Source organism: Idiotropiscis lumnitzeri, chromosome 6, assembly GCF_059441095.1.
Source record: "Idiotropiscis lumnitzeri isolate Australia: NSW breed Sydney's pygmy pipehorse chromosome 6, RoL_Ilum_1.0, whole genome shotgun sequence".
Taxonomy (NCBI): Eukaryota; Metazoa; Chordata; class Actinopteri; order Syngnathiformes; family Syngnathidae; genus Idiotropiscis; species Idiotropiscis lumnitzeri.
This window is the reverse complement of record NC_142396.1, coordinates 4,212,125-4,345,954: the sequence shown is the minus strand read 5'-3', so window position 1 is coordinate 4,345,954 and position 133,830 is coordinate 4,212,125. Positions and strand designations below refer to the sequence as shown.

General features: G+C 40.9%; 7 protein-coding genes and 1 long non-coding RNA gene across 13 annotated transcripts; 4 read left to right on the top strand and 4 right to left on the bottom strand.

Annotated features, from left to right (window-relative positions):
* Positions 1 to 22,939: 22,939 nt before the first annotated feature.
* On the bottom strand, positions 22,940 to 43,895 carry sf3b3 (splicing factor 3b, subunit 3). Its single transcript, XM_088298990.1, has 27 exons — positions 43,778 to 43,895; positions 42,581 to 42,716; positions 42,144 to 42,299; positions 41,364 to 41,534; positions 40,790 to 40,962; positions 40,439 to 40,580; positions 40,228 to 40,340; positions 38,279 to 38,416; positions 37,995 to 38,098; positions 37,665 to 37,830; positions 36,531 to 36,626; positions 35,705 to 35,777; positions 35,243 to 35,394; positions 34,986 to 35,141; positions 33,478 to 33,633; positions 31,772 to 31,915; positions 31,305 to 31,427; positions 31,061 to 31,215; positions 30,811 to 30,985; positions 29,001 to 29,206; positions 28,723 to 28,879; positions 27,418 to 27,543; positions 26,955 to 27,167; positions 26,328 to 26,426; positions 24,526 to 24,669; positions 24,334 to 24,438; positions 22,940 to 23,890 (listed from the first exon to the last, which is right to left on the bottom strand). Exons 2-27 carry the CDS (start codon positions 42,648 to 42,650, stop codon positions 23,750 to 23,752), a joined length of 3,654 nt encoding a protein of 1,217 aa, XP_088155116.1. The 5' UTR covers positions 42,651 to 42,716; positions 43,778 to 43,895; the 3' UTR covers positions 22,940 to 23,749.
* Positions 43,896 to 44,817: 922 nt separating this feature from the next.
* Positions 44,818 to 69,415, top strand: st3gal2 (ST3 beta-galactoside alpha-2,3-sialyltransferase 2). Its single transcript, XM_088298752.1, has 8 exons — positions 44,818 to 45,247; positions 57,406 to 59,455; positions 63,604 to 63,663; positions 63,964 to 64,097; positions 65,930 to 66,109; positions 66,210 to 66,255; positions 67,318 to 67,437; positions 67,511 to 69,415. The coding sequence occupies exons 2-8, from the start codon at positions 59,027 to 59,029 to the stop codon at positions 67,682 to 67,684; spliced, it is 1,143 nt and encodes a 380-aa protein (XP_088154878.1). The 5' UTR covers positions 44,818 to 45,247; positions 57,406 to 59,026; the 3' UTR covers positions 67,685 to 69,415.
* LOC148334633 (uncharacterized) lies at positions 55,381 to 72,797 on the bottom strand. The gene is made up of 4 exons (XR_015844096.1): positions 72,617 to 72,797; positions 72,365 to 72,535; positions 69,298 to 69,362; positions 55,381 to 56,007 (listed from the first exon to the last, which is right to left on the bottom strand). It is a non-coding gene; the product is annotated as an uncharacterized LOC148334633 (long non-coding RNA).
* A 285-nt stretch (positions 72,798 to 73,082) lies between these two features.
* Positions 73,083 to 83,559, bottom strand: aars1 (alanyl-tRNA synthetase 1). Its single transcript, XM_088299285.1, has 20 exons — positions 83,419 to 83,559; positions 81,601 to 81,758; positions 81,335 to 81,523; positions 80,971 to 81,116; positions 80,034 to 80,225; positions 79,803 to 79,947; positions 79,280 to 79,425; positions 79,090 to 79,198; positions 78,848 to 78,998; positions 78,608 to 78,732; positions 77,925 to 78,069; positions 77,671 to 77,849; positions 77,378 to 77,491; positions 77,094 to 77,300; positions 76,266 to 76,450; positions 75,917 to 76,025; positions 74,922 to 75,035; positions 74,620 to 74,826; positions 74,246 to 74,359; positions 73,083 to 74,099 (listed from the first exon to the last, which is right to left on the bottom strand). Exons 2-20 carry the CDS (start codon positions 81,742 to 81,744, stop codon positions 73,920 to 73,922), a joined length of 2,901 nt encoding a protein of 966 aa, XP_088155411.1. The 5' UTR covers positions 81,745 to 81,758; positions 83,419 to 83,559; the 3' UTR covers positions 73,083 to 73,919.
* A 1,564-nt stretch (positions 83,560 to 85,123) lies between these two features.
* On the bottom strand, positions 85,124 to 87,913 carry exosc6 (exosome component 6). 2 transcript variants are annotated; one of them, XM_088299088.1, is made up of 4 exons: positions 87,672 to 87,913; positions 87,137 to 87,338; positions 87,011 to 87,052; positions 85,124 to 86,362 (listed from the first exon to the last, which is right to left on the bottom strand). In XM_088299088.1, exons 2-4 carry the CDS (start codon positions 87,286 to 87,288, stop codon positions 85,816 to 85,818), a joined length of 741 nt encoding a protein of 246 aa, XP_088155214.1. In that variant the 5' UTR covers positions 87,289 to 87,338; positions 87,672 to 87,913; the 3' UTR covers positions 85,124 to 85,815. The 2 variants fall into 2 exon arrangements, with proteins under 2 accessions (XP_088155214.1, XP_088155213.1); XM_088299087.1 differs by having other exon boundaries at positions 87,011 to 87,338; positions 87,672 to 87,856.
* Positions 87,730 to 90,781, top strand: LOC148334630 (induced myeloid leukemia cell differentiation protein Mcl-1 homolog). Its single transcript, XM_088299089.1, has 3 exons — positions 87,730 to 88,460; positions 89,716 to 89,966; positions 90,049 to 90,781. The coding sequence occupies exons 1-3, from the start codon at positions 88,073 to 88,075 to the stop codon at positions 90,163 to 90,165; spliced, it is 756 nt and encodes a 251-aa protein (XP_088155215.1). The 5' UTR covers positions 87,730 to 88,072; the 3' UTR covers positions 90,166 to 90,781.
* A 271-nt stretch (positions 90,782 to 91,052) lies between these two features.
* Positions 91,053 to 124,185, top strand: lrriq1 (leucine-rich repeats and IQ motif containing 1). 5 transcript variants are annotated; one of them, XM_088299081.1, is made up of 26 exons: positions 91,053 to 91,304; positions 92,020 to 92,116; positions 92,251 to 92,336; positions 93,108 to 93,204; positions 93,290 to 93,387; positions 93,450 to 93,524; positions 93,631 to 96,216; positions 96,504 to 96,656; positions 96,744 to 96,894; positions 97,197 to 97,390; positions 98,061 to 98,191; positions 99,431 to 99,504; positions 99,575 to 99,668; positions 105,722 to 105,904; positions 109,447 to 109,692; positions 110,421 to 110,532; positions 111,805 to 111,927; positions 112,030 to 112,101; positions 113,338 to 113,462; positions 113,540 to 113,608; positions 114,438 to 114,514; positions 115,179 to 115,280; positions 120,272 to 120,362; positions 121,615 to 121,678; positions 121,752 to 121,863; positions 123,891 to 124,185. In XM_088299081.1, exons 1-26 carry the CDS (start codon positions 91,236 to 91,238, stop codon positions 124,001 to 124,003), a joined length of 5,394 nt encoding a protein of 1,797 aa, XP_088155207.1. In that variant the 5' UTR covers positions 91,053 to 91,235; the 3' UTR covers positions 124,004 to 124,185. The 5 variants fall into 5 exon arrangements, with proteins under 5 accessions (XP_088155207.1, XP_088155206.1, XP_088155208.1 ...); XM_088299080.1 differs by having other exon boundaries at positions 93,278 to 93,387; XM_088299082.1 differs by having other exon boundaries at positions 93,278 to 93,387; positions 121,615 to 121,682.
* A 3,182-nt stretch (positions 124,186 to 127,367) lies between these two features.
* alx1 (ALX homeobox 1) lies at positions 127,368 to 133,477 on the top strand. Its single transcript, XM_088298916.1, has 4 exons — positions 127,368 to 127,569; positions 127,706 to 127,977; positions 130,317 to 130,445; positions 131,409 to 133,477. Exons 1-4 carry the CDS (start codon positions 127,368 to 127,370, stop codon positions 131,742 to 131,744), a joined length of 939 nt encoding a protein of 312 aa, XP_088155042.1. The 3' UTR covers positions 131,745 to 133,477.
* Positions 133,478 to 133,830: the final 353 nt, after the last annotated feature.

Here is a 133,830-nt window from a genome sequence, read left to right as displayed (position 1 = left end):
TCTCGCCGTGTTATTCAACTCAAATTTCACATACAGCAGGAACGGGATTTTACTTTGAAAGTCCAGCCGGGTGTGTTCGGCGCGTAATGGCGAGCTTGCTACCACACGCAGATCACAATCGCCTCCTGGCTCACAAGCCGTCGGACCTCACATGTTTTCTTTTACCCATGCACGGCGCCAGCATTGTTTTTTTGTTTTTTTTTTATCCCGGGGCCAGGGGGGGTGGGGGTGGTTGGTGCTTGACGGATATATTGGGAACTGGCGGCGGGCTGGGGGCTATTTTCTTGACTTTACATGCTTGAGAGGTTGTGTCATCTCTCTGTCAGGTATGATACATCCCTTAAGCATGTATATGGAAGCGTGGAACTGCCAATGTGGAGTAAACAATTTTGACTGGCAACCATTTTTCCTATGTAAAGGAGTTCTTGATTTGGGCATGTGTGGTATGATGGGGAAAATGCCGAATGAATATCATGCACTACAGACATAATATTAAAACAATAAAAAATACTAATATTATATATCTTATTTATAATATTATTTATTTATCTATATAACTAAAATTGTATTGTATGGTATTCTTACTTGCGCATGCACAAGTCAATATCCCATGACATTATGACGGGAAAAAATGCTTTTTAAAATTTAGCCTACGTTTTATCAATACGTTCGAAAGTACTTTTTTTCCGACTACGAAAATTGCATTCGAGCGTCCCTTTGAATCGAGTGGTCCGAGTTGTGAAGTGGCAAACAAAATTTGGACCCCGATTTCACCGACCGACTTCTTACGTGACGTCACTGGACAATGGCGACCTCCATGGAGACACAGACCGTGAATGACAAAACATAATTTATAAGATTATAAAAATGTATATATCTATAATTATTTATTACAAGATTAATTTAGTTATTTCACATAACTGCGTGAAGATGTGCTGTTATCTCCAATACATTAAGTTATTAGGTGAAATTGATGAAAAGTAGCTCCGTGCTTGCTTTCACCTTCCGCACCAAACATGAACATACCGTCACGGTGAGTACAAGTCCCACCACACTGTAAAAAAATGGAATTTACTCAACAAAAACGATGAAAGGAACAATGTTCAGGAGATGTTTGCAACTGTTTTTCTCCTTAATATCTTGTGCAAACCTGAGCAAAATACGGCCCGGGGGCCACATCTGGCCCACCCACCGTCACTGACCGGCCGTCTCAATGCAATTTGATATGTTTTTATTTTGAACGTTATGTTTTTAATTTATTATGTATTTAGACGTTCTAATCTAACCCCTTTCTCAAGTTCACCAAAACTTTTAGACGAACTCCAATGAACCCATGAGGACCCTGTTGAGGTTTTCACAGCATGGGACAAAAACCACACACACAGTTGTCGATAACCACAGTGCATCCTCTGGCATCGTTGACACATTACAAGAATATTTGCACATGCAGTGGCTAAATATTAGAGGGCATAAATGACAGAAAATGACGGCGTAAAGGGCTCTTTGCCCAAATATGGCTGTCTTTTGACCCTAACCCCTAACCCTAACCCTAAAAGTCAATTTTCTTCTTAATGTTGTGGTTAATGTACATTAGATCAGTGGTCCCCAAACCATCAGCCAATTTGGTAACGGGCATACACAGACAAAAGAAAAGATTATTTTAGTTTGAAGATTTTGTGTCTTGAAAAGTGAGGCTTAAACAGGTCTGAGCATTCCAGCCAAAATCGTTGTAGCTTGCTAAAAGATGCATTTTCTGAAATGACGGCGTCAAAATATTTACCGTATTTTCCGGAATATAAGCCGCTACTTTTTTTCCCAGATTTTCAACATTGCAGCTAATACAGAGGTGTGGCTTTTCTGTGGATTTTTTTTTCACCAGTAGGGGGCGGTCTATAGTTCTGAAAATACGCTAAAAAAAATCTCGATTTTTTTTTTCTCTCAGGTCTGTTCTGTTTTAATTAGCAAAGTTTTTGCCGTGTTAAAAGGCACTGTTTTAACAATCTGTTTATGCACCTTTATGTGCATTCACAGTGCAAAATCATTCTGTACATGCAGTAAACTGCGGCTTATAGCCTGGTGCGGCTTGCATATTATTATTTTTTGCTGCGGCTTATATATAGGTGCACCTTAAAGCACGGAAAATACAATACCTGAAATTTCCCATGAAATTTCACGCTCAACGGTTAGGCAGGCACACCAGCGACCCATAATATTGTTTGTGCAACTAACAAGTCAACTTTCTGTCATACGACCTTTCACTGAAGTAGTAATGGATCGTATCCCGGATCATTTTGTCAACGGTAACTAACTTCAGTTGCCATTATGTCGTCTCAATGTCAGGCTAGTGACAGCTCATCGTTTAAAAGGAGGCTTATGCCACAGGTTAGGGCAATGTGATTGTAGTATGGACAATGAGTCCTGCACAAGTCCGCCTCTCAAGCTGTCACTGCGTCATGTAGCGTGTTACAACAACGTGAGTGTTGAGTTAAGAGGGGAAATCCCAGGAGAGAATCAGCAACATGGATATGGTCTGTTCAACCCAAAAGGGAATTTTCCTTCAAGCATCATTTCCACGGTCCATTTGACTCACCTTCTATGGTTGTCATATCAAACGGCACAAATGATTGAACAAACAGTGAACCCCAAATGAAAACAGTGTCAAAGGACAGAAAAGAACAACAAGGTCAACTTGGAGAAAAAAAATTAAGAAGGCCGCTGGTCGACAACAGGAAGTATGGATTCTAATCACCCATCCCACAAAAAAGGAGTTCAACTCCTTTATGTGACATTTTGCATACTTCAACGAGACAAAATTCGATTCACAAGATTATGTTTTCAAAATAGTCAAGAGCGAAAATTAATGAGGAAACTTGGAAATTTGAAAGTCACAGTTTGATTCGCAAAATCTTTGTGCTTGAAATGGCATGATTCATTTTCAGACTTTGAGAGAGACGATAACATTTATGTAAGACAGGCGTGTCCAACTCCGGTCCTCAAGGGCCCTTATCCAGCATGAATATATGGCTGTGACTCATTGACACGACCATCTACACAAGAGGTCCTGTTGGCGTACGAAATTAAATTTAAATCGATCATAATCGTGATCACAACTTTACATTGATTTTAAATTGGCCGTCGCCTCCCCGAGCCCTCACCTTACCGTGGTGGAGGCGTTTGTGTTTCCAAGTGATCCGAGGAGTGAAATTGTCAGGGGCTTTATGCGCCTGGCAGGGTCACACGAGTTAAATAGGTCCTAGACGAGAGACCAGACAAAGCGTGGCTCAAAAGACCTCAGTGATGAATACAAATGTCAGAAGATGCATTGACTTGCCCAGACACGAGTTACAGGGAACCAAGCCGGCAGATGGGGCTCGAAGGCGAGCACCTGGTGGCCAGGCCTGCACCCCTGGGGCCCGGTGAGGCTCAACTCAAAAGGACAACGCGGGTCCTCCCTCCGTTTCATGGACTTAGCACCGGTGAGAGGGGCCAAAGGGATCAGGTGCAATGTGAGCTGGCCACTGGCCGAAGGCAGGGGGCTTGGTGGTCTGATCCACGGCGACAGAAGCTCGCTCTGGGGTTCGTGGAGTAATAACTTTCTAGCAGGGAAAGAACCCGATGTGGTATGCTGGTTGAGAAGTTCCGACTAAACATACGAGTCAGGCTCGCCTTGACAACACATAGCTGGACTCTTGGACTCGCTTCCACTCTGGAGTTGGAAGCTACGAAGCACCAACAGATGTGGCGAGATAATCGTTTCTAACAAAAATTCCTTTCAAGATGACTCTTTTTAGATCGTATTCACAGATCAATAAAACTATTGATTGTCTTTAAATTCAAATGTATTTCACATTTGGTGATTTGACATTAATGTCAAGATATTATTCAAGTAAATATCTGTTACAAGCTTCACAAAAAATAGTAGTTAATGTGATTAATCGCAATTAATTATGGAATTTTTAGGTGATTAAATAGTCAAAAAAAAAAAACTTTACTGCGTATATATTAAACTCTAAGTCAGGGGTGGGCAAACTTTTTAATTGGCGGGCCACAATGGTTTCTAAAATTTGACAGAGGGGCCGGACCAGGAGCCGATGGATGGAGTGTTTTGGTAACCTCACTTTATCTGAGAAAAAAAAATACATTTAATTTTAAATGAAAGTGAACACGAGCATTACAACAATATATATGTCTTTGAAAAACGACAGCATTTCGAAAATAAAACATGAACAAGGTTTATCTATTTCATTTTTTTCAAGTTCGGCGGGCTGGATTAAAACATTTAACGGGGCCGCATGTGGCCCCCGGGCCGTAGTTTGCCCACGCCTGCTCTAAGTTTACCTTAAAAGGACTGATTAGAACTGAATTGACACCATTTCTGAAAATGCGATCACGTCCAACAACTGACTCGTCAATTTTGCAATAAAATGGCATCAGCTAATAATAATAATAATAACGTTTATATTCTGTTTTTAAACGGACAATTTGCCAGCGGATTAGAGCAGCAGATGGACGGCTAATGTCTTTCTACCAATCATGCTATTTTTAAACTCCCCTTCAGCCAAAACAAAAAGGCCGTAAAATGCTCTAACGCGCCACATCACGCTCTTGTCTTTTTTATTGCCTCAGAGGCCCATCAACGCTTAACGGCCGTTTTGCTCGGAAAGATACAAATCCGCGTCATTTGCAGGAATATCTTGTCGAGGAACTGAGGAGGACACGCCAACTCTGTCAGGCAAACGTGCCTTTTCAAAGCGTGATTGGGACTCCGCAACTCGCTTGGCTTAATTGTCTGTTTCCTGTTTGGTTGCCACGACTCTTGTCTGCAGCCAATTGTCACATGGGCCACCAACTTACACTAACTGCAAAAAAAAAAAAAAAAAAAAAATCTCAGGGGAAAAAAAAGCTGTGAGCATTTTCGGTGTTGGCAGATGTACAAGAATTGTTGCATTTTTACGCTAACTTGTGTACAGCGGTCGTTTCCGTGAAAACACTGCCAATTTTGAACTTTCAGTATGAAAATTTTGGACAGTATCATCTGGAGTTCAAGCCAATTTGAAAATCATGTTCCTGCCAACTCTCAATTGCAATCTGGTTGAATTTGACAGTGCAGGCACAAAGGTTAACACCCACAGTGTCACTCCAAAGCAAAGTGCCTCGCCAGAAGGCTTCTGATACGCAAACATCAGACAGCAAATATGCAGAAGTGGTGCACCTGGAAACGGCTGCCGGATGGGAGTCGTGTGACGTCATGTATGTTAATCATTACTCGTGTGGCTGCCGCATCCTTCTTGATGCCATATGGATGGGGCCTTGCAAAAGACAAGAAACAACAAGACGAATAAGAGTCAGTGTTTTGCCTAACACATTAAATGCCTGAATATGGGCGATTCCGAATTATATCACGATATAAGCAACTTTATATCACGATATCCAGAGTTAAGCAGTCCGACCCGGGGGAACGGTCCGGTCATTATACAATATGTATCAATTTTCCGATGATACTTGCAAGAAGTGCAGCTTATTCGCCGTTATTGAAACGGTAGTTGACAGCCAAACCTCATTTGTCATCTTCCCACTCGTCCGTCTCCGCCGTTCAATTATAAGGAAAATTTAAAGAGCTCTGGTTCTCAGTTATGCTAATTTTTGTGTTTTGATGAAGCATAAAATGCAAATTTCACTTTGCAGCATAGTTTAATTCACACCTTGTGTAGTTTGAAGCACTGGTAGTACCCAGCATGCCTTGCTGTTTGTTTATTTGTTTGTTTGTTTTTGAAGTAGTTAACAATTACAGTAATTGTGAGTTTACTTATTTGGATTGAGTCATTTCTTGATTTTCATGAACAGTTCGATTTACTTTTGCACCGTCCGACTGATTTTTAGTATCTGCTGTCGTTCTTAGGTATTTAATTTCAGGTGATAGTACAGGTGTAAAATGACGATAAGCAGGATAGCACAAAATTGACATAAATGTCACTTTCTCAACGTCGTTGCGATATATATCGTCGTGTCGCCCAGCTCTAGTTCCAAGTTCTGTTGATGTCCATATTCACGATATCGCAAAGGCAAATACTGTCTGCTAAAAAGCCCGCTTTTTTTGTTCTGTATACAACATTGTGTGAAAATTAATTTTATGGACTCGTGGAATCCTTATTTCTTTCAGATTCAGGGCCAGATACCGATTTCTGGATTTTAAAGATGACAAATTTTTTTAGGAAAAAATTGTTACGACATGAATTCAAGCAGGAGGAATCGTTGCGGTGTTGAGCTATACTGATTTCTAAAGCAGTGCTTCAACAAGAGGCCTATTCTAATCGTTCAAAGCAGACAAGCCGCAAGGTATTCGATATGATTGATGCGGCCCAAAAATGCCAAAGGGGAATTCAGAATCAAAGACTTTGTGCTCCTTGTTTTGCTAAATGAGGCACTCAACATGCACCCTGTCATGAGCTAAGGCACATGATCCGTTGATGTCAAATCTTCTCCTCATGTAAGGGAAATGTAAAAAAATAAATAAAATACATGAATAGGAATGTTGTCTTGCTGACAAAAAGGTCCGGGAATAGTGTCTCTGTTTGCTGAACGTTTCAGAAAATCTATCAGAATGCTGAAGAGACGATGACAGCCGGAAATGGCTGGAGCATTAGGCGATGGGAAGCTCCACGGACGAGTGGAAAAAATATTCCCGAATCAGACAGAAGAGAATTAATAAGTAATTGTGCTACCTTTGAGCCAGACTCGCCATTCTTCCGTCGAAGCTGCGCGCATGAGCATGTGCGCTCTGTTTCTGGGGGAGGGGGCGTGGCCATAGCCCTTATTTTTAGGGGTTGGTTTTCAAATTGTTATTCAGTCACCGATTTCTCCTAAACATACAGATCAGGCGTGGGCAAACTATGGCCCGGGGGCCACATGTGGCCCCTTAAACATTTTAATCCGGCCCAAAAAAAATGAAATGAATAAACCTTGTTCATGTTTTATTTTCTAAATTCGGTGGTGTGTCCAAGACAGATATTTTGTTGTAATTATTTTGTTCATTTTCATTTCAAATTAAATGTCATTTTTTTTCTCCAATGAGGTGAGGTTACCAAAACACTCCATTCATCTGTTCCTGGTCCGGCCCCTCTGTTAAATTTTAGTTTAGTTTACGTTTGCCCACCCCTGATATAGATAATATAGAAAATGCAAGCTAATATCATTTTCATAATAGAAACCACTCTTCTACCCACATATGATGATGAAAAGCGACACTGATCTAACTTTTGGTTTCTCTCCAAGCTCATCAAACCAGTAGCCCTTCACACAAATTAATTAGCCAATACATAGCTCTCCGTTTCATAAAGGCTGGTCACCTCTAGACTCGAGCCACTTAACTCCACTATCAGGGTCACATCAACAGTTCAGGCATTTTTTGGCCTAATAGCGGGTAGTTCAATAAGAGAATCAGGCGGATGCAAAAATGATCCAACAGAAGAGGCTTCTGTTAGCTATTCCAAAATAAATATTGTGAGGCCAATTTATTAGAAGTAATAAAATAAGGAAAGGGTTCAGACTCAAATTGTTGACGTCAACCCAATCATTAAAATATCCCTCTATAATTATTTGATTGCTAAGTGCATAACTTAATCGGAAATCTAAGAATTCCGACAAAAATGCTGAGAACGTCCCGTAAGAGCAGTACACAATATCAAATAATGCAGGTCCTTGTGCCTCGTAGACAGGTCTTATTAGCCTGATTATGAATGGCCTCTCACTGCGTTTTGAGTTGTGCAATAAGTCGTGGACCGCGATGTGAGGACCGGATAGAAATGAGGAGGAAGTGTGCATCCCTAGGATAAGCAAAGCGACTTACAAGTGATAGATGGTCATATTTGAAATTCCAACTGTATTTAAGTGCTTCGTCTGAGGATCCGGGTGTATCATCACATGTATCAAGGAAGCGGGGAATTACTCTTTTTTTTAATATAAAGGTGACATTAAAGATGGTGTTGAGCTGTGCTTTTTATCCCGGCTGAAAGGAAAAAAAATATTTCAAAATTTTTGGAGGACCTAAATCAAAGGCTTGAGAAAAACAAAGCTGGATTTAAAAGCATTTCCACTCGAGGCTGAATTCACTCATTCCATTTGTGTGCAGCATAACGGCTAAATGCTGCTTCACCATGTTTACGTTGAACTCCTGGTTTAGCTAACTGACCTGAGTCTGCAGACCTCAGAGCCCTACTGGGTTTGTATTCAATCATCACTTCTTGAATGTCTTCAGGACCCAAACCATTCAGTGATTTATAGACCAGGAGGAGAATTTTAAAAGCTATTCTCCCGTTTAATTGGGAGCCAGTGTAAAGCCTTCAAGACTGGAGTAACGTGATCTTTTTTGTTCTGGTCAGAACCTGAGCTGCGGGATTTTGAATGAGCTGCAGCTGTTTGATGCTCTTTTGCAGAAATCCAGGAAGAAGACCATTTACAATAATCAAGTCTACGGGAGATAAAAGCGGGATATGTTTTGGTAAAAAGCTTTTCCAGTGATCGATTTAACCTTCACCTTTTATGTTTACATTATTGTGGCTGGATCAGGCTAGATTGCATCTTTTTGGACTGCGCTTTTTTCCCCCCTCTCACACACACACACATCTACTCACTGTATATGTTTTATTATTGATGACAACAGCTGTACAGCTTAATTCAATCAAATAGTATCGGCTCACATACGCACGGATGCCGTCTGACGAAATGGAATTAAATACTTAATGACACATTGATTTAATTTTGCTACTTTATCTTACGTATACAAGTCCTCAGTATTTTTAATACAACTCACTGGTTTGTTTGTATGCCGCAGAATTGGCACTTCTCACGAGGATGGCGTCTACGTAGATGAGGTTGTTCCGCTGCAGAAAATATCTAATTTAATTGCAGATAAATACAGAACGGATTTTGATAATGACCTGAACATTTAACATAGCCAAAATAGTGAACATGAGAAAAAAGAGACGGTGTCAAATCCATTTTAGTTTGATGAAAGTAAGAGCAGTGGAGTCATAAAGTGCATTTATGGAATGATTTAACATCTCAAGGAAAACGGGGAAACATTAATTGAAGAAAGCCTCGGGTGGGGGGGCTTTCCCTGCAACGAGTGTCTCTCAGACGTGTCTACTCTGTCTGATGGAGTGTTTTGGTAACCTCACTTCATCGGATTTTGAATTTTAAATGAAAGTGAACAAAAGCATTACAATATATACGTCTTTGAAAAACCACAGTATTTAGAAAATAAAACATTAACAAGGTTTATTCATTTGATTTTTTTTCAAGTTTGGCGGGCCGGATTAACACGTTTAAACGGGCCGCATATGGCCCCCGGGCCGTAGTTTGCCAACACCTGCTCTTTATCTTAAGATAATTTGACCCTGAACAGACGTGGTGTTAAATGTGAATTCAATGTCATGCAAACCGATTGTATTTTAAACGAGGCGTGTCCAAAATTTCCAGCGTCAGCATAAATATGTTTTCAACCCAAAGTCGAAGAGTTTTACTTTAATGCCGGGCAAAGGCGCATAAATCAGTGAATATCTTCCCGGCAAAACGTTCTCCCCATAATTGGAGCGCAGACATCCTAATGAGGTGATGAGGCGGAAATGAGCTTTAATGTTATAGGGCTCGCGCGTGAATGTTGCTGCTGCTTTCGGTTTTCCTCCTTTCGCCCCATTAAAGCCTGGCCTTGACCTCTCGGCCCCTTTTGATGTCATTTTCTACATTTTCAAAGTCAACTGAAGAAGTGGACAAGGGTGTCTTTGTCTAGGAACGGGAACAATCAGAAGCCAGATTAGCGGCGCAAAACCAGGATCACAAGATATAAATGGCAGGAACGTGGTTGGATGAGAACGATTAAATAAAATGACGACTGATCAGAAAAAAAAAGCTATAAAATGGAATTTAGGAGGGAAATTCGTGGAGGAAATTTCATGGATTTGAAGAAACATCTTTCCTGAAGAGCCAAATTCCAGGACTTCTCTGTTAGCGTTTACGGAGTAAAGAGAGATTTCTTTTTTTGGGGTGGGGGGGGGGGGTCAGAGAGAGAGCATTTTTTGTAACTCAAGCTAAGAGTTGGGAAAAATAATCTTAATGTAGTTAAATAATTAATATAAAGCAAAATGAAACAATTATAATCTCGGAACGCAAAACCTTGTGTCCTTCTTTTTTTTTTTAATATCAATCCATCATGTTTGCAGACTTTGCCATTTTGCTTCACATTCTATCGCGTCAGACATGGGTCTTTGCACATTATTAACAGCAGTGGGGTGCTGGCGGGGCCTTCAAAATCCCTGCAGACTCAAACAGGAAGAGAAGCAAAAACCTACAATTTTAATTTCCATGAAATGGTCATCATTTATTTTTAGTTTCATAGCGTGCGTCTCGGCCGCGCGGCTTCCATTCATTTATGGCTTATTTTTTATTTATTTATTATTTATACGCATCAGAGCTGTACGGCTATATTATAGCATATATATAGTATATTGTTTTTTTTTTGCATTAGTAATAATAATATTCATCTTCAAATCTGCAAAATTCCTCACATTGTCACACATTGTTATATTGCCTTTTTGTTCATTTCTTCTTTTTTTTTTTTTTTTACATTCGTTTGTGATTTTGTGGTGTTATTAAGAGGTGGATGGGGTCACTTCAAGAGCCACTGAAGGCCTCGTTCCAAAACTCGCAGCCCGCCACTGATTAACGGTAAGTGGAATTGACAGCTTCGAGCGCCGTTAATGTTGCCACTCACAAGAACAATGAGACACACCAACGCGTTGCTTGCCTGCCATCAACGAAAGAAAAACCCACAATGGTCACTGGAATCAATCGAAACTGACAAGACTACATTTTGAAGCTTCTAAGAGAATGCGCTTTGGGGCTTTTTTTTTTTTGGGAATGTGTGCAGGGCACAATGAAACCCAGACGATCAAAAACGGCCTGGAGAGAGAAAGCTTGTTCTTAACCACACATTATGGGTCTCCCAATACAATACAGACCCACAAAGCACAGCTAATACCACTCACAAATGCTACAGAGCGAAAATATTGGAGCATTCTGAAGCGCGCTGATCTTTGAAATCGTATTTAACATTTGTTGGACGGGATTTAGATCAACTTGTATCGCCACCACACAAAATTTGAATTGGCTCCGAATGAAACTGGCACACAATCACGGATTATGAATCCAGCATCTCTAACGCGTGGATGGTTTCAAACCATGAAGGAAAAGATGAGGTATTGACGTGACAGCAGACGCTTTTTTTTTTGCAGCTCTCAAAGACACGATCAAAGACAGCAGATTTAAAAAAAATTAAATAAAATAATAATCTTTCCATGTCATTCTGTTGTGTGCATATTTTGCAAAACATTTTCACAGTGAGGCAACGACGTAATACAAATTGTTGTCAAAACTGCAGGTATATTTTCCCAGAATAATCACAGAGGATTCACATTGTTTTGGAGACAAGCTCCTCAAATAAGCCTCCAATGAAAACAAAGCCCTGGAATTCACTGGCCGTGTGTTGCAGACAAACTGCGTGGCAGACGGTCAATCGGAGCACATTTTAAAAGGCGCTAGCTGAGGGCTTGGATTTTTTTTTTTTTATTATTAGTGTTGTCGTGGAGATTTCCTACGCGGCAGTTTGTGCGTAGGTGTGTCCAATAAAATTGTGAGAACCACGGGAAATATATAAAAATATACAAATAAATCATTTTTATCCATTTTCCACTGTCGCATCAAGAGACCAGAGATACTTATCGACTTTTCTTTTCCAAGAACAACTGTTCAAGTCGCACATGTAACAGAAGTCACTCATAAGTTTTCCCAGTAGAGTGATCACAGCTTCCACAATCAATTACAAGACTGATAAATAGGAATTTTCATCCATTCTCTGTTCCGCTTCTCCGCTCAAGGGTTGCGGGCGTGCTCGAGCCCATCCCGGCTCGTCAGCCAATCACAGGTCACGCAAAGACAAACGGCCATCTATGCACCCACTCGGACAATTCGGTGGTCAATTCAACTCGCCGTGCATGTCTTTGGAATGTGGGAGGAGTACCCGAAGAAAACCCACGCAGGCACGGGGGGAGCACGCAAACTCCGCACAGGAAGGCCGGAGATGGAATCGAACCCACGACCTCCGCGCCTTCCCTGGAAATTTTCAGTCAGCCAAATTTCCAGTTTAACTGCAGCCCGCCTCTACCACACAAAAATATTGTGACCGTGAAAAGACGTACATCTCATCCATGGCTCTGGACAACTCCCGCAAAATGTGCGTTATATTTCGGTGCGTGTGCGTGCGTGCAGGGGACCGCGGCTGATCCTTGAGATTGAAACTGAAGCCTCACACTCAGAGGCACAATTTGAGTGTTATGAAAAAACATTTTACAAATCCACCACGCATATGGTTTTAGTTGTGGATTTTGTTTTAATAGAACGGCAGACTTTTTTTTGTTGTCATCTTTTGTGTCATTCTGGGTAAATGGTTATCGACTTAGTCACGGTCGCATTGCAGACATGTATCCAGGTTTTTTTCATTCATTGTTGGCCGGACCTCTGAAAATGTCAGTAATTTACGTGACGTGGGGGGAGGCAGGGCCAAGATGGGACGCGTTTAATTTGAGGCAGGTTACGCTCATGAACTCAATTCTGGATCATGGGATAAAGACAGAGAACACACGCAACTCTCGCTTAACCTCCTGAACTTCAAAAGAACTGAGGCTGACCGCCAGAGGTGGTGCTTGAGGAACGGAATGTTCGCTGGTGGGTGCCGATGCGGGAGGTCACGATTGCCATGACCGCAAATACGCCGTCCGTTTGGAAAATTGATAGATTTTCCTGATTGAAGAAGTTTATTAACAAAATGCAACTTTTACCAGTCGCATGCGCAGTTGTCACAATTGTTGAACATTAACGAGAAGTGAATCGAGTCATCGGGTGAGGATGGAAAAACATGTTTCATAAATATGCGCCACGCCTTTGGGAATCGGAGACAAAAGACAAGTCATCAGATCCTCTGCGCTGAGCGGAATATTTCTCAGAAAACAGCGTTGGAGATATTGATCATGAACAGCATTGGAAGGAGAATGAACATTTGGGCAACAGTCAGTCTTACGCAAAACAAATCTGTGTGAACGTATTGGCCTCAGATGTGTTCAACTTCACCCAGAATCATTTAAAAAAAAAGAAAAAAAAAGCAACATCTTGAATATGAAATTTCCTCTACGAAATTTAAAGATCATCAAGACTGCAAATTTCTGAATCCATCGGAACAAAAGAAGTGATGCAACGTGTGCCCGATATCTTTTTTTTTTTTTTAAACATCAATTTGAGAGTTTCGATCGAACTGAGTTGTACGATCTGAGAGGCAACTTCGGCTTTTGGGTTCCACTCTCCCCCCGGTTCTCGAGCACAATTCTCGACCTTCACCTTCACACGCGCCTCGCGCATGTTTTCAGTTCCTGCTCCAACGAGCAACAACATCAAAGTATCGTCCATCTTTCCTTTGTACAAGCATTGCAAAGCCGATGCAGACAAAACCGCTAGACATCATTTTACGGCGTTCTTGCGACTGACGCAATTCGACAGACTCGTGCTTTCCTCTAATTATTGAAAAGTGAAAGAAACACCCTCATGGGAGGACAAAGATCAGTTGTTGTTCTTGCAAAGAGCCTGGAGGTTTTGTTGCTTTCCAGTGTGTTTTGCAAAGTGTCACAGATTTGAGTTGATCTGTAGTTCCTCTGTTGATCCTTTTTTTTTTTTATAGGTTGGCTAATTTGTGTTTCATTATTTTGGGCAACATGACACTGAATTTCCTCATCCCGCTTGACCGTTGGAGAGTCGGGCAGTGTTGCGGATAGTTTGCGCTTCATCAAAAGTTCGGCAGGAGATGAGTCACCATCGAGAGTAGCGGTCGTATCGTTCAGCTAAGCCCTAAAAAAAAAAAAAAACGATCAGACTTGTCTGTTGGCTTCTTCAAAAGTTGTTTGAAGTTATGCATTCTTTTCTTTTTTCCCCAACATGTTGAAGGCTGTCACACATTACGTTTTGGAAACAATGTTGTTTAGTAAATTGCAGCCGTTCCTCGCAATCATACTTTCAAACAAGGACCAAGCGTTTCAGTTAACTCACGTCGGCCAAATGCTGATTTGACTTGAGTGGTGAGATTTTTGGCACTCGTATTTGTGAGTAGCTCAAACTCGAGGAAGTTCGAAAAATGATTCGTCACTAGCAAATCGTCCTTTCCGTGGCCATGAAAGAAATCTGTTCCGACTTTCAGTGGGAAGACCGGTTATTATCATGGGGTCCTTACTCGAGTACATTTGGTATGTTTCCCATCTTCCCATCGTGTCTTTATTGATGCCAGGCCAGGTATCTCTCGCTCATCTCTTGCATTTCTCCATTCCAAGATGGGTGGAATTAGAGTCATTCTGAACAGGGAGCAGGACAGGATTTTTTATTTTTTTTCTTACTATGGAACGGGACGGGATTTCTTTTCTGTAGGAGTGTGGTGGGAGGGGAGTGAAAATCCACTCCCATGTCAGCCTCTAACTCCACGGCTCGGTACCGGTCAGCTGAGATCACAGGTGTCAAACACTAGGCCCGGGGGCCAGGTCTGGCCCCCGGCATCATTTTATGTGGCCCGCGAAGGCAAGTCATGCACGACTTCAGTTTACTTGCTCAAGTACCAAAATTGCAAATTTTTGTCAATTTGAAAAAAAACCATTGCATTTTTCTTTGTTACCAATCACACTTTTAAAATGAATTAAATAGTAGCTAAACAAACAACATTCTGATTTTCAAAACTAGTTATCCATCAGTTTGTTGTGTATATGTAAAAAGATCATGATGATGATTTACTGTCATAATGGCCCACCGAGCAAAACCAAAACTTTGATGTGGCCCGCGAGAAAGATGAGTTTGACACCGCTGGCTTAGCTAGATAAAAATCGCGTGATATCAGGAAGGTCGTCTCTGATTTCGTTAATGCCATGCGATCAAATGTATATAATTTATTTGTGGATGTAAACCATTTAATTCAATGCATCGCTCCTACCGAGCAGCAAGACACTTTTCTATCAAAAAGTAGGTTTCTTGTCAATTTCTGCTTCTATGGTTCACATCATCGCCACATACCATCATTGGCTCGGGCGAATCACTAGAGAGCCGAAGGAAAAGCAACAGCAACCCTTTTAACGGTGCGCTGAAGTCTCACGGGACTCGCCGCGAGGCATGATCATCGTTTGAACTCGCTTGGATAATGTTCCTCAGTTATTCCCTTTGACTTATGTAACAGTTGCTTAGTCATTCCCTACAAAAGGATTAGCAAAGCATGATGATGAGTCCCCACTGTGCTCAAGGGACATTCCCAATTTTTGGACCCAAGAATCTGCGGCGGGCAGCGGCAGCACATTGAAATTTGCCGTTAGCACGTGTGCCTCCGAATCTTGGCTCTCGCGCTCGTTGACGTTGCATGTCGTGCCGTGCTGGCGTGGTTTTCTCCAGGTGCTCTGGCACACTCCCACATGCCGAAAACATGCATGTACAGTGAAGACTTTGGCGTGAATAGTTCGTTCGGACTGTACGTGCCCTGTGATTGGCTGGCATTTAGTCCGGGTTGCCCAAAGTCAGCGAGGATAGTCCAGCTCACTCCTAAACTCAATGAGAAGTGTGATAGAAAAATGGATGGATGGATAAATTGTTGTGGGAGTGAGACCATAATTGAAAAAAAAATAATAAAATAAAATTTAAAAAAAATCACGACTACTAGTACACATAGCAACCATTCAAAAACAAGCCAATAATTTGAAAGAAAATCCGGATGCAAAGACTGAGACCGTTAATGACAACGAACCGTTTAGTTTTGGCTCCCATTTTTCATGAGCCATCCATTCGTCCATTTTCCAATGCACATGTTCTCGTCAGGGTTGCAGACGCATAGCTGAGACAGAGCCAAGCCAAGCCCAGCCGACTTCTCGCAAGGCAGCTGTTGACAAACTATTCGTATTCAAATGCGCATCTTTAGAATGCATGTATTTTGGAATGCGAAACGAAATGAAAAGAAAAAAAAAACAAAACAATATGAAATTGCGCTTTTTTAAAAAAAAATAACGTCTATAAGGGAGAAGCCGGACATCCTACGGAAGAAACTCGTAACTGAGATCTGGTTGAAATAATTAAAACATAAAAATATAAAATAACAGTAATAATAGAGTAAGTCAGTACTTCGCTTGGTATTCGCCACGCATATTTTTGCGACCATAAAGTGCTGTCTTTATTTAACACACACATATGTCTCACCGTATTTTTGGGCGCAGGCAGCATGAAACCGACGCTAGCTTAAAACATACAGTAGCATGTGTGCACGCGAAAACGTACGTGCGTGCTAACCCATGCTTATAAAAAAAGGCAGTGGGAGCAAAACTGAGTCGGGTCGTACTTTATTGAAGTATTTAATATGCCAGGTTCCCTCTCGTAGCCTCGTCGCCGTGCGGCCCCTCGCTCACAACTTTGAACACTGCGTTTATGACCATGTTGGAGTTTTTATTATCCTCTTTCACGTCCGCATGCTGTCCTCAGTCACGTCCATTTTTGCTCTATCTAAGCAGCGCGTCGCCAGGGAATGTGCTCGGTCCATTTTGGAGAAAACTTAAGGCTTTTAAGTGCTCCTTATGGTCATGAAAATGCCAGTGTGGCAAGTTTTAATATGTTGCATCTGTTATTTGTTAAAAAAACAAACCCCAAAAAAAAAATAAAACGCAAATTGGAACTGTCAGTGAGAGAACTGACAACACACTCAAATTTACTCATCGAAATGTCACCAGTAAAATCTTTTGGCCTTGTAAACAGAACTCTGTACCCGAAATTCTCTACATTCACGACGCCGAGTGTCGTAAACTGCCAGATGGAGACGTGGAGAAGAGCCCGGTAGCGTGCAAAGACTCCGAAATGTACGTGGACGCGCAGGCATGTGCTAATCATAATCTGAAAATATTAGGACAAAATCCGTAATGTTTGGAGATGTCTTAACATTGTAATATTAACGCTTGTACAATACAACTTTATTTTATAGAGCGCATTTCACAACCGCTGGAGCTGTAACAAAGCACTTTCCACATGGTGTCATATAAATTAGCAGGAAATTAGAACACAAATGAAAACGCATGAACAGTAGACACCAGAAGAACAGCGACAGGCTCATGTTGAGTCAAAAGCTAAGGAATAAAAATGTGTCTTCAAACGAGTTTTAAAAGTGGACAGAGAAGGGGGTGCTTGCCGAACATTTAAGGGAAGATCATTCCAGAGAGAAGAACCGGCAACAGAAAAGGCACGATCCCCCTCTGAGGCTCCACCTCGGCAAACCCACTCACTGCAGGCAGGTGCTCGGGAGAGGTACACTCGGGAGAGGCCTTTTAACTCATTCACTACCAGCCAAGTTAAAAAAAAAAAAAAAAATTAAAAAAAAATGACGTCTTTAGCCATCAATGGCAGTCAATGAGTTAAAAACGAGCAGAAGTATCGTAAAATGAACTCTAAAGTGCACTGGAAGCCAGTAACGAGTATGTTATTTGTTCTGTGTCCATTTTCTGCGGTCCGTCCTGCTGCAACGTGATTTTGAAGGTGACCAAAGACTCGGTACTAACAAGTTGTCAAAACGAAGGCAATGTTCCCGCACATCTGGACCAGTTGTTCGGTTCTTGTCAAATATGTAATGTCTTGTGTTGCCGTAACTGCCGGGGTGAAAAATTATGGAACCGAATGCCACAATGGAATGTTTGTATGAGTGAGTAGTGAAAATGAATAGCCTACTTTCAAGAAAATTGTTGACATAATGATGAGAAGGCTTTTCTATTGACCACAAATGTTACTACTCCGGGTTTGGACAATTACCTGAATGCAGTTAGAATTGAGGAGAATTTTTTTTTCCTCCACGGTGATTGGGGTGTCTGACTTGATTTTAGTAATGGCAGGACGGGCACTTTTTCACGTAAAAATGCTGAAAAATACATTGTGGATCGCCAACGCACGCTGGGTGTTAAACTTAGTCGTCTGTAACTGGACCTTGGACTTCCTGGCAAAAATAATAATCACCCATTAGTGCCGGGTGTTAAACGAGCGTGTGTTTTCATAGATCATAGCTCCTCAAATAGTCGTCTTGATATTAACTAATGATTTTATTTCAGACAGTCATCCGAAAATGACTCTGGGGATCTTTAGCTGTCCTACACTGATCATGTCATCGATGGAGGGAGGGCAGAATGGCTCGTCCATTCCCATATTTTCACGAAGGCACTCTTGTGATATTTGGATACAAATCATTTAAATGTAAAAGTTAAAGCGGCTACAGCATAATGTTCTTTTACCAGAATAGAATGGATACAAATATACAGTATATGTAATACATTTATTTATTTATCGATTTCTTTTTTTTTTTTTTTTTTTTCAAAAGCAAGAACCGGGTGTCAGAATTGTATCCACACCGTACACATAAACATGTTCCGCTCCATTAGGAAAAAAAAGGGCTGTTCCATCCTGTTCCTCGAAAGCTGCGATCCTCCCGTGTTCCCGCTTTCCCCGCTGCAGCACACTCGATTCAAATGATCACGTTACCTAGCTTCCGTAGATCTTCCTGATTATCTGATCATTGGAATCAGGTGTGCTGGAAGGATAGCGGCCCTCGAGGAACAGGATTGAAGACCCATGCTTGAGAATGTCTTAACTCGACAAGGCCAAGCAAGCTGTTTTAACTCCGCTTTGATGATCCTGTTTGACGTTCGTTCCCATTTGCACAACACAAATAATTTCTCGGACAGAATTCCTTACATGGACCGGTACTGAGAACAATTAGAAAGCCCAAGGAGCCCAGAAGATCTCAACAGGGGAACTGAAGTTTTACAAATGCTGGAAAGTGTTTTGGAGTCATTGTGATTGCTCTCTGGCAAGTGGTAATATTTGAATTTGTTTTTTATTAGTTAGCAGGATTACACAATGTTTTTCTTTTTTTTCCTTCTCAACATTGCATCAAACACTAGCCTCTTATGAGGAGTCTAACTCGGCAAATACTTGTTAGATACGATGTTCACGCAACAAACACGCAAACAACAATATTCATTCTTTCTTGTAACACTTCAAGCTCATTGCATTTGGGTTCAGTTCAGTGTAGGAATTTAAATAGGCGTGCAATGGCAAGCGCATGATTCTTGATGGCATAAAAGTCAGTGCCAGCAGGTAAAAAGTTTCCAAACATCTAAATTAACGCTTCTTAGATCGACCAGCCACTATTCACATTACTATCTAACATTATTTTCCATGCAGTTTAGGTTACTGAGCTGAAGTTCCTTGATGCTTTCTGTTCTAGTTTCCCTACGGCATCTTCGTCAAATCGGCGCCATTCCTGCCCCTTTGTGGAAAAGGTCACCGGATCGAGGCCAAATGAGAAGGTGCTTTGTTTTTTTAACATTGCAAAAGTCAGCACTTTTAAAACTGAATTTGACTTCCCTTTTCCTTAACTGATGTAATCATACAACGGTGAGTATTGTTGATGGACACAATAACTATTATTTTCCAAAGATGTACTATTAAAAGAAGAAATCTTGAGCATAAGTAGGGAAAAGCACTGCGCTAAGGAAAACTAAAATAACTACTTCAAAATCTACAATGGAAGGGTTTAAAATTAAACATTCAGGTATTAGAATGGCCAAGTCAAAGTCCAGACCTGCAAGACCAGCCATTATACTTCAATTCACCAACTCCGCAAGTCTCTCTTAAATTTGAAGGTGACATTTTATGTTCTCATCATACATTTTGGGGTATAAAAATAACCAACAATATCTTATTATATTCCCTAATAACATCCTTAAATGTAGGATTTTTTGGTTGTTGTTTTTTTTTAAGTATTTCGAAAACTTACTTGCAATTCATGGCTTCTTCTCAAGAGCATCTTCTCAGGAAGGTTGGTAATCTTCGTCGGTGGTCTGTTGCATTATTGCTGCCATTAAGGATTATAGCCAACAAATCTGCTTTCCATTCGTCAAGGTGTCAAGGGTAGTCTATGCTACATGTCCCTGAAAGGTTGCAATGAGGCACCTTTCCTAAGCATAATTGGAGCAACCTTTCCTCCAAGTACACTCGGATGAAAGCAGTAAATTCCGAATCAAATGACAGAATCTAAATTTACTACCCACTTCTTTAGGCTGTGAACAAATTCACAACCTATGTCTTCCGAAGGCCGCATTTTCGACCGTATTTTTCCATATTCAGAGGCTGTATCCTCCGAAGGCCGCACTTTTGGGGGAACATGACGTCACTTTCGATGCGATTCGACCGCACGAGGTTTCAAAATCTTATAAAGACAATCTGCATTTGAAGCCTTCGAAGGCTCCTCCTCTCGTAGCCGCTGTGGACCACTTAATGCGTGGCGAATTTTAAACAAGTTTACCGTTACTTCAGACACCACCTGCGGTCGGGTCACAGCAGCGGTGACGTCACGATTCAGAAAACAGCCTTCAAAAATCGGATTTCCCGATACCATATAATTTTGGATTATTGACGGTTACATTTTTTTAACTGAATAAGTGATATCAATGTATTATTTGTTAATTGATTCAATACAGTTAAAACAACGGATGACACTGTCAAAATACAAATGTGTCCCCTGCACGATGTGAGACGCGCATGCGCACACAAATCCCAGGATCAATTGGTATCTACGGCAACCCACTAGAACAAAATACATAACAATACCTGCGCAATTAGCGGTGTAGTTCCCCTAAAGAAATGAAATCCTCTCTCTCTCTCTCTCTCTCTCTCTTTACGTGAGTGTGTCATACCATTCATTATTTTAAAGGCCGCTTCTTCCAAATATTTAAATTCAACTGTTTTTCCACAGTACAAAGGCTGCCATCATCTAGAATTATCTTTACCCCTCCCCAGCCTCAAGTCACAAAGATAAATTTTGTTTGTGTCGTGTGTACTGTACAAATTGTGGGACTTATTCTGCTTCTGGCCATGTTGATGTTGTTTAATCAAAGACTCTTCTCACACCGTGGATTTGTTTTTACCCAAAGTGTATCTCAGGACAATTGCTTTAAAAAAGTAAAGTTGTCATGTGTTTTATTATTACGTATTACTTCCAACAAAACAACAAAATGTGATACATTGAAAACCTTTAACAAGAGAACAATGAAAGATTCAAAATGATAATTATTCGAGTTCGATCATTTGATGTGTTTTCCCTTTTTTTTTTTGAAGCCACAAATTAAAATAAAGGCCAATCATTTTAACCCTCCCGAATACTGATGTAGTGTACTTTACACTGACTCTACTGTTGCATTACAATTGCCTATTTTGCCCCACAATTCCATGAATTATTATGTAATTGGCCCTTGTGCTAAACTGCGGTGAAAAAAACATGTCACGTTACAAATTGATTTCTTTTTTTTAACTAAATTACGATACATCTTATCATGTGGGCCTTTTCTTCTTTTATTTCTTTTTTATTCAACATTTTCAAATGATTTTAGAATTTGCCGACAGTACAAAATATTGTGTTGATGGGGAGGTCAATTTCGTTGTTTTTGTTGTACACTGAAGACATTTGGATTTCAAATTAAAAGCTAAATAACAGATACAAGTTCAGAATGCCAACTTTTATTTCATGGTATTCACAACCAGATGTGTTAAACAATTCAGGACAGGGAATCTTTTGTTTGAAGCCAGCAACTTGAAGTGGCCAAAATTATTGGAACGCACTTTATTAAATGAACTTTAACATATTTAATTAAAGTGAATGACATGTAATATTTGGTGATATAATCCTTGCAATAATGAAAGAGAAGAACTGAAGAGGCAGCGGTAAAGGCATGGAAAAGCATTTCAGACGAAGAATGCAACAGGCTGGTGAAGTGATTTGGTCGCAGGCTTGATGCGGTTATTGCAAGTAAGGGTTATGCAACCAAATATTAAATGTTATTCACTTTAAGTGAATTCAATAATGTCCATTTCAATATGTTTTCCTCACTTGAAAAGTGTTTGGCTTCAAACAATGCCTGCTCTGTCCTGAGTTGTTGAACACAGCAGATGCGAATACCAAAAAGCGGGATTTGCTAACCATTGTCTCCTATTTTAATTTGGAACCCAAATGTATTCAGTAAGCAGAAACAAAACGAAGAAATTCACCTTGATGTTCCAAAACTTTTGGAGGGGACTCTATATCGGCAACACCAGCAATAAAACGGCGCAGCTCCAGCCCGCGAAAGCAAAAGCATGCGAGTCAACTTCCACGACCTTTGCTAAATTCTGTACCAACGTTATCAATTGTCATGTAATAAATAATTTGACTTTTTTTTATTTGTTCCTCAGTAAATTCAACAATAATGAAAAAAACTACTATCCTTGATGAGTAATCTCCACGTAACGAGTATTTTTGAGATGATTAAACTTGCTGTAACCGTCATAACGACCCACGAAGGGGAGCCGTAACTCCAAAGAGGCAAAAAAAGAAAATGTATTTGCCTGATTTACAATATGCCTTCATCAAAACAATTTTCCTGCTACCTGGTTTGAAATAGTGAAATCAAAACTGAATATTTAGCTGAAATGGCACCTAAAGGTTTCAGGTTCATTGTAAAGTGATGTTATTTTCTTCCAAATGTCACATTTGAATATTAATTGTGGAAAGCTCAATGAGGGAACAATTTAGGTTCCAAATACTCTGCTGGGCTTGCTCCACTCAAACTTTTTTTTTCTTCAAGTGTTTGACATTCAGTCTGTGATCAATTTCTTTACGTGTGATGGGAATATAAATTGCCCAAAAAAATATACAACTACAAAATGAAAAGCATAAGTATTTATAGATTTTCAAACAACCAATCAAGCAATGGAGTAGGGAGCATGCAAAAAAAAAAAAAAAAAAAAAAAAAGATTAGGGAGCAATAACTGACAGCTGCAAGAAACACCATTTCCAATTCGACAGTATTGGTTGTATGACAAGTGAGAAGTTTTACAAAAAACATCCTGGGTTGGCATTTAACAAGGAAAGAAAGCGCACAGACATTTTGTCAAGTATATAAAAAAAAAACTTTATTTACAATACAAAAACTGCCATTGCGTAGGCCACAAATGCCCATTTCTTCGACAAGAACTTGCTGGAAGTGCTTGTGGTCGAGGTGGGGGAATTTACAGGCCTGACCAAGACAACAACTTTGAGCGCTCATCCGCCCAACTATTTTTCTCTGACGTTTAATACCACATGATGGCAAAACAATCAACCACCGCAGACAGGAAACAATGTCATTTCCCCACTCGGTTGGTATCGCGATAAAACTCAAACCAAACCATTAGAATAAAATTCCAATACCATCTTGCTAATTCGCTTGTTTTTGGGTCATAAAAGACCAAAATATGTACAGTCCATGAGAGCGCAACTACACTTTTGTTCATGAGTAGCATCTATTTTAGATGACTGTGTGTCACCGAGGTGAGAGAAAACAGCATAGCCAAGTAAATACGTGACATTTGGACATCAACTAACCTTCATGCTGTGTTTGTGTAAAGACTGTCACAAGTAAAATTCTGTGAGCTATTTTTAGTGACAGGGATTTTGGATTCATGATTGCTGTAGCCGACTCGTCATCGCTTCATGTAGAGAGATGTTGTGAGAACAACACGATGCATTTTTTTTTTGCCAAATTTTGGTTTCAATTTTAATTTGTGTAAAGATGCTCGAGGTCAGAAGTTAGAATGCGTAGCGTGTGCGGATGTCCTCCAGTTTCTTGGAGACCTCAGGTGGCGTCCTGTCCAGCTCCTCGGCAACACTTTTCTGCTTGTGCGGCTCCATGCTGTTGAACTGCTCGCAAAGGTCTCCGTCAATCACGTTCTGCAATTTCGCCACACAGGAACGACATGAGGACACGGGCAAACTTGGGTGGTCGCTATGGAATATTTTTCAACTTCGTGATTATTCGATGAAATAATCGATGGGATCGGATGGATTGGCGCCACTCAAAAAGATCGGGATATTCGGCTTTCAGGGGAAATCTTCAGGCTGAACCTGAAATGCTTTGGTCCATTTCATGGCTCAAACACCTGTTGTGAATTTTGCCTTTCAGCACCTTTTTCGAGAACCGCACGTTGTGGTCAAAGGAACCGTGAAACACTGGATACAAGTCATCCATTCATGAGTTTAGAGAACGTCAAATTAAGTTGACCAGTAAAGGCTATCGGGGAATTTTAGGTTGATCCCGAAAAGCCAAACATCCCAAACTGTTTGCAAATAGTTTAATTTAGGTATTCAAATTCGGATGATGATGATTAATTCACCTTGACGGGGAAGTAGTATGACCGAAAGCTGAGATGGTCTCTTCCGCACAATGGTGGGAACTCAGAGCGCATGTGCATCTCTAAATGCTGGAAGAAATCATGGTCCTGGGAAAAGCGAAGTGCAAAATGATTAATAACGGGAAATCCCAAAATCTAAATAAAAAAGACTTCCATACGACAGCAGGTTTTTACCTCGTGTGAAGTAAAGGGGACCAAAATTCCGATGCCGCCAGACAGGGTGGTGTAGACCAGTGACTCGGATCCTCCCGGGATCAGCGTGGTTTTCTGCAGGGACAAGATGGTCTCCCCGACGTGGTAGTTGACGATCACGTCAGCCTGGAAAACACGCACAAACGTTCACGCTGACTCAGCTCGGTGCCGGTGGAACCGAGTCATCCGGCCGGGTGTGTGTAGTTGGCCAACGCAAATGTGGTCGGCGAAGAAAGTGTGGTGAAAATTGTAATACATAAATTATGTGTCACTGTCTGATGAAAACAGGCATTTCCTCCAAAACATCATCATGCTTCTTTACTTTGGAAAAAACTATTTAATTTTTCTTTGTCCATGTGGCCAAAATCGGCCGGCCGGAAACAGACGCAGCTCTCCGCAGATCGGAATGTGGATAAAAAGATTCTGAGATATTAAATATGGTCTAAATATAGTACATTAGGGGCACGCAGACCGATAAATGAGGTTGACGCGGGGCATACGCTGTGCAAATTTAGACTGATTCAAGCCTATTTCCTGATGTTTCAATCGGGACTTATTTCTGGACTTGTCAGTCAATGTTAGTTATTTATTTTTGCTCTTTCTCACTCAGATTTGACTTTTCCTTGTAGCCACTGTGCCCATTTTTTTTGTGCAAACTATTAATATATATATAATATGCTCTACCTGACTGCCATTGTTTTCGAAACATTTCAGTGCACGTCCGCCTCGACTGAAGAACATGTGCTCTATTAGTCCAGCTGAAGGAAAGACTCTCATGGCATCGGTGATACGTTCATTGAGATGATTTATGTTTTGTATTTATTCCAAGGCCCATCGACCAATCTAAGCTGCTACTATAACCAAGAATGTATGCAAATTTATTAATGAGATGGGGCTACGTCTTGCGGGAAGTAAACTGGGGAGTGACCATTCTCGTTGAGCGGGGAAGTAAAACGTTCTTCCGCGCGTGAACTTGTTGGGGTGATGAAAATATAGTCTTGAGATCTATTGTATATGTCTTTTTAATGTATGCCGGATGTGCTGATTTTTTTTTTTCCCCAGACTCAAACTATGCTCCCCTGAGGAGCCTTGCTTTTTCTCCCCACTCCTTCCTCCTCGACCTGAGAGTTCTCCTTCCACTAAGATCTCGGAGCTCGGAAAAGCCTGTCTCCCTCTGTTGGTCATTGTGTTTTCATGTCTCTTGGGACAATTGTGCCCGTTCAGTCAATTTTGTGGCTCTGTAACGCGCAATGACAATAAAGAAAATTCCATTCCGGGAATATGCTATTGTCTGGTAGTTACTGTTAATATAATATAGTGAGCATTTAACATTAAACGATCGGGTGAAGAATTTTTCACCACAAATGCACCGCGTGCATGGCAGAATTCTTACTTGCACAAGAAATGTCAACTATATGTTAAATATCAACACCGTTAAGTCTTCGTTATACTTGCATGGGCCACGACCGCGAGGACCCCAATTTCTGCCGAGGGCGCGGCCTGTGTTGCAGACGTGTCGCAGATGTGCCACGCAGCACAACGCGTCGGCCACGTGAGGCAATGCGACAGTTGTCACCCGCGCGTACGCATGAGTATAAAGAGGCCTGTCTCAAGCGCGTCTCCCCCACATCCTGCTCCTCCATTAATTGGAATGACTTGCATATATTTTAGAAAAAACATTGAGTTTGATGGAAGCACAACTGGAGGAACAAAATTGGACACACAAACTCAGCGAAACTACAGGATTACATCTTAGACATCCACATGGCAAAACAGCATCCTACCTTCTGCGACGCTCCATTGAGAAGCCCTCTGTCCCATAAGGCCTTGTTGCCTGTAGGATCCTCGTCCACATCATCGCTGGTGTTGGGAGGAAGACGCACCTGAAATGTAATGTAAATGTAGCTAATGTAAATGTAATTAAGTCACAAGTGGTCAAATTCAAGTCACATGCAAGTCTCAAGTTACTGTGCGCGCGTGTGTGAGACAGAAAGGAGGGGTGGGGGGGTAAATGTGCATGTATTTGGGTGGGGGTTGGGTGAGTGGTGAAATCAAGCAAGTTAAGGCAAGTCGCCACCAGATTTCAAGTTGTCAATTCATTACTCGGTTCAACCAAATCCCAAGTCAAATAAAATCTTGCTCAGTCACAACTGGCAGAAAATATTTGCATTCTAAGTAATTGAACAACTTAGCAGTAAGAAATGAATGCACATACTTAAATCCTTTCAAATAATCCCTGTTTGTATGCATGTCACACGGTTGCTATGTGATAAATATTGAAATATGCTGAATGATGGAGTAAGCATCAGATTTAAAACCCAGATATGATGTTGTCTTTGCTGCCAACCTGTTTCCGGAATCTATTTATTTCACAAACTAAACTTAAACAAACAACTTAGTCCACTACTCACAATGGTAATGTTCCCAAACTTGTCAGCGGAGGCCATGGTGTCGTAGTCCAGCAGACATGCTGTTGTCACCCAGCGGGGACAAGTATCGTCGGCAAAGATGATGAGCTGGTTCTCGTTACGCCTGTAGCGGACCCAGAAGAGACTCTCCTGTACATCAGAGACCACCACACGCTGGCCAATGGTGTGAATGCCAGTGACCAGATTGGGAACATGCTAAGGAGAAAAAAATAAATAAAGAAGTAAAGACACACAGTAGAATTCAACATAAATCCATGCGTGTGTTACCACATACAAAGTAGTATCATCTGTGCTGTGCATAAAATGTTCAGGACAGCTAATACCGGGAAAAGAGGAGCATCATAAGGGAATGTAAAGTTGGGTTTAATAATTTGTGTCCATTGGGGTAATTGACAACATTTTTGCTAAAGCTGGCTGATGACTGCGTGGCAGTTAGGCCACTTACCTTGTTCTCACACTTGCGCAGCAGTTTCTTCTTGCCCATGTCATAAATTCTCAGGAGTTTCCCAACGCCCACCAAGGCCCGCCCCTGGAATGGAGCGATGGCCAACGGCACATCCTCCACTGGGGTCTGTCAGAATGATAAGAGATTAGGATTTGGAACATCATTAGTCGGCTTCTGATAAAATATGAAAATTCTGTGTCGAGTAAGTCGTCAGTAAAGCATTTCCTGACTATCTGCTTCTAGACTCAATATCATGGCAGGAACATTACAGAAAGAAATGAAAGGAAGGCGCCCCCCCCTCCCAGGAGATACCAAAAAAAAAATAAACATTGGCTGACAACTTACACATTAAATAATCATACGGGCTGATAACAAATTTGAAGACACTTTTAACGCTGCAGGATGAAGTCCAGCCATCATTTGAACCACTTATCCTCACGAGTCGCTCAAAGAAAAATGTGTTTTACATTCGCTGTATGTCTAGCAAGAGTCCATTACAAAACAACTGACAAGAGAGCTGAAAATGCAACTAGACCCCCAATTCTGGGTCAAGAGGATGATTAAAATCATACACGCTGAGGGGAAAGTCCTAGAAAACCACATAACAAAAAAAAAAGTGTCAGTCAATGCTTAAAAAAAACATACCACATATGAAGACAACAATCTAATATAGGAAGAAATGTCCAAAAGCAGAGCAGTACTCCCCCATTGAGGTAAATCTTCAGATGCAGGGGAAATACGAAATCTAATTTGAGTACATTTAAACCTTGGTGGTTTTTCAAAGCAACTTTTGAGTTTGCCAAACCTCATTTTTGCTCTAACAAGACAGTCCTGGTTATACTTTGTACAGCGCTCGGTTCCAAGTGGCTAATCTCGCAATGCACGCTTGACTGATGCATACCAGGAAGATATGAGGGCTCAATCACATTATAGTCACCGTCATTGGTTCTTTTGTTCCATGGGAATTGCACAAATTCTCAAAGAGCGAGTGCTGAAGGCCGAGACATCTGAATGTAGGTGAGGCGAGCTCATTTAATTTTTTTTAAGTCTTCACACCTTGACTTAATATCAAACCAACACCACCAAATTGACGCTGACAAGTTCCGTCAACCGGTCTCTCTTTGGATGATCAAAGCTCACTTGATTTGATCCCACACAAAAGAGCCTTAGAGGTGGTGTGCGACATGAAATACCATCCAGAACAGGACAAAAGTAGAATGCAGCATTTTTTTTTTTTTTGCATGTGTTAAAAAGAGAACATTGCAAATCCAAAATAATTCAAATAGCCAGAAAACTCAAATCCACCTTATGCACAAACTCGAGCTTTTCCCCGCCACCGGTGAGGCGGTAAGTGTAGATGAAGCCGCCCGCAACTGATCTCGGATTGAGGATCATGTCTCTGGCCACCCCCACAAGGACAAACCAGTCCTCCCCTGCATTGTGGAAACGACACACGGCAACACTAGGGAAAAAAGCGTGCACAAAAGCATGTATTCATTAGAATGGGACAATGAAATTCTTTATCCTTCTGTCTTTTCAAACTAAGTCAATCTAGAGTTCTGTTTGGAGCAAGCAACACGTACCTGAACGCCGCTTCATTCTGCTCTAACTGCACTTGGTCCAGTGTTGCACCCTGAATTGGGTTGATCAGCCGCACTAGCGAGGCCCACTGCCTAGCGCCAGCTTTTGGTGAACCAAAAATAGCTTCGGGGAGATTCTCGTTGAGGAAGGCGGCTGCCATCTCGGCCGCCAGTTCTCTTTCATCCTCACCTGCAGCCTCCACCATTTCCTGCATGCACAAGAGCAACAATGAACAAAAAGCAGCAGTTGGAAGCTTGAGAAGGGACGAGGGAATTTCATAAAGTGCGCAAAGTTCATTTAAACACTGCGTGTGTAATTGAGTCTGACATTTCAAGCTCAACTTATTTTGAGGCTATAAAATCAGGTTAGAGGTATGGCAGGCATGTGAGATGACAGGACACTTTTATAGACTAGAGACTTGTCTGCTGCCTGCTTTTCTTGCATGACAAAATAAAAAAAAAAAAAAAAAATGAAAATGCAGGTTCTTTTTTAACAACTCCACCCCCCTATGAGAAGATCCAGGGGCTTGCATTCCTCCTTGTTTTGGTTCCTGTATGTCCGCTACAAAAAGCCGCCAGATGAGACTACATAACATCAGGGATCCTTTAAATATAAACATCAAATGCGTTTAAAGATGCAAGTTGCAACCATATGTCTGAACATGCATGCCATGACTCTTATACGTTCTGACACGTTTAGAAAACGATGGTTGCGTCCAGAAGGAATGCATAAATACACATTAAGTAGCAATTTGGCAACTTGAAAAGAACAAAACAGGGGCTTGAATTCATTTCCCTTTGTCCTGTGCTAGGAAGATGATCATTTTGAGAGTATGCAAGTTAATTCAAGTCCACTATTTGCAGCCAGCCACTTTACTACCGACAGTGTCACTTGGGAATAAGTATCAATTTGCCACAATGCCAAAATGAGTTGGTCTTACCATAACTTATTCCCCAAAGAGCACACAACTCCTGAAGTAGAATGCCTTTTATCAATAGCATTTATTCATCACCATTACGAATAGTCATTCCACAACAAAGTTCACTCGTTACGCAACTAAAAAGATTTTAGTAATCTAGTGTAAAAACGATGAACAGGATGGCTTACGGTCTCAAGGAGGTATGTCCCGAATTAAATCTTTATTTCGACAACAAATGAAACCCGTGCTCTTAACATCTAAACAAAGGCTACTTACTGTTCCCCGGGAGCCAAACACTAAAATGCACAAAACAGAACAAACAAAAACCACTTCAGCCTACTGAGAATTATGAAACATGTCTGTCCGTCCAAGGCGATAAATGTGAATCGATCCAACAATCTGTCGGGATTGACAAATTTAGCTTTTGTTTGATTTGCACAGAAGCACTTTCAAAATGTGTTGCATACTACAATAGCTGCCCATAAATGTTCATCTGGAGAAAATGGGATTTGCAAGATTACAACCAGCTGCCTTTTGTCTCTTGCCTGCCACAAGGTTATCTTACAACCATACTTTTTATGAGCGAAAATTGACTAGCCACAGAGTATGATTTTCTGCTCACCATTGGTGGCCCAGTGTACATTAATTGCGGCGTAAAGATCAGTGGGGGCCATTGTGCAGACACTGGCATCACAAAATCCTGGCAGCAATTTCCTGGAATTGTTAAAATGGTCTATCCCGTCATGTGATGCACAATTTAACCATAACAACTATCAAAATCCCACTTCCCAAGTCTTCGCTATGCAATGTTAACCAACCTTTCCATGAGCTCAAGTGTTACCAGATGCTTGCCGTGTGCTCATAATCTCACCCAAAAACCATTTTCATCATACCTCAGCCATCTGTTGTTTCCTTTGAGCTTTGGTTGCCTCGGTATAGGCATTATGATCCGTTTCAATCAAAATGAGGTTGTGGGTCTCTGGGTGTATCACAAACTTCCTGGGCGTGTACTGCAGGGGAAAAGCCACCTGGTTGAAGACAGCTCCAAGTTTCTCCAATGCCAAGATTCTGTCAAAATCACGACAAGGAAGGTGATGCTGATAGCCAGATGGATAGAAATCGTACTGGAAAGAACATCTGTACCTAAGTGTGTTGGTGGAGATGGCCACTATGCCTTCCGGACATTGCTCGGAGGCAAAGCCTGAAGCATACTCCAAGGTCTCATACGAGAGGGGCGTCAAATGGAAACGAGACTGATACGAGTAGCTGAGCCAGGAGCGACTGGACATGGCAAGGACCTGATGATGAGAAGAGAAAGTTTGACTTAGTATTCATAGGTATTTTGAAATAAATACAAGCGCTTTTCGGAACATTTTCAAAAACATACAGCATCTTGTCCTTGCATCTTGACTCTGAAAAGCTTGACAGGCCGTGAGCCCAGGTAGCGGGTTCTGGTATCAGACAGATCGCCGGTGACCGGATCCAGGACAGTCCTCAGCAGTACACCATTCTACCACAAAGAATACACACGGACAGCATTCAACGGCAAGGACTGCAATTTTCAATGAGATTACAGCATAACTGTGGTGTTGGCGCACCGAATTAGGCTCTTGAAGTAGCTGGTGGTTGCTTCAAAGAAAATGTGCATTGCTCTGACTAAATATCAAACTTACATATCTTCCAACTTTCTCTACTTTTGTGCATACACACTTTTTGTGAGGCGGTTGGGTGTCGCCAATATTACAGCAGTAATGAAAAGACCAAGTGTTTGAGTTATCGCATGATATAGTTATAATACTTAAGCAGACATTGGTTTATTTGTCGTTTTATTATTGATTGAAAGAGGCATCATACCTGAAGCCCAATGTTGAGGTAGAGGAAGCCGACGGTTCCTTTCTCTCCAAGTTCGTCCTGTTTCTCAACCCCTCCCATTTCAACAATACAAAGACTCTCCGGCTGGGCTGGGAGAGCCTGCATACTCAATGGCTGCAAGCAATCCTAAAAGACAAAATTCAAATGATATCAAGTGGAAGGCATTTAATGTCGTACAAGTTCAGATTATGAGACACATCAGCATGTTTGGTATTGGCATGAAAGACCGAAAGCAACCCGTTTCAGTAAGCTGTGAAGTCAAGATCCAAGTCATAACTGAAGCCTTGAGGGACGGCTCCTGGCGGCCGTGATGACCAGGTCAGGCCCAGAAAATTCACATTTGCCTGAAATTCCAGATGGCCACCCGGCCCGTGCGGAGACCAGGTTAAGCCAGCAAGTCCCAAGACGTGTTTAAAATAAAGAGATAAGGGTAATGCTTATTCAAGGTTTCAATGTGTGCAAAGATGCATTGCAACCAAGGTGTGGATGTAGCAAAATTGAAAAGCAAGAGGCTTGAATTTTACATAATATTTACAAGGTCATTTTGTACTTGACAATAAAAATAGTGTTCAAGAAGTTTTGGTAGTTGAACAAATACACAAGAACAATTCATTTATTGTGATTTTAATAAAAAATAATCAAGATTTTTTTTTTTCTACGTACTCGTGCAACCCGACTAGGGTTCCATCATGTGTTGCTGCTTACATAGATGATAACATGAACTGTTGATTACAATTATTATTTTTGGAGCTTTCCAAAGTCACTCCCTTTGATGTTGCCCCATGTTTTCGCCTAAGGTGGGGTTGTGCAAAATCATGCTTTAACACAATTTTCCAGTTGTCAATTCCATCCATCCATTCTCTGTACCGTTTAGTCCCACAAGGGTTGTGTGAGTGCGCTGGAGCCCATCCCAGATTCTCAGATTAAAATGCAATGACATTTCACTGATCATCAAAGGCGGCAACAACATTTGAGCACAGCAACTAATGTATTTATTTGTGTAATTGCAACATAATAAACCATGCTAAACAGGAATGAGTACACACCAACATATTAGCTTAAAAACGAGTTGCCTTTGAAAATCAATTTCTACCGCTTACTATACTACAAAATATGTATGGAAATGAGAAAATTGATTGCAAATGAGATGTGACACACACAAAAATGTAAATTGATTTCACGCTATATATTAGGGGGGTAACAGTATACCTTTCTGTTTTAATGCGTTTCGGAATGGCATGTTTGGTTCGGTCCACCGTCAATACATTTTTATTATTAGCAGTAGCTTACTAGCAAGTTGGCGAGCTTTCACACGGAAGGGTTATAACCTCTGCCATCTCAACTGAACCTTCCCAGGTTAAACGCTCTAAAACTTCTAGTGTGTAAAAGCAAATTAATGCAGACACCAATGAAACGCTAGCAAAGTTGAATTTTAGAGTTCAAATTGGTGAGTCCTAGCATTAAAATAATGAAAATGTTAGTGTGTTCACGACAAATTGCTGAAAAATCAATTCAATTCAGTTCTAATCTATCAGGTAAAAAGCTTCATGAGAGTTCATAAAGGTACTATGTTCATAAATTAAATGATATCTTTTATAATGTGTCAGAGTGGTCAAAAGGGATTTGCTGGCAAGATTAAAAACTTCAATGGGGATCTATAGTGTTAAAAAAAATAAAGTTATTCATACCGAAGGATCCAGGGAGATGATTCGAACAGTGTTGTCAACCAGTCCCACAGCCAAGAACCGAGAGCGCTGTTCACCAGGAGGAACATTGGCCAAACTCATGCAGACCACATCTGCGGACATCTCCTTGCGCTCTGTGTACTCATTTAGCTGGCCTGACTGGAAAGATGGAACAAAAACATCAATCACACACACATTCTAACAACCATACAATATCCAATAATTCAAATCAACATTTCAATAACGCGCTTTAAAAACAAACAAGTGGAAACAGAGTTCTGTAAACGGACACAAATCAAACATAAATGTCAACCCCTCATGTTTCACAGCGTTACTATGGCACTCTGGGAAACGTCTTTGGTTAACGCTCACCTTACCCAGTGTGTCGGTTTAGGCGCGCCATCAGACGTTCAAAGCTTGGCATGTTTTTAATCACACAACTCTGGATGGAACTTCACAACTTGATCTCTGACCGGCTGTGTGGTATGATGTGCTTGGCTTGATGGTGCCGTTTATCCACTGATGTTCTTCAACAAACCGTTGCAAAAGGTTGCAATGGCCAGCAGTATTTACACTGACAATGGGGTTGTTGCCTTGGGGCTTAGCTGTATTAGATGGGACGGGTTCCTGGGCTCCCAGCGCTTTCTCAATGTTGGCTGTGCTTGCATTAACTCCTTCGCTTTGCATCCTGGGGCTAACCTAACTTGGAAGGCGGGTGGGCGGAGCACAACTGATCTTGTAAAAAAATTGACTATGATCTCTTTAAGATGTGCGGATGGTGATCGGCAGTCTTCTCCACATGTTATTAAGCGTGGACCAGTGGTGGACAATAGTCTAGACACGGTATCCTGATTCACGAGGTTGATTAATATGAATGAAGCAGAAAAAGCTACCCAATTTTCTCTGGGTGTGGACGTTTTCCTTGTATCGTTGTACGGTTGTTACCCAAGCGCACAGCACAGTGGTGTCCTTGTTAGTCTGCAGCGAGTGGCTGCGCAAGGCAAAATGATTAAAAAAGGATTAAAAAAAAAAAGCCTTACAGCAGCACTGAGGTGACAGGGGAAAAAGGCGCAAGTCTCATACTGCAAAGGGGGAATGGAAAACGTATTGGTGCCCGAAGTCTTCTTTGAGCCATATCCTTGAAAAGCAGCTCCGCAAAAAGGACCAAGAATACTCGTTTGGCAAAGACTGTCTTCAGATTTTCTCTGAGGTCTTCCCCTCCCAGCTGGAGAAACAGCAGTGTGATGAAGGTTCCAGCAAAGGTCTGACAGTCAGGCAAGGCTCGTTGCGGTGCGGACGTCAGAGAAAGCGGTCAGGTAAAAGTTCTTAAGATGATGCAGAGAAAGGTCCGTATCACTACTGGGAGTGGTGCAAGTAAAGCTGATCAGTACATAATGGTCAACTGCTCAACCTAAGTACGGTACAATAAGTATGGGTCCTGGTCCCTAGGCCTCAAAAGTAGCGAGGGTACACAGTACATTCCAGATAAACGGTAATAAATATTTGCTTACCGGGTCCATCTCAAAGTAGACCAGCTCACCACCTGTGAGTGCGATAACCACTTGCCGCTGGTTCACAGCACAACGGACAATGGTCTTTTTGCCAGGAGTCTTCCACTCATTCACACGCTTGTCGGCTCTGATATGACGAATCCCATCTGGGTACACCTAAACAGAGAAACAAAGACCAGAAGCACATGTGATGAAACCACTCAAGTTAATCATGCCAACAACGTTCGAAGATCATTTTAAAGGAAAATGGTACACACCTGAACGAGGGCATCTTCACCCAGTAGCGAGCAGGAGAGGGTGGGCGTTGTTCCCAGGAATCCAGAATCTGTCACCTCCTCGACAGTCTCGCCAATGGACAGAACCAGCGTAGCATTGACGAAAGACACGATGATATAGGCGTCAAATTCATCTAAAAATACACAGTTGGGGAAGAGTGAATATAAACACAAGACAAAAAACTGATGAAAATGCCACATAAAAAGGGTAGACAATACTGGATTAAAAAAAGTGGAATTACCTACTATTATAACAACAATCGCTGCAAAACCAGATTTTTCATAGTGTTGGACTAATGCACTGTGACAATTTACAATGCGGACACAACCGTGCAAATATAATCTTTCTTACGATACAGAAATGCCCAAACAACGCGCTGCGCCTCAACACTGTAAATGAGGTTTATGATTTTTTGCAAATGAAAAAAAAAAAAAGTTTCTTACCTTCGATATGTCTGCGTACTGTCCACACAGCATTGGGGTTACCGGGCAGCTCAGATACAGCCATCTCAGAAACCTGTTGGAAGTAATTAAAGAAGATATGAACTCTTAACAAGAGCAAGGGGCGAGTGTTTGAGGCGTTCATGTCTTCTGCCATCATCATACAAGGATGTGACAAAAACTAGCGATGAAACCGATTTTATAATGTCAGGAATCCTGTCAAACTATTGAAACTGATTTTTTGTTTGTTTTATTGCAGCTGTAGTTTGCAAGCTAAAGCAAAAGACAATTCAAGCATCCAATGAAAAGCAATGCGACATGTGGGAGATGTGACAGGCATGAAGACAATGCCTTGTTTCACGCATCCAGCTGTGAGAGTTAATCACAAACACCGGGACCATCTGATAACATTCGAGTTTTGAATGAGGAGAAGAGGTCGTCGGTCAACCCTGATTAAAAGCGGTCTGACTCTCATAATGGAGGGCACAAGATCAAGAAGAAATTCAAAAGGACCACCACACAAATCCACATGCACGCGCGCGCACACACACGCCAGCAATTATCATGAATACATAGAGTACGTGCTATAATACGATACAGTATGGATGGTATTTTCATTATTCATATCACTTAAATATAAATAAATGAAAAAAAAACAAGTAGTTTTCTGTACTGAGCCCACAATATTAAACGGTGTGCGCTGCAGTGAAAACTGTTTGGAATAGACTGACGTCTTAATCTTTTCATTACGCGGGGAGATTTCATTTTATATAGATATAAAAAAAAAAATAAAAACGAAATAAAATAAGAACAACGTATGCCTGTTTACCTCCAGTCCATGTCTAAGAACCCTTAAAGTAGATTTGGGTCCTCGTCCACAGGCCACATAAAGCTGTGGCGTGTCTTCATTGGCCAAATCAGCAATCTAAAAAAAAATAGAAGAGTGAATATTAGGGATGCATCGATATCAAAATCTCACGGTACAATATCGTCAAGGTTATTAAGGCCATGGCAAATCGTTGTGCAATCCTTGACTCGTGCGTGTTGAAGCTCCTCTCGTTAACTTAGCTCTGCATAGGTTGCTCCAAAGAGTGCCGATATGGCTAAGCAGTGACGGAGAGTCAAAGCAAAGTGATGCAAGTACTGAAAGCTGTATGAAAATAGATAATGAGCTGGCGAGTGGGACAGTCACAGCTGGATCTTTTCTTTTTTCGTCGGAATGGCCATTAATGGCGGCGGGAGTTATTGTGAACAAAACCAGACCCTGGCTTGGATGAAAAACAATATGAACATGTTTACTGTGAATTTAGGACAGTGTGAGAGCATCAATTAGGCAAACTATAGTGTCATGTGAAGAGGTGGCCATTTATTCAGGGAAAAGGAAAACAAATTTCTGCGCATGAAGGGACATATTAATCTGCCAATGAAGCTTCATTTTGTGTGGGTGCCCTTGTTTCTCAAAGCTGATATGAATCTATTAGAACGAGCAGCGAACAGCCTTGACTCAAGTCATTAGCTTTCAGCTAACTTTGGACTCAACAGCTAGCATCCGCAGCGACGTATTGCGTCACCAGAGCCAGCGGCGGAAGAGCTACCAAATACCTTTTTTTTGCTCGTTTTCAAACTTTTTTGGCAATGTCACCCATGTTTTATTATAACATATTCTGGCTTTAATAAGGTCGTGTTCTAACAAAATATGGACAATCTGGCACCTCTGACAACACTGCCGCTATAAATTTGTACTTTTTTGGAGTCATACCGAGGCCAAAATTTGGAAGATGCACAAAGCCAATGATGCTTGAGAATGCTGCTCGAGAAAAATCACAAATGAGCCCAGAACAGTATGTGAACCGAGATCATTCTGATTTCATTTCTCATCTATTTAACCTGTGAATTCGTTCTGCTAAATCTCACACTAGCAGTTTGATTCTGAAAGACACCATATTAAAAATGTAACCCCCACCTGACAGGACATGATGGGGGACAAGTTCTCCTGTTCATCAACCAGCACCAGATTCTTGAGAGGGCGAGGCTGGAAGAAGAAAGTGTCCCCTTCTTCCAGAGGCATTGCGGAGGAGAACTCGGGCTCCTCGTCGTCATCGCCCAAGTGGGCAATCTGGTAAAGGTAACTAGAAAAAGGTTGCGAACAACATTAGCCATCATGGTGTACGGGGGGGGGGGGGGCAGAAAAACACAGCTCAGATAAAGTACTAATGTGTGATGAGTGTACAATATTAAAAGTGAGAGTGAAATCCTTTCAAATAAACTACAAATCAGATTAAAGAACACCTACTGATTTCCAAATTCTGACGCCACAAACAGGAAGCCAGTCTTCAAGACGCACATGGCTGTTGCCACGGGGATTGTGTCAAAGTACTTCAGCCTGATTTCTGTGACCTACAAAAAATTCACAATAGATATATTGTAAACGTGGATGTTCGCGCAGTGGGGTTACTTGGTGTATTTCGGTGCAATCTTGTTACCATTCACGCGAGAAAAATAAAAAATAAAAATAGTATCATCATCTCATTTCCTATTTCTTGCATACCACACAAGGAATCCATGCATTTTTCTCACCATTTCTTCGTCAGTTTCCAACGTAACCTTAAAGATGTCTCCTTGCTCGGTTTGGGCAAGGAAGAAGAACATGGACTTGGTCTTGTGGGTTGCTGAACAAACGAATATCATGCCACGCTCTGGGTCGTCCAGGTCATTCTAGCAGAAAGGAAAAGACAATTACTCACATGCATGTTTTCTTTGAGAACATCACAATAAGGTTGGTGTCCATTGCATCAACACCGCGAGCAGTCTGCCCTAATAGTTAAACATTTGTTGACATTTTCTCAGAGTATGTCTCGTATGTCACAGTCATGTTTCATACAAAGTGGTAATCAGTTCCAATCAGAGGTTTCGGTCGTATGTAATCCAATTCGTTCCAGGCGTTCGTGCTGGCAAATCACAGGAGTCGTACATCCTGCCTCAGGTAATCCGCTACATATGGGAACAAAATTCAATTTGCTGCTCAAGGTTGGAGGTTCAGCTTGTTATTGGAGCCACGACAGTAAACGTTTCAGTGTAGAAACATCAATAGCATGGCAGTGACAAAGAGCAGGTCCATTTCAGGAGCCAGGCCCTTCTGTGTGCCGCTTTTTTTTTTTCCCGGGTACATTCAAAAACATGGGAATGGGGACGACGAGCATTACAGATTTAGGTCTTAGACTGCACAAGTCAGTCACATGACTTGAAGCCAATAGAGCTTGCATTTCAACTCCGAAAGAGAAAACTGAAGAAAGAAAGCCCCAGGAATAAACAAGAACTGAAAGGGGCTTCAATAAAAGGTCTGGAAAAGCACGTCAGATGACAAATGCAACAGTCTGGGGAAGTCGGTGGGTTGCTGACTTGATGCAGTTATTGCAAGTAAGGGTTATGTCACCAAATATCAAAAGTCATTCACTTGAAGTTAATTTAATCATTTATTTTCCAATACGTTTGCACACTTGAAAAGTGGGCGGCTTCAAACAAAAGGTGCTCTGTCCTGAGTTATTATTTAACAAATCTAGATGTAATTGCTATGCCACAAAAGCAGGAATTCTGAACTTTTGTCTCACATCTTTCTCTTGATCGGAAACTCAAATGTCTTCGGGATACAACCAAAACCAAGTTGGTGCCGTTCCAATACTTTTGGAGGGGACTGTTTTACATGCAAGGGTTTATATACTTTTTCCACAAGATTTTTTGTTTGGGGGGATTGGGGGGGGGGGGGGGTTGTTCTCAATTCAAAGAACAAATTGTGTTTTTACTTTAACTAGGGCTTTGAGACGGCGAGCACAATAGTCACCGATACTTTTTCAGCACGCATGACTAAGAAATTTATCTGGTCACGTTGGTGCCAGTGCAAACATTTGAATGCTCCCTCAGGGACTCTATCAGATATTTGTGGTTAAAGGTCATCTTCTGCTTCAGTTTATAGTTTTTGCGATGGACATACACCAGTTGCTTTAACACAAACCGCAGCTCTCCCATTCATAAAACATTACCGGACGCCAGTATGCATTTCACACGCGTGCAAAGGTCCACGCGACCCCATCAGTAAACACACTGCATTCATGTGCATTTATCATCTGAATAGTGACTAAAATGACAGGGAAATTTTTAAGCGCTTGTGTTTGTTATAACATTTGATGGGAATATTGGCTAATTGTGTTTGTGTTGGTTGCTCAGGCCGCTGTCCATATGCGTTCAGTACAATCAGACAAAAGACCGAAGACTAAATCACCTCCGCCCCCCCTACACGAATTTATGATCGATGGAGACACCAACGTCCCCACATAAGAACGTGAGAGGATGTCTGTAGCCACACTTTTGCGAATGAAACAACGTCCGGTATCCTGATTGTCTTTACTGAGGTTAATCACACCCACGATTGAAGATTACCTCACAGAACACATTTATTAAAAAAAAAAAAAAAGAAAAAAGGATCAGATCATTTTGCTTGCCAGCATAGATGGATGGACAGTATGACTCACCCTGCGACGTGGGATAGGACAGCGAATGTCAGGCTGGTCTCCAAAATTCTTATATGTGATGTAGTTTTCGGAGCAGATCAGAACACCGCTTGGCCCGTCGGAACCACCGGGAACTAGATATGCAAGAAGAGAATGGTAGTGGTACGTCGCCTTATGAGCAGTAAATGCTCCTTTACAACACAATTAAGTTGTGAACATAACATATGCCTACCAGTGATAAGAAAGTTTCCATGTTCTTCCAGAGCCTCGCTGTACTTGCGGACCACGTGGTTCAAGCCAAGGTCCAGCTCGTAGAAGGTAAGTGTCTGCTGCGTGTTAGCTGCAGCTTCTCCAGTCGGATCATTGTCAGCTTCCTGTAAAGGGGCAGACAAAAACAAATTGTACAAAGGTCTTGAAAACACACCACTTGTTTTATGAGTACCCAGTCAGACAGTGAGTGTTTTTTTGTTTTTTTCTGGTGACTTCAGAAAAGAAACATGACAAACTGATCACATGTTTAAGATAGAACTTGATTAAGTGTCTTGTTTTTCTTGTTTACATAATCCCATGTAAATGCTAGTACCTCATAGTCCATTTCAAGACAAGCGAACATGGGATTTTCAAAGCCGACGTCCACACCCACAACATGGTAGACCAACGTGTTGGCTTTGTGCGCCTCCAGCGGGGAAGAGATGGTCAGTCGTGCAGCCGCATCTCTGTTCAGAATATAAACCAACTTCTGTTTCTCGATTGCTCCTAAGGAAAGGAAGGACAGACAGAAGACGTTAATCTCAACATTATTTGCGAACAATTCTGGAAAATGATTTGTATTTTTTATTTTTTTTTAACTATATTGCGATTGAAGTTGTTTTCTAGGTCCTCGTTTCATGTGTTTGAAATAATAAAGTAATTCAAATGTAAATGGTGTTATTACAGAACTTTAGCCTTGAGTATTGTTTTCTTTTGCCGTCCTTTTTTTTTTTTTGCTCATGATCTTTCCATCCGAACTGTAGCCTTTACGTTTTGAAAATTGCATCCTAATGCGATGCGGTTTGACTGATTAATTGTTGGGAGATAACTTTAATAAAAGTAGACACTAAATCTTGCACACTCACAATTCAATTTGCAAACACCCTAAAAAGCTTTCTTGAACATACCTATCATGACAGCTCTGCCTTTGGGGTCCACTGCCAAAAACTGTCCTGGGACAATGCGGCGACAACCACTCTTCCCAAATGTCTCCTGGTGAATTTTCTCAAACATGTTTTTGGACGGATGATATTCCAAGATGACGATACGACCGCTGTCACTTCCAACAACAATGTAATCTGCAAACAAAAGCATTAAGAATGGTAAATATAACAGTAAGGTATGTCATCAACAAGAGACATTTGTAAATCTCACAAGGCATCAGCAATTAAATCCACAATGTTATGATTTTTATTTGGATTTTTTGTGATACCACCAAAGATGGGTACCGAAGTTTGGATTAATAACCCCAATAATTTGTTCCAGAGTCATTAAGTGGGTCCAAAATAATACCCTGCTACGGGAGCGTTTTTTTGGGTTTTAATTCCATCATCGTCTACTTATCTGATGGCATATTGCAGTTACTTTTGCCGTTTCGTCAGCATGATGAGTTGTATAACTGTTTGGGGAACTGTCATGCAGCCAATTTGCCATTCATATAAACATTTGATACAAAGGCTCAAGGGAACTATTTGGCTTCAGGAGCCTTAAGTACCAAGAAACAAAGGATGCCTTTAATTGAATATTACGATTATCTTTAATTCCGTGACAACGAGATCCTGGTACTTTTCCATTACAATAAATGTGGCTCATGGTCTGGGTGCACATGATTTTGATGTGGTTCTCGAGAGAGCACCAGAGGTTGTTGTTAGGTGCAAATGGTACCATAGACATCACTGGGTATATACCTTTGGTTCCTCCTGTGAGTCTGAAGGCCATTAGTGAACGCACAATACCAAACACTTCCATTGTGAGTAGTGTGTGCACCTTCCCCGTGTTTGCGTCTGGCCGCAGCAACTCTATGATCTTTCCTCTGGAAACAACTATCTCCTGCATCTTGGTTCCTGAAAAAAAAAATAGACAAATCAACTAAAAAAAAAAACAAAAAAAAACACACACACTTAAGAGCTGGGGGGAAAAAAATGCAACAACAGGTTTCACATCAAATCGGCAAAATCATTTATTCGCAAAACTGCTCTGCAAAGGAAAAAAATATTTTGAGCCTTGCTTTGTGAGACCAGCCTTGGAGCGCTTCTGACACCTCTCATACAGCACCTGTACTCAGGCAAGCCAACCAGGTCGGAACAGACATTAGACTGACAATAATGTTGAGGTTCAAGCTCACCTGAGAAGTTTCCATGGATGGCATGTGTGATGCCAGTGGCACGCTGTAGAGTGATGTTGTAAAGAAACATGGCTGCGTCTCACTGTGGCTTCCCCACAGGCCTGTCCAGGGGCTAAAATAGGAGCACCAGGTAAGTCTGGAAGTGGGGGGAAATGAGTTAGTAAACTTAGAAAAGGCCAGAATGAAGTATCATACGACAGTATACTCCATGTAGCTTTGATCATGGAACGCAGAAGACTCTGTTAACTTCAACTCAGAGTGGCAATAAACAGCGTGAATCAAGCACTCGCTTTATTTGCTCAATATCTGCCAAACTACTGCTTGATTTCAAGTTCACTGCCACAAACTCAACGGTCTCATATAGCAATAATTTTTGCTCTCATGGTCAAAGAAAAAAAGAATCAGAGATTGCATCTCTGAAAACTTGTAAGTTTGGAGACTGCGAAGTCTAAGGAGCACAGTATTGATGTGTTGCATACTACACAGAAGAACCAGAGCACACACATGCAAGCATTTAAAAGAGATGTCAAAGTGACATGCTGTTTGTCAAAATGATGCATCACTTGAGTAGTGCCTTGCTCAAGGACAAGAACATCGCCAAGGTCCTTACTGAAGCCGTCAATCACTGCCTTTTTATTTTTTACCCAACAACTTTATGAAATGTTTAAAACTAAATTAAAAAAAAATCTAGCAGACAACCAGCAGAAGGGGAAACATACGGGGTTGCTCCTGTATGCTGGAATGACTTATTTCAGGTGATGGAGTGACATTTACTCTGCACTCAATCAAAACATTTTAAACAACACTGTGTGATACATTCAATAGCACGTTGTTTTGAAGGTTCTCAATTGCTGTTTGTTCAATGAAAACAAAGAACGTTAGTTGTTAGCATTGCTCGAAAAACTAGCTTAGCCGGAGAAGTTGGTATTCAACGAGACAGAATTGTACCAAGAACCATATATTTGCAAGTTTAAATATTTGATGTGAGCCAATGTTGCTCAAAGCGAGAAATTCTCTGACAAAATGCATGCACTAAAACATTACTTTGGCTTCACTGAGGCGTGAGCCCATTCATACAAAGCGCTAATTTCGATCGTCGCATCCACTATTTTGGTCCATTTTACGAGCACATTTCGCTCACATACAATATTTGTTTGATCACCAACAAACAGTACATTCGAAAAGTATCATATTTACCGGTGTGCTAAACAAGATGTGAATGATTTTTGGTCGATACAAGTGCATTAATTTCACCGATCCCTTCGATGCAGTGAAGCTGACGACCTACCGCCGTTTGTGGGGTCCTTTCACAATCTATTCTACGTCATATAAGGTAGCACAAACACTGCCTGATAGAAATTTGTAACGTGGAGTAGAGGCACACATTGCCCAGCAGATGTCGACAAAGACCCCATAACTGTTGCAGGGCCCCTGGATAGTTGCTCCTCAGACGGTCAATTGGACCCAAAACATGACTGTGAGCGTGTATACACGCACACACACACGCACACACACACGCACCCCCCCACACACACATTCATACACTATATAATACAACTTTATTTGAATACCGCATTTCATAACAGTTGCAGCTGTAACAAAGTGCAAAATACTATTACAGTTGGACGCCATAGGCAATATATCAGGACTGTGAAAACTAAAGCGTTAACTCTGGAGATTAATTTAATAAAAAAAATATAACGCAGTTCAGTATTTTAACACAGTTTTATTACTTATAAAATAATTTGCATACTTTGCAAAGCCAAATTCAAATACTGTACTATATTAGCTGTACATCTTTAGTACGTCATCTCAGAACAAAACACCCTGCTCATGTGAACACTGGACCCTGCAAACCATATTTGGTGATTTTTACATTCATTCCAAGATAATATTTAAGTAAATATCTTTTACAGGCTTCACAAAAACATTAGTGAAAATGTGATTAATCTCAATAAATTACGGATTTCTTTTACGGCAGGGGATTAATTAATTAAAAAAATTATCGCTTGACAGCACTAATATGTAGAGAGAAGGTGGGGGGGTCGCACTGGATTTCACAATCGACCATCGAAGAGCTTGCCCTTGAGAAGCTTTTTACCTGTTTTATTTCTTTCTCAAATATACCAACGCCCCATCAAACCAACACACACAAGCATAGCAAAGCGAATGTGGTCCAATTTTGAAAAGGCCCAACCGGAAGTAGTACGTTGTTAATTGCAATGTTGCCAGCCTGACAGCAGCAACCTTCGATGTGATGGAAAGATGCAATGAGGACTGTTCTTCCCAGGGCTGACAAAACCGCAAACGCTCACCTCCCCACCTGCTTTTACTGCATGGACCACGAGGGTCGGCTACTCGAACAGTCCGCCGCCTTGCTTAAGATCCATTTCATTCATTTCTACTCTAGCGGGATGATGCTAGTACTCAGCGCATCCTAACATCTGTCTTTGTTTAGCTAGTTTGGACTCGCTAACATCCGCTCACGAGCGTGCGTTATCTCGATTTATCAACGAACGGAAAGCGACCAAAAAAACAGCAACACACATTTAGATTTATTTTGAACGACGAGCAACCAAGAGCGTGACTGTGAGGAAAGAGACTGCTTGAAATCAACGCTTTTGGGAGATTTATCAGCCAAGAATTTCACGAGGAACATCTGGGACAGTAAGATGAATCTGTTTTTATAGCATGATTTTATACGAGAGACTGCAAGGATTTGTTGCTTTGTTTAATTGTGTTATAAGGTTGGTCTCCTCGCTTTTTTGCACCTCACGCTCCCCCCGGTTGGAGGTTCACTCTGTCGCTAAGCAGCATGCCAATGTCAGCCTCTTTGTCACCTTTCCCATCCCGTGCATTTGTTCCTCAACGTGATCAAGCCTATCTTTTTTTTTTATTTCAATCTTGGTTTTGTGTCTTTGCTTTTCGAAGGAAATGTGTTTGGAATTTTGCAACCCCCCAAAAAATGTTTATAGACAAGAACATCGTTTCATTTAATAAATAGGAACTGTTATTCAAACAAAAACAGTCGTTTTTTTCAGTGAAATGATGTTTATTTGCATGTGGAGAAAGGAAATCAAATAACTCCAATAACAATAAAAAATATAATATTATAAAACAACAAAAACAAGCAAAAATAGCCCAAGTGCACCCAGCAAAGTTTTCCATGCTCAAAAGGGGGTGGGAAGAAGTCTGGACTTATTAAATCTCACCCTTTCGCCATTTCTTCCTAATGTATATGTATTTTCCTCATCTGTGGTAAATGTTATACGAAAGGTACTGCATAGAGATAATATTAAATAATAAATACTTAACAGATCATGCTAATGTACATATATGATAATTCCCAAGTATTCAGCTTGGAAGGTTATGGGTGAGGTTGTGCTTCATTCCAATTTCCTTATCTGCCAAGTTCTAAGCGGATAAAACCAAGCGGTATTTTGTAAATTAACCAAACTGTTGCGCCACGATCTGGCAAAATTCTGAGACAGCATTTTCAGGAATGCACAGTTCCCAGAAAACAACTATTTGTATAGCAGCAATTACAAAGTAAATTCTTCATAATACTGCAATTACTACTACAAATTATAATAACACAATGCAGTACGAACCAAACAAAAGCCTGATAAATGAGCTAATTTCCAGTCAAATGTGGGCCAACGTCTTCCTCCGGTGCCCTCAGCTCGTCGTTTCGTCACTTGACACCAATCTGCTTTGTGCATCCTTCCCCAGTTTTTGTCGTGCCGTCCGCCTCGTCGCGTCACGCCACCCCACGTTTATCTCAATGTCTTTCTATTCCCCCCCGCCGCCCTTCATCGATTTGCCTGCCAGCGTTGCTAAGAGACGACAGCAGTCCGTCAGAGCGCGGTGAAGGATAAAGTGGGTGGTGCAGTGGCGTCTGAGGACTGAAATGAGACTTCTTTTCTTTCGTTTCATCTCTTACTTGGGTCACTAAACAAATGTTAAACAAGCTAAACTGACGCACGGAATTTTAACTTCGAGGTAGTGCTACCGACGAGTGCAATGCTCGTGGTGGGTTGAGCGAGACTGCTGTCCGTTGAGTGAGATTTCTTCCTTTCATGTTGTAGAAGATGGAACGGGAAGAAGACAAAAATGTGATGCTTGTTCATGCATTTTGTTTCTTATCTGCCGAATTCACGAGAAAGCAACCGGCTGATTGACTTTGGCACCATCAGGCTAATTGTACTTTTTATTCAGTTTCCAGTTGTCTGCCATTTTGCCCGCTTCATCATGTGAGAATCAATAAATAAATAAGCACCACAGTTTACAAATGACGTCCGTGATGGTGACAATAAAGTTAAATCCGGCAGTGGTCTGCAGAACAGGGGGACCTCAGCTAATAAGACTCACAAACTAATTGGTCACTAATAGGATTCTTACCTTTAAACCTAATGCAAACACACACACACACACACACACGACTCATTATACCATTGCGCATTCTCGGAAGCCTGAGAACAGATTTGAAATGTAAATCCCTTCTGTTAAAAGCTGTAAATTCTGCTCGGTCTGCTCTCGCTAAAACGAGCCATGAACGCACATCACACATCTCACAACACACTAACACTTTTTTCCTGTGGGAATTATCAGCCATTTATTGGAGCACATTAAAAAAAAAAAAAAAGGCTAGCAAATCCAACAAATCAATTTCAAGTCTTTAGGTTCCATGTCAAGTCTCAAGTCCCTGAGCTGACCTTTTGTCGTGGCCATGAAGCATCCAAGATGGCAAAGAAAGCTCCAAATCGGCGACGAGGCACTACGTTTGTCTACGAACAGGCTACATTTGTGTAATTTGACGTCAGCATTACCTGACCGGAAAAACTGAAATAGTTGAACAGAGTTGTTAAGATCTTATGGTTGCTCTTCTAAATCACCGTAGAGAAATATGCATTGAAAATTAGACTCAACTTTTTTTTTTTTTTTTTTTAAACTCTTTTGGGCTTTACAAATAATAACTTGACTATCGTTGGTCAGTCTTGAAATGGCACCACCCAGCTTTCTAGCAGTTGACTTCACACTGCTGTTTCCGTGGCAACTTGACAGTTTTTATTTGCCCCACAAAAATGTGTATCTTAACGAGTCTCATAAGCAAGGACGAAAAAAAAAAAAATATTGTGAGACTGATTTTCACACTTCCCTCATCATGATCTTCCGCTTAATCCCAGGCATAAAGCATAAGCCCCTGGATGTGTTCCTCAAATTTAGAGAGAGAGACTTAATTTTCTCTGCAGTCTCAACTTCATCTCATCTGTTTTGCAGAAATCTTCCTCTCAATGAAATACTACAGTGCACCCAAGAGAGCAAAGACAACCCTCTCGCCTTTCCATAATGTTTTTTTTCCCCCGCAAGCTGAAGCCTTGTTCACAAACCTTCCAATTAAGTTGACTTCATTTAATCTATTTCAAACATCACATGGGACATAATAACAGAATAGCGATAGGGAGCATGCCGTCATTCCGCGTTGCATCTTGCACCTATTAGTCAAATTTGGTTACAGATATGCCCCGTCTGTATTTATTTATTTATTTATTTATTTTTACAATGGAGTAATTTTCACAACTTTCCAGTTTGAAGAAAGAAGGAAACCACATTTTGTGCCTTAGGCGTCTTTTGTTTACAGTCCAGGTAGGACCAAACATGGCCACCACAGCCTGCATGTGTATCTTTATACCATAAAACGATTTGAATTGAAAAATCGTTTTGGGGATTTCAACGATGCGATCGCATCGAAAAGAACCGAATTGAATGGTTCCACTTTGGAATGTTTCGAAATACGTATTCTTATACGCTTTTGAACTGAGACGTACCAGATTGAATTGAATCGTAACCCCAATGAGTCGAACCACCCTAGAATCTTTTTTTGCACCCCGCTTATCAAAAACCGTCTTTAGTGGGGAGACGCACACCCCTGCAATCTCTATTTTGCTTCAGACTTTTCGTAACTTCCAAGTCGACGCAAGTGTAAACTCCATTCTATCAACTGCTGTCCATTTTCGACTTTTGTATTTATGCCACACGCTGCACTGCCCCTCACTCACAGGATCACTCATTGCCATAGCAACAGTCACAAAGTCATAAATCCACATACTAAGCCAACATTTAATAATGTTGCTTGAATCGTTTATATTGGAAACAAACGCTTCACGTGTCTTTCTTTTTAAGCGACTCCAGTGGAGTAAATGTGATATTTAGTGTGTTGAGATGGATAGTCTGAGTATCAGTAAGCAGCTGGCACTGGCCCTCAGCACCAAACACCCTCCTCCCCGCTTATCCCTCAGTATTCCTCTCACCTCCACATCAGACTAATCGGGGAAAAGGAAGGAAAATGTCTTGGCGCAAGCATGGCTTGCGGGGGGGAGAGAAAGTTTGGGGTTGATTCATTCAAGCACACTAAAAGAATGCAGACGTCTACCGTGTCAGTCATGTTTTGAAGCTTTATGACAAAGATTTGGTGCCGGAGAGGCAAATTGAAAACATTACACATCTATCAATAAGAGATTCCTGAAATTGATTTGATATAAATGTCTCCAAACTTACCAAGTCAGGTGAAACACAATCTGTTTTATTAAATGTATTAGCCCTTGCTGAACTATTTCGTCTGCTTTCTCTTTACAACACCTTTTCTAGCATTTTTGTCTTTTTTTAAATCCTTACTTAAGACATAAGACCTTGAAACCTTGAAGGGCCTTTTTCTTGTCTGCTTATGGATGCTAAACTGTGATTGGTTGATCACTAACTGAAAGAGAAAGGATTGACAAAAAGCCTTAATAGTCTAATTCTTTTTTTTTTTTTTTTTTAAGTCAGTCCTGGAGGGATGCACAGCTGACTTTTCAATTTGTATTCTCGTTATATGACGTTTTGGTCCCCCCTGTGCTTGACTGTCGCATAATATCATGAAATTGGTTTTCACTCTCCCGCAAGTGAAACGCTCCCTCTGTCATGTCATCACTGCGTGAAAAGGTCAGCTGGAAAGGGAGCGCAATGTCCAATTAGATTGCAAGGTGCACACAGGCTACGCATCGCTCACTTAAATGCAAAAAAAAAAATGCAGAATGAGCTTCAGCTCAGAGGAGAGGAAAAAGGTGAGACGAGAGAGAGGTTGTGGGTGACCGCTGGGATTTGAATCGAAGGACTGGATAGAAAAAGTGAGGTGAGAGGTGCCGAGCTCTACATGTGACTGTGCATGCGAGGGAAGCTCGTTGCAAAGAATAGTCATGTGACTTTTGTCATTCTGATTGAGATCATTCCATTCGGACGTTTATGTGGAGCATTTTTATTCTGTTTCGTCATTTGGATGCTTTATAAATCCGGATACGATGCTCCATGAAACGATGTAAAAGGGCATATAAAGATCCTTGGCAAGCCCTCCCAACTATTTTGGATCCAAAGGCACACACTATAGAGTAGGTTTTAATTTTCTACACAAGAGGAGATCGCTGCATGATATGCAATTAAAAAAAAAATCATTATGCTGTTTCATATGCTGGCACTTAAGAGGCAAAAAGCAATCTTGGATATGGGAAAGCATATTGGTTCTAGCTTCGAGCAGTCACACCAATTTGTCAAGGATTCTGTCTGTTTGCATTCGAGTTATCCAATTTGCACTGGCATGGAACGAACATGCATTGCAGGGCAGTATAGCAGGAGCGTTCCCTCGTTAATGTTCGCTTGTCCTATTAATTATATTTCAATGATTTTACCGCCCCGCCCCCAACATACTTTACTTTATCGTCCACCGCTACGTTTTGTGGCTTCCAATACGTACGTTTGACGTGGTATCCAGTCCTGTTTAGTCGCAAAGCCTTTTCCCGTATCCATATTTTGCATTTTTCAATGTGCTGAAAAATCGACTCAATCGGAGCGTAAAAACCTTTTTGTTAATTTTAGGCCTTTTGTTTGTTCATTTCTAGCGTTTCTTACTTTAATATGTAGAAGTGTCAACTCATGATCAGTGGATTTTGCAAATTTTGCTGGCAAACCACATAAAATAAAATGTTTTGTGACGTTTGAAAATTCCTTAAGGAGTAGAAAATACGCAAGTAACATTTTTTTTTGTTCAGCGCCCAAACGTAACTTAGATCCAGCTAAATTCTGGATTAAGCCTTCAGTTGAATCAATCCCTCGAATCTCCGTCTTTAGAATATCCATTATCGTTGGCGTCTAACAAAGTGTACATGGCGCGAACGAGGATGCCGATAGGTGGAACCCAGCGAGGTAATGCTTTTTCAGTGACACCTTTTATCTCGGTGTCAGGGGGAAATATTGTAAGTGCTCTTTAAAAGCTCTTATCATTTTTTTTTCAAAGAAGCGAAACCACCACATTCTTCTTCAGATGTTTCTCTGGTCAATTATGTAATACAGAGAAATATAGGCTGGGGAAAATAGATATGAATCAAAGGACAAATGTTAAGCACTTGTACTCTCGCGCACACACACACACACACACACACACACGCACGCATTCCTTTCCACAAAGTATACAAGGCTCGTGCGCACAAATGGACACACAGAGCTGATTGGCATTCCACCAGCGGAGAGATGTGTGATGGGTTTAATTAGACACCGGGGAACTGTGTGAGGGATGAGATGCATAGGTTGTGTTAACCACCCCACAGCACACACACACGCACGATTTATCTCTCCCTGTCCCCGTCCATCTGTCTGACTTTCCAACACAATGAAAACAAATATTTGGAACCAAAGAGAGATACAAACTAATTCCCATAATTTATGAAAGAATAATTTTTTTTTTTACATTTTCCAATTGATTTTTAGGGGAAAAAAAGGTCATCGCATTAAAATGACATGTAACTTGTACAATCAGATGAATTGTTATTTGCTTGTGCCCTCTGCTGTTTGTTGCCAAGTATTGAACGCCATTATAGGTGCTTAGCAATGAATAGAAATGCAATGAAAATTACGATTAATATGCGCAACGCTGACAAAGTTATTATGTACAGTATTATTCATAAAATATTATTAAAATAGTACTCATTTTTACAACGTCTAATATTATTTTTTACTATACTTGAGTTAAAAATTTGAGCGTTCTATTGAAATTGTTTACCATGCTCCAAACTTCAATGTAGACATTTTCTTTCTTTTTGGTTAAAATAACGAGTTTTATGAACAATCCAATCATAAAGGAACTCACATAATTATAATATATTGTTTACATTTAAACATTTTCTGTTTTTGTTCCCACTAAACAAAATAATCATTTGAATCATCGTGATTTAAATTACTACTAAAATAATCAGAATTTATTTTTTTTCATAATCGAGCAGCCATACGCCATTAGGCCTCACTTGCTGTAAAATGCATACACTATTGATACAACATGAGGGATAAAAAAGCTACAATGGGGACGGACATTTGACTAATTCTCTTTGGTCAACAATGCCGAAAATAACAGCGACCAATTAGTTTAGCCCGTTTTGTCTTAATGGCTTCAAGGCATAATTAATCCAAAATCATTTCAACACATTTGTATGACAAATATAACCAATTGCTAAAAAATGTTAAGTCCCGCCCATTCCTTATTTTAATGCTTCTAAATTTATGAAAAATGTTTAGCAGGGTTGACAGTTGGTGGAAACTCAAAATGCATAAAGAAGCTCTTTTGGGACAATTAAAAAAAATCTTTGCGGTAATTTAGTGCCATTGCTCTGATACAACTTCATTACATGAAGGCAGAACAATCTCACAGGAGGGTACCGATATTTGGTTTCCATGGTTACGGCCGAGTTGAAACGCAGAGCTGAGACAGTTTGATTTGTCATCACAGCAAATGGATTGCTTTCATCCGGAATTATTTCCTCATCTTGCCGCAGCTCATATGATTGAATTGTCTCCTGTTGCCGTACGCCACGCGTTTTCCCATTGAAAACAGCAGCAAAGTATGCGGGATTTTTTTTCCCCAAAGCCACTGAAGCAAAAACAGGTGATTCATTCAATCAATTGATTTGGAGACAACCCGCAGTTTTGTTTTCAGAAAGGAGTGTTGCCGATATGCTATATTCAAGGCTGTAAACACATTGACAGAAGGCCCTACGGCAGACCGATCGAAACACGCAGTAGAAAACATTTTGCATTCTGTGGCTACTGTAGGCAATATAGCCGTTGGGGGAACTTGTAGCACGATGCCGATGATTGATATCGAGTGAGATTGAGGAGACGATAGAAGGGGAACAGAGCAAAACAATGATTAATGGTGTGAGGTAAAAACAATAAAAATGACGGGAAAACGAAATGGGTGGAAGATGCAGTTTTAGGGAGCTGTTTGAAAATCACTAACACTTCTGCAAATTGTGGAATAGACTCAGAAGGGCGGCGGGATGATGATGATGATGATGATGATGATCGCGGGCATGCTGAGTGCCATCGTTTCTGTGAATAAAACAAAGAAAATGGATCGAGATCACATTCAGTGCTTCCGACAGTGTGAAGGTCTTGTTGGCCCCGACTACTCACAATTGTCCAAAAGATGAGACAAAGGTTGATCACTTCATGCTCACGGAACTGAGATCTCAATTCAATTTTCTGTGACTTTGTGACGTTTCTTTTTTCTTTCTCACAATATGGGTGAATTCGGAATTTTAGGACTTTGAGAGCCTTGCGCTTCAGCGGTTCCACTATGAAAAGACCTCATTTATTTCCAATTACACAACAATTAATTATGAAGTCAACTGATGAGATTTGAAATAAAAACCGGCAGCTCCAAATGTTTGGAAGCAGAAACTTGTTTTGAAATTACAGCTTTTTGACATCCGTATTTAAGTATATGTGTATTAGTGGCATTTTTTAAATGATTGAAAAGCGCCAAGCACTTTGGTTAGACTCCAGGAAAATTAATTCAGCACACTCTCTTAATTCCATTTTGTCCCCAATGGCAATTTTATAGCACAATCAACAGAAATTCACACTTTACAACTGAATTAACATTTTAAAGGGGAAGTCAAACCCCCAAAAATCCTAACAAGAATATGTTCTACGCAGCCCCACTAGTCAAAACACGGCCTTCTAATTAACATTTCGTTTGTGGAATATGAGTGAAGCAGTAAAATCTACCCATTTTTGTACATTTAGGGGGCGGCCATTTTGTCTCTTCTGCCGACTAAAAATGACATCACAGTTGCTCAGGGCTCAGATAACGACCAATCATGCACGAGCTTCAGAAAACAGGTGAGCCTATTTGGTCGTTACTTGAGACCTAAGCAACTGTGATGACACTTTCAGTCAACACAAAGAGATAAAATGGCCGCCCCTTGAGATGGCTAAAAATGCATTTTGATGTTTAACTCTCAAACACAAAATTAATCAGAATACCACGTTTAGACTGGTGAAGACACTTGGGACATATTATTGCAAAGGTTTTTGGGCGGTTGACGGCCCCTTTAACAATCGTAAATTCAGAAATATAGATAAAACAGATTTACTCAGATTATTTTTTCCTGATCACATCACATCTGAAAGGCCATATTTGGGTCAAATTAATTTCATGACAAAATAGTAGACAGTCATTGCAGTATTTAATTAAAATGCATCCAGTTTTACCAAGCAAACATTTGGCCCCTGGTGGCTGGAGTAGTTTTATAAACTGGGATTTAAGCCACACTAAGTAAAATATAATTACCTTTTATTCCCTGAAACATTTTGGACCTACGAATAATTAAAAAGGCTGTGATTGGTTAAGTCAGCCAGATTCTTGCTAAAAATGAGGTCAGCAACGGTGTGCAAAAATGCTTGTATTCAGCAGGCTTGCATCGCCTTCATTTGTGCTGAGGGTTAGGAAGAGGAGCTGCGTAATCTCGCATCAGTGTGCGCTTCTGCGAAGGTCGTGTCAAGGTCTGTTGTGTAAAATCTCAATTTCAGTCTCATCGCATTTCAGTAATCAGTTAAGTAATGTGGCGATATGACTCGGGCTCGGATAAGGTCATTGATATTCCCAACATGAAAGCATTTTTTTGATATGAGGATAGAATGAGAGGAAGTTCTTTTTGACAAGAATGTTTGTTGAAATGATACTTGCTGGTCAAATCAGTCTGAAGCACCTCTGTGATATTTCCTATGAAAAGCCGCTATGTTCCCATCAACATAATTACTTGACCTGCGTGGAGGGAATTAAGGGGAATTTTCATTAGCAAAATGAGGAAATATAAATGTGTGCCGCCTCATTTATGAGCAGAAAGCATTTTTCTATCAGTGCAGTTTTATGTTTTTATGGCTGACACAATCTGGCTTGCTTGTACAATTCGTTTGGATTTCTTCCCATTGGAAACAGCAGAGATCATCTGCTCCAGCGTCGAAAATGACATCTTCATGCAACCTCTTTTCTGTACTGGCATTGTTTTCCCGAACTTTTTAACAGTCGTACCTTCATCATATAGGTGAATATGTTCGCGCACCTCCTCGCAGAGTCGCTCGTCTACTTGGTCCGTGTTGTCTTTGTTCGAAATGGCAGAACTTGTCGGAAAACCTGACAGCGACATGTGTGCGCGGCGCTTGTTGCAGACTTGTTGCGCAACGCACGTCGTCGCGTGATGCAATGCTTCACTTGTCGACCGTGCTGACGCGGGAGCATAAAGAGGCCTTAAGTGCATTACTGTTTTTGTTTTATTAAACGGTGTTTAACTTTACACTCAAGCCAGTTAAGAATCTTTTAATTACTAGTTCAAAATTCCCCAGCACTGACATTTTAAAGTACTCAAGGACCTTCTGTATAATTGCACACATAAAGTTGTATTGAACACTTAATAAATGGTGCAACAATTGTCTGCATCATCTCCACAACAGTCATAGTATTCATAAGTATTGCACGTCTCGTGAGTATTGCATCGCTTATGACTGTCCAAATTGTTGCACAGCTGTCATTTGGGTGGTGTTACTGCACAATGGTACCGCTACATTTTGGAAAGATTTTCTATTTTCTTTGTTTATCGTGGTTGCTTGTCACTGTAATACTAGAATAGCTCATACTGCCCGAGACAAATTCCTTCTGTGTTTTTACATACTTGGCCAATAAAGATGATTCTGATTCTGAGTATTAATGATGGCATTTTATCTTTTTACATTTATTATGTTTATGGAAACGTGTTTTGAAATCAGATTGAACTAGAGATCTACGCTGTAAAAAATGACTTGCAAAATACTCGCAACGTTTCTTCACTCAGTAAATTTTACAAGAAGAGTTTTTGAGTACATTTTACTCGCTCATTAAATTTAAAAAGTCACTCCGAGGTTGAACCCACTTTACGTTTTTGTACACACATTTCATTTTTTCCAAGTAAATCTCACTCCCCATTTTTTACAGTGTACATGCATCCTGGACCAGACTGTGTTCAACTTTTCGGGGCGCCACCGTACTCCTCTGTGCATATTTTGGCTGAGAAGAGGTGCAATTTAGCCTGTGGATGGAAATGAGAACACTCAACAAGAGACAAAAGGAGATGTTAGACAGACATTTGTAGCACCCGATAAGAGCCATTGTTACAGAGATGGAATACAGAGAGATGATTAGCATGTCATAATTGCAAGCTGCAGAAATGAGATGGCCTTGGAAAAGCAATGTACACTGTATTTTAGAAAACGGAGTATGTACGGGGAGAATAACGCGGTTGAAGGTAAATTGCAGATTCAACAGGAATATTTTCTCAATAAGCAAAAACAACTCAACAAGAGAAACGCCTCACAAAGATGCCGCAGAGATGTCTCGGAAATGCCGAACACCTGGAAGGCATTCACACCAAGATGGAAAACATACCGTGTGCTTTGTGTCTTTATATGACGCCTATGTGTTCAGCATAGTAATTAGCCGCAGCCACAGTGCAGAACTGAGCATTTGTTTCGCGAAAACCTGCTGCAATACACATCACATGTGTATACAGAGGCTTTTGTTGACAACTGCGTGGGAATTCACAGGACACACGGGGGAGATGCAATGAAAATGTAAAAGAGATGCTTTCAGTAACGGCACAGATAGCCGACACTTTTCCGTGTTGGTTTGCCACTGCCCTACAAATGAATAATAAATGAACTTGCATCCACAGCTTTCCTTAAGAAACCCAAAGGAGGAGAGGCAAGTTTCATGCTCAACTTAATTATATCCCAAGGCGTCAATGACAAATGATAGGAACACTAACAAGCCGCTGCACAAAATGTGTAACTTGTAGAAAAAACGATATCAGGGCAAATGTAAAAATATTCCCCCTCTGTCAAGTTCAAATTTGTGAGTTGCGTTTTTAATAGGTGTTGGACTGTCTGTCTGTTCGCAGGACTATGTCAGTTTTCCACTGAACTAGCTTAGCGGGGATCAAAACAAGTCGGCTGCAGGTAGAGCACAGGGCAGAGGAAGTAGCAGTCCGAGCCGTACTCATTTTTTCCCCACCCCTCAGACATTCAGCGTTTCCGTGAATGAGCAGACAGTTGCACAATTCCCCATGGCTGACTGAAAGTGACATCACAGTTGTTTAGGTCATTGGCTCGCCCGTTTTCTGAAGCTCAGCCATGATTGGTTGTTACCTGAGCCCTGAGCAATTGTGATGTCATTTTTAGTCAACTGAAGTGACAAAATGGCCGCCTCCTGAGCTGGCTAAAAATGAGTGGGATTTTGTGGCTTAACTCATATTCTACAAACGCAATATTAATCAGAATGCCATTAAATATTGAAGGCACATAGAACATTTTATTGGAAATATTTTTGGGGTGTTGACTTCCCCTTTAAGTTCCAGTCAATGCTGGTCAACTATCTGAATGCCAGTGACTGACTTTCTACCTCTCTCTTTCTGTTTCACTTTACTTTTCAGGTTGTCCATAAAAGAGCAAGCTCGTCTTCTATGGATTCCAAAACACTAAGATGCTCGGAAATGGAATGAAAGTTCTATCTTCACTTGAAATCTCTGCGTTGTGCCTTAGAGGTCCAGGTTAGACACAAACATGATTTTCCATTAAAAAAAAACATTCAGCTTACGCTGAGCGGCATTCGATGAATGAAATGCAGCTAACGGTGAGCGGAAAGGTTACGCTGCTTTTGGATGGTAGCTTACCAGGTTAGCATCAACAGTTATCACTGTGCAGTCACAGAATTAAATTAAAGACAGCGGGCAGAGGGTGTGCTAACACGAACTCAAAGGCACAAAGTCGCACATGCATACCGTCCGCGGGCAGCAGGACAGATGCTGCCCTCACCCTCCTTCCTATTGTCATCTCAAAGCCAGCTGGAGAGAAGATGAGATTTAGGATTGATTGGTTCGGTAGTCTTTTTTTTTTTTTTCCCCCACCATCACACCCTTTCCGCATCACTCCACCCAACCTGGCCTGTCATGCTGCAGCCAAGTCGCTGCTTGAAATGTCATCATAGCAATTTAGTAAAAATACCACACAATCCTTGGATTTGAGTCTTCGGAATTCATTTTTGGACTGCCATCGGGACGCGACAGTTGCATTATGGATGTCTGAATGCTGTTCAGCACAGAGATTAACATCACTCCAAGAATGTTGGTGTGTGAAGACCTGTAGCAGAAGCACCTTGCTTTTGTGAAGCATTAAAAGAAAAGAGGAAAATAGGCATGCACAGACTGTAGGTATAAAAGAAAAAAAAAAGGAGAAGGGGCAAAAGCACACCAAGGTAATATTTGTCTAAAATGGCTCGAGATGTGACGGAATACCCTTCAGGCCGGACCCCCTCCTTTTTACTGCCCCTCCTCCTGCATTCATCCCTCCCTCTCTCCGCTGCGCTCAACTAGAGCGCAAGCTTCCCTGGGCTCTGACTACAGTGCAACCAAAGACACCGGGAACGAGAGAAAAGCAGAGTGCCTGAGCCGAGAGCGATCACTCGCACAGATGGTAGAGAGGAGAAAGACGACGACCTGCTGCATCTACCCTCGCTCATCGCTGGAAATGAGAGCCATGGACATGAAGACAGCGGAGGACCCGAGGGGGAAGTCTGGATAAAGACGAGGATACAAAAGCTGATGTAGCGCTCGTCTTGATGGAAAAGAAAGTCCTCCCGAATTCCTCAGACCGCAGCTGGGTGTAATTCAACGGCAACTTCAGTGTGTGAGACGACCACATATTTGTGGAAGGAAAAAAAAAAAAAAAAAAGGAGAACGAGAGTGCAAGCGTAGGAAGATTGCCAAGTGCACAGCTTGTGTGGGACAAACAGACTGTGACATATTGTCTTGTGTGTATTTACTCAAATGATAGCGTTTGCGACCTCGTAGTCCGCTGGCGCAATCACGCTCACCAGGCCTGGGTTGGCTGCCACTCGCAGGAAGCAAAGGAAGAGGTGGGCTGGGTACAGTGGCAGGCCCAGGGGTGGGGGCATGGCCGTGGGGGGGCCGCATCCCTTCCTCCACCTTGCACCGGGACAGGCGCTGGGGATTTTGGGGGGGTGGTCCTCCCAGGGGTGCACCAAGACTCTCGGAGATGAGGCCTTGGCTCAGCAGAGCAGTACCTGGTGTGGGGGGCTCAGGTCGTAACGGGGAAGGGAGCGCGACGGAGAAAGCAAAACGGCCAAGATGTTCTCCAAGAGTCTGGCTTGTACTTGCCTCGCTGGTTCTGGTCTTTCTCACCTCGCTCTTCTTCTCCGTCTCGCTCCGGAGTGGCGTTGGCTTCAACTATCTGGAGCCGCCGGGCTGGGAGGATTCTCGGCGGGTGAAGCTTGTGCCCAGCTACGTGGGCTCACACAAACACATCCCCCATGACTCCCAGCAACAGCAAACGTGCGCCTGCACTCGGTGTGTTGGTGACCCCGGTGTCTCGGACTGGTTCGATGACAACTATGAACCAGATATCTCACCTGTTTGGACCAGAGACAACATCCAGCTGCCCTCTGATGTCTACTACTGGTGGGTGGTAAGTAAGAATCCACCTTTACTAAACGAGCTCAAATCGATACACAAACAACCGCGACGCATAATGCTTGCAAGTTAAACCTTTGATTGCCATGAATGCCCAGCGGCATTTTTAAACTGTCAAAAAAGAAATGGTGCCGATGATAAACCGAGTTGGCTGTAGCAGGAAGCAGATGTATTTCTCGCCACCTTTGCATAAACATCTGATTTACAATGCAATCTCTGACGTTTAAAACCCCACAGCCTGTATAATAAAAAAATAAAGAATATAAATTGCAATCATACGCCACACGAATGAGTACGGCAAACCTCGCAAGTATCTGTTGGATTCATTCCGCAACGGTGTTTCTTGGCTTTTTGTCGAGCAAGGGATGCAAAGAGAAAGTTTAATGTTAGACAAGCAGAGAATCAGAAGTGGAACTTATATGATAAACATCTCTCTCTTGGCTGCTCAGCAAACGATGGCCCTTTTATTCTTCACCAATCTAAAAAGTGAAGGTCAGCATCCCGTAGAGATGTGTTCAAATCATATAAATTAGCATGTGGCATTTGTAATCTCACACACTCAAGCTTAAAAGCAGACGTATCGAGTTGTATATTTTTAACTTGATGAGCTGCGATAAACAATTTCATTAACCCAGAGCCCTTCATAAGGAAACTCCATGAGCAGCAGCGAATTACACATTTGATGGCTGTGTGACACTTACAGCTAATAGCGTCACTAAAGGTGCATTCATGACATTTACATACATTCATCTCTTTATCGAAAAATCTGCGTCAGCATTTTCTCAACCTTTATAGCATATGGCCCACTCTTTGTTAATGTGGCTATTCAATAACGATTACCCCCCCCCCCCCCCCCCCAAAAAAACCCCCCTCAAGATAAAGAATCCACTCTAAACAGTCAGAATATATTTAAACACCAGAATGAAAGGAAAACACATTCTGCTAGTTCTTACTTCCTCATATGCATTTTCCCCATCTGGCTACTTTACAGAGTGGAAAAAAAGTTGTGTTTTTTAAACATAGGAGTGGTAAACTCAAATCACAAATCCATTTCATCCTCCGTTTTCGTTAAGCCAACCATTACACTGGCTTTGAGTTCAACATCTCTCCACGTTTCCTGCTAGTCACAAGTTAAGGTCCCGGCAGAGCAATAGAATTTATTTTTTAAAAAAAATGTAGGCCTACATTCTATAGGAGTGTTTAAGTTATTGGTCTGAATCCTGCATTTAAAGCTAAGAATGACGTGGAAATGTCGGAGCATATTGTCACTGTCCTATGGAAAAACACGTATGATCAATTTTGGAATTTAAGGGAAAAAAAAAAATCACATTAATGCAATGTCTGTAATGAGGAAATCCCTTTTATGTCAAAAATAAGGGAGGGGGGGGGGATTCACAGGACAGCTTCAAACCGGATGGATCACTCCAACCCGTCTGGCAAAATACTGCAAACACGGACTAACATCTGCCAAGTCATTAGGTCACACTGTAACAGGGAGATGATGAACTAGGGAAGAGCAGAGTTGAGAAGAAGAGAAGGGGAGGGGGGGAAAACGCTCAGAAAAATTGTGTGTGTGTGTTTGGCGATTAGCCACACTTGCACACCTGTGAGACAAATTGGAGGATTCACTGACGCAGTCGGGAATCCTTGAATGCGGGTTAACCTGGTTTTGAACCCGCTGACTAACCCTTTTTCTTATAAAACGACAAGGCTAGAAGTTATGTAGAGATCTAAACTAAAAACATGTGCCACCATGGGACAAATGCAGGATTATCTTCCATGGCGAGAGAATGGAATGATTTAACATTCATACACGCAATACAGATAATCTATGAACAGGAGAAGACGATTATTAAAATTATAGTGAAGACGGCCGACTCACATTTAAGCAGTAAAGATTTATGCGATGTCCCAGCACTTTTGTTCAGCAGTTTTAGTGTCATGGAAGGCGAAGATTAACGTTAGTGGTGATGGTTATTGGGTTTATTTTGGAGCTGGTATTGATCAGCATCATTTGATTTAACTATTCTATGACTCGAGTTGTGCATTTGAGTCTCTTTTACTTTACTTTTTGAGTTCAATTCATGCACGTGTGTGTAAAAAATGCTTAAATGTGCGCTGTTATTAGACTGTAAACTTCGACTTGCACTAAAAATTTTTATTGAAGATTTTTTAATTTCCTGCGTAAATGCTGGTGCATCAAACGCCTAACTGTGTTTAATATATAATGCATGCGTCGTTACCGGCCACGCTGAAAAATAAAACAGCCATGTGTTAGAAGTGGCTGCCAGGTATCTTGTACCTTAGTAGTCAGCTTACAGGAAGATTAATGGTCACAGAACAACAGAGGCGCAATGTGCCAAGCTGGATTTGGCATCTCGCGTGGGGGCATCAGAGACAGAAAAGCCGAAGGATGGAGGGATGAAGAAAGCTAGGGAAGAAGAAGAAACAACGAGGGAGCGAGGCACCAGCTGGCGCGTGCGAGAGGTAATGGGGGAGTAAAAGACAGATTTAGTGCTCTCTGATCGGCACTGATTTAGCCGCGTGCCGCTCGGGTGTCCCAGAGAGACCACGAAAGACAAGAGAAGGAGGAGAAACAAAGAAGGAGCAGGGGAAATTAAAGAAAAGGAATTTGACAAGATGGCACGTAGGCTGCTGGGGAAGACGCGTGGATGCAAATATAAAGCAACAACGTGTGTCAGGAGAAGGGAATCTAGGCCGACTGAAAGTGTGAAAATAAGCATGACGACGCAGTAGTTTTGTTTTTGTTGAATTTTCTTCAGATGTACGAATAAAGGTTTGCCTCTGTTGATGATGATACTTAGAGAGTCGAAGTTTTGTGCTTTCAGCTCAGTCCATTTGTCAAAGATTTTCATTCTAGTAAAGCCATTCGCGCGGCGGTTAATCTTACATTGGAGATTTGTTTTATTTATTTATTCTTATTTTAATTATTTTTATTATTTAATTTATAAACAGTTCAATAATTTAGAAGGATTTCATGCAAAAAAATAAATAAAATCTAGATCAGGCGTGGGCAAACTATGGCCCGGGGGCCACATGTGGCCCGTTAAACGTTTTTTTCCGGACCGCCAAACTTGAAAAAAATTCAATGAATAAAGCTGAGAATAATAGAATAAAGAGTAGAGGACTTAACCAACCTGAGCCACCTAAACCAGGGGTGTGCAAAGTTTTCTCGAAGGAGCACCAGAAGCAGAGGCGTGCAGGTGGACAATTTTGATGCCCCTTAATTTTTTAATTCAGATTTCATTTCACTACCGGTGGCAGACATGTGGCAAAGAGCCAATTTGGGGATCGTACATGAGCCAACATCTGAGTGGAGAGCCTTAACCGCTCAGCTAAAGGTCTGTGCTGCCAATGGCCTTTCTAATCGTATTAGAAGAATGGATGCCCCTTCACGGGCCACGCCTTTGACCCGATATTTTGTGGTGCTCATTTTTTTTTTTCCACGACCCACCCACCTCACTGGATGACCTTAAAGGGGGAAGAGGCCTCACAGACAGACAAGAAGCGACTCAGTCGTCAATGATTGATTTGATGATGCTTCTACATTTCATAATATTGTACGTTATTTGCTGCTGTAATGAATGAATTTCCCTGCTATGGGATCAATTTCAGATTTTTTTTTTTTTAATTATGAAAGGCATGAAAGTATTATGCCCCAAATGTCACTTAGGATTACGATTGCAAAACATCATCTGTGTTTGTAAAGCCAGTCAGGAATATAATTTATGCTTGATTTGGATGATTTCCAATTCCGGCTATGCTTCTGGTTATTAATAAGTAGCTGGCACATCAGCCTTTCAACTTTGTGCAATCAGTCCCTAAATGCACAATTATATTAACAAGTAAATAAACATCTACTAAATCGCTACTTGGAAATTTCCCATCCACTTAAATTGATGACTGCATGTTCCGCTAACCTCATTTGTTCTGATGATCTTAGATCGTGGTTTGGTCCACGTGGGCCGTGTCTTTTCTGTAACAGACTGCATACTCATCCAGTTTAGCGCACACACACACACACACACACACACATGCACACACACTCAACTAAATTTCAATTATGTTGTCAGATGTGGTTGTATTACGCGGCCTCCTAACCATGTTTTCCTCCGCCTCTAGATGTTGCAGCCCCAATTTAAACCCCATAGCATCCAGCAGGTGCTGCTTAGGTTGTTCCAGGTAACTGATTTAAGTTGTCATTAGTACATCGTTACTTATAAATGAGCAAAGCCTAGGCTTGAAAGTGACTAAACTTTTGTGCTTTAATTTGCTTCATAGGATACTTTTTTTTTTTTTATGAGACACTGTGCTATCACATCTTATTTACATCTTGTGCATAAATTTCATCCCACAATTGTAAAAACAGCATGTGGGTTCACGATTGGGTCTGTGTTGCATTATTTTTACCATTCTCATTAATATCATCGGTTGCTGTGAGATTTGAGGTCACAATTCACTTCCTCTGTTTAACTACGACAGGTTATTCCTGGACGATCCCCGTATGGCTCATGGGATCCTGGCCGATGCCTACGGTGCGCTGTCGTGGGGAATTCTGGCAACCTGCGCGGGGCAGGATATGGGGCGACCATAGATGGACACAACTACATCATGAGGTGAGAGGCGTGAGAACATGAGATGGGGTAAAAAAAAAAAAAAGTGAGTGAGGACGCAGATGGCTGAAGGACACCGTCGCTCGACCCCAGCATGTCTCATTAAAGTTACATCATGGGTAAAAGAGGGAAAAGTAACCAGATGTGCATCTAATGCAATATTTAATCTTAACGTTTTGTTCGTTCCCATTGGTTGACTTGAGGTCGTCAGCTTCTTGGGAGGTCAAGAATCTTAAGAAGTTGAATATTATCACGTGTATTTCTCTCACAGGCATGCAGAGTAAATCCTTTTGCTTTCAATCTAGTGCCTCTGTTGTACTGTGCCAAACGCAAATCCCTGAGATAAAACGTTGGATGCTTACATGATCAGCAATCAATTTTCACAAATAATATATCCCTCGCTGCCCCTCGTCTTGGTGTTTAAGACTTTATATCCGTCATGGTTGTTGTAAAGATTATTGTTGCATTTGTCTGTCATTTCTGTGGGGGACCGAAGGAAGAACAGTCTTCAACGTGGAGAACAATAAACTGACCTTTCCATTGTTTGTATATTGAAACGGACGCCATGCGGCTTGTTGCATCCTCTGATCATGACTTGCTCCCTCAGTGCCGAATCTTCATGAGTTTTACCCTAATGAATCAAATAGCTCAATGGATTGACGAAAGAGACCTATGCTCTCGGTGTAAGAATTTAAGTTGTCGCCGGCCATCGACGCATTTAGAGGTTGGCAGGTCTGCACTCTACAGTTCTGTGCAACTCGAGTTGTTTGAGGTGTCGAAATGTTAAAGAAAAAAGGTGCATTGCATTCCACGTAGACGTGTGGGCAGTTTCCCTTCCCACTCTCGTATCATGTTCCACGTTCTCATTTCTGCAGTTCGACTCTAATTTGTATTTAAAAGGAGCTCTGGTTCACCAGCACTGCCGCCCACCTCCTGCCTGTCTGGACAAACTGTTTTATTCACTGTGGCTCGACGCTTTCTTGAGTACAGAAAGCGAAGCCAGAGAGTTAGTCGTATTATCTGACTTTCGGCACCACGTTGTTTTGTGACGTACCGATATGCATCTGCATTGCATTGTCTTCATCCGGCGAACGGGTCGTGCAAATAAGATCATTACGGATTCAAGTCACCGTCTCAAGATCAGTGCATCAGAGTTCCATTATTGCCTTCATCATTATTCGATATATTTTCCAGTCATCGGGCTCAGCCGTAGTCTGACTATGACAAATTGATTTTGTTCAGCGAGGAACAAGAGAGCTAGTCTGTATTATAGCGATGTTTATCATCTTAGAGTGCAAATTGCATTCAAGGAGGTTATATCTTGTGCCTGGAAGTAAAGAAAGTTTTCAATATTCCACTCATTGTCAAATCCCCAGAAGACAGCAGCCATGTTTTTTTTTCCATCACTTTTGCCTGCAGAACAGGAAGGAAACATGACCGCAGTTTATTTAAATTTTCCAAATGGGGATCAGCAGGTTATTTTTATTTTTTTACTTTTATATTAACAGCAGAAGAACTTAACTTGACCACCGGTTGGGCAATCAATTGCTGAATGATCTAATAATTTCGGGACCATAACTTCAAAGCTAATAGTGGAAAATAGTAGCCCAAGTAGCTCTCCCTGGCATTGTGGCGTGCACTTGGCCCAAATGTACAATTTGACGAAGCCATAAAGAATCCCTCCGTGGGGCTGCAGCCTTGTGCGTCTTTTTAGTACCGTATTTATTATTTAAACAATGCATCATGTTTCTAAATGAGCGAAGCAGGTGGTGCCACGTTTTGCTAGCCACCAGAGTGCAAAGAGCTCACATTCTGCTCCTCTCTCGCACCGTCAGGATTAACTTGGCCCCGACGGTGGGCTACGAGGAAGATGCCGGCAGCCACACCACGCACCACTTCATGTATCCGGAGAGCGCCAAGAACCTGGCGGCCAACGTCAGCTTTGTCCTGGTTCCTTTTAAAACACTGGATCTCGTTTGGATCACCAGCGCCCTGTCTACCGGCCAGATCCGATTGTAAGCGCACGATTCAGTTCCGACGTTTGGGGCAGGAGCGATCCGTCAATGTCAATCAATCCGACTGATAGAATGGTAATTCAACACGTCTCTCCTCTAGCACCTATGCTCCGGTGAAGCAATTTCTCCGTGTTGATAAAGACAAGGTGAGTAAAACTATGCAATCGTTTGCTCACGTAACGCAACGACACATTCACACGTGCAGAAACGCAGAGACTGCTTTTCTGCAATTATGGCCCTTTTGTTGATGAGGGATTAGTTAGGCTTGAAACTATCCCTTTGTTTTTACTAATCTGCCGCTCACTCTTTAATCCATGAAAATAGATAAACTCCACATAATCCCTTCCATGTGGAGACTTCATTGGGACTCTTGCGCCTGAGCACCAACACAGTGTTACAGCCTGTTTTGGAGTGCAACCAAAACTATGGATTTGTTAGATTTCCTGAGAGCAGCCTAAAGCCATGTTTGCTGGCACTGAATGTTACCTGTAGAACACAAAAGTGGAATTCCTCATCAGCTCTTGAGATAGACCGTGTAGTCAGGGAGGCGGATAACCGATATTTGAAACTGATATTAATTTGCTGTAAAAAGGAAAAATACTTTTTTCAAAATTTTGAATAATACAATCTCCAACTTTGTCTAAATGCATTTATGCACCTTTAATAAAGACATTTTAGCATTTTCAACAACAGTTTTTTTTTTTTAATCAAGGGAAATTCTAGCAGAATGTGCAAATCTTATAAAATGAAACAAAATCTTCAACAAATAAATATCTCCTGAAAGTTTTCTACTTTGAAGTTTTGCAAAATTTCATTTTAATGTTTCACTTAGCTTTCTTTGAAGGAAAAAGTCAAGCAAAATAAATAAATAGAAATAATAAGGAATTCCCTCGGTTTACCCAATTGTATTATAATCTCCTATTGGGCGGCACATTTTTTTTTTTTTTTTTTTAAAAGGCTGATGACGATATTTGTCAAAATGTCAAAATGCCAACTAGCGGTACCAATACTTGGCCCGGACGATAATCTCTCTATCCCTAATCATCTCATTATTTCTGATTATACATTTTAAAGTAAGCATAACCTTAGGGAGTGTTCAACAAAGCAAAATTGTTTTACGCTCAGCCATGGGATCCAGCTATGTAGGGTATGTTGAGTTGATTCTTTACAGCAAATACAAATGATTTTGTTTCATTATCTTTATCCAGGTCCAAATCTTCAACCCAGCTTTCTTTAAATACATTCACGATCACTGGACCAGGCATCATGGCCGCTACCCATCCACAGGCATGCTAGTGCTCTTCTTCGCCCTGCATGTCTGCGATGAGGTCGGTGAAGAACAATAGTGTCATCGAATGTATTGCCCTCATATCCAGAATGTCACATGTGCTTCTTTTCCAGGTGAATGTGTTTGGATTTGGGGCAGACGGCCGTGGGAACTGGCACCACTACTGGGAGCAGAACCGTTATGCTGGAGAATTCCGAAAGACGGGGGTCCACGATGCAGACTTCGAAGCTCAGATTATTCAACGACTGGCTGAGGCTGGAAAAATCACAGTTTTCCCAGGGAAATAAGGCAACTATCGGCCAAACGAAGGGAAACCGCTTCAACCAGGAATGGTGTGGTAAACACTCGCAAGTTTGGCTTTTTCAGCCAATGGCCAAGTCCCAAAGGGGAAGCGCAAAGGTCACTGATGTGTAACATCATATCAGATTCAAGCCCTCTAGCTAGTAACTAAACGTTTGGATAGTAGAGCACAACATATCGATCCGAGCGTGGCTGTGCAAACAGTGACGGGGGAGGGTAGAGCCTCCGGGTTCCACCTCTCATGATAAGAGACTGAAAGACACCAGCCGCCATTCGTAATCACAAACTTCAACTCGGGGAGTGGAAAAATAGAACTGTGGCATTGACTGCCACTGAGCTTGGCATTGAGAGAGCTCAAAAAGGGAATGGTCACGTTTTATCATGTTCTCTAATCCTCCACCATTTCTATAGATACGGATCGGCTTGAGCGGGGAACAGCAACATCAGCACTCCGGTGGACTATTGTTCTCCGGCCGGCGTTTTCCAATGGCAAATAACGACTGAGCTGTGGATGTTGACCAACACACTGAAGGCGTGCAGACAGTTATGACTCACCGCACATGAAGTGGCAGCAACTGAAGCGCACAGTGAGATTTTCCATTTCTCATCGGTTGTGAGCTATTAGAGGCATTACACAGTTTGGTTAGGGAAACACTTTTTCTAGAATCCTTTACAAGGATGTCTACTGTGTCACATTAACCTTGTTGTAAAAAAGGAAAAGGTTACGTGAGGTGATTTACTAGGAGGTTGAGAGAGTGATTCTCCTGGAATCCTGTCACAGTGAAAGTTCCAAGTGGATGTTTGTTTTGACTGCGTGTTTGGACGCGTGCACGCTGGTCTCGGATCAGACTTTTAATAATCCCCATGTGGTGTGTCACGGTCTAATTTAAGAGCCGCAGCACGACAAAGCCAGCGGGGCACACATCATTTGGGCCGAGTTGGTGTTGTTTTACAAGTTCTGCTGCGACTTGAGGCTCTTTGGCAAACTGTGCTACGTTCCATCTTTCAAGGACTGCAAACACCCCAGACTGACTTTCGTATCCCGGTGGATTTCGCTCATTCTTGATTAGTGCCCATTTGATGAGTTGAAGAACATTGAACATGAGAGATTCATCTACTGCTAGTCTTGCCAATTAAACCTTCAGCTGTCTCTTGAGGGGCTTCAGCGCCACCACACGCCTTAGATATCACCATTTACCCGCAGCTCCCTTTCTGTTTTCATCAGATTCTCTTCTTCAGAATGTTTTATTTCCATTGTTTTATTTAGACTCTTTTCCATGGTTTCTATCTGTTGCTGCACTCTCAAATGATGTTTACTTTATTGCTCCCTGGGTGATCCCCGAAATATTTTCCATTTTGTGAAAAGGAATATCACATTTAAGGGTGCATTTGGGGATGTGTTTCATTTGTGTTGAGTAGCTACATAAAATGGATCAATAGCACTCCCATAGCAGTCTGTTAAATTAATAAGCCGAACACAAATAATGTTTTCTAGCAAACTGCAGTTGCCTGCGTTCAAATGATTACGCTTGTTCTGGCTTGAGATTTAGAGTTGGAATACAGATGTAAGCATAAGAATGGTATAAATCACATGACTTACCTGCTGCCTAGCGACCAGTTCAAGCTGTGGCCCCGCCTCTCGCCCAAAAGTTAGTTGGGGGAATCCTAGGGGGGGGGATAAGCGGATGGATGAACATATCACATGCACTCAACAGGCACACCATCACAATCAAATGCAATACAACACACAAGTATACAATAGAAAAATGAGGAAGTCAGTAATTCTGTAAATCTAACTTGATTTCATTTCTTTCGGTCAGCTTCCATCGGTGAACAATTGGACCTTAAAAGACACTTTTTTCCTGACACTTTTCTGTTGCCATGACAAGCTTCTGCAGTTGTTTGCTGAAAGCACCTGGGAGGACAGTATATAAATAGTTGAGTAACATTCAAGGCTACAGCTCATAAGAAAAGACCATTTTTATGTGGTTTGGCCTCTTTTTTTTACGGGAGAAATGAACACCTCAGAAGACTTTAGGAAAATTACTTTATACTCCTTAAATAAGAATATTTTCAACAGCTGAATATAAACCATGTTACTTAGTTTGAGGCTCCACCATTAACACAAAGTAGCAAAACTCAACTCAACTTTATTTTTCAAGGGAGTGTCACTGATAAGATTTCAACAAAGTATGGCCCAGTGGTGGGGGGAAAATAAAGTCCACGTTTGTCTTCAATTGCATTTGCATATTTGACATCATCCAGAATTTCATAGGGTAATTAAAATACATACATTCCTTATTTTTTTTTTATTAACAATCTTGTAAATAATTACATTTTTTTTTCTTTGTTATATCCATTACTTGGGAGATTAATTTAAAAAAATTATGCCATTTAAAAATTTGATTCAATCATATCATTGTTAAAATTAGCTATTTAATACACACAATGTAACTTGTTTTTTTAACCGCATCAACAAATGAGCTGTCCTAACTTCAAAATCAAATGTGGCCCTGGAGTACAAAATTTTGCCCAACGATTTTAGACTGCCCCCAACTGGTGATGAGGTGAATTCCTCCTTGTGTGTTAACATCTCCCATTTGCATATCACTGTCTTATTTTTGACTGTATCAATCCCATCTACAATCAATTCTTATCATCTGTCTTTGCACATGACAGCTTTTCAAAGGAGATTTCACTTTGTTTTTTTTGGGGGGAGAAACAAGAGAGGCTGAATAAGGACACACAGTAGTAGCGAGTCCTTGCACACACGCAACATTCAAGCTTCCGTGCTGTGGCTGCCACTGCTGCACATATCAACCCTAGAGCCACTCGGTCACTCTAACCATCTGCTAAGCTTAGCATCTTTTTATCTTTACACTGACTGACACACACCTGCTGTATAGGCCGGCTGGCTGTGAGCTGTGCCTTATGTGCTGTCCACACTGCAGTTCATGCACATACATATTTCCGCCGTCCTTTGACCCTTGCTGTCTTCCTTTTTTTTTATAAAGACGGCCACAGGTTACAGAAGAAGTTGCAGGCACGCCATGTGTGTGATTCATTGCTATTTTTGTAGAAATTGCTCACCTTTACCATGTGCCACTATACTTACCTTGTATTGCTTATACTGTTGATGTCCACTACTCACTCAATAAACAATAAGACATATTAAAGGATGAGAAATACCTTTAGTCATAAATGGGTTCCTGGTTGCAGTTTTCTTTTGGTAGTATCCTTACACATACAGTGATGTCAAAACTCAACACTCCCCTACCAAGTTTTATGTCAAAAATGAGACCGAACCTAAGCTTTAGAAAAAGAAAACAATTAAATGGAAATACTAACAATATGTAGGCGCTACTGTCATCTTTCCATATTGAGAGGGCCTCTGCTTTGATTGCTGTAAATTTAGTAGATGTCTTTTAAAACTTAATTTTGTTATTCTAGATCAGATAAACCTAATTCTGGAAATGCATTCAGAGCCACTTTAATATGAGTGAATACAATTTAAAAAATATGTCCCCACTTCGAAAGATTGCTTTAATCACAACAATGACAATTCACGACCACGTGCTTGTGATAGTTTGGATCCAATATAAAACGTTGAAAAATGCAGAATTTTTTTCCCCCGCATTATTCCAGATATTTCCAATTTTTTTGTCACTGACACTCAACATGCATTTTTCCAGGGGTGCCAACATATTATACCGACTGTATGGCCCGTGTTATTAATATTTGTATCAATCATTTCTTTATCAAGATGCCCCTTCGACCTTCGAAGATTATTTATGCATCTCAAGCACTAGAATAACATTCCTATGGATTTGTTGCCATTTGTATGGGGTCGGTTTTTGTTCCCCCCTGATGGAAAAGGTAAGGACAGGTTGTTGGTCTGAAAAACAGTAAATTATGATGATAATTATTATTAAGATGACATCGAGTAGGTAGGACATACTCTAATGTAGAAATGTGTGGAAGTCTGAGCATGACTTAATGAATAACAATTTTTATGATTTCATGTTTGTTATTCTGTTGGCCGGGTAGAAATGGACAGTTGATGTACAGTACCTTCCCATGTGTTATCATCACAACTGGGTAAAAAAATAAATACAAATAAAAAAATCGTGTTTGGACACATGTTTGCATTCACTATAAGGTTGCAACCGGAATTTTTCAGGGTGTTGCGGGCAAGTAAACATGTACCAGAGCTGGCTTATCCATGACTGATATATTTCATAGAAGTAGAAAAGGGAACCTTCCAAAAACTAGTACATATGAAGTTTACTTTATAAAGTATATTCGAGTATAAGTATATAAAGAGTACTCTGAACTATACTTGTAGTCAACTAAAAGTATACTAATGTAATACTTTTTAACACCGAATTGGAACAAATTAGTCCACAGGTTTGTGCTTGAATTTCACTACAATTACAGTAATTTAAATACAATACAAAGTTGTATTCTATTGTAACAGTGTACTTGTAGTCCACGGTTTAGTTTTAAGCTTTATACATAAAGTGTACCAAAATGACACTCAGTTATACACTAGTATTCTATAGTAATTTTAAAACATCTTACAGCGCATTTCCCAATATATAATTAAATTAAATATGAAAAAGATAAAAAGTTGGATAAATTAAAGGTAAAAAAAAAAAATCGCCCACCTTTCATCAGCCTGCGTTTCTATTTCGTCGTCCCTTGTGTATTTACTGCGACAGAACACTCAAGTCCCGTACAAATTGTCACTCCATTTTGTTTCTTCGGTTGGCACAATAAAGGTTTCTTGAAATGATGTGTTGGGTTGTGTATTACAACAACATCTTGTCGACGAGTTACTTCAAATCCAAATTATACTCGATTAGAAATGGCGGATTCTTGTTGAAATGCCAACTCAAATAGAACTCGGTTTTACTCACTCAGAGAAGAACAACTTGGAATGGCAGCTTGACGCTACAGTTAAGGGTAAAATTGTACTCGTTGAAGGTGTCCAACTGATGCTCAATTTGAAGAAAATGCAATTCCTCATTTCATTATACAAAGGACCGTAGCGCTAATTAGCGAGTTAGCTAATCAGCGCTAACAGGTGATGGCCACACTTACGTAATTTGGTGCTCTTGGGTGTAATGTGTCTTTTCTAACACGTTTTACTAAAACCACGCTCCCGTGGTTGAACAAAGCTTTACACATTTTTTTTTTCAAAAACATCCTCATCTTAAGGGGACAGACGGTTGCCTTCTAACATTTTGCGCAGGGATTCACATCTTATTTCAAGTTGGATCAATCAAAGGGGAATTTTGCCAAACGTGAAAGTTCAGAGTAGACGCAGCTGATTTGTTGATCAGCATAATAAAATGGATTTGTCAAAAAAAGGATAGACGTATGTCTAGGCAGAACAATTTATTCCAATTCCCAAATGTCTCTTCCATGGAACAGCTTTGATGATACAATGTAGAGTGACGTGATAAAGAAATGAAGTTACATACTGAATGAAGAACATAATCATTTACACAGGACAGACAAAGAAAGAAATTTACCAGGTTAGACCGTTTGAACCGAAACGGAATGGCTTCTTAATTTTACAAGCAATGATGCAGCTAGAGTTCATCCAAACAGCATTAGCTCACACATGATGGACGGTGGTGCCGTGGCCCCTCCCGAGTCTAGACAGGGGACACAAATTTCAGAAAGTTCCCCCTTTTTGGGCAATTTGCAGTTGGAATTAGCTCTGAACATATCAGGAACGCAAAGTGCTTTTGGGTATGTTTCAACATCAACAAGACAATACGAGATGAACAGGAAAAAGGCAGTACAGATTTGGAGTATAGTGCTCAAAACATTGAAGTCAAGTGCAAAATCAGCAGTTTTCTGCACTACCCGGAGACAAACTCCGGGATCCTAAATCTCTTTCTTTTCCTCTGTATGCAAGCATGCGAATTAAATTATTCTACGCTGCCTGTTGTGTACGACCTGTCAGTGTACAATGTGAGATGTTGCCATGAACTTATTTCAGGAGAGTGTAATTTCCACAGAGATACATTTTAAGTGAGCAAACCCACTGTCAATAGTGGTCAGCGGCCAGCAAAGTGAGAGCGAGACACCAAAAAAGGTGCCGCTCCGTTCCCGATCAGACTCAAAGGAGCAGAATTGATGATGCTCCTCCACCATATTTATATTGCATGACACTTGACTGTCCCTTATTCCTCCCTCCAAGCCCACATCTTAATTCTCCCCCAGCTTCAGAGTTGCAAACTGCTTGGCCATCTGTAGCGCCTCCTGCAGACACTCTGTGTTGCGACCAGCGGCCTGTGCAGACATGTCCTTGCCACCTCCTTTGCCATCCATTAGTGGGCACAACTCCTGGACCCACTCGCTGGCCTTAAGTCCACGGTTGGCTTTATCCTGCGAGGTAAACACAGGATCCAAATTAGCATCGACGTTGCGGAGTTGGAATTCACAATGCATGGCCAGAATAAAAAAAAATTATCAGTGACAGACAGAAGAAAATGAAGGCGGGTTGTGAAACGGCATTGATGAGACGCTCTCACCTGAGGGACTTCACACAAGCAGATGACCTTGCCGGCATCGGGGTCCACGGCGAAGAGCATGGCGGCGGTCTGAGGTGAGTTGGCTTTCAACACCTTCAGGCACTCATTGAGAGCCTGGGAGAGCGGCAGGGGTGAGTGGATATTACAAAGTCTGCTAATCGTCATTGCTAACATCTCAAGGTCACAACTAATGAGCTGATTTAATCCCAGGACAAAAACAAATGGGATACAGAAGAGAGAGAATATTAAAATAGCTGCACTTTCTTAATGCGTGACAATTCCTCTTTATGGTAATACAGGAACGTTTCTTTTAGCGCCATAAAAATTCTGTCTGGAGAAGTTCATTATGAAAATAAAATAAAAATCAAACTCACTTTGGCTGAGGCCCCAGTTTCCATCGCCATCACCAGCAGTGCTTGATTGGGGCTGCTCTCGATCACCTCCTTGGTCTTCTCCAGGACTCTCTTCTGGATGTCCGCCTTGTAAGAGCGGTCCAGGTCGTCCATGGTCTTCTTCAGGCCCTTCAGGGTCTCCCTCATCTCATCCTTCCGCCACTGGGAGATCACTGCGGTGCCGATGGACTGCGCACAAGACGATAATTGCCGATCAAGTTACAGTTCACAGAAATCGCTTTGAGAAACAGAAGGCGAAAAATGTTAAAGATGCATAAGCATACCTCTGTCATATCGGCAATCTCTTTCTGGATGTCCTTGTTGGGAACCGTTTGCTGCTTTACTTTGTCAGCCATGGCGGCAAGAGCTTGTTTCAGCGTGTCTGCTTTCCTCTGAGCCTGGTAAAAAAAAAATGAGCAACAGTATTTGTAAAATGATAGACGTGACTTGCTTATTGCCGCTGGTGGTGAGATGTTAGTCCGTTTAACCTGTTTAACCTTGCGGCTTTAATACAATGCGGTTTATTTATGGTAAATAGGTTTACCAGCATTGTCACGCTTGACCAAATGAAATTACACAACAGGTCACAGTGGACCAATGAAAATGACCGGGGCCGCCCGCAATATGAATATTCATCATCCCCTTCAGCGGTTGCAATGCACACGTTGAGAGAGAGAGCATGTGAAATTCGAGGTGGTCAAGAACATGGAAGCCGTACGTGCGGCTCTGTGAAGAAGCAATTGAGAAGCAAAATAAGAATCTTGAGTTGCTTAATTTGAACAAAGGGAACAAATACAATCATCTCTGGATTGCCCGCCCGGTCTAAGCTCATCTGTGAATTTGCCTCCTGTGACAACAAGAGTCTGAGAAAGATTCCACTACGCTGCGTAAATATAGCTGCAGCATTGTGTTTAGTCTACTGGTGTTAATAGTAATATCCCATTATCCGGCTATTAGTCCAAAGTGGATAATGTATGTACTCATTCGTTTTTATGGTTAATCAAGACGAAGCTTTTAAACAGGTCTGGAAATTACAGTACTTTGTGTCATACTTTGACACAATTAAGTTTGCTAGGTTCGACTTCTATGAAATTGGTTTTGCATCTTAATGACCATGGGAAAATATGCTGCCCAGTGGAAAAGCCCTGCTCTACAGCGAAAGCAATTTGAATTCAGTCAGGATGTCAGCAGAAGGTAAATCATGTTGACAAGCTGACCGTAATCAACCATGACGAGTAATGGCGGAATATTTAGTGCGCTCATGTGTGCGAGTCCCGACCTTCTGGGCCTCGCTTCCTGTCACGGCAACAATGCGACGGATGCCCTTAGCGATGGCCTCTTCTGAGACGATGACAAACGGCGCAGCGTGAGCTGAGTTTTGCAGGTGCCTTAAAAAAAAATGAAGAAGAACAGAACAGTTAGCAGGCTGTGGGAGGAAGACGAAGAAGAAACGAACAAGAGGTTGAGTATCACTGGAGCTTCAGCAATTAGCTTAGCCTCATTCACATAATCATGAACTCGACAGCTCGAAATAATGACAGATTGTTGCATCATTTGCTTTTCATGTTTTGTAGATCTCACACACACACACAAACACACACACGACCCAAGTCAATGGAAGCACTCACGTTCCACCGCAAAACTCAATGGAGGTGAGCGACCCAGCAGCACTGTTGGGGTCGTCCAGCAGGTCCTGAACGGGGATGCCGATGGACACAACCCTCACAGGGTCGGGGTACGTCTCGTCGAAAACAGCGCGCAGACCCTGAATGGCCTTGGCTTCTGCTAGGGAGGCGTCCATGGCGTAAACAGGCTGAAGCAAAGTACAGGAAAAAAGAAGTATGGTTGGCAGCAGTACATTTAAGTTGGATTGAAAAAAAAATACGTAATGCTGATTTTAATTTTTTTAAAGCATACATTTTAACATTCTACATTTTTTTTTTTTTAGTATTTGACATTTGTCTTTTTGTTCTCATTCAGTGTATAAAACCTTAATAAAAATGAAACAAGAAAGAAAGAATCTTGGCCGTCTATCATAGCCATAAAACTAAACATTAAAATCCAGTAGTGTAGTAGGCCTGTGTGTTAATTAATAAACAAGGCAGAGGATTTTTCTATACTTAATATTATCCTAAGTCAATATAACAGTTATGCACAGTTTGAACGTTAACATTCTGCTTTCATTCTTTTTTTTAAATATACATAAACTAAAATGTACTGCACATGAAAGTGAAATAAAAAATACTTAAGTGTGTAACAAAAAATAGTTCTGTCGTATTAAATGCAAGTGTATTGTTCTAAAAACAACTGAACTGTACTTGAATTTCTTATTTCAAGAATCTTTCATGTACCACGAGAGGGTTCCCGTCTACCCATACCGCAAAACCGCCGGTCTTTTAATTAAGAGTAAAAATACAAAACTTCTATTTGACTTTAGAGCCACTAGCACCACTGACCTTGGCATCCCTTATCATAGCACAGGCGATCTCCTCAGTCCGTCGGACCTCGCCTGTGCTCAGGGCACCTTTAGCGGTAAAGTCAAAGCGAAGTCTGTCCGACGCCACCAAGGAGCCCCTCTGGTCCGCCTCGCCCAAAACTCCCCTGAGAGCAAAGTTGAGGATGTGTGTAGCAGTGTGATTGCACATGATGGGCCGACGGCGAGCCTGGAGACAGCAGATGAGCAAATCAGATGGTCAAGATTTTTCCTGTGCGTGCGTTTTTCAGTTTCCGATGAGCTCACCTCGTCCACGTGCAAGGTGACACGGTCTCCAACCTTCAACGTTCCATATATGGTGCCCACGTGGAGAACGTAACCTCCTCTAACCTGGGTGTTCTTCACTGAGAACTCCATTCTCTGAAAACACCGACCGCGGTCATTTTTTTTTTGTCCACAAGAAAACAGGTCCAACACTAGTGTTCATTCAAATGGTGTGCTTCAATGGATCCAAAAACAACGGAAATTACGAGTGTCGATCAGCATTCATCTCTTGACAACATGTAAAACTAAGAGTGTCCAACGAATGCTGCACTCACATCCTCTGTGTTATCATCCTCGCGAAGCAAGTAGCCCTCGTCAAACGTCTGTCCACCCTGCTCGGCGTAGAAAGACGTCTGATCCAGCAGCACGCCGCATTTCTGACCCGTGGTCACTTCGTTGCAGAAGTCACGGTCGTGGCGCAGGGCCAACACCGTGGCCGAGGTCTGCTGGAACTCTGGCGGCGTCAGCAGAATGAGTGTAAGGGCTCCGAAAATGCTGCTTTGCGTTTGTATTTTAGTGGTTTAAATACCATAGGTGCCGTTTTCATTGGAGGTGTATTTATATTTGGGAGAATCATCTGTGGCAGGGATATTCTTGTTCCGCAGCTCTTCAATGGCATAGATGTCCAGCATGATGTGGTCCACGTCTCCTGCGCCCTTACCTTGGGACTTCAACTAAACACATGCACATACAGACACATAAAGTCATATTACAAAAAAAAACTCTCTCCCAAAATCTGTGATAATGGAAGGGCAACATACTGAAACAGCTTTTCTAATCTTGTCACTATTGCATAGTCACCACTTAAATATCTAAACTTGCCAAACACATGAATGTAATAATTTAGTTCCTCAAGGCAAATAGTTTTGTAATACATGTATATTAGATGCATGAGGAGCAACAAGCCCACATGCATTTTAATTATGAACTTCTACTATCTTGGCCAAGTTAAGAAACGTCTTTGTACTCTTGAAATGAGGTTGATCCCTGAGGATGAATTTGCTTTTTTACAATTCACGTCAGCAGGAATGGCTAAACGCAGCCAGATCAGCAGTGAAATTACACGGACAATTTTTTTTCTATTTGTACAATTTTATCCACTGTGATGCTGCACTGATCACGTTATAGCATTTCAACCCAAATTCTGGAAAACAAGTCAAAGGTAGAAAGGAATAGGTACAGTCAGAGGATTTGCCCCTTCATTTACCGCACCTGTGCGGCCTTCTTCTCCTCCTCAAAGGAAGCCAAGTCCACCACCATTCCTTTCTCCTCTGCGATGAGGGAGGTCAAGTCCAGAGGGAAGCCATACGTGTCATACAAGAGCCAAGCGGTATCACCTGGATGCAAAGATGGGACAAAAGTGCTGTTCAAAATTCTCCACGAGCACAAACGCACGCGGTTGTGTCAAGTCATACAATGGAAGAGGATTCTTCCTCATCAAGTCTCTCTCACCTGGGAGGGTTTTGCTGTCCCCCATACTCATGATCTTCCTATCGAGGATGCGTCGCCCCCTGCTGAGAGTTTTGAGGAACTGCGCCTCCTCTTCATTTATGATGTCCTTCACAACTTCTGGGTCTTTCTTCAATTCGGGAAATGCTTCACCCTGAAAAATAGAACAAAGGTGGGTGAGAACAGCGGACAAGAATTAGTGGAAAAATAAACGTGGTGTGGGTGACAGGATAGAAAAGTCTCACCAGGGAATTGACCACCACGTCCACTAGAGAAGCAAAAAAGCCTTTCTGGGCGCCCAACTTTTCATGGGAATAACGTACGGCGCGACGCAAAATTCGCCGCAAAACATACCTGAATGGAATAGAGAAAACAAATTAAATTTTTAGCACGGCATCAAACAGACTCAAGAGTTCAAGTGCCATAAATTCGTACCCTCTCCCAGTATTGTCGGGCCGCCCGCCATCTGAGAGGGCGATGGTGATGGTACGGGCGTGATCAGCCAGCACACGATAGGCCATGTCCACACCGTCAGCATCCTCGGCCCCTACTTTACCAGTGTATGGCCGAGCACCCGTGCCCTAAAACAAACGCCATTTTACGTTGTAGAGCCCATTAACAAGGATGCTTTTATAATCACCTCCGGAAAACATTAAGTACCTTCACCAAAGAGTTTAATTTCTTATATGAATGCAATAATGATGAGATTGTAGAGAAATAACTTGGTTTTATGAAGTGGAAATACCGTACATTGGGACAAGCCATAATCCCCTTTTCCACTAAATATCGTGGCAGCGATTTAATATTTGATCATTTTTTTCAAGGTCCTCTTACCATTTATTTCTGAACAAACAAGCAATAAATTCATCTTTATCTCAATTAAAAACGATCAGATTAAGTATCCATAAATGTTTTGGTTTCATATCTTAGTTTTATGGCAAACAAACATTTTGCACACCTTCTGAATAGCTTCAAAGTATGGGATGAAGAGGTCCGTGTCATAGTTGGACATCTTGTTCTGCAGCACAGACACCAAGCGCTCCAAACCCATCCCTGTGTCGATGCTCTTCTTTGGTAGCGGTTTCAGAACTGTCTCAGACTCCCTGAAAGGAACAACAGAAAACCTCCGGACGTGCACCCAAGGCAAAACTTGCAAACCAAGTTGCTCTCCCTCAGTGTGATCACTTACCTGTTGAACTGGATGAACACAAGGTTCCAGACTTCCAGGACGTTGGGGTCGTCCATGTTCACCAGGTGGGACGCATCTCTTCCTCCAATGCGGTCGTAATGGATCTCACTGCAAGGACCGCAGGGGCCAGTATCGCCCATCTCCCAGAAGTTGTCCTTCATGCTACCTGGCAGGATGCGAGATTCATCCATGCTGATGGAAAGAGAGCAGGCAGCGAGAGATTATTTCACGAGTGATTTTATTTGGTGCTATTCGTTTGCGTTGACACAAAGAAAATGAACACTTTGCGATTATAAGCGTTCCATAAGAAAGGTCAAACATAGGGCCGTACAATTAATCAAAATTAAATCATGATTGCACTCAAATCTTACAACAGTTCAATTGCAGGTGTAGCAGGTATAACATACTTGAATATATATATTCTAAAAGAACAAATTTGATAACTTTTGTTAAGTTCAAAAGGAACGTCCATAATTAGTGTTTTCAAATAATTATTTTTCAATTTTTTTACATTTAAACACTTCCTTGTTTTGTACCCAAAAACAAATGATGGTTTGAATAATTTTGATTTCAAATATTACCAAAATAATCGTGATTAATATTTTTTTCCATAATCAAGCTTGAGTCAAACGATTATATTTTACAGATTTTAAAACCCTGGTTTTTAGTCAAATGCGACTGAAATTCTGAGAAAAAAAGAAACGGCTGCTTTGAAAAAGGGTCTCATGGAGTGCTTCTAAAGTCTGTCTGAATACTGTACTCCCTTCAGAAATATATCAACTCCAGACAATATCGCAAAAGACGTTAGCATTGGTGAATTATGCTAATTAAATGAGATATTAGTCTGTACAGGAAGCTTACACTTAGGGTAGACTTTGTACGGCGCTTATCAATGCAACAAATAAATGTGAACGTGAATCCACTTAGCTTGACTCACCCGAGAGACATCCAGATTTCTTTGCACTCCAAATCGGCCTCCAGGCCTGCGTCATCGTTGCCACCGAAGTAGGTGACATATAGACGGTCGAGGGAAATGCCAAACTCCTCGGTCAACAGCTCCAGAGCCATCTTACAGGCCAGTTGCTGCAACATGGAGTGGTAGGGAATCAAAAAGAGCAGGCGAAATGTCAACAACAAAAAGAAATGACACTTAAATTAAATACCAGCAAGCTATGAAAAGTTTACAGTAAAAGATTCATACATTCAAAATATGAACTATGGCGGAAGGCCCTCCTGTGTTAGGGCTGCTATGGTCATTGAATACAAAGTAGTTGCATTAGGATGAATTGGCACCGTCCTACCTTGAAGTAGTCCCCGAAGGACCAGGATCCCAACATCTCAAAGAATGTGTGGTGGTAAACATCTTTGCCCACATCATCCAGGTCGTTGTGCTTTCCCCCAGCACGGATGCACTTTTGCGTGTTGGCTGCACGACGTAGCCTTGCCATGGGGTGGGATGGGTCAATAGTGTTGAGGAAGATGGGCTTGAACTAATAGAGAGATTTTTAAGTCGGTCAGTGAAAACTGCTTTTGGCAAAGCGAGCCACAGGTGGCATGGATAGTTCACCTGGTTCATGCCCGCATTGGCGAACAGCAACGTGGGGTCATCCAGCGGGATGGTGGATGACGAGTGCACGTACTGGTGCTCATAGCGATTGAAGAAGTCTATGAATTTCTGGCGGATTTGAGCGGCACTCAAAGATGAATCCATTCCGAATCAGCTCACTAGAACAAAGACATGAAAATTGTTTACGAGGTCGTATAAATATAGATGATAAAAGAGCGAACGTTAATGAACTCCATTTTCCTGGAAGATTGAAAGATTCCCGCCTGCAGTCAAGTAGGAAGGTGTGTGTTTAGGCAAGCCTCTTCCGAGGCATTCTTTATGCTTATTTCACGCCGCGAAATTAGCCCTTGGCGGTTTTCAAGAACTAGCAGTTGCTAAGGCCAAGATGGTACAGCACTCTTGTTCTCTAATTTCAAATATTTTACATCACAGGAAAACTTAAAAAAAAAAAAAGGCTTCTTTTGGCATTGAACATACAATTAAGGGCTTCAAAGAATGCATCTCAGGGAAGAACCAATACAGTTTCTAACCTCGAAAAAATTAAGCCATACATTCCAAGAGGTCATCGGGTTTATGGTAGTACAAAATACACGACACTTTGGGGTTCCATGACACTTCCGATCAACGCGTAATGAACAGATTGCTGTTATGTGGAACAAGAAGGCACACTCTGTTCCAGCCTTATTTAGCACATACTAGTTGTACTTGCACTGTCTGCACGCCTGCATCACAGCTGGAGTTTGCGTGTTCTCCCTGTGCTTGAACACGTTTTTTCCGGGTGCCTCTGCTTATTCCAACAATACAAAAATATCCATTCATTTTCCGTGCCGCTGATGCTCGCTCGGGTCGTGAGTGCGCTCAAAAGGATGGATGTTTTTTTTTGCAAAGCGATCATGGTGATGATAATACACTATACACGATTAACTACATCTATCTGGATTCATATTGGAAAAGTAATACTTTCATACCTCTTGAGCGGCTTGACATACACATTTCGGGAATACTGGTATGGTAGGTAGTCTAAGGTAAACAAACATGACATTGCCTGCCACCCCCATGTCTCACAACTTTACTATGGAATTATTTTAGTTAAAAATATTAAATTGGTGAACTCAATACAACGACATACACATGCTGGCCAGTAAAGTGTCGACAACATACGCATACATAAACCAAAACAGATTAAAGACTACCGTAGTCTTCAATTTATGGGCAGCAAGGGAAAGAAAGCAAGCAGCTGAAGCCAGGATATGTCTGATGCCCAAGGGGAAAAGCGAAACAGCCCTGGCCCGCTCCTGACTACTAAACCACACCACGGCTGACAACCACGGCAGGTGAAAATTCACTGAGGTAATAGGATGGAAACTACCGCGACTGTGAACAACAGCCTAGTCACACAGAGTGCTGGAAATGCAAATAATGATAATGCAGTTTAAATTTTGTAAAGTGAGCACTTTATTGATTAGAAAGTGACGACCAGTGGGCTTTTAACCATAGGAAGAGATGAAAATGGTCCTGCTTGTTTCGACTTGCAGTATCAAATAGTGAAATATACGTTGCATGAATCGGCAGGTGGATATCTCAAAACGACAAACGTTGTGCCGCATCGGAAGCCGCTCAGCTGATCGCTCACGCTGCTGGACAGCGGCACCAACTTCTCAACCAGACGCGAGCTAGCTAAATTGTTAGCCACGCCGGCTAGCCCACTCAAGTCCAACGCCAATATCCCAGGTAACAACTCCAACTGGGCAGAGTTCCCTTAAGTCAAAGAGCATTTTTATAATTTCACAAGTCGCCAAGGCAGAAGTTAATACTCACAGAAACCGCTAACGTCAGAGAATTAGTCTTTTTTCGGATCCCAAACACACGACAGTACGAGTGGCCACGCTGCTGGTCCACGATGAAACGAAAACGGGAACACGCCCAAGCTGAACGCCGATTGGTCCACACCCACCGTCGTGTCATCAAATGTCGCTTCTCATTGGTCAGATTGGCATTCACTCTAGGCCAAACCCGCAACTCCACTGACATGAAAAGCCTTAGTTCGGCTGATGCAACTGAAAACGCTCATGACTGAATGTTACGTCGGTATGCGTTACGTATGTCGTGTTTGTGCCACAAGTACATTATGTTATTATAAAACATATGTTAAAAAAAATGTTTCGCTTTAAAGCACGGAATGTGAAAATTCGTAACATTATCAAGTTTCATTAATTAGATGTATTTGCATAACTACACGACTATCGTAATCTATTGCATCACTTTTTTATTCTGACTAGTATTGCATCTTATCCTGCAACCATTTAGTACCGTGATAGATGTTCTCCTTACACATTGTTGTGTTTAAGTTAAAGGTTTAATTGAATTATTCATTTGCCGCAATGCTTCGCAGATGTGTTAAATTGTGCATTCTTGTGAAATGTTAGTATTCTTTCACAGTTCACTTTGTTAGACATTTCAAATACTGGACAAATTTGCTCATAAAATGTGTGGCTGTGCATAATTGATCAAAAGTTGCACATTTGAGTTTCATTAAACAGGTGTGATGTTTAGAGATAGCCTTCTAAGAATTGTGCAGGAAATGATCTCCTGAAATTCTGTTTGCTACCCTAATGGTGCACAGAACAAGCACCACAACTGTTACCAAGGTCTGTAAAACTAGAGCCGGCCAGGAGAAAATGGAATGACTTTACTTTTACCACAATCACACTCAGTAAACCAAGTTGTTCCTGATAAATGGAAGTTTATCAGTAACAGGTCGGTCAGGTTTTAGATTCATTCTGGTGACATAGAAACATTGCTGTTCATAAGAGGTGGAATATCTTGAGGGCAACGTCAAAAACTGGATTGTCAGCGTATGGATTTAAAGCACTTCTCAGTTGTTCTCATGCGCAATCATATTAGACAACACTGGATTCCACGCAGAGTTGTGGAAATTCAGTGTATTTGCTTCCCTTTGAGATTGATGCCACATTCGACCTATGCCTTTCACCCAAGAAAAGAACATTGCAAATTCCATCCATCCATTATCTGAACCGCTACTCCTCACTAGGGTCGCAAGGCGTGCTGGAGCCTATCCCAGCAGTCATCCGGCAGTAGGCGGGGGTACACCATGTACTGGTTGGCAGCAAATCGCAGCATTGCAAAGTTTAAACACCCAATTTTGTCTCCACTGAACTTAACATTCATGTTTTATGAAACCTGAAGTCGAACTTGAAACGTGAGGCAGATGTTAACCACTAGGCTACTTCAAATAAAGATGAAATGATTACAAGAGATTGGTTCGAGTACTTTACTTGCAAAGAATCATGTCATCTAGTTTGTTGTTGGAAATCACATGCAAAATATCTAATTATTAAAAAAAACAAAAACTTCCTCTTCATACAACTACTAATTAAATGCCAGTATAGTTGTTTTGTAAAAGACTCAAGATCCCCATAAGGTGCCACTTCTGCCACCTCTCAAAATCTTGAGATTGAATTACAAAATATGTTGTATTAAGTAGATCTCATGCTGTTAGAAATTCACATCGGATACACTCCGACAACTGTTTTCAAATTAGTTAACTCGAAGTAGACAATCTACATACAAACAGCAAAATCTGTGATCTTGCAGACAGGGCCGACTTATTTTGGGCTAATGGTGGCATTTAAAGAGCACACGGTGGACATTTAATAACATGATTCTGTTTTTGATTCTGTTAACAAGCCGACTGTGCTGTTTAACAAATATATTTTGAATTTCTAAAAAAAAATTTTTTTTCCATTAATTGTAATTCCACTTTGACAGCATGGCCATGTTAGGGTTCACAACATCCAATTATACTCATAATGTAAAAAAAACACAAAAAAAACACGTAAATATTTATTCTGCAACTATAAACTGTTTCACTCTCACTTGAAGAAAGGCAAAATGGTGGTCGTAATGTGAATGAAAACCTTCGAAGGTTTCTTAATGGGGAGGGCCAGTTACCCCATGATGACAGCGTGGCCATCATTTTCACAGTCACATGTAAAATGTTCAGTTATGAAAATACAAATAACATGATGAAAATTACTTGTTTTGTCAAATTAAAGGTACTTGTACTAGCCACTTAAAGTTAATTATAGTAAGACCACAGAGCTTCATTATACAACTATAGTTTCATGACGATGGGTTTTGAGGACACCAGACACATTTTTACAGTGATATTGGCCCAGAAAATTATGAACTCAGTCAGCTCTCTGATGGCGGAGGGGCTGCCCTTCGCACTGCCTTGGCCAGAGATTGTTGGATGACTGGATAAATCTTATAGCAACCCTCAATGCAGGTGCGCACCCCAGCAGAGAGAGTCTCTTCAGTCATTTCTCCATCAGACTGCAGCCCAGAAACCTGGTTCAAGCTCGGGAGGAACGCAAGAGTCAGCCTTCCCTGATTGTCACCACTGGCTGAGCCGCTTCCGTTTTCCTCCGCATACGTCGGGTCAACTACATAAGAGGCCCCGTCCTGGCGGATGGCGCAGCCGAGCACCAGGTCGTACATTTCGATTCCAGCATCAGCTAGCGCGAGGGACGCGCAGGTGACGGCGTGCGCTAAAACTGAGCCGCTGTTTTCAAGAACCATCACGTTGACCTCTATCTGAGAGCGGGGGTATTTATGGAGGCACAAGGCGGGCTGCAGACTTTCATGCAGCATCAAGGAGAAGTCCTTATCCTGACTCCCTTGAATCCAGGAACCTCTTTCCGGGCAAGAGAATGGAGCAAACCGCATGTCTGTTGTTAACCTAGTTATAGAAAGAACAACCGTTTAGTTCAAGGCCTCATCATTTAAATACTCATTCATAATAAATCAAGTACACCATAGAAATATTTATTAATTACAATGAAAAATCATTAATGACAACCACAAAATAGTCCATTGCGCATCTTTCAAATGTTATGAAACGTGAATGGATACATCCATGGAGCGAAAACTTGGACTATTGCAAAGTGCTAATTCTGTATATTTATGTAATAAAAGTTGTGCAACCAATCTAAGCTTCAAGAATAAGAAAATCCTCTAAAATAAAAAAAAATAATTGAATTTAATCTACGAGGACACCATAACTTCACCAGATTTGTTATAATTATATTTAATATTAGAGATCTCAAGTATGGCCAACCGTCACAATCACGGATTTTCATCGCGTCCCAACCAGAAATTTCAGCATCTAATAACTTCTGCAAGTACTAAAGGATAACTATGATAACAATTACGGACAAATATAATACAAAGGAAGTAAATACAAATATATTGAAGTGAGCTGACGGAAAATAAAGTGCAACCCCTCTGTCCGTGTTTATTTTTTGTTAATTATTGAGCGACAGACAATCGACAGAGTTAAATTAAAATAAATAGATAAACGTTAAAACTGCCAAATGAAATGAATTACCTTCCACTCTTCATATCGGTGTCATCTTTACGCTCCGTTTCCCTGGGACCATAAACGCAGCACATCAACTTAGTGTCTCCAGCTTCCATGTACGCGGAGCCCTTAGCCTGGCTCACTAGCCCGCACCTGACAAAAACGGGCCGGACATCCACCTGGTCCCGCTGCCGGCCGTCAGCTCGAGGGCCGTATGAGGAGAAGACCGCCGCCGGGTTGCATGCGAATAAAGACGGACTTTGAGAGACCTCTGGGCCACGAACTCGTTTAGTGTCGACAGGCATGGTGATGCAGGCTCAACATGTGAATCAGTCCCGCTCATAAAAATGTCCCCCTGAAACACAGACGACAATCATGGTTCCGTCATAGTTTCGTCTTGTTGTATTATTACAGGTTGTTTAAAAAACAAATAAATAAATAAATACATAAATACATAAATGTCATTATCCCCACTGCTTATCGTGTACAGTAAATAATTCTCAACACAACTATATATCTAAAGCACTTTAAAACAACTTGCGCCGTATGCAAAGTGATGTACATGAAGCAAAAGTAAGTCAAAGAGTAACAAACAATAAAACAAATTAATAATCAAGACAATAAAAAGAACAAAAACAGTAAAACCAAAAAGAGGGAGCATCGATCCCCTTCGATTTGTCCTCGGTACCTCTAATAGCGCCTGCCTAGTCTGCAGGCAGGTGCGTAAGGGTAGAGGAGCTCAGAGTGGGAAGATGGTGGTGGCCACAAAAGGTTGGCTGGGTTAGAATCATATGTTTTTTGTCACATCTTGGGCGGTTGGAGAGGACTCCCAATTTTACACAACTGACCAAATGTGGCAAATTGTCCGTTGCTTCTTTTAGTGAAGACTCGAATTGTCCTTTAAAGTGAATTGCTGTTTTCTTATGTACCCGGCTGCGAATGGCTGTTCCAGTCAGTCAACTGACTCAGTTCGCCCCGCCCCGAGTTAAAAACACGCATGCGATAAACTTTCCAGGCTTGCAGTAGGCGTAGACCGGAGGAAGACCACTCACATCTTGCCGTTTCTTAGCAACCATCGACGTGGTCGTGATGCCGGCGAGTAAACGCTTGGCGCGGCGGAATTTAAAGATTGGACTCGTGGACGCTGTGACGTTGCCTCCAAATGCAGACGTTCAACGTCCCATGGCCCCACAGTTGCAGCTGCCCGCGATCGTTAACGCCGAAGGACCCGGCGAGCTACCGGAGGTGAAAGTTCGTCCTGAGGACGCCGACATGGATGAAGGCGCGCCCCCACGGCCGGAACGCCATACTCCCGCCAGCCCCGGCGTCCTGGACACCGAGACTAGGCGACTCATCGGCCGCTTCCTCAGTGACTTTACCGGGCTGTCCACGGCTGCTTGGATTCAAAGCAAAGCCCAGTCTACGATGAAAAGGGTCGTGACCAGACTGGTGGACAAGCACAGGCTCCGATTTAATGGTAAGCGCGCACTTTGGTTAGTCCTCTTTTATTCACTTTTTAAGTCTCGTGTTGCTCTTTGGACCTCTTTGAAGCGCTTAACAATATGTCATTTTTAACAGATTACTACTCCGTCTTTTCAATCTAATGGTGCATCTAAACTGATTGAATATTGTTCTTTTACTTTACATACAAGAAGATAATTTTTTAAGTATTGTTCTTCAAATTCCAGTTTGTTTGCTCAATCCTCAGGTTGTAAACCAGTCTGAGCGATGACAGCACAGGTACAACTACAACTACAATTTCTGACTTTTGTCATTTATTTGCTCCATTAGAGTGCTGTAGGGTATTATGAATTAAGACACTAAACGCCCGTTTAGGATACTAACATGAACGTGCTGTCTTATCCAAGAGATAATGTTATCCGATAAAAGAAAAGCATTCGAAGTGTTATAAAAATGAGTGTGGCGGGGTGGACGACTGGTTAGCACGATGGCCTAGAATTTCAGAGGTGCAGCGTTTGACTCGGACTCTGGCCTCCCTGTGTAGAATTTCCATGTTCTCCCTGTGCCTGCATGGGTTTTCTCAGGGTACTCCGGTTTCCTCCCACATTGTCCCTAGGTATGCGTGTGAGCGCGGATGTTTGTCTTTGTGTGCCCTGTGATTGGCTGGCAACCAGTTCAGGGTGTATCTTGCCTACTGCCCAAAGACAGCTGGGATAGGCTCCCGCAACCCTGCAACCCTCGTGAGGAGTAACGGTTTAGATAATGGATTGATGGATTAAAAAGATTAAAAATCATATGTTGCATCTCAAGTCACTGATGGTGTAGTGGTACACTCGCCTGAGTTGTGTGTGGGCAGCGTGGGTTCAGTTCCCACTCAGTGACGATGTCTATGTCTGCCCTGTGACTGGCTGGCGACCAGTTCATGGTGTAGTGCGCCTTTCGCCCATAGTCAGCTGGGATAGGCTCCAGCACCCTCCCGCGACCCTATACAGGATAAGCGGTGTGGATAATGACATAACATGACATGTTGCATCTCAAGTGAAACTCCAGAAGTAAGGTTAAAAATGCAGTCTTTAAAGGATTCGATTGGCTGAAAATGGTGTCGACAGAAGTAAAATGTACAATCATACTGTATCGTTAAAGATCTTAAATTTGAAAATAAAGAATATCTAACAAAAATCCAGGGTATATATACTCAATGTTATCAATCAATTACCAATCGGAAGCTAAATGAGCATGTTTTCTAATTTGAGTTTCTATCTGTCTTCAAGGCATCATCAACGAACTGTCATTGGACCGCAGAGGGCGTGATATGTCCTTCATCAGTCAGGTGGCCAGAAATCAATTCGCCGACGGGATTACCAACTGGGGTGGCATTGCCAGCCTGTTGGCATTCTGCGCCGTGGTGTCTCAAGCCCTGAAGGAGAAGCAGCGGGCGAGCTACGTGGAGCTGGTGGCCCAGGAGGTCTCCACTTACCTGCTATCTGACCAGCGTACCTGGCTAGTGCAACACAACGCTTGGGTGAGAAACTTGCCAAATCTGTCCAATGGGATTTCTCGAGTCCTCGCAACTCATCATCCTATTCTATATTTTTCATCATCAGGACGGATTTACAGAATTCTTCAAGGAAGATGACCTGGAGTCTACAGTGAGGAATGGACTCTTAGCCTTTGTTTCTTTGGCTAGCATCACTGCAGCGATGCTCCGTCTGCTTAGGTGAACTCTGTGGACATTTGGCATGTCACGTTTCACCTTTGTTTCATTGATCAATCACATATTTGTTTGTTATGGCTTTATTAAGTGCACTTTTTTCCCCATCTTTTCACACCAGAATGCAAAAAAAAAAGTTCAAATATGAATTGGAAACAGCTTGTTCAGGCTGTTGTGTTTTTATAAAAAAAAATAATGAATTTTTGATTATCCATTCATTGTCTTGTCTAATTTATTGGGATTGATGTTCTGGTGGAGAAAATCTTGCACAAGCATAAAACTGTTCATGCGTTCACTGCGTATTATAGTCAGAAATGTTTTTGATTGTTTGCTTATTGTTAAAATGACATTTTCTTATTTCTTTATCATATCTTTTTTATTGTTGAAATCAAAACATTCTATCCATTCATTACCCAAACATTTTGTACTAACGTTAACTTGAGATGCCTGTTGCTTCTTTTTTTCAAATTCCAAGCATATGTTCTAAATTACTGTATATTAAACACGTGACTTTAAGTCGCCTCATTTTTACTACTGTCTACTTGTTTGAAATTCCATCAGTGGGAATTCTGTTGTCAACAGAATATCATTTTTGGAATGGTAAATAAACAATGAACTTGAAATGATCAATCTTCCTGTTATAAATTTATTATTATTATTATATTTGTTATATATATATATATATATATATATATATATATATATATATATATATATATATATATATATATATATATAACAAATATAATCATATATATATATATATATATATATATATATATATAAAATCGTTTTTCTTAACGCGGCAATAGATTGGGACTCAAATTGCCTTTCGCTTAGTTTGTCCTTTTTATTCTTCCGTAGCGGCCCCTGTTTCCATGGTAACAGTAACTCGAAAAGGTGGAAGTAAACGTTTGTCTTCGATGAAAATTTTTCGCGCCAAATCCCATTTTATGTGACGAGACGGCAAATGTGACAATTTCGCATATATTTCCCGGTTGTGGCACGACTTTTAATATATTTTTGTCAACTAAATGAGTGCCAGCCAGGTTAAAAGAAGTCGACAATCAACTCGGCAATATGTCGGAGGTGCTGCTCACCTCTTCCGACACGGAGGAGGAAGACGCTGGTGAAGAGAACGAAGAGGAGGTTGGTGTTTATTTAAGTATTTTCAAGCAGGTTTATTTCTTTACCTGACAATTTGTTCACACAACTGATTCATGTGGGCGCTAGCATCCTGGCAAATAAAATTATACAAAAGTAGGTTTGATAGTTTATGGAAGGAAAGAGGGAGGTGTGTAGTATATGGAAGGGAAGAAGGATAAAAAGAAAAGGGAATGGGAGGAATTAAGCTAGGTGTGCCATGAAAGGAGGAAGCGAGGAATGTAGCACGGAAGGAAGGAAAAACAAATGAAACGAGGATGTATGACAAGAGGTACTGTAGGAAGCAGGGAAGAAAGAAGGGATGGAAAGTGGGGAAGAAGGTTGGAAGTGAAATAAGGAAAGTATGGTGAAGAGTTGGATGGAAGGAGGCATAGGCTACAAGGATGTATTAAAGTAAGAGAAGAAGGACGGTAGGAAGGGAAATAGGAAGTTGTACTGTAGGGAAAAAAAAGAAAGGAGTCAAGGAAGGTTGAATTATCTGGTTTCACAAGTACCTCATTTTGGCCTACCACCTGTTCAACCTTTGTTTGATGTTTTCAATTAAAACTTGCATCTAGATGTATCTGAAATAAACAACATTATTTTGATGGGCACCATGTGGGAGGTAATTCTAATATTTTGAACCTCTGATGTCATTAAACAAGGGCACCAAAACAAAAAACAGAAGATATATTGAGGTAATATTAATGCCAATTTTCAGGCCTTTGAAGAGATCCCGGCATCGCTTCTTAGCTACTTCGAGGCCTCCAGAAGGCGAGCAGCAGCTTGTGAGAAGCTCATCCTCGAGGACCTTGAATGTATGAATTCTACTCGCTAGTTTTCTGTGCAGAACTTACACATAAACATTGATTAAGAAAACAAAAGACACCACAATCAATTGCTAGTCTTCTTCGGCTCCCATAATAATAAATGAATATTTGTGTGTTCTCAGGTCTGACTGCATCGCAACGCAATAATCGAGAAAGGCAAGAAAATTTTGCCGCGGTCGACAAGGAAACCAAGACAATAGATGACACAGTAAGTGTCTTTCGTCTCATGACCAAGATACTGCGTATATAGTTGTCTTGAGTTGATAATTACACAAACTGAGACACTTTAGTTCATCTTACCTGTATATATAATAATATATAAAGCCTGTAATGATGATGAGATCATCTAAAATTTCTCGCCATGTACTTAGTGTGAATTTTTTCCTGTTTAGTTGAACACAAGGCTGATATGATATTTAATTATTCTGATTGACAATATATGTCGCTGGCATAAATAGATGAACAAACACAATTTTTTTTGGTAGTGAACAAATCATTTCTAATGTTACACCTGGTGATCTATTAAAAACCACTACTACGGAGGCAAAGTGGTTGGTAATTACTGATTTGATCTACACATGCAAATATTAAGTTGATGAAATGTTTTTTGAAAAAGATGCTAATACAAGACCAATTGTACAGATTAAATTGTATGATGAGATAATTATTCATTTTATGATTTTCAGTCACAAGAGCCGTCTGAGGCAGTTATTCCATCACTGTGCACAATAGAAAAAAAACATGCTAACTATAAAATAATTCAGAGCACATGTAACCGTGTAGTCACCGTATTTTCTTTCCTCACCAGTGATTCATATTAAAGGCCATTTGCACAATAAAAATCACCAGAATGACCAAAAATAACCCAGACTACAAAATATCATAATACTCTCTAAATTGGAGTTCGTACATTCTTCTTCCGATTATATGTAAGGTTCCTTCTTGTATATAGTGCGTCTGTATGTTTGCTCCGGTGCAGGCAGACTCTTTTGACAAACACAATGAAAACAACAGCGCCTCCTCTGGCAGTTATGCAGATGAACAAGAGTTCTCAACTGGTCCCTACCACAGCCAAGGTACAGTGCTGCAGGACTGTGAGCGGTCACAAGGTGGCGCCACAATACGAGCGAGGTGTCTTGGTCTCTAAAGATCCTTTTTTAGATGTGGATGCGAGTGAACTCCAGCTGGACATGGAGCGCAGGAGACGAGAGGAACGAGACTTTGAGGAGGAGCTGCAGAGGTTAATGGAGGTGGGAAAGGTCAGTAGAAAAAAGTCTTTCAGGTAAAAATCCAGGAACAAAATCTTGTTTTGGGTTTGCAGCTGCGTCAAAAGGAAGCGGATATGATGGAGTGGAAGGCTAATGAAGAGCTTGAGCGGGAGTTCCGTCTTCAACAGGTTGGTCTCATCGAGAATATCTACAAAGTGAATAATTGAAAAGCATTAGTTCAACTAATTGAGTATCAAATTTTTTAAGAAACTGTATGATATATCGATCAAACAGGACCTACTCAATGACATGAAGAGACAAGTAGAGGAGGAGGTGAAAAGGACGGAAGTGGAGCAGTGGAGCCTGGCGCAGCAACAGAAAGAAGAGGAAAAGAAGAAAAGGGAGCAAGATGAAGACAGGTGGAAAAAGGTCGCGGAGAAACTGAAAGAGGTGGACGAAGAGGACATGAAGAGGAAAGAGGCAGAGTGCATGAAAATCGAGGAAGAGGAGCAGAAGAGGAAGAAAGAGGAAGAAAATAACCTGAAAATGGAAGTGCAAATGACTAGGAGCAAGGCGGAAGATGACAAGAAAAGGAAGCAGATAGAGGAAGAAGAAGAAATGGTGAAAAGGGAGGAAGCGGAATCTTGGAGGAAACAGACCGAGGAAGAGGAAACGAGTGTGAGGAAGGAAGAAGAAGAGAGGCACACTCAAATGCAAGATGAACTGAGGATGGACAAGGAGGAAGACAAGAGGAGAGAAGATAGGAAACTGAAGGAAGAAAATGAAATGATGAGGAAGGAGGAAGAGCACAAGAAGAACCAGCCAGGGAGGAAGGACAAAGTGGAAGGAGAAAAAGCCTGGAGAAGGAAGACAGGGGAAGTGGAAAGAGCGAGGAAGGAAGAGAAAGAGGTCACAAAATACTTGGAGGAAGGTGAAAAGATGAAACAGGAGGCAGAAGTGACGCAAATAGAAGAGTTGATAAGAAAGAGCGACGACGAGAAAGGGAAGAAGAAAAAGGAAGTGATTGAACGACTGGAGGAGGAGGAAAAAAGTAGAATAGTGGACGAAGAGGAGAGAACGCGGGAAGAGACAAATGGAAGGGTAATTGAGGATGAAGAAAAGAGGAAGCCTGAGGAGGAAGATGTGAGGATGAAGCGGGAGGAAGCAAAAATAAGGAGCCCAGAAGGGGAAAGGAGGGAAAAGGAGCTGGCGAGGAAAAAGGAGGAGGAGGAAAACAAGATGAAGGGGGGAGAGGAAAGGAGTAGTAAAGAGGCAAAGATGAAATGGAACGATGAAAAGGAGAAGAGAAACAGGGAGGAAGACAAGACGAGGGCCAATGAAGATGACAGATGGAGACCGGAAAACGGGACAGAGGAAGTCGAAAAGAAGACAACGAATGATGAAGGAGAGCAAAGTGAGGAGTTACTAAGAAAATGCGTTGAAGAAGAGAAGAGGAGGAGTGATGACAAAGACTTCAGGAACGTGAAAGACCTGAAGGAAAAGGAAGCGGAGGTGAGGAAGAAAATGGTCGAAAATGTGAAAGTGCTCGAGAAGGAGAAAAGGGAGGATCAAAGGATGAAGGAGGAGAATGAGAAGATGACCAGGGGGAGAGAGGAAGAGGAGAGTCGAAACAAGAAAAAGAGGGAGGAGAGGAAAGAGGAAGAGGATGCGGATAAAGAAGACAAAAGGAATGCGAGAAGAATCTCCAGAATGGAAAGGGACGAGAATAACCGGGAAAACGTCCAGGAGAACATCAAAGTGAGCTTCCATCAAAACATCCACGAGAAAAGGCAGAAGAACTTCAATGACAACATTAATGAGAGCAATCATGAGAACACGCAGGAGAACGTCCATCAGAACATTATTGATACATTTCAGGAGAACATCCATTTGAACATCAAAGAGAATATTCAAGACACCATCCAACCGGACATCCATGAGAATATTCGAGAGAACATCCATCCGTACATCAATGACAATATTCAGGAGAACATCCATCCGGACAACCATGGGAACATTCAGGAGAACATCCATCAGAACATCATTGATCATTTTCAGGAGAACATCCATTCGAACATCAAAGAGAATATTCAAGACACCATCCAACCGGACATCCATGAGAATATTCGAGAGAACATCCATCCGTACATCAATGACAATATTCAGGAGAACATCCATCCGGACAACCATGGGAACATTCAGGAGAACATCCATCAGAACATCATTGATCATTTTCAGGAGAACATCCATTTGAACATCAAAGAGAATATTCAAGACACCATCCAACCGGACATCCATGAGAATATTCAAGAGAACATCCATCCAAACATCACTGAGAACATTCAGGAGAACATCTATCAGAACATCAATGAGAATTTTCAGAAGAACATCCATCTCGGTAGACTTCAGAACATCAATGAGAACAACCAAGGCAACATTCAGGAGAGCATACAGCAGAACACCAATGAGAGTATTGTCAAGAACATCCATACAAACATCAACGAGAATATTCAAGAGAACATCCAGCAGAACATCAATGATCATTTTCAGGAGAACATCCATCCGAGTATCCTTCAGAACATCAATGAGAACAACCGTGGGAATATTCAGGAGAACATCCATCAGAACATCAAAGAGAATTTTCAGGGGAACATCCATCTGGACTCCACATGCCAAACCAGGCTCTCCCAGCTGATGGACGAGAGGAGGCTTTCTTGGATGAAAGTACGCGTCCCCTGGTCGCAAATGCAGAACAGGAGGAGGCGGAGAAGTTCTGTCTGGTCCAGGAGAGCGTCCCGGAGTTCCGCCCAGGATAGCGACCTCGCTCCGCTTTGTCCGGACACCTGGCTACGGGCTGCAGGCATGGCCACCCTGCTGGAGGTATACCACTGAAGTCCTGTTTCCACCAACACCAGCCTTTCAATTTGTAGTATCGTGTACACGGCAAAACCTCTACACAAAGATTTATTTTACGCCTTACTGTTTTACAAATATATTTTACATATATAAAAGAATATTGAAGCTTCACCCCCCCATTTTTTGTGGCTACCTTTCACACATAGCAGTGTCACAAACTTTTGCAGCGTCCCTCAAGAAATACAAGGATACTTATAATCGTGTCTAATAGGGAAACGACTGACACGGCAACATAATTTTATGTCTTCCAGATCACCATCTTGGTTCTGGAGGACCTGCCAGGCTCCAGTTTATCCACTCTGGCTCAGTGCGCACGTCTCCAGTCTCTGACGCTGAGAAGATGTGGGCTGAAAGTCTTGGAAGGAATCAGCCAGTTAGCGGAGCTGTGTTACGTTGACGTGCAGGTGAGCACTCAGTCGCTCATATTGAATGGGGTCTATTTTGTCAAAGCAAAGATGTTATTTATTTATTTATTTATTCATTCGTGGCAGGAAAATTACATCTCAAAGGTGGACTGTGAGAATATGACTGGCCTGAAAGTTCTCAAGATGAGCTGCAACAAGCTGACATCCATTCACGGCCTAAACGGCGCAGAGAACCTGGACGTTCTCGAACTTTCGCACAACTCCATTACACGCATTGGTAAACACTGTGCAGGATTCACAAAACTTTACCTTTCATATTTTACAATTATTGTGTAACATATTGATCATATTTGAATACAATTCCTTACAATGCCCACAGTTGTACACAAGGGGGCAGCAGCATTACTACGCGTATGCCTCTTTTTTGCTCTCCACACTTGCTGTTTGGATAATGGATGGACAACAGGTGGCGCAACTTGCTCCCCTTGAAAACATGCAGCAAAATTCCCCCAATTTCAGCCTGTTCGATCCTGACATGATCATTGAGTGTCAGTATTGACGTATTTCTCCATCTTCTAGCTGGTCTAGGCTCTTTGGGGAGACTCCAGCGCTTGTCACTGGACCACAACCGGCTTGTGAGCACAAAAGGGCTGAAGGACCTCTGCACCTTGCTGCACCTCGATTGCTCTCACAACCACCTGGCTGGCGTTGAGGGTCTGCAGAGCAATGTTCTGCTCCGCACATTAGACCTGACCTCCAACTGCCTCACCGAGGTAATATTTGCCAATATCTTGTCTTTTTAATTCCACACAATTATATTTAAATTTTAAAAATAAAAGTATGAAATATTTTAAAATATAATTTTTAAAAGGATTGATATTCAAGAAATTAACAATGTTAGCATTTCTTTTTTTTTTACACACCATCAAAGGAGAATTAGGAGATACCGGAAGCCACAAAATAGCCTATTGCGATTTTTAAAACTTAAAGAAAAGTCACAAAGGCAAACACACACACACATACACACAAAAATGAAAAATTGTAAATTTTTTTATTAATTTGTAAAAATAAACAAATCATTGATGATTATTTTGTCGTTTGCAATTCAAAAACAAAGAAATTAGTTAAAATAACATTCAGTTAATATTTATGTTTTTTTCACAAGGCTTTGTATAGAGAATCAATTTACAGCAATTAAACAAATATAAAATAAAACTTTCAAAGCAATAATTGGTCAATGATGTCAATCCTGTCAATTAACTAGACAAACACAAGAACATATTAGTGGTGTAATTACTGAATGAAACGGTGCTTTTCTGCCCGGCTGGATCGTCTGACATTGATGGATGAACCCCACTTAGCAGCAGCCCGCTAACGTTGTTGTAACCCCCCCTGAGTGAGCTTGTCGTTAAGTGACAACTGGGCTGTGTTCCTCCGCTCCAGCCGCCCGCTCTGCACGACCACGTCCTCCTCGGGGAGCTGCATATGGACGACAACAGCCTGGCCTCCCTGCGTCACCTTTTCACTGCCTCGTGGTTGCCGCACTTGCACACGCTCACGCTGGCGCATAACAGGTAATCGATACTGTAACGGAGAATAATATACACATATTCACTTACGGGCTGTAGCGTTACGTATACAGTCCAATTTTTAATCAACTTAATTAGCAAAAGTTTATCAACAGATGTTTTTGCATTTATTATGAAAAATGCAAGCATTTAAAAACTATATATGTATATATATATATATATATATATATATATATATATATATATATATATATATATATATATATATGATATATATATATATATGATATATATATATATATATTTTTTGAGTATTTGATTATAGTTTGTATTGTAGAATAGCCCCGCATAAGGCTGGTCGATTAGGTTGAAAAGTGGATCACAATATAAGTATTTCAGATCAGTTGCTAGCAATATATATTGATTATTATTATTATTATTATTATCAATAATAATAATATTTTACTCTTCAAAATAAGGTCCTGGAGAAAAATGGCCTGAATTTAGGTAATTTTAAATTATAATATTTAACCTTCACAAATATGAAAAAGTCCAAATTAACTGGTCAATTTCAAGATGAAAGATGTGGTGAGAAGGATTGGGTGATTCACAATGCACGTATTTCATATATTGAAAATTATGTATTTTATTTTACTTTTTTTACTTTAAAAGAAGAAAATCAAATTGACTCAAGATAAAATTAAACACAAATGAATAAAATGTAACTATTAAGTTTAAAAAAAAATACCATTCAACAGCTCGGTTAGTAAAACACGCTTTTGTGCTCCAATTTTCCTCTTTGTACATTTGTCATCGTGGCACAAATGGAATGTCATACTGTAGCCTCTGCTCGGGGTTTGTGTTTGCTTCCTGATTTGATTCAATCGGAATTATATTTGGTGCAATTTTTATTGATATTGATCAGATGTCTATTGTAATGTATATTGATGTCGAATTCTTGCCCAGCCCAGACCCTGGATCACACTGAGAGCTGTTTCTAATATTCTGACCCTGTCACGTCGCCAAATATGGTAACCCAAATATTAGCAACTGCTCTCAATTTTATGCAGCACATTGTGAAATTCAAGCGCAATAATAAACAGTGAAGAAATAGCTCTTGATTGACAGAGTTGGTCAAAAGTGAAAGCACAGTTTTTGCGTTGAGGCTCCTGAGATTGCGTTCCTAATAAAATGTCCAGTGATATCGCACAGCTTATCTATATCTGGATGTGAAGTGTTGTTTAAGTGTGTTTTTTTTTTCTTTTTTTTTTTACTGTGTTCAAGGCTCACTCACCTGCCTGACATGTCTGCTGCCGTATCACTAGCTCATCTGGACCTGCGCTTCAACTGTCTGTCAGGTAAATGACATTTAAAGTGCTCGTACCAAAAACGATACTCCCGCCTACTAAGCAAAAATGATCTCCCAAGATGTGCAGAACGTGTGCCGCAGCCTGGAAGGATGCTGTTCCCTGGATGAGGTGCACCTCGCTGGGAATCCTCTCCAGCGGGAGAGCAGCTGGAGGTGAGAAGAAAAAAAATAAAAAAAGATTTGAAGCGGCTCAACGGGGGCGTTTTGTCAAAGCAGCGCATTCCTGGAATTTCTCCGAATTTCTCTTAGAGATCAATGAAGAATCGAGCGACAGTCCAGCTGGAAGTCAACAGCTTGCCGCTACCGATGTTCTGTGGAACATGCAGTGACTTTCCTTATCCTCCGAATCATTCCAGCCTCTCAAATAACCTCAACATTCCTTCATTTCCGTGTACTTTCCAACATTAGTGCTTGTACCCGTGCCACCCCCCAAAAAAAGAGTATTGTGTAAATGCTCAACAGCAATTTCCATATTTAACTCATCCTTCCGCATTTCTCTGCTTATTCAATTATTATTCAAACCATTCCCACTTCCAAATGTTCAGCATATTCTGTTCACAAAGCTATTATTTCACATTCCGCTAATTCCCACTTTTTTCAGAAGCCCACAGTTTCAGTGAAAAAAAAAATCAAATAAATGAAGACATTTTTTACCTAATCCTTCCTCATATATAATCCGATGAATACAATATACAAACTTCAAAATGTTCAACTCATTCTGGACAATTTTGGAATGATATTTGACATTATGAAACGCGACAGTTGCTTTCACACTATTTTAAATTTATATTCCTCCTTGTCTCACATTTCTCAACCGATTTAAACTATTCCAACTTCAAAATGTTCAGCTCAGTCATTACATTCAGGTTACTATTTTGCTAAATTTTAAATGACTGTTAGCACATTAGCATTTGAGCATCCCCCTTGATCGCACATTATATTAGTACTATAATTAATCATTTGTAAAATATTCCAACCCTCACATATTACATTTCGTTCGTTTCCCTTGATTCTCTGTCATCTCAATTCTGCGTCACCTCTTCACTATTGAATTTTGACACAAATTGCATTCTCCATTTCATTATGCGTTTATATGGTGAATATGCCCAGAAAGCTTCTATGGGCTCGTCTTGGTGACCAAAACTGGATTCACAAACCATTCTGTAATGGCATCAGGTCCAAAACAAGCGAAAGTCAACTTGGACATCCTGCCAAAAAAGCCATTAATGCTTGTCTTAGCGATAATTGTGTTACGGATTTTTCTCTGTTAGCGCAAACTCGAGGAGCCAAACACAAGCGGTAAGACTTTGCTCAAGGATTCCGACCCCTTAGTGTCTTCAAGGAGTCATGTTAGGCAATATTTTCCACCGTTGAAAACGGTTCCCTGGTGTCACAATAAAAACTCTATGACATTCTTCCGTCAAAATCAACAGGGGATTAAAGAATTATAAAACACTTAACATTAATTGTAATCCCGTCACATTGCTTCAGACTCATGCGAAGGACAGGTTTTGTTACCATGACAACTGTGATAGAGGTAGGGCGTTCTGATTCTGTAAGCTCTGATGGTTTTCACCATGGAACATTTGGAGGAGCACTACAAAGTCAAAATGAGGTTTGAAGTCTGGAATTGAAAGTGACAGTGGAATAGGCAAACAAACATATTTCTGAGTTACGAAAATAGTTTGGGGATGCCAGCGACTGCCTATTGGCCATTTTTTTATTTGATTTAATTAGCAGAATTGCTACGTCCTATTTTTTAAAATTCAGAGCAGTTCAATTTGATGACTCATTTTCTCAAACAGGCAGATGACGTATTCAATTAATTTATTTAATTTAACACTTGATGGTCAGCTAACACTCTAGAGACCCAACTATTTATCGACAGTAAACATTCGTTGAGTTGTGATTCACCATTCGCAAATACTTGCAAACATTTTTGTCCACCATAAATTAACCAATTTGCTTGAAAATGCGCCGTTTTTTGTGCCTCGCCACGTCTTTCCATAAATCCCAAGGATGGCTCCTTCTAAAGCACCGTGCTAGCGGCGGACAAGCTACAGTTGGCCCAAAAAATTCACACACAAAATGCTAACTTCCCTCACTTGCGATGAACTCAAAGTGACCTCTTCCGGTGCCTAAAAGTGGAATTTACACTTTGTATTTCCACTCGCCTGTCTTTCATCCCGAGCCAGCGAAAACAGTGACAAGCGTTGGGAATCTCATCACTGCAGAAGAAAACACTGATCCCGATAAATTTAGCTTCCACCTTAACAGTCAGCTTTCTGGAGGAAAGTCCTTGCTGCGTGAAATATGGTTAGAGGGAGGATGTGGATGATCTACTCTAGTGTGCGCAAGTCTTTTAATGTTTTGTTTTAACACTGCTTTGCTAAGTGGGTAGGCGAACGCTCAGGAAAGTACGGACCTCCTGGGGAAAAAAAAAAAAAAATGTTGTTTTAATTTGTCATCTGTTTTTTAGCGAGCAAGCTACTTCCTGGTTCATGGAGAACGGTGATCAAATTATATATTCATACTACCACGTTATTGTAGGCAAAACACTGTGACAAGTTGCCAACTAAATTTGTGGCTTTAAAATGAATATCTTTTGGATTTTTTAAAATTTATTTTTATTTTTTTGGGGAATTTGTGTATTTTTTCCTCTGTCCTAAAAAACTTAAATTTGATAAATTGGCATTTTATTGGGCTGGAAAATTGTTTTGTATTTACTCATAAGATTTCTTTTTATTTTTTTACATATGTGCAAGCAGAGAGACAAGTTTTTTTTTGTTTTTTTTGTGGTACATGTAGAAGCTATCATAATGTTTTTCTTTTGTTCCGATTGTACCGATTATCACATATTTGCTAAATTGTGATAATATTGTTTGTGATTGTAAATTATTGCAATATTATCGCAATCTCGTTATTGTGCGGTTCCTACCCTAATCGGCACTTTGATCCTTATCTTCACCAAAAAAATTGTCTCCCTTGGCAAAGTTGATTTTTTTTTTGTTGTCCTTAAAAAAGGTCCAGTCAACAAATATATATTTGTTTTCAGCTGAAATATTGCACTGTCCTGCCTTTTTAATTATCATGCATTTTTATCCAGGTCCTCGACACAAATTGTTTCCCTTGACGAAAGGAAATTCATTTTCGTATTTGTCCTACAATTTAGTGTTTTTCGCTGTCAAAATGATGACGATGAGATTTTCGGAGGGGGCCCGTGCACTCCCCGCCTCAGTGAGCTCATATGAGGTCGGAGAGGGTTTTATTTATTTAGATTTGGTGCTACGTTTGAAGAGTGCCAGACAACATGGCCGCAGGCGTGCAACAGAATCCCGATCTGTGTCAGCGAGACAAAAACACAGTCAGACTGTGGCAGACGACAGCGAGCTGTCAATCAACCGCACCGAGGAAGTACTTTAAAAAAAAAAACAAAAAAAAAACGTCTTGTGTTTAATGTTGGTGAACATAAAGCAGCTTTAAAGCAGCCCAAAAAAGTTAAGAGCCCCTTCAACATGGCGGCAGATTTCGCGCACCCCTTGTCCCCTGCACACATTCATAAAAAAAAAAAAAAAAAAGCCAGACCACTCACAAGTGGTAACTTTGAAAAAGTATTTAAATTTAGCCTTCCGCAAACTTCTTTTAGCCTTCAACATCCCGAATGGGTTGGTGCCCCTTCTATCCCTCGCAAATTGTAATTACATGACAGCCGTGGTTTTTGTTTGTTTAGAAAGAAAATCACATTTAACTGTTTTAATTTGTGGAAAATGTCATACTTAAGATAAAAAATAAAAACATTGGAAAAAAATAAATGTTACCATGCTACCATTAAGTTTTTTTTAATCTTACGCACACCCTGGAGGATGACCAAAGGCATTAACTTCAAAAACAAAACTGAATTTAATTTTATTTGACATAAACCGTTCCCAAAACACTTCAACATTTCAACAAAGTTGCACACCCCGTTTTCTCCTGCAAATGGATATGTATTTAATAAACCAAATTACATTTGAAATCTCACTCATCCCCAAGAGGGCACTCGAGCACGCCAGCTTGTATTCAACCTTTTCAATTTTAGTGAGGTTTTGTTTTTGTTTTGTGTTTTTTACAGATCAGATTAAATTATTAACCATGTATGATCATTTTTTTAATTCAATATTATATTTTAAAAAACTTTCCAAACTCTTTTTTTTAGACACTTGCCCAAAGTTGGTGCCTCTTCCCTCACTCTCTGAAAAAAAAAACAACAATAATTCAGCATATTGACATTAAGATATGCAAACATGACAAAATTAGTTAGAGAACTTATAGAATTTAGTCATAATAAATAAATTTCAATTATTTGTCTTCAAACGACATACATTTTTATTGCGGAAAAGTTCTAGAGTTTTACTTAGAAGAAAGGTTCATGTTTAATATTTCTGTTTGGTCAAAAAAAACATTTTTATTTTTTACCTGACTTCCATTACATCTTCAATGAGAGCGTCCATTTTGGGTTGAGCGCAAGGCATCGGCACGCTGATTTTAATCAGTCACTCAGAGGTTTTCCCCAAACTTTTAAAGATGATTTGTAGATCACAGCTATAGGAGTCGCTATTTTATAAATATATTGAGTTTTCTGATTGGGTCATCTTCAGTGAACATGGGGCTGAAATATCTACAAAAAACACCCTGAACCCATTTCATGTTCGGCAGCCTATCATGTTGCACATATTATGTGTGTTGCTTATCGCGTCTAAAAAAAAACAAAAAAAAAAAACTACTTTGTAGCCTAAGGGTGTTTTTTTTTTAATGTTATTATTATTGACGTTCCCCAGCGTCCCGCAGAGTTTCCAGCGCCACATATTCCCACATTCGGACGGCCCGGAAAAGTCTGTTTCTCTGGCAGATAGTTGGGATTCCTCTGCTCGGACATCCTTAGCCTCGGGCCGCCATTTCAGCACCCATCACTCGCAGACTCTGCCATTCACAAGGCCCTGATACTTAACTAACAACATTTGTTGTTTTTTCTACGAGTGCAGAAACTACTTTTTTTTGTGTGTGTGCCATTGCTATTATCATGAAACATATACAATATTAATTACATAAAAATAATTCTGTATTCGTATTAGGTGTGGAAATCTCAAAGTAATTTGCAATGTCATCTTCTCGTGATATTTTGCTATTATTAATAGTCCAAATATATATGTTGGAAGGGACCAGTCAATGATTCTGCGTATCTATATATTCTGTATATAAATGATGAAGAAATAAAACATTTAAATAAAATTCAAAACTTAAAGGGGATGTCAAACAAAAAATGTTCTTGTCAAAAATATGTTCTATGCCCCTTGAATACTCTAAGCATGGCATTCAAATTAATATTCAGTGAGCGGAATATAAGTTAAGCAGTAAAATCCACCAGTTTTTAGCCATCCCAGGGGCAGCCATTTTGTCACTTCTGTCGACTAAAAATGACATCACAGTTGCTCATTGCTCAGCAAATGACCCATCATGGCTTGGTGTCAGAAAATATGTGCGCCGTGAATGTTAACTGAATGTCATTTTCAGTCGACAGAAGTGACAAAATGGCCGCCCCCTAATATAGGTGGATTTTGCGGCTTTACTCATATTCCACAAACGTAATATTATTCAGAGTGCCATGTTGACACTAGTGTCGGCACATAGAACATTTTTTGGCAAATATTCTTTTCGGGGTTGACTTCCCCTTTAACTCATTCACTGCCAGCCCGGCTGCCAGGATGGCCGAGTGGTCTAAGGCGCCGCGTTTCGGTCCCAGTCTCCCCAGGAGGCCTGGGTTCGAATCTCGAATTTCCCCATTGTGGGACTAATAAAGGGAATCTTATCTTATCTTATCTTAAAATGAAAGTACATCTATATCCGTCAATGGTAGCGAATGAGTTAAGCGAATACGCTAAGGCTCTGTCTTAAATTGTCTTTGCGTTGGGCCTTCAAAATACTGAGATTATAGTACAACACAAAAAAATAGAATTGGACGATTCCTGAAGTTCCAATCATGCTTCATTTGGTGAAATTGGCGTTTGGAGCCCAAACTGACAAGTGTCAGGAACAAGTAATTTTCCAGGGGATGTTACTGTTCCTCCATTTTCACCAGGATACACACACATACCTGCTACGTTAATTTGATCTTGCAGCAGAAATGTCCTCTAGTCGTATGAATATATGACCAAGTTTTCTCTTGTTAGATGCACTCTCCAGCAAGCCGTGTCCAGTCTGAGGACAATCGATGGAATGGATACAGACGTCCTCCTGACGGACTCGGCTGTTGCAAGGCAGATCGACTTTGCCTCAGACGGTCTCCTCAACTTGATCCGGACACAACTTCATCAGATTGGGGATTTAAAGCGGCAGCACATTGAGCAGCTCAGGTAGATCCTAAATAATTCTCATGTCAATGCAGGTGCTGGCAGTGCCTGAGAAGACACCGTAAGGCCGCCATTTTGCTTTGAAGAAGTCTTTACTCCAACATTTACTTTCTGGTCGTACGCTGCTCCTTGTTGGCAAACCTTTGATGTGTTTTTTGTGATTATCGGTCCTATTAACGCTAAAAGTGATCATCCTGTTGCTGATTTTTACCAGGCAATCAAGCAGCGCAGCAAGCGACAAACAAACTGGGTGGCACAAAAGACACCTTATCCTTTTTAGTCTCGTCTTGAGAGACCCTCAAACGGGCCAGGAATGTCGGGCTACCTTCTTGTTATGTCTGATGCACAGGGTGTAGCGAGCCTTAAGACAACGTTCATCTATTTTCACAAGGCCTTCCACGTCGCCGGCCCGCGGTGCTTCTCGGACCACCAAGGCTTTCAAAACGCCGGTCAACTTTCCACCCGTCTTTGTGACCCATCCAAATTACGAAGCACAAAAGATGAGAAGTGGCGTCGACGACTGCCACAGGTCACGCTGAGGACTGCTATGGCTTGAGGGAACGCCAGTAGCGTCGCTCACCCCTCTCAGCGTGCCCTCGACCCCCCTGGCCACCGGACAATGAGCCAGTTTGTGGTCTTTGCGGGGAACAGCGCCGTCATTTAACCCCTGGCCTGACCTGGTGTCACTGCAAGGCTTGGACGAGATTGAGCTCATTGCCCACACGCTCGTCCAGTAAAGTTGGAGGAACCATGGGGTCTGGCGCGGGTACGGTTTCACAACTTTTCCCAACAGGACGCAGGATGAAAGAGCGCTTGTAGACAATATCACTTTTACTTTTAAAAGTCAGTGCACACAAGACTGCCGCAAAGTGATCCAATATGTTGGACCGATACTTGAAAAATACAGTGAAGACGTGTAAAACTAGAAGGCGGAAGGTTCACAAAAAGGTTTTTCTCGTGAAAAATAGGCCAGGGATTCCCAGATTCTGGTGCGCGTATCTGTGGGGGTGCGTGAGCATTCACATGACTCGATTCCTCCTCCCAATTGTGAATAGTTGAATACAATGTTATTGTTTTGACTTTCACCTCTTATCAGTTTTGCGGCTCATTTGGACCCTATTAGGAGTTTGTACCCTGGAATTTACCCAAAATGGCTGCTTCAAACCAAAATAGCTGACTTCCTGTTGAATTCATCATTGTACAAACCGTAGAATTTGCCTCAAAATTGGCTGCTTCAAATCAGAATGGACAACTTCCTATTACAATTTGGGCATAGGTCTGTGAGAGTTTTTCATAAGACCTCTTAAGATAGAAATGTCTTGCTAATTCCATGTTGATCAGGGAAATTGATGTTGATGCCTATTTATGACGCCGTGCTCCACCTAAATTCGATGATGTAGGCACAAAACCTTGATAATTTTGAGTTGTTCATTCATCTAAACCAGGGGTGGGCAAACTTTTTGACTGGCGGGCCACAATGGGTTCTAAAATTTGACAGAGGGGCCGGACCAGGAGCAGATGGATGGAGTGTTTTGGTAACCTCACCTCATCGGAAGAAATAAAATACATTTAATTTGAAATGAAAGTGAATAAAAGCATTACAACAATATATATGTCTTTGAAAACCCACAGTATTTAGAAAATAAAACATAAACAAGGTTTATTCATTGAATTTTTTTCAAGTTTGGCGGGCCGGATTAAAACGTTTAACGGGCCGCATGTGGCCCCCGGGCCGAAGTTTGCCCACGCCTGATCTAGAATACTTGCTTCCAAGTGAGGCTCATTTGGGTGAATTCATTAGTATGAGTTTGCCAAAATAGAATCCCTGAAAATGTGATTGAATTGGCTTTTTATAACCCTAAATGGACGACTTCCTGTTCACTTTTGGACATTTTTGTGTGTCCTGTTATTACACGTCACGTTCACCCAATTTCCTACTGATTGGTGAAACTAGTGTCTTTGAGCGCTGAGCTGTTATATCCCCCCAATTTTTTTTTTGTTAAATCCCTGTAGTTTCACACCCATCCGACGAGTATCCGTGCGTCCGATTGGTGCTCATTTGGGCGAATTCCCCGTTAAGAGTTCATCAGCGCAAAAGCCTGGGAATTCGGCCCAAAATGGCTGCTTCAAACTTAAATAGACCACTTCCTGTTCAATGTCAGACATGGGTTCTTGAGACTTTTGTACTTCCTGTTATGATAAACATGTCCACCCATTTTGTGTCAATCAGTGAAACTCCTGTGTGTGTGTGGGTGTGTGGGGGTGTGCGTGTGCGTGTGTGTGTGTGTGTGTGTGTGTGGTTGGCATTACTCAGGTTCCAAAGTCCTACTCTGGATCTTTCACTGATCAACTATTCACACTCTATGCTGGCTTCACATGTAAACCTTGAGTGGAACAGTTTTTTTATATTCTCAGTGTGACCCCGGAGTGACCCAGCAGGTAAAAGAAGGAGGGTGACTGGGGTCGCTTCCCTTCGGACCTCCAGACTCCTCTCCCTCTTTGTCCCACTGTGAGGGGAAGAGGCAGGGCTTTGTAGAGAGGGACGTGGTCTACAGGTTACTGGCTGGCTACGCTAGAAGAGCCCCCCCAGGCTGGAGGACAGAAAGTGGGGATCAGAGACACGCTGCTAATAGATTCATTAAGTTTTCATTGAGGTTCCTTTGTAGCCACTAAATCCCCTCAATGAAAGAGTCACTATATGAGGAGACACACATACCCTCTCTCGGGGGTCCACAATAAAATGTGCATGTGGAGGCTGGTGTTAGTCAAAACTGTTACAAGTAAAGCTGGTCTTCGGTTTAAAATGCAATGAACCCCAAAAAATAGCCAAATTTTGCCAATAGTGGCCACACTCTCATAGGGGTCGACTCACTTTTCTTGCCTGATGGTTTGGTCTTTAATGGTTGTGTTGTTGGGTTATTTTGAGGGGACAAAAAAAAATCTTTTATTTAAGCCACAGGTGTCAAACTCAAGGCCCGGGGGCCAGATCTGGCCCGCGACCTGATTTTATGTGGCCCGCAAAGGGGAAATCATGTGTGTCAACTTCCTGTTTCTAACACATTTATTTCACTTTTAACAACATTGAGATCTGAGATATTGTCGTTCATCCGTTAGCAATACTCTCCCTTTAAAATAAATTGTTGAACAAACAATTATTTCCTGGCTTCTGATTTCAAAACTCGCCAGCCCATCAGTTTGTTTCGGTACGCGGTAACGTCATAACGGCCTTCTGAGGGAAACCATAAGTATGATCTGGCCCATCCGCAAAAATGAGTTTGACACCGCTGATTTAAGCTGTACAGTGGCACTGGTCGTGGGTGGTTGCTTCTGAAAGGCGTAAAAATGGAGAAAATGAGACCCAATATGGCAAACCCGAATGGGACAAGCCAAAAGTTGTAACAGCATGTAAGCTGTAAACTGGCTACTATACGTTATAGCTTCAGTTTTGTTTATTAAAATATGTATATATACTCCCTATATCACTTTTGTGAGCGACTCCACATTTTCCTTTTCTTCATGCTGTGAAAAATGCTATTTGTTGACAGCAAAGCTTTGCACCCGCTGGACATTATCAAACTTTCCTGCGGTCACCTGACGGAAGCTTTGCACCTGGCTGAGGAACAGCGACACTCCCTAGAACGTTTCCACGTCGGGGAAGCATCCACCAGCCGGACAACATTGGAGGAAACACTTGTCGAGGATTCACCCGTCGCCGGGGCGACGCCATTTTGTGACGGAACAAGGCGCAGTGTGCAAATGGTATCACACCATCAAGACTGGGACCTTAAAAGGTAACTCGCTCTTGAGTTTGTTAGCTTCACCAAGCATGGAAAGGTATTTATGAATTGTTTTAATCACAGTTTGATTGTGAAATTATGCTAACGTGACAAAAAAACATACATTTTGGATAAAATGTTGCCTCGGCCACGAATGCAAATGGGAATCATTTAAATGGCCTGCTAGCATAACGCCAGTCAGGCAAAAAAATAAAATACACAATTTGTAACTAATTTATTAATATTTTTGCCATTTGAATCACATTGGATTCTGTGCTCTCTATGTCAGAATAGAAACTGGTTCTTGTATCTGTCTTCTTGCGTCATCTGTTGTGAACCAGAAAGTGGGCCGCGAATGATTTTAAAAATAACGATTTTTAAAAATTCAAAAAAAAAGAAAGGTTTTTTTCACTTTTAATTTCACTTTTTAAATTTTAAGCTCAATTTGTTTGCGCTATAAATAAATGTTATAGTCTTAGTTTTTTTCGCTGAATGTATTTTCTTTTTGCTGTTTGTGTTGTGATGGAAAAAAATGGTCTTTTTGTCTTGGATCAACTATCATGAACCAGAATTATGTAGACGGACAGATACATACTTGAATCCTGGGAAAATTTCCAGCTGTTTTCCAAATTCCATACTCACATAACCCAAAAAAACCCCAAACAAAATAAAAAAAATATATAGTGAGATTTTTCTATTTATAGAGAGGAATTTGTTTTCTCGTTTTCTCTGTTTGCCATCAGCAACTCTGTTGTGTCCGAAGTTGGAGGGGGAAATGCAGCACATGGCGGCCACCCTGAGTCCGCCGAGCCGAAGAGCATCATTGTCCAGCACGAGGCGGCAACTGTCATCCAGGTAAACACATTCGCCACAACAGAGCAACCTTTTCCCAAATGTTTTCAGACGCGCACCCCCCTTCAACAGTTGAATTGGTGCACCCCTTCTCCGACGCACCCCCTCGGTTTATAGCCAATAAAGACATGTTAAAACACATGAAAATGAATTATTGGTAAAGTATTAGAGATCACTATTTCACTTTTAATGTGGCGCGCCCCCGTTTGGGAATCCCTGTAAACATGTTCTTTGCCGGTCAACTATCTTGTGGGCCTCAGACGAGCTGTGTAGCTTCGTTGCACTAATCCTCCACGGGGCTTTTACTGCAAAAAAGCGTGCAATTCAACACTTCCCGCAGATCTGTTATTCAGCACACAATGTGTCAAATGAGTCCTTTGAGGTTTGGATAATGGTGTCTGTTCGTGTTCGTGTGTGTGTACGTGTGTTTTTAAATAATACATATATTTTTTTTTTGACAAGAAAAACACAAAATTCATTTTTTTAATCTTACAAGAATTTTTTTGTAATAGTCAGAATCTTATGTGAAAAGTCTTTTTTTTTATTTTTTAGAAGCTACAGTTTTATGGAGATGATGTTTCATCCAATAATAAAGAATGTAATAAAAAAAAAAAAATTGCCGAGCAAAAGTTGTAATCTCACGAGAATAGTTTGTAAACGTGTAATTATTCAAGAATAAGATTATATTTTTATGAGAAAAGTGTTAAAATTATGAGAATCTATATTTTCTAATAGTCAGAACTTGAGCAGAATGTAAAAACTAAATTCTGATCGCGCACCCAAAACTGACCGGTAAAGTAATTTTTGACCCCAAAGAAAAAAAGAATTGTTCTTTTTCGATGAGAAATATTGGCATTATTTGATTTAAATGTCTTTTTTTGGGCATACTCTAATAAACTCGTAAGCGTGCGTGCGTCCATGTGTTGGGATGATACATAATGATTTATCAAATTCCAAAGAGGTGTGGTAGTAGGAGTCCCCCTGTTCTCCCCCCCAATTCCCACGGGGACTCGTAGGATTTAGAGGCACACTGGAGCTCCATTTGTCTTTGGAGCAATCCGAAGTCATGCAGAGTTCAGTGAGGGGAAAAAAAGAAAACAAATAGAGGTTAACATGTTTTGTGTTTGGAATAAAGATAAAGATAAAGATGTCCTTTATTAGTCCCACAATGGGGAAATTTGAGATGGGCTCACGCATGGTATTTTAGCACTGTGATGAAGCGTTAGAAAATTTTTTTTTAAAAATGTTTTGTGTGTTTGTGTGTTCCGTATCCAGGCACGATGGAGAGGCTTCACCTTGAGGAGGAGGCTGGCTGCTGCTCTTGCTACCGTCACATCCCTGCAAGGTGATGATGACGCTTTTGAGATGGTGGATGTGGAGGAGTTTGTTCTGGATGAGGTGTGTAGGTGCACTTTTTGCCCAGACTCACACTCGCCAATCACAATACAGCACAAAAAAAATAGATTTAACGGTAAATGTAATTTTTGTCTTTATCAAAAGGAAATGCTGGAACAAGGCTGGACTTTTTGTGAGGATGCTCCTGCCAGATGTTCCTCAACGTCCAAGCAGCCGGTAAGGTTGCTCAGTTGCAACATTCAATTTGACTGCTTTTAAATGTGAGTTTTGGCTTTTGAAACCTGTCGCTGCCTAGCTTTGAGACGTAACGCTGCCGATATGACTATGCCAATAAAATCAAACAATATTGTTCAGTTTTATTCAACCTACATCTCGAAAAATAAAGGGTCCCATACCCCTAATAAATTCCTGGTACCCGCTACAGCACAGGTGTCAAAGTCAAGGCCCGGGGGCCAGATCTGGCCCGCAAAGGGTCTAATTATGTGCGGCAACTTCTTGTTTCTCGCCCTTTTTTTTTCCCACATTTAACAACATTGAGGTAAGAGATATTGCCATTTATTTTTTATTTTTTTTACCAATCTTCCCCTTTTGAAATTAATTGAAAAATTGTTGCTCATACACTTACTTACTGGCTTCTGATTTCAAAACTGGCTTTCCGTCAGGTTGTGTCTATGCGATAACGTATGGTGATCATACATTTAAATGGGCTCACTGTCATAACGAAAAGGAACTATGATGACGCTACGTGAGAGAGAGAGAGAGAAAGAGTTGTTGCAATACCCCTAATAAATGTCTACAGTTGATGGATGGATGGATGGATTTGTTCCTTCAACCGACCACCTGTAAACGCTAAAAGTCCACCACTACTACGAATGTATGTAGGATAGCTTGGAAGAAGAAGTCATCTACTTTGACAAATGAATGCCCCGCCTGAAAGAGGCCACAAAACAGATGATAAAACAAAAAAAAAAAATCACAATAGATATGGTATATTCAGTATATTGTCATACAATCGTAACTGAATATTATTAAAAACGCATTAAAGCTCTTCTCCTCCCCATAAACGTCGTCGCCCTAATAAATGTCTGCTACTCTCTTATTTCTCCCCGTGTGCCTATGTATCGTCCATGTCACGTCAGAGGAGTGATTCGCTGTCCCTTTTGTCATAGCTCTTATCACCCAATCCCCCCCCCTAGGGGATTCCTTTCCGTCTGTCGCTGATTGATCTTTAAACGTGTTCTCTGGAAAAACATGCTGGCTTTTTTTTTTCTTGAGGCCTGATGTCATTTTTCACTTTGCTGTGTTTTCTCTGCCTTCATTTACCTCCCATTGGATCTTTTCTTTGGCTGGCCAGCTCACTTGGGCTGTACATCATGTGAGCCATTTGGGTCGGGCTGAAACGGCCCAGCTGCTTTTTACGGCCGCTCGTAGTAAGTATTGTTTGCATTCTAGCTCCCAGGGATCTATCCGGAAGATTCCCAGTGGGTTCTGCCACCTCTACCCACACGGAGGCTCACGCAAGCTTGGGAAGTCAAAGAACGGGAGGATAAGAGGGTTTCATCACAGAGCTCTCAAAGGTAAGACAGGTGCAAACCGTCATCTCTGGAGTTGTAAATAACCTTTTGAAAATTATAGAAAATATTTTTTATTTTAGGAAAAAGACTGCTCCAACCTCCATGGCCACTGACTTCTCTGAGAGATCAGAAAGAATTCTGGAGGAATGGTAAACTATCGCACAATGATGAAGACTAACAAGGTCACGGGGTCACTAACAAGAAGCAGTAAACTTAAAAGATTTTTTTTAAGTAAAAGTTTCAATGTTGCGATAATAAAGCTGATTGTTTTTAGGGAAAAAAATGTTATCTGATGAGAATGAAGTGGTATTTTCCTGAGGAAAGTCATAATCTTCTCAGGATAGAATCATATTTTTTTTTCTAGAAGAAATAAATGTACTTGTGCCAGTTTAGTTATAATTTTCATGGGGAGAAAAATACAAGATTGAAGTCACATTTATGAAAAGTCAGACTTTCATGAGTAACGTTGCATTTTTTCAACAAAAAAGGCAATAATCTTAGATGAGTTATATTCTTCCCCCCAAAAAATGTTTTTTTTTTGCAAAATATCGTTAATTTTTTTTCCAGCTAAAGGAATCCCCAAAAATATTTGTTTTTTGAAGAATAAAGTTATATTTTCTTCCCAAAAGTTGAATTAACTAACTAAAAAACAATGTTGTATTTGTACTGGACAAAAATATCCACTTTAACAAGAAAAAAAAAATACTAAAAAAATCAAAAATCAAAATCCACATTTCCACATTGTTGCTCTCATACTCATTTTGTACAATTGAGTCTTAGTTCTACTCTTGTACCCATTTGTGTCAACTTGTGTCTGTATCTTTACTATGTGGAGTCACACATGGTTCCATTCTTGGACCCCTTCCATTTGGACTTTAGATACTGAAATCTTCCATTAATCACAATTTCGTATGATGTTGAAGATCACACATAACACTCTTTTTTTTTTTTCTCTTCGGGTCATTTTTTTGCCTGTAGGGGGTTCACTAACAGGCACACGGCGGAGTTGATGCTGAGGAGAGCCCAGAAGATGAAGTCCAAGCAAAAAATCACAGGTATGTAACATTTAAGCTTCATAATAAGTATGCTTTTGCTTATTTCTCTGAGGAAATGGAACATATGAGCAGGATATCGTAAGCTCAAGACAGGACAGCCCGCTCAGTTCTGTCTATAGTGTTGTAAAATAGCAGAAAGTATGCTGTAATTCGTGATCCTTGGTCTATTTTGACTTGTCTTGTGGAAAAAAATTGCATAATATGTCTCCTTTAACACTAAATGGCTCTGACGGCATTTCCTAAAAAGAAAAAAAAATCGGAAAACTTGCTTGGTTCGATGGTCCTGTTTGTTGCTTGGGCTGCACTTTGACAGCGGCGCACCTTTCCAGCTCGCGTGCACTAACGAGCCGTAACGCACAGCAGAAGCCAGAATCTGTCGCTTCTTATTGAGCTTCATTTGCGGAAAAGGACAAGTCTCGTGTCGTCGTCGTCTGAGTTTCGTGCGGTCCGGGTTGACGTGGCCCTGGTGCGCAGCTCCAACAGTAGTCCAACCCTTTGATCGGCATGTCATCTTGTCATCCCGCCCCAAACGCCGGCCAGGTCTTTGTCGAGTATAACTCGTGGTGGCAACCAGAGCCGTGCTCTCATACTTCCCAGAAGTGAGGTTGCGGTTCTTGGCTTTTTTTTAGGCCTGGTTTAACCTCCTCCTGCCCTCTCTTTGCAGGTCCATCAGGGCATCTGGAAGCCTGCAGAAACCAGCCACTTACCACCTACCAGCTGGAGGCTCCAAACAGGCTGGCACGGCGCAGGATAAGTGCTACAAGGGGTAAGACTTGGCTATTTATGGTGGGACGTCTATTCTTGCCATTGTCTAAAGCGGGGGTGGACCTATAGAGAGACCTGAGAATTATTTATTTATTTTAGTTATTATTTATTTATTTTAATTATTATTTATTTATTATTTATTTATTTTTATTTATGTTAATTATTTACTTATTTTTATTTATTTTAATTATTATTTATTTATTTTATTTATCATTTATTTATGTTTATGTTAATTATTATTTATTCATTATTTATTTCTTTTTATTTATGTTAATTATTTACTTATTTTTATTTATTTTAATTATTATTTATTTATTTTATTTATCATTTATTTTTGTTTATGTTAATTATTATTTATTTATTTTAATTATTATTTATTTACAACTCAGTGGCATCTCAGTTCACAAACTTAATTCCTTCTTGGATGTTTTTCCCCTAAAAATGAATGGAAACAGAATTAATTCATTCCAGCCCCTAAACCAAGTTGCCTTTGTGCGCAACAAGGAGCGTACAGCAAGATTTTCTCCCAAAAAGCTGCAGGACCACCACCGGGCAGTCTAGCAATCAGATAATTTGATGAGATGTAAAACTGCTTTTAACGCACCTGAATGGGATCAGAGTGAAACTTTGCCTTGCAGAATAGCGTTACACACAGGTGTGAACCAGCCTCTGTTGTAACTTTCGTACGACTAAATGCTCGTAAAGCCTTTTAGACAAAGATCCTGCAAAAACACCTTTTATTTGACTGTCCGTGTCTTTTATATTAAATCCAGCGTGGTGTTACACTGCGACATGGCATCCCACAGTCAGACACGTTGATGACGTCAGCAGCAATTGCTTTCACCACACCCCAGTCTTGGCATTGTGGCAAACCTTGCACCCCTGCTCCGCTATTAAGAATTTTCTTTTCATATATAACAGCAACATCTAAGAAAGGCAGAAACAAGACTAGCTTTTGGTGTAAAAGTCGCTCAAGACTTGAGTCTTTTACACAGGGCTCCTTCAAAATTAGCGTAGCAAGCTCGGAGGAAGTTCAAGAAGAGACATTTCTCCCTTGGCCTCCTTGGCCTGCCCTGAGGTGGGGAGATGATTTGACATTGTGACATCGGCAGACAGACTTCACAGGGGGAGAAGAAGAAGCTGGAGGGAAGAGAGCGTCATGAGTGATAGGGGTGTGCGAGTGGTCTTATATTATCTCATCCGTTGCTTTGGTCTGTGCATAACTGGTGCCCAAAGAGAGCCCACCAGAAAGAGCAGTGCAATGAATTGAATTCCAGCATTAAATTATAATGCACAAACTGTTTAAGTCTTAAAATTCTATAAATGTTTATTACTCTTTTTTTTTTTTTTTTTATAAAGTACATTATTATAGAGTGCTGTGTTCCTGTCTAAAAACACACGCACTCACACAAAAAAATTGGGGAACGGATTAATGATATTTCCATTCATTTCAATGGGGAAAGATGATTTGAGATATGAGTGTTTTGAGTTACAAGGCGTGTTCACGTTTCTCGAGGCGCCACTGTATTTTTTACCCAACACACACTACTCCACTTTTTTCTATTCTTTACCAAATTCTCAAATAATGATGATTTGGTCTCAAATTACTTCAAATATTAACCACAACTCTATAATTTTGTGGTATGAATGGCAACAGGTGGATGAATACGCAAGTTAATAATTAATTGTAACTTCTGCCATCTTGTGGGAGAACAATTTATTGTTCTGTTTTTCCCTTTATGTCTCAGGCAAAGCAAGATAACCAAAGATCAGAACATCATTTGTAGTCATGAAATAATAAGTGTCTGACCAATTAAGTGAAATTGGCTAATTTCCTGGAAGTGGTTCACTGCACTAATCCAACGGTGTGTCAATGACCGGCACCCGGTGCTACGATCCTTAATGCATCCGTGCCGACCTTCCCTGGCGCACCCCTGGCCGTGACCTGTGGAAGGCACCCCACCTTCCTCCCCCCTCCTCATCCGGAACACCCCCCCCAGTGCCCTAGGCCTGAGGAGGCAGCCAGGCCTGGCTCGGCCCGACACGCTCTGCCCAACAGGGGTTAACGTTTCAGGGGGTTTCGAGTCCGGGTCCTTCTGGAGGTGATTAGCCCCGAAAAGCCATGACAGATTCTTTCCAAGATATCTGACGCGGCGTGTTTATTTTATCCGGGCTTTGTGTGGATGTGCTGGACATGAGTAACCCACTTGAAACGGGTATCGGCTTACACGGAGAGACAGAGAAGAGGATGGAAGGGGAGGGGATGGGGTTGCAGGGGAGGTGGTTGACGAGCCTCGAGTTGTTTTGTTGCGAAGGGGGAAAAAAACATTGCTCGAATGATTCCTGTTGTCAAGTGTGCCAGAGTGGGTGACGTGCTCCCTCCACAGTGTTGTATGCGTGCATGTTTGGGTTTGAAGCAGCCACGCAACTTTTTTTGTTCCCACCCTGTCTGCCTCAGATCTTATGTGGTGTGGAGATGATAACAGTTATTGTTCCTGTAGAGTTGTCGCTCCACAATGTTGTAAGCGTCCATGTTTGTGTTCCAGGAAGCTACGGGATGCTTTAAATCTTACATGATGTGGAGACAGCGTCTTTAACGGTGGTATTATGATTGTCTTGACGATGCGTTTCTAGCCAGTTGAGGTAAATAATATATCAAAGTCGCTAAAGAATTTTTCGGGCCAGATGGGGAATGAAACGCCATTTCTTCAGTCCTTCAGGCCACCTTGTGTTCCTCCTCCCGACGTGATATTCGCTCTTCTCCTCGGCGCAGAGAAGAGCTCACTTAATGCGCTTAAGAGCCCCTCTTAACAGGCGTGAATCCTACGGGGGGGCCCCCCTCGCCTGATATCCTGCAGGGGTACTGGAGGGGGTCTCAGGAGGTTTACAGATTTTGTGGGGGTGGGGGCGATGGTGTGGGGTGAATTGTCTCCACACTACTGGCTTATTTAATATTTTTTTCCCTACTTAGTAAGATTATTTCATGGGCAAAAGAGGAATGGGAGATTTGGTCAACCTCACCCTAACCTTAACCCAAATTTTAACCGCAGCTTTAATTTGAACCCTAAATCCGACCTAAGCCGTAACCTCCATCACAATGACAAGAACAATTTCAAGGTGTTGATTTTTTTGGGTTTGATCCACACTAACTCCCACCCTATCACATTTTTTTGCATGGTTTCCATAAGCCCTTTTTGTGAATTGAGCTCTTGTTTTTTTTTAAGCACTTATTTAACTAACCGTAAGCGTGTCTGTGTGGTTATGTCCAAGAATTGAATTTATTTGCTCAACTCTTATAATTTTAGATATTTTATAGCCGTGACTGTCTTATTATAAAGGTGAGATGAACAGAACCCACAGACTCCCACAGCTTTCCTTAATTCTTGTCTTTTTGTCAGTTACTATTAAAAGTTTAATATATAGTTCCACCTTTCTTTGGAAAAAAACTTTTTTTTTTTTTTAAATAGGATTTTTTTTTTTTTTTTTGTGATCGTAGAAATTCAATCATTCTCACCTCCTTCTTGTGCCCATTCCGTTATTCGTACCTCGTTGAGTTGTTTTTAGCTAATGTAACCCCTCTAAATCCTGACTTTTGCCCCCATCTTAACCCTCCAAAAACAGTGATGTGCAATTTCGGTCCTATCCTGGATGTTTTATGTCTCCCCCCTCCAACACACCTGATTCAAACGATGAGCTCATCAGCTAGCTCTACAGAAGCTGGGTAGCGATTTAAATCTGCTACGATGGAGCCGGGAGACATGTCAACCATCCAGGGTATCGGCCCTCGAAGACCGGAGTTGCCCACCCTTCCCTAATCCAAATGCGTAGACCCCTTACATAACCACCAAACATTAGCTCTACACCTAACTCTTGACCAACCCCAAATTCTAAACCGGATTTAAACCCTAATCCTCACAACATAAACCTGACCGCCAACCCCTTATTCACATCCCCGAACCAACTCGGAACCCCCTAAATTGAACCCAAAGCCCTTGACTCAAGCCACCTGACTCAAACCCCTAATCCTGTAATTGTAACCCCCAAACTCAAACTCGTAACCTAACCCCCCTATCTTAAACTTCCAATCCAAACCCCTTAACCCTCATCTGAAATTTAAGCTTATCCTAACTCCCGTACCTTAATCGTTCCTCCATCAGAGTCAGTGGTTCTCTTTAATTACCCCCAAAAACTAGTTGAGGACGGGTTTGCTTCTGCTTTAATGCAAAAAAATTATATTAAATCAATAGCCTTAACTGTGAAAATACAAATATTTAATTGAAAACTAAATTCCTATTAGTAGAAAGTGACTCCCGATGGCCTCATCGTTCCGAAATGGGAAGCGCCGGCATCCATTTCCGGGCCCGCTTGCGCACCCCCCGAGGGGGAACATCCATCACTTGACACTTTTAGTGGTCCTCGGCAATTAACCCATGAAAACTGCAGCCTTTTCCCTCACGCGCTGCAGCAAAAGTGAGCAATAAAGGCGTCATTAGTCCCAGTGACGGCCTGTCAGAATCCATTATTAGCCCACACCCGTCTACTGTCAGCACAACGCAAATGTTTACTCTGAATTACGGCCTTATTATGGGATTTCAACACGCCTCGTAAATCAGCCGAGTTCTCCCTTCGCTCCGGAAAGCTGACGAACTGGAGAAGACAGAAGTCGGGGAGAGAGTCACTCACGCGTCTTTCAGCAACTGGAAATCTTTGATAACAAACACACAAAGCTCTTTAAACTGAAAGTAAACACACCAGCAGCTTTGTCCGCACAAGATTTTCACTGTAGTCTGCCTGGAATAACTTTTTGACAGTGACGCAAACACTTTTTTTTTCTGCCGCAAGCACAGCGACTCAAAGGCTCTTTTGAAATGGCGGAATTTCTCTCATTATTCTTTCAGGCTTTCACTTGGCAAATGATGAGTTTTGTTTGATGCTAATCTAAAAATCAAATAGTCAGCTGTGACATTTATTGGTTTTCTTGCGGCGCCCCAGTTCACCAGGCGGAGACGGGCATGGGGCAGGCGAGGTGGAACCGGACTCGTGAATGGCTCCGAAACCAGAATACTTTGAGGCACTCAGACAGGTGAGCAGCAGCTTTTTTAACCGTGGGACAACCTTTTCTTGATGTATCTCTGACATAAGCGATCAGTCCAAGATGTCACAATAAATGCAGGAGAACCGTATAACACAAACATTTACTAAGATTCCAAATAGTGGTGCAAAATTGCATATTCACTCACTCAGATTGCAAGCGCTGCTGGCAACAGGTGGAAAAGTGGTGGAAATCACTGCATTTAAAAAAAAAAAAAAAGGGTTTGTGCAGTCGGTTTTCAGCTTGGAAAATTAGAGAGTGCATCGCAAGCACCAAATGAAATGATGAAATTGGAAACAAACGGTAACAGAAAACAATCATTTTGGGGAAGCCAACAATGGCATAAAAGCCCTGTCATGATTGATTTAATTCGCCCTGAGTGTGTGTTAATTGGATGGATCAGCACATTGTGCGTAATGTTGCATTTAAGACTTTGTACCGCATTCCTGGAAAACTGCTCTGGGAGAGGCCAGCACTAATTGTCAGCGTGCACTGCAATAAAATGACCCAGAAGTAATAAAATGCAAAGTAGAAAGGATTTTTGTCATACTGTAGGCGATATGGCATGACTCCTTCTTGTGACTGGCGCCAAATTGTTCCTTAGATTTTTTTAAGAAATGACAATTTTTGTTTCTGACCCTTTAAAAAATGTTGACACAAGCAGAGATCCTCATTCTACCTCCTCTTGGCAGCCAGATGATTGGTGACATTAATGGTGGAAACATTTTCAAATGATTTATGATTTATCTGACATTTAAAGAGGGGTGTGTAGACTTTCTATATCAACTGCAGGTAGATGGAGGGATGGATATAGAGATACTTTATTCATTGAAGCAATCTGTGTGGAATGAGCACTTAAACGCCCCTAAAATGCTCCAGAACAAATAAATAAAAAATAACATGATCTATTTTACTGCTCGCTCTACATTTTTTGACCAGATTGTCTATTGGTGATATGTGTTCCCCAAAAATGCAAGTTTTTCCGACACAAAAAACATCAGATTTTTCAGTCTTTATATGTTGTATCAGTTTGATGTGTCATTTTTGGTAAATCTTTTCACGTATCTACTGTGAGGGAAATTAATATATTCTCTTTAATACTGATAATTCAAATTGTTTTAATTCTAAAATAATTTATTTTATGAATATTGCACCTACATGGCAGCTGCTGTGTTTCAAAGCTAATTCCTAAGCTAGCATCGTATAAAAAGTAATGCATAAATTTCCATGATGTCATCCTCAGTGAACATTTCTTACCGAACATTTCCGCCGACGTGGTGAGTGGCGGCCGACGACGACAACTTACAGTAAGTAATCCACACACCCTTGAAATGCCTGCAATGCTAATGCTAGTGATTGTTTTGTGTGAAATACGTGTAGCCAGAAGCAGGGCGTTCGGAAAATCACGCCACTGGAGTTTGGGCCTGCAGCAGCTTACCTGTCCAAGCCTGTAGAGAGAACAAAAGCATCGTAGGACTTCCTCTTGAGTCAAGTGAGTAATTTCATATATTCGCGAACTTCACTGTCATTGGTTGCTAGGCAGACAACTATTTGTCCCCCAAAAACTAAATGTAAAGCCGCATTCCCTTTTGATTTTTTTTTTTTTGTTCGTTACCTAATAGTTCCTGGAACAAATGGATACCCATCCAAGGTCACAATTGTCCACTGATCATTTCTAGTCCGAAATAAATGCTGTGGAAGTCGCCTGTTCAGATTGCAGAAATTGTTGATTGGCCCAAGCAAGGGGGGCTCGAAAGGCCCCACGAGGTCAGTCTGGGGACACGGTGTGTTTCTCCTCTGGCAAAAAAAAGAAAAGGTGGAGGATGACTAGGCCTTGTGTGAGGGTTGGAGGGGGCTGACAAAGATGCCAGTGAGGGCAGATGAGCGCATGAAAGTGTCTCAGGAAGGCGCAGTGAAGGCGAGCCCTGTCCTGTCCTGTGCCCCCCCTCCACCAACCCTTTAACGAGACTTAATTGGATTCTGATGATGATTTCAAAATGATTTCCACGAGGTGCGCCGGCCCAGAGGAAGAAGAATGCCTTGTCCCGCCGCCGCCGCCACCGTCCTGGTCTCAAGGACAAGACGGGACAGTCAAGACAGGACTGCTTTTGTTGGCACTGAATTAGGAACATGTGTGGCGATTCATTTTGATCACCTGTATGTTGATTAAGACTTCGTCTGAACACAAGATGACCTGTAATCAGAGTGAGCAATATGGCCTTAAGATAATAATTATTATATTTATAATAATAATAAATATTATTATTTATTATTTTTTTTACATTTTAAAAATATGATTTGTGATTTTCCCCCTTTGATAACAGAAAAAAAATATTCAAAAAAGTTCAGCCTTTTTACCATTTGAGATTTACTTTACTTCTTCTGACACAAAAAAAAAAACTTGCATTAACTTGCAAAATTGTCACTTGAGGGGGCATAAAAGTCACTCAATATAGTGGCCAAATTGTGCTTTTTTTAAAATTCCACTCTTTCCACTTTGTGGAAGTCATGCAGCTTTGACCTATGGAAGCTACCTGGCTATCCATTTAACCAACATTTCAGGGATTTCTTTTTCCCATGAGCCTTATTAATTCGAATGTCGTTCTGGCCCAGGATGTGCAACGAAGATCACTGACCAAGTTAACAAACAAAATTGAGATCACATGCTCAACATATGCTTGGTCATTCCTCGGCCCCACACTTTCAGCCAAATAGCAAGCAAAATTTTCGGGTGGATAGTTCTGTGTTAGAGAAAGACCCCCGTCGACTTTTAAGATATCAAATCACGCGGTACACGTTCCTCTGCGTGTCATTTGCAGGTCGCCCCGACTCACGTTCTGAACGGAGTGATATACTATACGCCGTGTGCCAGCTGTGCACGTATTCGAGCATGGATCGGTACCTGTTATGGGGTCCCGGGCCCCGTCTATGCGGCCCGCTCCCCCCGTGGTCGACACGTGGAATCCATCACGACTGCCAACATTGGAAGTACTTTGGGATTTACAGCTATTTGCGATTTGCACCCTCCTCTTACATTTTTTTATACTTGGTGCTAAATGATGAGTGATCCAACTTTCAGGTTTTTGGACTTACCAGCCGTTGTTCAGCCCATTTTTTTAATTCTTTGCTTCGACTTGCGAGCATGGTTGCAGCGATCTCAAGTCGGCTCAATTCCCAACAAGCAGCAGTTTGGCAGATTTGACAAAAGAGGCTTTAAAGCAATGGAGATTTGAACACAAATGGTGCAGCAACACAGAGATAGATAATATGACATTACTCAAAGGTATATGTTCTTTATAGATTTATTATTTATATTATTAATATTCTTTAAGCAGTTCAATATTATAGTGTTTATTCCATAATAAAAAAAAACACATAAATAAAATAATGAAAAAAAAAACGTTTTCTTTTTTATGGCATTTCTACGGATTTGAGAAAGGATGATAAATTATTATTATAACTATTCCACTTCCAAGAAGTAAAAAAATGGTGCTTCTTTCCTTTGTGTTTTCCCACTAGAACAAGACATTTCCATTGCAAGAAGGAAGGAGCGCATCTCCTTCCGGGATGAGCCTGTGTGTCGGAGCGGTGGCTGGGGTGGCGGGAAGAAGAGACGGAAAGTAAAACACTGACATATATTTTATCAAAAAAAGTGTGAAAACTACAAGCTTAGGTGTTTTGAGGACAAGGTCCAAACACCTACAGCCGCTCACTTTGAGTTTTGCAGGCTAAATATGCAATTTTAACGCAACATAGTTTGTATCATGACATGAAATAGGAAGCAGAAACTTTTACTAAGCTACCTTTTCGTCTTTCTTAAGCGCACATCCTGATATTTTAATTTGAAGCACTTATGAGTAGCCAGGTTAGCATTCTCCTTGGACTCCTTATGCAAAAATATTTTGTTGTTGATGAGTCAATAAAGAGTTGACTAAAACAGGTGTATGTCAAATGATCAAATTCTGCCATCATGCTCCGCCCACAATGAGATCGCCTCAAATATTTCATACTTTAGCTTTATCCTCCAGTAGGTGGCGCAAATTCGGTAGCAGTTGGATAGAAGCTTGTCTTTGAAACATGACCAAAGATGAACTTTAACCGTCAGCTTTAAACTAAAATGGCTGCCTTGTTTCGTCTTTTCAGGGATGATTTCCTGAAACTTTTTTTTTGTGGGTCTACTCATGATAAGCAGACCCATCAAATGTCATTTCTCTTAGTGAATCTGCCTTCAAGGGCTGGATTTTCCAAAAAGGCGAGCCAATGGCCACACACCATTCACAAAAAATGGTGATGAATCATTTAGCAATTTAGTGTAAGCTGTCTTCTAATTTGGTTAAAAGTTCAAAGACCCCTGATAAAAAAAAAAATAAAAATACCCCACAAAAACTCTAGAAAACGTCCGCTTCACTCAAAGCAACAAGAAGAAAGCCCAATCCCAATAGCCGTACTTGCTCCTCAAATCTCGTTGAGGCTGCAAGTTTGTAGGGTGTAAAGCGCTCTGTCGCCCCGCCCCTTTTGATTTATTATTATTCAAAAGAACAGTACATGTGAAGTCAAATAAGACTGCCAGCGAATGAGATCCAAAAATGGAAGTTCAGCATTTCTTTCTTTCGACATTGCTGAGAAAAGTGAACCTGGCGAGGAATGTGCCACAGCGAAAAAGCCAGAGAAACCCGAATCCACGTTGAGGGGATAACATGGCGCTAGCAGAAACCACGGGTAAAATGTCCACGCTAATTGGTGGCTCTAATAAGGGCTGCAGGATGTTTTTCTACAAATTGAATTTAAAAAAGAATGTTAGCCAAGTGGTGTCCTGACTCCACTTGGTTGAACAGCTAGCGTCAGGTATTTTTTTGACCTTTAGCTCACTTTACGTGAATGTTGTAAACAAGTCCACGCAGAGTAAACAAATGCTTTAAAATAAAATGAAATGTCTTTTGCGAGCAAAAGCACTCATAATTGCTGACTTGGCAAAACTCTGGTCAAGCTTTTTTTCTAGTGAACCAGGCCTTGTGGTAATTGTTATCTTAAGTACAAACATGAAAATGATTTTAAAGGGGAAGTCAAGTCAAAAATTTTCTTTACGATGATATGTTCAATGCGGCCCCACAAATCTAAACGCTATATTCTGATTAATATTGCGTTTGTGGAAAATGCATTAAGCAGCAAAAACCGCCTGTTTTTAGCCATCTCAGGGTGGCGGCCATTTTGCCTTGTATTGGAAAATGTTCAGGTAACAACCGTAACTACTTACCTGTTTTCTGGGCTTGGTCATGTGACATTTAATTCCACAAACGCAATATTAACTCATTTACATCCTTGCGTTGGATTTTCATTTTACTGTTATCGGTAATTCATTTTTTTAAATTTAAATTACACCATTTATTACGCCTACTTATTTGTCATTAATTTGAACTATTAAAAATAAATTCAGACGTTATCCTACGATTAACAGCGGTTATCTCATTTTTTACACCTGTTTGGCCATTAAAGGAAAAGACATATTTTTTACTTCAAGGGGGGGTAATTACAACAATTTGTCCACAGACTTGTGTTCCACTACTGACAAACAGTATATTTGAATAATCACATTTCTTATACTTTGTTATTTTGCTGGCTGTCTTCTGGGCCGACCCCGGCCGGCGTTGTCTCCGCTCCGCTGGTACCGAAATCTACAAAAAGCTCCGTGAACTTTTCACAATTTCCTCCTCGGCGTGGCGTAAGCTGCCACACTCGCTCACTTTAGAAGTCCAATAAGACCCTCACACCCCCCCCCACTCTCCCTAATACTGATGTTTATTTGGACTTTTCTTCCCGCGGCACCGCAGAGGCCTCGGGTACCACTGACCTTAGAAGGATAGTTATCATCGCAGCACTGCAATTTTTTTTATCACAATTAATATTCATGTGATGTTATAGATGTGATTTTTCACAAATACGACACTGTAAAAAAAGACAATTTGTATTTTTTGGGGGGGCTGAAACAGTCATTTAAGTTGGAACAACTTTCAAATATAAAATATTGACATTTATGGCAAGTTTAGTTAGCACATAAAAGTTTGTTCAAAAACAATTTGCTCAGCTGTTTTTACTTATATCTTTAACTTGTTCTGTAAACGCTTGTTTGTTGTGAAATGCGGCAAAGACAATTTTCACAACAGCAAAACTATTTAGCTGAATTGCCCAACTTTTTTTGTGCACTAAATGTAGCGTAGTTTTCCTTTACAAACATATTTACCAAATCAAACTTTTTTTTTTCTTTTTTGTCATTTTGATGAAGAATGTGTCAGTTTAAATATTTCATTTTTGAACTTTTCAAAAGAGTATTTATTACACATTTGTTTTCTGTACTTGTATTTAAAACTTATAAACTCATAATTTGTATGCATGCCTCTGTGGGTAATTGTTTACGTCAGTATACATCTCATCTCAATATTATATTAAATTTCACAATTCAATTTTCCAATTAATTCTGAAATTATAACATTATACATGTCAAATGAGATCTGTATACACACAGTAACTGAAATCCCAATTTGTATATTCTTCTATTTAAATAACATAACTGGAACATATTATTGTTGCAGTAATTCTCAGAAAAAAAGTACATATTTCTACACTATCAAAATGTGTTTATAGTCGAAAGGTGAAATTAAATACATTTTAAAAAAGCAGCATACGGCATCTCATTTGGAGTTTGAAGCACACATACAAAAAAGTTCTTATCGTGGTACTTTCAAAACTTCAGAAGAAATCGTATCTTTTGTTCCATATTCGTGTGTTCGTCATTTGTGTGGCTCGGTTCGGTTCGGTGTGGACTGGCCCGTTAGTGGGAGGAGTTCTGAGGGAGAGTCGAGAGGGAGTGTGGTTGTTGTTCATGTCTGTTTGGTGGTGGGACGAAGGATAGGGGAGGAGGGGGGGGGCTGGTGTGTGGGGAAGGGGGGGGCTTGTCATGGAAGACTTTTTGGACATCTATAAAGTAGCGCCGCCGCTGTGATGACCGCTGCACTCACAATGATGATGATGGACTTCATGGAGGACAAATTCGGCCTGAAGAACCAGGCCATGAAGGCCGCGGACTACTTCATGGAGCCGGCTATGGAGAGCCTGGACGGCGGCGTATACTTCGCCAAGTCTCCCCCGAAATGCGCGCAGGCCTTCGGCGAACACCGCGCCTCGCCTCGCTCGGACCAGCACGGTAAATTCACTCCTAAAATAACTTATTTATTTTTTATAATTGTTATGTTAATTACATTTATAAACATAATTAAGAAAGACGCAATTTTGTGTGTGTGTATGAAATGAAATAATTCGTCGTCGTCGTCGACTCGCAGGCGTCTACGGCGCGGCCAAAGCGGAGGAGCTGACCCGCACGGCGGCGTCATGTTGCCGCGGAGACGACGCGGACGAGGCGGCGGCGGCGGCGGCGGCAGCGGACAAGGGCGACGACAAGGTGACGAGCAGCAAAAAGCGGCGCCACCGGACCACCTTTAGCAGCGCGCAGCTTGACGAACTGGAAAAAGTCTTCCAGAAGACGCACTACCCGGACGTGTACGTGCGCGAGCAGCTGGCCACCAGGACCGAGCTGACCGAGGCCAGGGTGCAGGTACGCACGCACGCATGCATGCACGCACGTACGTACGTGCCGACGTACGTTACGCACGCACGCACGCTATTCATTTTTGGACTATTGTACGACTTCAAAAATAGTTTTATTGCTTTATTGCTTGCATGCAATGTGTAATTCAAAACAAATTCCTCTACCTGGCAAAATAAATCGTTTTTCCAATTATGCCCACCTTCAATTATTTCATCATATTCTATTATTTATTGTGTTTTTAGTGTTTACGTGCTTGACGTGTAATTCAAAACACAAGGGGTCAAGATTCTTCAAGCTTTTCCAAAATAGCTCATTTTAGAAAGTTATTTCCAAATGTGCAACTTTACAGTTATGTAGTCACTTTCTATTTATTGTGATTTTTATTTTTGTTTATGTTTGACATGTAATTCCAAACAAATATCGCCAAGCTTTTCCAAAAACTGCCAAAATAAATGAACACTTTAGCTTTATGTGTATTTTCAATGTGATTTCCATCAGTTATTTTCTTACTGACGTTTGACGTTTAACACAAAACGAATGTAATCAAGCATCGCCAAACTTTTCAAAATAAATCGTAATTTTAGCTCTTTATTCTCAATGTATTTTCAATTAACTAGTTAATGTCTTTAGTTTTTACCCCCAATTTCAATGTTTTTCCAATTATGGTCTTGTTTTATTTAAAAAAAAAAAAGAGTGATTATTTTGTTTGTTTTCATTTGATGTGTAATTGTGAACAAATGTTAGGCTTTTCCAAACTTTCTAAAATCAATGGTCAATTTTTACCTGTATATTCTTTCTGTGTATTTTTAAGTAATTGGTTAATTTCCTGGTCTTTCAAAAATGATCTTTAATTTTGTTTGCGTGTCCAACGTACAATCAAGCTTTGCCAAAATATTTTTAATGAGATGTTTTCTAAATGTCCTTCAAATAGCCATGTATTAATAAAAAGCTTCTCTGAAGATGCTCAAAGTCATTTTAGTTTTTACCACCGTATTTATGTGTGCATCTTAAATTACAAACAAGAGTGTAATTCAAAACAAATGTCACCAAGCTTCTCCAAACATTCAGGGGTAAAAAAAAAATTGCCAGATATTTTTCATTGGCTTTTTTTTTTTTAAATCATAATGATTATTTCATTGCTATTATTATTATTGCTGTGTTTATGTAATGCAAAACAACTTAAGTTCAGGAATCTTCATTTTTAGCTGTATGCGTAGCTAGGGCTCAATTATACGGTCAATTTCTATTGTTTATGGTAATATTACTGAAGATAGTTGTTTCGCATGAGGACTTCATTGTTTTATTTCCCCATCATGCTTAATATTATCATTTGTTTGTTTGACCTGTAATTAAAACAAAATGAAGCCCGTCCAAAATGTCCCAAAGAAGCCGTAACTCTATTTACATGTTTCTGAGTGTCTCAAGATGTAGGAAAATGTCTCTTTTTTTAAATGATATTTTTTTATTATCATTGTTATTATTGTTATTGGCACGATTGTCCTATATTGAGCCAAGAGTGTCAAGCTCCTCCAAACAACATTCCGAGGAAATTTTACCGCATGTGTATGTTTCTCCTAGTTTAACAAAATGTCAACAACGTAATACTTTTTAAAAATTTATTAATTATTGTTTTTTTATTTTATTTTACAAACATTATTATTATTAATATTATTTTCAACATGCATGACCTCGAAGTCTTCAAAACAAATGTTAAGTATTGTTTAGAGTCAATGTGATTTATGAACTGGGCTGCTTCTTACTGCCACATTCTGATGATGATTCAGAATTTTCATTCATTTTTCAGGATTGACCTGCTAACAATTCAAAGAAAAATCGTGTCACATTAAAAAAAAAAAATCCATTCTTTTTGTGTCAAAACCTGTCAATGAATTAATTGATTGTGACCTGGTATGTTTTTAATATTGATTTTTGAGATTATTGCTGCTGTTGGAATTAGAACCCAAAAAGATTATCATGAAATTTTTCACATGTTTTGATTTTAATTAAATCAGAATTTAATTATTTTGGACTCTCTTATGCTGCTAACTATACAGCGAACCCCTGCCGGTCACATGACCCACAATTGAATAAATAAATGGACAAACCTTTGCGAGCATTCCCAAAAATCATCAAATTTTAATAAAAGATAATAATTTGAGCTCCATCGTGGAGTGTTTTCAGTTTTCAAATATTTTTTTTTTTACATAAACGTTTTAAAATGATTTTAGTTATCTGTTGTTAGGACCTGTACTAAAGTACGATATAAGAAAAAAAATCTGTAATACTTTTTTATTCTGATTATTAATATTATTGTCACACATGGTGTGTGTGTGTGTGTGTGTCAGGTGTGGTTCCAAAACAGAAGAGCCAAGTGGAGGAAGCGGGAACGTTACGGACAAATCCAACAAGCCAAAAATCACTTTGCCTCCGCCTACGACTTGTCTGTGCTGCCTCGCACTGACAGCTACGCACAGGTACGCTTGTCCAACTCTGACATTTTGAATACACTAAAAAAAATTAAAAATGCATCCACCACATATTATGACGCGTACGTCAAAAAGACTGACCACCAATTACAGACGTCCCATCAAGCGGAATAAATGACATTGAGAGACATTGAAGGAAAAGTTTAATCAATCAAAAAGACAGATGGTGATGTACGAATTTAATTGATGACTTTTATTGTCAATAATTGTCAGGTTAACCTATTGTCAAACACGAAAGCTGCCCAAAATTAAAAAAACGTTACATGGGACTTTGAAAACATGAGGATTTGGGAACTCAAGAAAGTTCATATATCATAATAAAAATGATAATGACAATGCATCAAATTTATATAATGCATTTCTGGACAACCGGACAATCATGTAATTGATTATTAATAATTGTAATTAAAAAGAAAAAAATACTTTAAATATTGGTTATAATTTGGTAGATTTTATATTTTTGATGAATGTAAAAAATATTTTTATATCTAATTCGAAAGAAAATAATCCAATATATTTTAAATACTTTTGTTTTTGTATTTTCTTTCATGTCTAAATACTGTAAAACAACAGCAACAAAAAATTATAGATATTTCATAATAAAACCACAATTCAAGTTCCCATAATACGACGTTGACAAGAACTGACGTGGGTGGCGGTCGGCGTTAAACATTTTAAAGCAACCTCAGGAGAGACAGAAGAATATATATGTGACATGCTTTCTGCCAGCGACGATGCATTTAGGGTGCGTTCAGAACGTAGGAATTTGCATATGCACACAGTGCCATTGTTTGTCTTTGATTGTTATGTTTTTATGATCGTGAGGAGCCAAAATCGAAATCACGATTACATTTCGATAACCCTAAGCCCGACTTTTAACTCCAGGTACGTGTGTATTAAATGATGAACCGTTTTTTATTTGCCTCCATTCATGACTCCTTGTCTGAACAGATTCCAAACAACTTGTGGTCCGGCACCCCTTCGGCTGGTCCTGTGGTGTCCCCCTGCATGCTGCCACGAGGTTCGCCCCCCTGCGTGGCCTCCTACTCCCCGCGCTCGGCCTCATCCGCTGCCGGTGATCACGGCCACAGCTACTTCCCCAATCAGCAAAACCAGTTTGGCCACGTCTCCCTCAACAACTTCTGCGGCGACCCGCTTCTCTCGCCGGCCGCCAACGGCCACCACGCCTTTGAGACCAAGCCCGAGTTTGAGAGGCGCTCGTCCAGCATCGCAGTGTTGCGCATGAAGGCCAAGGAGCATGCTGCCAACATCTCCTGGGCCATGTGATCCTTTTTCCAGAACCAAAGACACTAGGAGCCGCTTCAAGAACCAAAGGAACACTTTTGAGCCTCAGGAGTGAGGCAGACTCACAGTTAATGCACTAAAAACACTCTGTTGCCATCTCCTGGTGTCTACAGACAGGTCACATGCTGACCCTCTTCTAGAACCAAACAAACTCCAACCTCCTTCTAGAGCCAAAAATCACCTTTAAGCCTTGGGAGTGAGGTGGACTCAATGCACATGAAGACAATTAAAAACAATGCTTGGGCTCACAAAATGCTCTCTCATGTTCTAATAGTCGCATATTGACCCACTTCTAGAGCCAAAGAAACTTTTAATTACCCATTTCTGGTTCTAGCGTTAAGGTCCAGTTAATTCACATGAAGGAAATATGAAAAAACATGCTGACAGTATTTGGAGGCATATCTGATCCCACAGTTGCACGTGCTGAAGGTTTTTGTACAACCTAGCAAAATGCTGACCCGCTTCTAGAGCCAAAGCAACTTTGCACGCTACGAGAGCCAAGGAGTGAGGTGGACGCAACTTAACTCATATGAGGGAAACAAATCAATACTTGGGTTTCCAAAATGCACCCTCACGTCTTCATGGTCACATGCTGACTCATTTCTGGAGCCAAAGAAACTCTTACCTGCTTCTAGAACCAAAGACTCTTTGACCGACTTCCAGAGCAAAAAAAAAAAAAAAGGCTCAGGAGTGAAGTGGAATCCAGTTATTGCACATGAATGGAATCAGAACCATGTTGTGATACCACATTTGGACCTGTTGTTTTGATAGCCACATGCAGACCCGCTTCTAGAGCTGAAGTATTTCTGACCCAAGCAACATTTTTGAGGCTCTGGAGCGATGTGTACTCAAAGCACATGAAGGAAGTAAAAGATGCTGTGCTCTGATTGGACGCAGATGCAATCACGTTTGGACTCGCAGAGTGCGGCGTGTGTTTTTTCCACTTGAACCAAAAACCTGGACTTGCTTCTGGAAACAAACAAACATGGTTCTACTTTTGAAACAAAAACAAAATCTGGTTCCTCTTTCTGTAAAAAAAAAAAATAAATACTGGCCAGCCTCTGGAACCAAATAAACGTTAACCCGACTGTGCTACTAAAAAAAAAAAAATACTGCTTTGCTTCTGTTGGAAAAAAGAAAAGAACAATGACGATGTCTGGAGCAAAAAATTTTGATCTAATTCTGTAACAGAAAAATACAGACTCACATCTGGAACCCTCCACTAGCACCCACAACAAAAAAAGAATCAGCCTGCTTTTGGAACAAAAACACAAACAACATCAAAAAACGCTGCCCCATTTTTGAATAACAACATCAACAACAAAAACACGAACCCGTTTCTGGAACCGTCTAAACACCGACAATCCGGACAATCCTGCTCTCCTTCTGGAATCAAAAGCACAAACTCACTTCCGGAACCCAAAAATGGTGTCTTACTTAAACTACATTAAAACAAATACTTCTGGAACCCAGTCAGTGAAAGGTTGGGAAAAAGTACTGATGATCCACAAGGACGGATGAGAACCACTACATTTTTGAATTGTTTTTTATTTGATTTTTTTAGAACCACCACATATTCGCTCCAGGGCCGAAGTTGAGCTAACTAGCATGGCAACTTCAGAGACTTTGTGGCATCTTTGTGCGGCGGCTCGGTTCTGTCAGTCGCTACTCAGAACAATGAATGCGTGATGTTATTATTCATGTGCCAAAGTGAAATAAATCCCAAAGACTTCATCCCAAATATGTGTGATTGTTACAACAGCCGCGGGAGGTTGCAAGAAAACGAAGAAATGTGCGTGTGTGTAAACAAGTTGAAGAACTGCGCAGTACACTTTGAGTCCACTAGATGGCAGCAGAGCAGTGGTTATTGTTTTCTGGTGGTTTTCAAATTTTCTACCGATCTTAAAATTCAGTAGTTTTCATCATAAACCAAGATGAGGCTGTATTACTAAAAAGTATGTTTTATATCATGGTAACTTAGTCATTGTAACATTATATAATTTGTACTTTATCACTGTGCTTCAAGATAGCAAAAAAGATCAATTGATTCTATTACTACGCGTTGCAT

Bases quoted from the DNA above. Each gene is read 5' to 3' on its own strand.
- lrriq1 (XM_088299080.1), top strand. From the start codon at position 91,236: ATGTCGGAGGTGCTGCTCACCTCTTCCGACACGGAGGAGGAAGACGCT. The intron at 111,928-112,029 runs GTGTGTAGGTGC...CTTTATCAAAAG, and splicing joins AGGAGTTTGTTCTGGATGAG to GAAATGCTGGAACAAGGCTG. The intron at 113,463-113,539 runs GTAAGACAGGTG...TTTTTATTTTAG, and splicing joins TCATCACAGAGCTCTCAAAG to GAAAAAGACTGCTCCAACCT.
- aars1 (XM_088299285.1), bottom strand. From the start codon at position 81,744: ATGGATTCATCTTTGAGTGCCGCTCAAATCCGCCAGAAATTCATAGAC. The intron at 76,026-76,265 runs GTGAGTGCTTCC...TTTTTTTTTAAG, and splicing joins ATTGAGTTTTGCGGTGGAAC to GCACCTGCAAAACTCAGCTC. The intron at 75,036-75,916 runs GTCGGGACTCGC...TTTTTTTACCAG, and splicing joins CAGGAAGCGAGGCCCAGAAG to GCTCAGAGGAAAGCAGACAC.
- exosc6 (XM_088299087.1), bottom strand. From the start codon at position 87,288: ATGCCTGTCGACACTAAACGAGTTCGTGGCCCAGAGGTCTCTCAAAGT. The intron at 86,363-87,010 runs GTAATTCATTTC...TTCTATAACTAG, and splicing joins ACCGATATGAAGAGTGGAAG to GTTAACAACAGACATGCGGT.
- LOC148334630 (XM_088299089.1), top strand. From the start codon at position 88,073: ATGCCGGCGAGTAAACGCTTGGCGCGGCGGAATTTAAAGATTGGACTC. The intron at 88,461-89,715 runs GTAAGCGCGCAC...TCTGTCTTCAAG, and splicing joins GCACAGGCTCCGATTTAATG to GCATCATCAACGAACTGTCA. The intron at 89,967-90,048 runs GTGAGAAACTTG...TTTCATCATCAG, and splicing joins TAGTGCAACACAACGCTTGG to GACGGATTTACAGAATTCTT.
- alx1 (XM_088298916.1), top strand. From the start codon at position 127,368: ATGACCGCTGCACTCACAATGATGATGATGGACTTCATGGAGGACAAA. The intron at 127,570-127,705 runs GTAAATTCACTC...GTCGACTCGCAG, and splicing joins GCCTCGCTCGGACCAGCACG to GCGTCTACGGCGCGGCCAAA. The intron at 130,446-131,408 runs GTACGCTTGTCC...TTGTCTGAACAG, and splicing joins GCACTGACAGCTACGCACAG to ATTCCAAACAACTTGTGGTC.
- sf3b3 (XM_088298990.1), bottom strand. From the start codon at position 42,650: ATGTTTCTTTACAACATCACTCTACAGCGTGCCACTGGCATCACACAT. The intron at 35,778-36,530 runs GTAAACAGGCAT...TACTTCCAACAG, and splicing joins TTCTTAGACATGGACTGGAG to GTTTCTGAGATGGCTGTATC. The intron at 23,891-24,333 runs GTGAATTAATCA...GCGAAATTGCAG, and splicing joins CATACTACTTCCCCGTCAAG to AACGTGATTGACGGAGACCT.
- st3gal2 (XM_088298752.1), top strand. From the start codon at position 59,027: ATGAGGCCTTGGCTCAGCAGAGCAGTACCTGGTGTGGGGGGCTCAGGT. The intron at 64,098-65,929 runs GTGAGAGGCGTG...TCGCACCGTCAG, and splicing joins GGACACAACTACATCATGAG to GATTAACTTGGCCCCGACGG. The intron at 67,438-67,510 runs GTCGGTGAAGAA...CTTCTTTTCCAG, and splicing joins CCCTGCATGTCTGCGATGAG to GTGAATGTGTTTGGATTTGG.